The sequence below is a fragment of the Oncorhynchus masou genome, chromosome 12 (genome assembly GCF_036934945.1).
Source record: "Oncorhynchus masou masou isolate Uvic2021 chromosome 12, UVic_Omas_1.1, whole genome shotgun sequence".
Lineage (NCBI taxonomy): Eukaryota > Metazoa > Chordata > Actinopteri > Salmoniformes > Salmonidae > Oncorhynchus > Oncorhynchus masou.
In genome coordinates this window covers 50,469,133-50,613,311 of record NC_088223.1, presented here as the reverse complement: position 1 = coordinate 50,613,311, position 144,179 = coordinate 50,469,133, and the positions used below count along the sequence as shown (strand labels likewise).

General features: G+C 43.5%; 3 protein-coding genes across 6 annotated transcripts; 1 reads left to right on the top strand and 2 right to left on the bottom strand.

Moving 5' to 3' along the window:
• The first annotated feature begins 46,254 nt into the window (after positions 1-46,254).
• LOC135550303 (pro-neuregulin-2, membrane-bound isoform-like) lies at positions 46,255-111,653 on the top strand. Of its 2 annotated transcripts, XM_064980973.1 has the most exons (11): positions 46,255-46,596; positions 64,095-64,260; positions 65,025-65,143; positions 90,401-90,521; positions 96,444-96,502; positions 102,182-102,205; positions 105,090-105,192; positions 105,308-105,431; positions 105,775-105,902; positions 106,037-106,258; positions 108,159-111,653. In XM_064980973.1, exons 1-11 carry the CDS (start codon positions 46,482-46,484, stop codon positions 108,820-108,822), a joined length of 1,845 nt encoding a protein of 614 aa, XP_064837045.1. In that variant the 5' UTR covers positions 46,255-46,481; the 3' UTR covers positions 108,823-111,653. The 2 variants fall into 2 exon arrangements, with proteins under 2 accessions (XP_064837045.1, XP_064837047.1); XM_064980975.1 differs by lacking the exons at positions 96,444-96,502; positions 102,182-102,205 and adding an exon at positions 95,962-96,038 and having other exon boundaries at positions 46,256-46,596.
• Positions 111,654-120,116: 8,463 nt separating this feature from the next.
• On the bottom strand, positions 120,117-121,365 carry LOC135550302 (cytochrome c oxidase subunit 8B, mitochondrial). Its single transcript, XM_064980972.1, has 2 exons — positions 121,133-121,365; positions 120,117-120,467 (listed from the first exon to the last, which is right to left on the bottom strand). The coding sequence occupies exons 1-2, from the start codon at positions 121,247-121,249 to the stop codon at positions 120,372-120,374; spliced, it is 213 nt and encodes a 70-aa protein (XP_064837044.1). The 5' UTR covers positions 121,250-121,365; the 3' UTR covers positions 120,117-120,371.
• A 5,723-nt stretch (positions 121,366-127,088) lies between these two features.
• On the bottom strand, positions 127,089-140,595 carry LOC135550300 (glycogen phosphorylase, muscle form-like). 3 transcript variants are annotated; one of them, XM_064980970.1, is made up of 21 exons: positions 140,266-140,595; positions 136,752-136,853; positions 135,842-135,920; positions 135,597-135,700; positions 135,331-135,462; positions 134,810-134,921; positions 134,526-134,608; positions 133,969-134,112; positions 133,653-133,745; positions 132,410-132,556; positions 132,096-132,259; positions 131,654-131,768; positions 131,361-131,462; positions 130,954-131,101; positions 130,795-130,853; positions 130,537-130,678; positions 130,142-130,352; positions 129,141-129,275; positions 128,980-129,046; positions 128,704-128,859; positions 127,091-127,794 (listed from the first exon to the last, which is right to left on the bottom strand). In XM_064980970.1, exons 1-20 carry the CDS (start codon positions 140,506-140,508, stop codon positions 128,707-128,709), a joined length of 2,535 nt encoding a protein of 844 aa, XP_064837042.1. In that variant the 5' UTR covers positions 140,509-140,595; the 3' UTR covers positions 127,091-127,794; positions 128,704-128,706. The 3 variants fall into 3 exon arrangements, with proteins under 3 accessions (XP_064837041.1, XP_064837042.1, XP_064837043.1); XM_064980971.1 differs by having other exon boundaries at positions 127,091-127,762; positions 140,266-140,585; XM_064980969.1 differs by having other exon boundaries at positions 127,089-128,859; positions 140,266-140,585.
• Positions 140,596-144,179: the final 3,584 nt, after the last annotated feature.

The window sequence follows — 144,179 nt, the reverse complement described above, 5'->3', positions numbered from 1 at the left end:
ATAATTCAAATTCCTCAAACATACACGTATTATCCACCATTTTAAAGATACACTTCTTGTAAATCCAACCACAGTGTCCTATTTCAAAAAGGCTTTACTGCAAAAGCACACCATGGGATTATGTTAGGTCAGCACCAAGTCACAGAAAAACATACAGCCATTTTTCCAGCCAAAGAGAGGAGTCACTGTACCTTCTGTCGTAGGTGGAAGAAGGTGAGGACCAAGGTGCAGCGTGGTACGTGTTCATACTTTTATTAAATGAACACGGGAAGAACAAAAATGAGAACAACCTAAACAGTTCTGTCTGGTGCAGACACAAAAACAGAAAGCAAACACCCACAACCAAAATGGGGAAAACAGGCTACCTAAGTATGATTCTCAATCAGAGACAACGAACGACACCTGCCTCTGATTGAGAACCATACTAGGCCAAACACATAGAAATATAACATAGAAAAAAAAACATAGACTACCCACCCCAACTCATGACCCTGACCAACCTATCACAAAGACATAAAAAAGGAACTAAGGTCAGAACGTGACAGTCACAAAAAGCAGAAATAGAGATAAAATGAATCACTAACCTTTGATGATCTTAATCAGATGGCACTCATAGGACTTCATGTTACACAATATACAGTGGGGCAAAAAAGTATTTAGTCAGCCACCAATTGTGCAAGTTCTCCCACTTAAAAAGATGAGAGAGGCCTGTAATTTTCATCATAGGTATACTTCAACTATGACAGACAAAATGAGAAGGAAACAAATCCAGAAAATCACATTGTAGGATTTTTAATGAATTTATTTGCAAATTATGGTGGAAAATAAGTATTTGGTCAATAACAATACTCAATACTTTGTTATATACCCTTTGTTGGCAATGACAGAGGTCAAACGTTTTCTGTAAGTCTTCACAAGGTTTTCACACACTGTTACTGGTATTTTGGCCCATTCCTCCATGCAGTTCTCCTCTAGAGCAGTGATGTTTTGGGGCTGTTGCTGGGCAACACGGACTTTCAACTCCCTTCAAGGATTTTCTATGGGGTTGAGATCTGGAGACTGGCTAGGCCACTCCAGGACCTTGAAATGCTTCTTACGAAGCCACTCATTCGTTGCCCGGGCGGTGTGTTTGGGATCATTGTCATGCTGAAAGACCCTGACACGTTTCATCTTCAATGCCCTTGCTGATGGAAGGAGGGTTTCACTCGAAATCTCATGATACATGGCCCCATTCATTCTTTCCTTTACACGGATCAGTCGTCCTGGTCCCTTTGCAGAAAAACAGCCCCAAAGCATGATGTTTCCACCCCCATGCTTCACAGTAGGTATGGTGTTCTTTGGATGCAACTCAGCATTCTTTGTCCTCCAAACACGACGAGTTGAGTTTTTACCAAAAAGTTCTATTTAGGTTTCATCTGAGCATATGACATTCTCCCAATCTTCGTCTGGATCATCCAAATGCTCTCTAGCAAACTTCAGATGGGCCTGGACATGTACTGGCTTAAGCAGGGGGACACGTCTGGCACTGCAGGATTTGAGTCCCTGGCAGCGTAGTGTGTTACTGATGGTAGGCTTTGTTACTTTGGTCCCAGCTCTCTGCAGGTCATTCACTAGGTCCCCCCATGTGGTTCTGGGATTTTTGCTCACCTTTCTTGTGATCATTTTGACCCCACGGGGTGAGATCTTGTGTGGAGCCCCAGATCGAGGGAGATTATCAGTGGTCTTGCATGTCTTCCATTTCCTAATAATTGCTCCCACAGTAGATTCTTTCAAACCAAGCTGCTTACCTATTGCATATTCAGTCTTCCCAGCCTGGTGCAGGTCTACAATTTTGTTTCTGGTGTCCTTTGACAGCTCTTTGGTCTTGGCCATAGTGGAGTTTGGAGTGTGACTGTTTGAGGTTGTGGACAGGTGTCTTTTATACTGATAACAAGTTAAACAGGTGCCATTAATATAAGTAACGAGTGGAGGACAGAGGAGCCTCTTAAAAAATAAGTTACTGGTCTGTGAGAGCCAGAAATCTTGCTTGCTTGTAGGTGACCAAATACTTATTTTCCACCATAATTTGCAAATAAATTCATAAAAAATGTGATTTTCTGGAGAAAAAAAATCTTATTTTGTCTATCATAGTTGAAGTGTACCTATGATGAAAATTACAGGCCTCTCTCATCTTTTTAAGTGGAAGAACTTGCACAATTGGTGGCTGAAAAAATACTTTTTTGCCCCAATGTATGTATGTTTTGTTCATATTTATATCCAAAAATCTCAGTTTACATTGGCGCGTTATGGTCAGAAATGCATTGTCTCAAACAAACATCCGGTGAAAGTGCAGAGAGTCACATCAAATTACAGAAATACTCATAATAAACATTGATAAACTATACAAGTGTTAAACATACGAATAAAGATAAACTTCTCCTTAATGCAACCTCTGTGTCAGATTTCAAAGAGGCTTTACGGAGAAAGCAACACTTTGCGATTATGTTAGGTCTGCACCTCGCCACAGAAACCCATACTGTCATTTTCCAGCCAATGAGAGTGTCACAAAAGTCAGAAATAGCATTAAAATGAATCACTTACCTTTGATGATCTTCATCTGGTGGCACTCCCACGTCTCCATGTCAGACAATAAATGTTAGTTTTGTTCGATAATGTCCCTCTTTATGACCAAATACCTCCTTTTTGTTTGCGCGTTTTGTCCAGTAATCCGAATGCTTAATGCACGTGCACTAAGTACAGACGAAAAGTTTTAAAAAGTACAATAAAAGTTAGTAGAAACATGCCAAACAATGTTTCAAATCAATCCTCTGGTTGTTTTTGTCATAAATAATAATATTTCAACTGGACAAAAGCTTCGTCAATAGGAAAGAAAAAACAAGAAAGGCGCGTTCCCGATCAGGCGCATGGCTGATGAATGGAAGTTTCCACTGGCCTCTCATTGAAAGTGCTGTATCTCCCTCATTTTTCAGAGTAAAATACTGAAACAATGCCTAAAGACTGGCCACATGTAGAGGAAGCCATAGAGACCGCAAACCGGGTCCTAAGTCTTTGTATGATGGATAGGCTTTCAATGGAAAAACAGCCTTTCAAAATAATAGTACTTCCTGGTTGGATTTTCCTCGGGTTTTCGCCTGCCATATCAGTTCTGTTATACTCACAGACCTTATTTTAGAGTGTTTTCTATCCAAATATACTAATTATATGCGTATCCTATCTTCTGGACCTGAGTAGCAGGCAGTTTATTTTGGGCACACTTTTCATCCAAAACTCCGAACGCTGCCCCCTACCCTAGTGAAGTTAAGAGTCAGTGTGGAGGAGGTGTTTTTGCCAATCCTAACAGCCTGGGGTCTGCCCATCAGGAAGTACAGGATCCAACTGCAGGGTGTGGTGTCTCGACTCAGGGCTCTGAGCTTGGTGTCGAGCTTGGAGGGAACAATTGTGTTGATTGCTGAACTGTAGTCAACAAACCAAATTCTCACATAGGAGCTCCTCTTGTCCAGATGTGTTAGAACTGTATGAATAGCAATGGAAATGGCGTCTTCTGTGGATCTGTTGCAGTGGTAGGCGAATTGGAGTGGGTCCAATGTGTCTGGCTTGCTGGCCTTGATGTGGGCCGTGACCAGCCTCTTGTAGCACTTCCCTATCAATTTGACTGTATTGGATTTATTATTGTAAGCTTCTTGTTGTTATGTTGTTATGTTGAATGCTCCTTTGCTCATTTCCTTGTTCTTTTGATCCGGACAAACTCCCCAGTCCCTGCCGATGACAATTATACCCATAACATGATGCTACCACCGCAATACTTGAAAATAGAGGGTTTCACTCTTTGTTGTTGTATTGGATTTCACCCAACCCTGTCGTTTTTAATTTAGGCAAAAAGTGTTTTTATTTGCTGTGTTGTCTTACATTATTACTTAAGAGCCTTGTTGCAAACACAATGGATGATTTGGAGTGGATTTTAAACATGGGCTACTTTCTTTTCACTTTGTCACGCAGGCCAGTAATATGGAGTGAATGCAATGTTGTTGATCCCTTTGTATTTTTAAGTATTAAGGTGGCAGCATCATGTTTTGGGTATGCTTGTCACCGGCAGGGACTGGGGAGTTTGTAAGGATCAAATTAAATATGACAGGAGCAAAGCCCAGGTAAAAAGTTAAAGGAAAACAGTCTTAATTATTTTGCGGGACAATGACACAAAGGTTTATGCAAAAGACAAAACAGAATGGCTTTCCAAGACTAGTTGAGTGTTCTTGAGTGGTTTAGTCTCAGTCCTGACTTAAGTCTGCAAAGAAAATCAGAGACCAGGTTTAAATACCACTGTTCATCATTGATCCCAAACCAAATTTACTGAGCCTGAGAAATGTTGACAAAACATAGGTACATACAGTGCCTTCGGAAAGTATTCAGACCCATTGACTTAGAGTTCTAGAGTTCCTCTGTGGAGATGGGAGAACACTTCCAGAAGGACAACTATCTATGCAGCACTCCACCAATCAGGCCATTATGGTAGAGTGGCCAGACGGAAGCTTGGTGGTGGTGGCAGCATCATGCTTTGGGGATATTTTTCAGTGGTAGAGACTGGGAGACTAGTCAGGATCGAGGGAAAGATAAACAGAGCAAAGTACAAAGAGATCCTTGATGAAAACTTGTTCCAGAGTGCTCAGGACCTCAGACTGGGCCGAAGGTTCACCTTCCAACACGACAAAGACCCTAAGCACACAGCCAAGACAATGCAGGAGTGGCTTCTGGACAAGTCTGAATGTCCTTGAGTGGCCCAGCCAGAGCCCGGACTTGAACCAGATCGAACATCTCTGGAAAGACCTAAAAATACAGAGCTTGAGAGGATCTGCAGAGAAGAATGGAAGAAACTCCCCAAATACAGGTGTGCCAAGCTTGTAGCATCATACATAAGAAGATTCAAGACTGTAATCACTGCCAAAGGTGCTTCAAAAAAATACTGAGTATAGGGTCTGAATACTTATAGTTGAAGTTGAAAGTTTACGTACACTTATTAAAACACATTTTTCAACCACTCCAACCACTCCAAATTTCATGTTAACAAACTATAGTTTTGGAAAGTCGGTTAGGACATCTACTTTGTGCATGACACAAGTAATTTTTCCAACAATTGTTTACAGACAGATTATTTCACTTATAACTCACTGTATCACAATTCCAGTGGGTCAGAAATTCACATACACTAAGTTGACTGTGCCTTTAAACAGCTTGAAAAATTCCCGAATGGCTTTAGAAGCTTCTGATAGGCTAATTGACATCATTCGAGTCAATTGGAGATGTACCTGTGGATGTATTTCAAGGTCTACCTTCAAACTCAGTGTCTCTTTGCTTGACATCATGGGAAAATCAAAAGAAATCAGCCAAGATCCCAGAATTTTTTTTGTAGACCTCCACAAGTCTGGTTCATCCTTGGGAGCAATTTCCAAACGCCTGAAGGTACCACATTCATCTGTACAAGCAATAGTGTACAAGTATAAACACCATGGGACCACGCAGCTGTCATACCGCTCAGGAAGGAGACGCGTTCTGTTTCCTAGAGATAAACGTACTTTGGTACGAAAAGTGCAAATCAATCCCAGAACAACAGCAAAGGACCTTGTGAAGATGCTGGAGGAAACAGGTACAAAAATATCTATTTCCACAGTAAAACGAGTCCTATATCAACATAACCTGAAAGGCTGCTCAGTAAGGAAGAAGCCACTGCTCCAAAACCGCCATAAAAAAGCCAGACTACAGTTTGCAACTGCACATGGGGACAAAGATTGTACTTTTTGGAGAAATGTCCTCTGTTCTGTTGAAACAAAAATAGAACTGTTTGGCCATAATGTTTGGAGGATTAAGGGGGAGGCTTGCAAGCCGAATAACACCATCCCAACCGTGAAGCACGGGGGTGGCAGCATCATGTTGTGTGGGTGCTTTGCTGCAGGAGGGACTGGTACACTTCACAAAATAGATGGCATCATGAGGGATGAAAATTATCTGGATATACTGAAGCAACATCTCAAGACATCAGTCAGGAAGTTAAAGCTTGGTCAAAAATAGGTCTTCCAAATGGACAATGACCCCAAGCATACTTCCAAAGTTGTGGCAAAATGGCTTAAGCACAACAAGTCAAGGTATTGGAGTGGCCATCACAAAGCCCTGACCTCAATCCTATAGAACATTTGTGGGAAGAACTGAAAAAGTGTTTGCGAGCAAGGAAGCCTACAAACCTGACTCAGTTACACCAGCTCTGTCAGGAGGAATGAGCCAAAATTCACCCAACTTATTGTGGGAAGCTTGTGAAAGGCTTTCCAAAACCTTTGACCCAAGTTAAACAATTTAAAGGCAATGTTACCAAATACTAATTGGGTTTATGTACATTTCTGACCCACTGGGAATGTGATAAATAAAAGTTGAAATAAATCTTTCTCTCAACTCTTATTCTGACATTTTACTTTCTTAAAAATAAGCGGTGATCCTACCTGACCTAAGACAGGGAATTTTTACTAGGATTAAATGTCAGGAATTGTGATAAACTGAGTTGAAATATATTTGGCTAAGGTGAATGTAAACTTCCGACATCGACTGTATGTAAATGTTATATTTCAGTTTAAATTTTCTATAATTTTGCAAAATTTCTAATAAAACAGTTTTTGCTTTGTCAGAATGGGGTATTATGTATAGATTGATGATTCGGAAAAAAATAATTTATTCAATTTTAGAATAAGGCTGTCACGTAACAAAATGTGGAAAAGATACACATTTGGCATAGGTACTTTCCAAAGGCACTCTATGTTGCCCTAAGAGTTAATAAAATGGTCATGAAAATGATTTAAATCTGCAAGTCATTTTAAGGTAGCAAAATGTAAACAATGTTCAAGGGGATGTAGACTTTCTATAGGCACTGTATGTCCATGTAGAGCATGCTAATGGCAGTCGAGAATAACAGGTCCATATGGTCAATATTTAGCAGTTTAACAAACAGGAAATGACCTTACGGTTGTTGATGACAGCTGACATTTTTCACCTATGCTTTTCATCTTCACGACTCAGTCATTCTCAACAGACAATGAAAAAAGCCTTGCGTTCACCACATAGAGGCAGTATATGATCAGGATTCTTGGCAGCCAGGGGGAAACAGACCAAAAAGTGATTTGAGTCATGCTGGAATGTCAGTGAAGCTGTTTTCTTCCCTGCCCCACATATTTGAATACTAGTCTACACAACAGCAAAACTGCGCCCGAGAGCCAACCTGAAGTTCATGTACAATCCAGCTGTAGCCACAGGACTTACCTCACTGGCTATTGGCTGCTTGTACTCTTACAAAATCACACATATATTTATTTTAGAAAAAGAACATTCCATTTACTCTTTTTTTTTGGGGGGGGGGGGGGGGGTATACTGTATATTGTTCATGGAAGGCAACACAGAGAGAGGATTTTACCAAGGGTTGGGTTCGTGTGAGAATGTGCCATTTGTTAGGCCTGTGTACGTGTGTGTTTTTGGCTAAACCTTCAGTCATCCAACTCCAGCTGTGCATTAGAATAGCTGTCAATCATGTTGATCCCTCAACAGCCTTGAAGTTCTATCACAGTAGCCAGGATATGTTTACCTGTTAGTTTCCCTTCATTTTGTTTTCGCTGCATCCAGCAGCCTGAAATGATTGGACAATGTCCAACAGTAGCTTGAAGCTGATTGGTCAGTGTCCTATGGTTGTGTGATGCTTATTGGCCAGGCTGCTGGGACTAATTGGCCAGTCTCCCGCTGCGTTCCGAAGGCAACTGAAGTTTACCCTCCCTCTTGAATTATTCAGTGATTCTCCGCTATCTTGTGCTGCAGTCCCTCCCTTCACAAACTAGCCAGGGAAATATTGAATCAAATATCTAAATCAACCTAAGTGAGCACAGCGTGGAAGGTCTCACAATATGTTCCTTTAGAGTCAGAGGTGACTCTGTATTTAATCCTACTGTATGTACAGCTCTAGTGCCTATTAAAAGTAGCTGACGTGGTAGTCACTTTATGTGATCGTGACTTAGTGTAGCCATTTCAGAATATTGATTCATTTATCTATAGTCTATTTAAGCTAGTGTTATTGATTAAGGTAAGTGGATGAGAGAGAGCATGTTTCTGTGATTTATTTCCGCTGTGTGCGTGTACGTTCGTGCGCATGCATGCATGCATGTTGCACGTGTGTGTATTTGTTGGGGGCCGGAGGTTTGAGTAGCTGAGAGAATTGATTTACCCCAGCCAGCGCTTTCTGCCCGAAAGCCGCTCATCAACTATTCATCAGTTACTCTGTGTGCCCGGCCACCCGCCTGCCCGCCTGCCTCCCCACTGCAGTAGACCTCATCCCCATAGATGCCAGTCAGGTGTCAGGCAGATTCACAGGGAGCATCATGCAGCTAAAGGACAGCACAGTAGGTGACCTTTCATAACTGACTCACTCACTGCTTTCCCCCCTCTCCCTATCTCTCTCTTCCCTTTCTCCCCCCTCTCTCCTTTCTCTCTCTCCTCTTCTCTCTCTCTCTCTCTCTCCCTCTCTCCCTCTCCCCTCTCTCTCTCTCTCTCTCTCTATTTCTCTCTCTCTCTCTCTCTCCCTCTCTCCCTCTCCCTCTCCCACTCTCTCTCTCTCTCCCCTTTCTCCCCTCTCTCTCTCTGTCCTCTGTCTCCCCCTCTCTCCTTTCTCTCTCTCTCTCCTCTTCCCTCTCTCTCTCCCCTCTTTCTCTCCTCTCTCTCTCTCTCTCTCTCTCTCTTTTCTCCTCTCTCTCTCCTCTCTCTCCTCTGTCTTCCAGCCTCTGATGTTATTTCTGCTGCCTGTGTGGCTTTCTGCTTTCTACTGTATTCTCCTGGTCAAACGGCTTCAGGGCAGTTCATCACTCTTTTTCTCTTTCTCCCATAATGGCTTATCAAAACCAGAACCATGATATTTTACATATTTGAGCTCTTTCACTCAAGCTGCAATCACAGAAAATTGTTTTTGCCAAACAGTTTAAATGTTTCCTTTAATGATGCATTTTTTTATTTTGAGTCGGCTTTGTTTTCCAGAAGTGATAATGCAGCTATATTGTCTCTCAATTCGAGGAGAAATGCATCAAGGAAGTTGTAAGCATAGCCTGAATGTCCTGTAAGGTGAGTTAAATATTTGTGTCAGACGTCTTGGCGTCTCATGCTCATCATATAGCCTACTAATTGGGAATATCAGTCTTGACAAAAGGCAATGCAAAAAACAACAACAACAAAAACAGCAGACTTCCGTGTGACGGTTCAATTGTGGACAGACATGGAATCCGATGTTGCAATTCACTGAAACCAGTTATGAAACCTAGATTTCTATATGTAGTAAACCTCTGCAAGTAACACAGACCCCCCCCCCCTCCCACACTCAATATTGTGTAATGACCTAATCAATCTAATAGGAAGGAAAACACCTTAGGGTCATTCATCCACATGGTGCGTGTGCATGCAGACATGTATACAGTATGTGCTAATCCTTTGAATAATACGGTTTCATTTCCTGTGGGTATGCGTATGCTTGTTAATATGCGTCTGTGTCAAGGTGCTTACTTGAACTTGTTTATTCACATTTGAATGGTTGTCTATGCATTAGTATAACCGTGCAGACATGAAAGCAAGTGTGCGTATGCATCTGTGTGTGTGTGTGTGTTTGTGTGTCCTCCTGACTTGTAATGATAGATGTTCAGAGGAAGCAGACAGTGTCAATGACAGGAACTTGACTCCAACAAAACGACAGGAACAAAGGACCATGGGAAGGGCAACAGTGTTTGTGTGCAGCGTGCGGAGGAGAGAGGCTGCCGGCACACCCGTTGGGCGCTTCCCGGTGTGTTGCAGGAACGTGTCCGGCCATGTTCACCCCACACACGCCACATAGCCTGAGAGAGGGCTTGTTTCCTCAGGTATGTTTGTAGGTGTGCATTGACATGAAAAGGCTTGAAAATGAATGAATGACTGTTGTTAGAAGTGGCAGGAGGTGGACCGAGATGGAACTCTGTTTCCCCTTTGCAGCAGTGAAAGGAACATTTTTCCAGTTGGAGGTGCAGCTCTTGTTCTTTATGGAGGCGAAAGCAAACAAATGAAACATATATTCTATGCAGAATAGAGGAATTGCTAACTTGGTCTTGTGATATCCGCCATATTGATGCTATTGAATGGATCTGAACCTGTCATGGCTCAAGGAGTAGGTGCTAATTGCTCATATCTTTATTGTTGCGTTTATTGGCAGTAATTGTCAACATCCGTGACTTGACAGCACTTTGCCTGTTTTGCATCATCATATCTCTCCGTAGATATCTGCCAAAACAATGGCATGCAGACAGAGACAGACTTGTATGCGCATATCAACAGCTAGCCTTGAGTTTTTCGTAATCAGGAGCCCAGAACAATTCCTATTCAGGGCAAGCATTCCTGGATGTTTATGTCTTTCAGAAAGAGATAGCGCATTTCAATCCACAATGACATAATTGGAAACTCTGCTCTCTCTCTCTTTCTTTTCTCTCTGACACCTCAATGCCGACTATGCTTTGCCCTCTCTATCTAGCCTCAACCTGTCCTTTTCTTTCTTTTCCTTTCCCTCCCTCCCTCTCAGTCCTGGGGTTCAGTTGCTCTCACACACACTCACTGTCTGTAGCTACTGTGCCGGAACATTCCTTTGAATTGAGTGGGAAATTCGTATACATGCATGCAATGAGAGATATTATTTGAAAGGTAAAATAAGAGCGAGTGTGTTTTTTGTGTGTTTTTTTTCAGGGAGCAGGAGGTTACTGTATCATTTCACCTCTCTTCATTCTCTCCCTCCACCCGTGGCTCCACCTCATTATTTAGCTGCTGTAATCTGGAGTGGACTGGACTGGCTGCACCACCGTGTTTATCTTCCTCCACAAGCAGGCCCTCTTTCCATCTGGTCCCTGCTCGGCTTGTTGTTGAAAGATAGAGAGCAGAGCTGCTGTGTGTGTGTGTGCGCGTGTGTGTGTGTGTGTCTGTGTGTTTGCGTTCTAGCCGATCCTCAGACTGACACACTGACCCCGTCACCTATCAGCGTAGCAAAGCCTACAAATCAATAACACTCTGTCCTATAGGTGGCTGTGTGATTGTATTGCTTTCAAAGGCAGGATGATATCCCCTTATAGAGACCTATGGTAACCTAGTCAGAGTTAGTTTGTACAGGGGATCCACAGAGTGAACCCTGTCTGTTTCCCTTTCCTCTTGATTGCCTCTGTATTTGCCACACATGGGATGTGTCCTTTTGCTGCTCATTGTCTAGGCATGTTTCTTCTCACCACCTCAACGGCCCCCACTGACAGTAAACGGGCCTCGTATCACGTACTGTGCATTCGGGAAGTATTCAGACCTGTTGACTTTTTCCACATTTTGTTACGTTTACGGCCTTATTCTAAAATGGATTCAATTGTTTTCTTTCGTCATCGATCTACATACTATACCCCATAATGACAAAGCAAAAACTGTTTTTGGGTCATTTTTGTAAATGTATTCAAATAAAAAAAAGGATATATGACATTTACATAAGTATTCAGACCCTTAACTCAGTACTTTGTTGAAGCACCTTTGGTAGCGATTACAGCCTTGAGTCTTCTTAGGTATGACTCTACAAGCTTGGCACACCTGTATTTGGGGAGTTTCTCCCATTCTTCTCTGCAGATCCTCTCAAGCTCTGTCAGCTATTTTCATGTCTCTCCAGAGATGTTTGATCTGGTTCAATTCAAGGCTCTGGCTGGGCAACTCAAGGACATTCAGAGACTTGTCCCGAAGCCACTCCTGTATTGTCTTGGCTGTGTGCTTAAGGTCTTTGTCCTGTTGGAAGGTGAACCTTCGCCCCAGACTGAGGTCCTGAGCGCTCTGGAGCAGGTTTTCATCAAGGATCTCTCTGTACTTTCCCTCGATCCTGACTAGTCTCCCAGTCCCTGGCGCTGAAAAACGTCCCCACAGCATGATGCTGCCATCACCATGCTTCACCATAGGTATGGTGCCAGGTTTCCTCCAGATGTGATGCTTGGCATTCAGGTCAAATAGTTCAATCTTGGTTCCATCAGACCAGAGAATCCTGTTTCTCATGGTCCGAGAGTCTTTAGGTGCCTTTTAGCAAACTCCAAGCGCGCTGTCATGTGTATTTTACTGAGGAGTGGCTTCCGTCTGGCCACTCTACCATAAAGGTCTGATTGGTGGAGTGCTGCAGAGATGGTTTTCCTTCTGGAAGTTTCTCCCAACTCCACAAAGGAACCCTGGAGCTCTGTCAGAGTGACCATCGGGTTCTTGGCCACCTCCCTGACCAAGGCCTTTCTCCCCCGATTGCTCAGTTTGCCCTGGCTGCCTGCTCTGTGCCTCGACGCAATCCTGTCTCAGAGCTCTACAATCAATTCCTTCAACCTCATGGCTTGGTTTTAGCTCTGACATGCACCGTCAACTGTGGTACCTTATATAGACGTGTGTTTGCCTTTCCAAATCATGTCCAATCAATTGAATTTACCACAGGTGGACTCTAATCAAGTTGTAGAAACATCTCAAGGATGATCCATGGAAACAAGATGCATCTGACCTCAATTTTGAGTCTAATAGCAAAGGGTCTGTTTTCAATTGTTGTTTTTTTTTGCAAATATTTCTGAAAACCTGTTTTTGCCTTGTCATTATGGGGTATTGTGTGTAGATTGATGACGGAAAAAAGTATTCAATCCATTTTAGAATAAGGCTGTAATGTAAGAATATGTGGGAAAAGTGAAGGGGTCTGATTACGTTTCGATGTGTACCTGGTGACTGTTGCTGCATTTAACACCATTTCTGTTTATTTTCCTGCTGGCATATTGTGAGAAAATGTACCTTTTCTCCACTACTATACTGAACCGAGCTGAAATATAGCTGGCTTGGGAACAGGTGGGTACGTTTTTTTAGATACAGTAACAGTATGGTTCTAAGGCTCCCCATAACTAACCCAATGCTGACTCACTCGCTTGTTGGCAGGGCCAGAGATTCTGCCTACATGGGCAATACAGCTATGAATGAACGGAGGGAGAAGTAGTGTGCCATCTCCGTTCTGCTGGTTTGGATGGCATGTCCATGGCTCTGTGGATTGGTCCCTCGGTGTAGCTGATATGAGCATGGTGCTGTGCTGTTGTTGGAGCTCCTGCAAGGGGAGAGTGTTGTGTGTCGGAGCTGTCTGCCTGTCGCTGTGAGACGGCCCAGCCGCAGCCCCGGCTTCCTGTCAGCCTTGTCTGTCAGATCCCAGAGCAGAGCGGGGCCGGGGTGTCCTGGCACCCTCGTCAGCGTCCACACTCCTACCCCCGGTCTCTTATTACCCCCCTGTTCGCTGTATCTAAGGCCCCTTCACGCTAAGCCTACATCTCCAGACCATACTCCTGGCCCACACAGGAAAGGTCTGCATCGGTGAAAAATAAACAAAGAGATAAGCGAGAGTCCCCTCGATAAGGCAAAGCTGGGCTCAGAGAGGCAAAAGCAGAAATGCAAATATTTTGAGTGAGGAGCTCTCCCTCTCGGCGGAGAGGAGTGGAGAGAGAGGGAGAGAGAGAGAGAGAGAGGCTTTTTGCAGCTTCTTCACTGTGACATGTTTGTGCTATTCTCCGAGCACATTCTGGAGATTAAGGATGAGCTGAGAGCGCGTGAGGAATTTGATTTGATGTGAAGAATGCGAAGCGGAGAGCGGACGTCTGTGTGTGGTTTCCGAGCTGTGTGTGTGTGTGTGGGGGGGGGGGGAAGTTTGATAAGAGCTAGACCTGTTCCCATGTTTCTCAACTTGACACTGTTGTCAGTTCAAATAACTCCCAGTTTTATAGCTCCTTGGCTGTGATACACCGACATGTAAATAAATTCAGTCCAGATTTCATGCTATTGACATGACTAATGCGAACTCTCCGGCCAGAAAAATAGAATACATTCTAGACTACAGCTGCACTTTTACAGTAAATCAAAAATGTCCAGTTTGTCCAAGGAATTTGTGGCTGTGTGTACATACAGGTTTAATTGTGTGTACATGGACGGACCTCCTATGCATCTATGTATGTGTGAGTGTGTGAGTGTTACTGTCTTTGCGTTTGGCTGTAAGAGGACGTGTACAGCCATGCGGGTCTGAGGGTATAGTAGATAGATAGAGTATAGAGTATGTGTTGCTCTCTGGTGAGAGCCCCCATATGTGTTTGTGTGAAGGCCTTGGCCTATGTGGGAGTGTGTTTGTTAAACTGCGAGAGTATGTGGGAGAGTGTTTGTCTGTTTATCTTGGTGAGCGAGTGAGAGAGCAGAAAAAAGAATAGATCTCCTTCTGCTTCTATCACAACGGCAATCTGCCCCCCCCCCCACACACACACACACAGGTAGCCAGGCCTCTGTATCTCTCTTAGACTGGAGTTTATCTGAGATGGTAGGGGAGAGAAAGAGGTGTGTGTGTGTGTGTGTGTGTGTGTGTGTGTGTGTGTGTGTGTGTGTGTGTGTGTGTGTGTGTGTGTGTGTGTGTGTGTGTGTGTGTGTGTGTGTGTGTGTGTGTGTGTGTGTGTGTGTGGTGGGGGCATCAACTGTCAAGCTAAGGATAGATGTGACTCTTGCTGATAGGGAGATCACAGTCATTCTCATAATAGATTAAGTTTGATTAAGACTTATTTTAATGCCACGGTGGCAGCGGGCTATTATTGTCCTATGTCGGTTCGGTTGGCAGGGCTGCTTGACAATGCAAATGTATTGCAATGATGACTTCAGGGGCGTTGTCCGTCCTTGACACACAGTTTACAGAGAGTCGCTGTTTATGAACCTCTAAAAGTCCAAGCCTTTATCACTATTGCCAATGGAAATGCTTTGAATAACATATTTATAAATGGCAAAAAGACAGTAAAAATTATGAAAGGAGTAAGGGTTTGATGTGTCTGTCCTATAAGATATAAAAAAGCTCACAAATGTATTTTTTTTTTTGGGACACATATTTATGCACTTTTTTGGGGGGGCACAAAACGACCTCCATACTTCCATTCATTTATGTGGATTACCTTCAGATGAGTCCCTTGTGTGTGTGTGTGGGGGGGGGGGATTTTGATGGGGATTTGTTTTATTATGTTAGATTGGCACATGGGTGCATCAATAGACTCCTAAGGATTAATGGTTAACCACCTGAGACGACGGTCTGGTCAAGCAGACCTGCAGTTGCCCGCACATACAGTAGTGCACTGCTGGTTCAAACTGTTTATTGTCAACATCCTCAACAAGCAGAAAATGATCATTCAAAAACAAAATGTTAACTGGCAATTGACATCCTCCTCTTGAATATCTGTATTCTGTGGTCAAAGCGTAACCGTACACATCCAGACAAAAAAAAAAGGTTCACTGAGTAAACGCTCATACCCACACACACAACTTTTAAGCACTCATGCATGCACCAGAACGCGCAGACAGACACACGCGCACACACACACACACACACACACACACACACACACACACACACACACACACACACACACACACACACACACACACACACACACACACACACACACACACACACACACACACACACACACACACACACACACACACACAGTAGTTCTGACAGAGCACTGATAGAGGGGTCAGTGAATGTCCAGTTATTTGTCAGAAAGAGGTGAGGGTGCCTTCAAAACAGGGTAGGTAGGGCTTGGGCCGGCGGACCATCAAACCCCCAGAGGCAGATGGGTAGGCGAGGCTGGGGCGTAAACCTCTAGCCATTGATGTCATCTGTGTCTTATCACTAGTTACAGTAAGGTGTAGCACCCTGTCACCAAGAAAATAGGAAACAAACAAACATTTGACCAACTGGGGACATTTTGTTAGTTCCCACAAGGTCAAATGCTAATTCTAGGGGGTTTAGGGCTAAGGTTAGAATTACTGTTAGGGTTAGAATTAGATTTTGGGCTAGGGTTAGTTTAAGGGTTAGGAGCTAGGGTTAGTTTTAGGGTTAGGAGATAGGGTTAGGCTTTTAGGTTAAGGTTAGGGTTAGGGTAAGGGTACGGGTTAGTTGTTAAGGAAAATAGGATTTTGAATGGGATGAATTGTATGTCCGACCAAGGTTAGCTGCGCAAGAATCTGTGTCTCTGTGTGTGTTTGTGTGTGGATCCTCTGTTGCCCTGTTATTGCAGTAGCACGCCCCATTGGCTGCTGTGTTGCTATGCCCATCTCTTCTCTTACAGCCCAGTCTCTGTCACTAGACGAGTCAGCCACTGGGCCATAAGAGGGAGACATGTCTTCATCAATCAATCCACCATTAGATCAATCAATTAATAGATAAATCAGTCCATTTTCATTTATTATAGAGCCATTTCCAGGAGATGGAGAGGGCTAGTGGTATGATGTAGTTATAAAGACTGAACTGACAGATGGAAGATGAGATGGAGGCAGAGAGCTGAGTGAGCCAAGAGACTAAAGAGCTGAAATCTCATTTTCTTGCTGGCCTTGAAAGTGGAGCATGCCCAGTGCTGGTGTTCTCTCCTCTCCCCCACTCAGAGATGGTGCTGCTGCAGTGTTTCCCAGCAGGCTCAGCACAGCACAGCCCAGCCAAGGCTCCCCCTCTCCTCCTCTCCGTCCTCTCCTTCACGAACAGCTGTGTTATGAAGTGGTGCAGTTGTCAGACTACAACCGCCCTATAGTTCTCTCTCTCTCTCTCCCTTCCTCTCTCCTTCCCTCTCCCTGTATCTCTCTCATACACTTTCTCTCTCCGCTCTCCATTCTGCTGGTTTCTCCCCACACTCGCTCCCTTCCTTCTCTCTAGTCTCTCTGAGTGTGGTTTCCATGGTGACAGCTGTGTGCTGCGGAAACGTCAAAGAGCCGAATTCACCCAGGAACGTTTCCTAATTAAACACTTAAATACTCTCTCCTTCTCTAGCTCGCTTGCTCTTTCTCTCTCACGCTCCTTCTCTCTTTCTCGCTCCCTCTTTGCTCATCTCTCTCGCTCTCTCTTTCTGCCTCTCTTGCTCTCCCACTCTCTCTCTCACTCTTTACCTCTCTCCTAAAGCACACTTTTTGCTCCACTCACTAAATGGCCATGCTAGATTGGAATCCATTCACCAGTTTGCAACATAATAAATGAAGGAGTCAATTTGGTCTGGGTTGTCTTTCCGTCTCTCTCATGTCAGCTGTTGCTCAGCAGCTCAGAATCTGAGGTGACCTTGGTGAAACTGACCTTGGGAGAAATAGCCCTTTCCTCTCCTGAAGCCTCCAGATGTCAGTCACATTGATTTGTGTTGTGTGTGTCTCCCCTGCAGGGCTGCTTTGCCAGCATTCTGACAGACAGCAGCTCTTCTTTTCCAACCTGGTCTCAGAGCATTTCGTAATATTCTGGATGTAAATCCGCAACAATCCATTTAGCATGATATGTTACGTTTCGTATAAATATCTGTCAATTTAAACAAGAGAGATCTGGGGTTTTTTGTGCACTGGATGCATCTCAATCCACCACATCCGCCCATGTCGCCCTTCCGCATCTGCGGTGAAAAGTTTGTCAGACCATGAGACACCCCGAAAATCCGACTTCTCACAAAATCGTTGGTAAAATCCGAATGGTTTGGCCATAAAAACTATTATGACCCCTCTATGGAAAGATGAGACTCTCATGAGGGTGTTCTGTTTTGCTCTACGACCCCCACAAGCATCTTGGGACTCATCTGAAGTCGGTACTGCGGATCTGCCAACTTCTATCTGGAGCGTTCAAAGAGTTTGTGCTACACATTAATATGACCCCTCTGTGCAAAGGTGAGACTCTCACGAACACGTACAGTTGAAGTCAGACATTTACATACACCTTAGCCAAATACATTTCAACTCAGTTTATCACAATTCCTGACATTTAATCCGAGTAAAAATTCCCTGTCTTAGGTCAGTTAGGATCACCACTTTATTTTAAGAATGTGAAAGGTCAGAATAATAGTAGAGTTAATGATTTATTTCATTTTTTTTTCTTTCATCACATTCCCAGTGGGTCAGAAATGTACATACACTCGATTAGTATTTGGTAGCAATGCCTTTAAATTGTTTAACTTGGGTCAAATGTTTTGGGTAGCCTTCCACAAGCTTCCCACGATAAGTTGGGTGGATTTTGGCCCAGTCCTCCTGACAGAGCTGGTGTAACTGAGTCAGGTTTGTATTTGTATTTGTAGGCCTAGACCTAGTGAATGACCTACAGAGAGCTGGGACCAAAGTAACAAAGCCTACCATCAGTAACACACTACGCCGCCAGGGACTCAAATCCTACAGTGCCAGACCTGTCCCCCTGCTTAAGCCAGTACATGTCCAGGCCCGTCTGAAGTTTGCTAGAGAGCATTTGGATGATCCAGAAGAAGATTGGGAGAATGTCATATGGTCAGATGAAACCAAAATAGAACTTTTTGGTAAAAACTCAACTCGTCGTGTTTGGAGGACAAAGAATGCTGAGTTGCATTCAAAGAACACCATACCTACTGTGAAGCATGGGGGTGGAAACATCATTTTTTGGGGCTGTTTTTCTGCAAAGGGACCAGGACGACTGATCCGTGTAAAGGAAAGAATGAATGGGGCCATGTATCACAAGATTTTTAGTGAAAACCTCCTTCCATCAGCAAGAGCATTGAAGATGAAACGTGGCTGGGTCTTTCAAACACAAACACACCGGCCGGGCAACGAAGGAGTGGCTTCATGAGAAGCATTTCAAGGTCCTGGAGTGGCCTAGCCAGTTTCCAGATCTCAACCCCATAGAACATTTTTGGAGGGAGTTGAATGTCCGTGTTGCCCAGCAACAGCCCCAAAACACCACTGCTCTAGAGGAGATCTGCATGGAGGAATGGGCCAAAATACCAGCAACAAAACCTTGTGAAGACTTACAGAAAATGTTTGACCTCTGTCATTGCCAAAAAAGGGTATATAACAAAATATTGAGATAAGCTTTTGTTATTGACCAAATACTTATTTTCCACCATAATTTGCAAATAAATTCATTAAAAATCCTACAATGTGATTTTCTGGATTTTATTTCTTTTCATTTTGTCTGTCATAGTTGAAGTGTACCTATGATGAAAATTACAGGCCTCTCTCATATTTTTAAGTGGGAGAACTTGCACAATTGGTGGCTGACTAAATACTTTTTTGCCCTTATTTGGGGTTTTTGCTCACCGTTCTTGTGATCATTTTGAACCCACGGGGTGAGATCTTGCGTGGATCCCCAGATCGAGGGAGATTACCAGTGGTCTTGTATGTCTTCCATTTCCTAATAATTGCTCCCACAGTAGATTTTTTCAAACCAAGCTGCTTACCTATTGCAGATTCAGTCTTCCCAGTCTGGTGCAAGTCTACAATTTTGTTTTTGGTGTCCTTTGACAGCTCTTTGGTCTTGGCCATAGTGGAGTTTGGAGTGTGACTGTTTGAGGTTGTGGACAGGTGTCTTTTATACTGATAACAAGTTCAAACAGGTGTCATTAATACAGGTAACGAGTGAAAGACAGAGGAGCCTCTTCAAGAAGAAGTTACAGGTCTGTGAGAGCCAGAAATCTTGCTTGTTTGTAGGTGACCAAATACTTATTTTCCACTATAATTTGCAAATAAATTCATTACAAATCCTACAATGTGATTTTCTGGATTTTTTTTCTAATTTTGTCTGTCATATTTGAAGTGTACCTATGATGAAAATTACAGGCCTCTCTCATCTTTTTAAGTGGGAGAACTTGCACAATTGGTGGCTGACTAAATACTTTTTTGCCCCACTGTAGAACAGACATTTCAGAACAAATTTCCTTGAGATACATTTTGGGGACTGTTCCATCCATCTATAGTTCCATCTATTGTATTCAATGCGTTTGTATGGGCTAATAGCAGTAAGACCAAATACACATTTTAATCAAACTATTGTTTTTTTTAGTTAGTTTTTTTATACTTCGAGCGGTCTTAACATTCTAAATCAAATAGCAAAATGATTATTGGTATGACCAACTTTAAAAATTATATATAGCTAAGTATGGATTAGACAGGGCTTAGACTGTTTGTGACAAAAATAAGGGTTTAAATACACGTAAATATATATATATATATATATATATATATATATATATATATATATATATATATATATATATATATATATATATATATATATATATATATATATATATATATATATATATACAGTACCAGTCAAAGGTTTGGACACACCTACAAATTTGTCTTTATTTTTGTACTATTTTCTACATTTTAGAATAATAGTGAAAACTATGAAGTAACACTAGATGGCCGATTTAATAAGGGCCGATTTCAAGCTTTCATATCAATCGGTATTCAGCATTTTTGGATGCCGATTATGTCCGATTACATTGCACTCCACGAGGAGACTGTGTGGCAGGCTGACCACCTGTTACGCGAGTGCAGCAAGGAGCCACGGTAAGTTGCTAGCTAGCATTAAACTTATAAAAATCAATCAATCAATCATAATCACTAGTTATAACTACACATGGTTGATGATATTACTAGTTTAACTAGCTTGTCCTGCGTTGCAAATAATCAATGCAGTGCCTGTTCATTTATCATCGAATCACAGCCTACTTCGCCAAACAGGTGATGATTTTAACAAGCGCATTGGGAGAAAAAAGCACTGTCGTTGCACCAATGTACCTAACCAGAAACATCAATGCCTTTCTTAAAATCAATACACAGGTATATATTTTTAAACCTACATATTTATTTTAAAGAAATTCATGTTAGCTTGCAATATTAACTAGGGAAATTGTGTCACTCCTCTTGCAGTTTGGGCCGCCTGGCTCGTTGCAAACTGTGTGAAGACCATTTATTCCTAACAAAGACCGTAATTAATTTGCCAGAATTTTACATAATTATGACATAACATTGAAGGTTGTGCAATGTAACAGCAATATTTAGACTTTATGGATGCCACCCGTTCGATAAAATAAGGAATGATTCCATATTTCACTAAAAGATAAAACGTTTTGTTTTTGAAATTATAGTTTCCGGATTTGACCATATTAATGACCTAAGGCTCGTATTTCTGTGTGTTTATAATAAAGTCTATGATATGATATTTGATAGAGCAGTCTGACTGTGCGGTGGTAGGCAGCATCAGGCACATAAGCATTCATTCAAACAGCACGTTACTGCATTTGCCAGCAGTTCTTAGCAATGCTTGAAGCACAGCACTGTTTGACTTCAAGCCTATCAACTCCCAAGATTAAGCTAGCAATACTATAGTGCCTATAAAACATCCAATAGTCAAAGGTATATGAAATACAAATGGTAGAGAGAGAAATGGTCCTATGAATACTATATTAACTACAACGTAAAACTTCTTAACTGGGAATATTTAAGACTCATGTTAAAAGGAACCACCAGCTTTCAAATGTTCTCATGTTCTGAGCAAGGAACTTAAACGTTAGCTTTTTTACATGGCACATATTGCACTTTTACTTTCTTCAACACATTATTTATTAAACCAAATTGAACATGTTTCATTATTTATTTATGTATTATATTAAGTTAAAATAAAAGTGTTCATTCAGTATTATTGAAATTGTCATTATATATACAGTGCCTTGCGAAAGTATTCAGCCCCCTTGAACTTTGCAACCTTTTGCCACATTTCAGGCTTCAAACATAAAGATATAAAACTGTATTTTTTTGAAGAATCAACAACAAGTGGGGCACAATCATGAAGTGGAATGACATTTATTGGATATTTCAAACTTTTTTAACAAATCAAAAACTGAACAATTGGGCGTGCAAAATTATTCAGCCCCTTTACTTTCAGTGCAGCAAACTCTCTCCAGAAGTTCAGTGAGGATCTCTGAATGATCCAATGTTAACCTAAATGACTAATGATGATAAATACAATCCACCTGTGTGTAATCAAGTCTCTGTATAAATGCACCTGCACTGTGATAGTCTCAGAGGTCCGTTAAAAGCGCAGAGAGCATCATGAAGAACAAGGAACACACCAGGCAGGTCCAAGATACTGTTGTGAAGAAGTTTAAAGCCGGATTTGGATACAAAAAGATTTCCCAAGCTTTAAACATCCCAAGGAGCACTGTGCAAGCAATAATATTGAAATGGAAGGAGTATCAGACCACTGCAAATCTACCAAGACCTGGCCGTCCCTCTAAACTTTCAGCTCATACAAGGAGAAGACTGATCAGAGATGCAGCCAAGAAGCCCATGATCACTCTGGATGAACTGCAGAGATCTACAGCTGAGGTGGGAGACTCTGTACATAGGACAACAATCAGTCGTATAGTGCACAAATCTGGCCTTTATGGAAGAGTGGCAAGAAGAAAGCCATTTCTTAAAGATATCCATAAAAAGTGTTGTTTAAAGTTTGCCATAAGCCACCTGGGAGACACACCAAACATGTGGAAGAAGGTGCTCTGGTCAGATGAAACCAAAATTGAACTTTTTGGCAACAATGCAAAACGTTATGTTTGGCGTAAAAGCAACACAGCTCATCACCCTGACCACACCATCCCCACTGTCAAACATGGTGGTGGCAGCATCATGGTTTGGGCCTGCTTTTCTTCAGCAGGGACAGGGAAGATGGTTAAAATTGATGGGAAGATGGATGGAGCCAAATACAGGACCATTCTGGAAGAAAACCTTATGGAGTCTGCAAAAGATCTGAGACTGGGACGGAGATTTGTCTTCCAACAAGACAATGATCCAAAACATAAAGCAAAATCTACAATGGAATGGTTCAAAAATAAACATATCCAGGTGATAGAATGGCCAAGTCAAAGTCCAGACCTGAATCCAATCGAGAATCTGTGGAAAGAACTGAAAACTGCTGTTCACAAATGTTCTCCATCCAACCTCACTGAGCTCGAGCTGTTTTGCAAGGAGGAATGGGAAAAAATTTCAGTCTCTCGATGTGCAAAACTGATAGAGACATACCCCAAGCGACTTACAGCTGTAATCGCAGCAAAAGGTGGCGCTACAAAGTATTAACTTAAGGGGGCTGAATAATTTTGCACGCCCAATTGTTCAGTTTTTGATTTGTTAAAAAAGTTTGAAATATCCAATAAATGTCGTTCCACTTCATGATTGTGTCCCACTTGTTGTTGATTCTTCACAAAAAATACAGTTTTATATCTTTATGTTTGAAGCCTGAAATGTGGCAAAAGGTCGCAAAGTTCAAGGGGGCCGAATACTTTCACAAGGCACTATATATATATATATATATATATATTTGTTATAATGACAATTTCAATAATACTGAATGAACACTTTTATTTTGGTTACTACATCGGCCAATTAATCGGTATCGGCTTTTTTTGGTCCTCCAATAATCAGTATCTGCGTGGAAAAATCATAATCGGTCTACCTCTCAGTAACACATATGGAATCATGTAGTAACCAAAAAAAGTGTAAAACAAATCAAAATATATTTTAGATTTTAGATTCTTCAAAGTAGCCACCCTTTACCTTGACGACAGCTTTGCAGACTTTTGGCATTCTCTCAACCAGCTTCACCTGGAATGCTTTTCCAGCAGTCTTGAAGGAGTTCCCACGTATGCTGCACTTGTTGGCTGCTTTTTCTTCACCCTGCGGTCCAACTCATCCCAAACCATCACTATTGGGTTGTGGTCGGGTGATTGTAGAGGCCAGGTCATCTGATGCAGCACTCCATCACTCTCCTTCTTGGTCAAATAGCCCTTACACAGCCTGGAGGTGTGTTGGGTCACTGTCCTGTTGAAAAATAAATGATAGCACAAACCAGATGGGGTGGCCTATTGCTGCAGAATGCTGGGGTAGCCATGTTGGTTAAGTGTTCCTTGCATTTTAAATAAATCACAGACAGTGTCACCAGCAAAACACCCCCACACCATCACCCATTCTCTTCCATGCTTCACATTCGGAACCACAAATGCGGAGATTATCCTTTCACCTACTCTGTGTCTCACAAAGACATGACGGTTGGAACCAGGACAGATTTCCATCCTTTTAATGTCCTTTGCTCATGTTTCAAGTCAAGTCTCTTATTATTATTGGTGTCGTTTGTAGTGGTTTCTTTGCAGCAATTACACCATGAAGGCCTGATTCACACGGTCTCCTCTGAACAGTTGATGTTAAGATGTGTTTGTTACTTGAACTCTGTGAAGCATTTATTTGGGCTGCAATTTCTGAGACTGGTAACTCCAATGAACCCCTCCTCTGCAGCAGAGATAACTCTGGGTCTTCCTTTTCTGTGGCGATCCTCATGAGAGCCAGTTTCATCATAGTGCTTGATGGTTTTTGTGACGGAAAAATAAACTTTTAATATTGCTTCAAATTATCCGAATTGACCGACCATGTCTTAATGTAATGATGGACTGTCAATTATCTTTGCTTATTTGAGCTGATCTTGCCATAATATGAACTTGGTCTTTTACCAAATAGGGCTATCTTCTGTACACCACCCATACCTTGTCACAACACAACTGATTGGCTCAAAAGCATTAAGAAGGAAAGAAATTCCACAAATGTACTTTTAACAAGGCACACCTGTTAATTGAAATGCATTCCAGGTGACTACTTCATGAAGCTGGTTGAGAGAATGTCCAGAGTGTGCAAAGCTGTCATCAAGGCAAAGGGTGGCTAATTTGAAGAATCTCAAATATAAAAAGTATCTTGATTTGTTTAACACTGTTTAGGGTTACTACATGATTCCAAGTGTGTTATTTCATAATTTTGATGTCTTCACTATTATTCTACAATGTAAAAATAAGGTTAAAACCCTGGAATGAGTAGCTGTATCCAAACTTTTGACTGGTATTGTATATAGTGTAGGTTAAAGGGTTACGTTTAGGGGAAGGGTTAGCTAAAAGGGTTAAGGTTAGGGTTAGCTAACATGCTAAGTAGTTAAAAAGCAGCTAAAAAGGAGTAAGTAGTTGAAAAGTTGATAATTAGCTACATTTGTCCTTGTTGAGATTCAAACTCGCAACCTTTGGGTTGCCGAACGTTTGTGTTATACACTAACCCATCCAACCAGACAAACTACCTTACTTTAGTTTTTGCCATAGCCCTTTTTGGCAGTCAATGACCTCATGGGTGGAATGTTATTCATATTTTTCATAATTTCATAATTAATAAAGATGATTTAAAAAACGGACCAATCCGAAATGTCTGTCAAACGATTATATTTCAGTCTTCTGTGATGTACATAAAGTGTAATATTGGGATGCAAACTCAAAATAGAACACATTTTAACCTCTAGCATCGAGCAATCCCGTATCCGGGAGCATAATCATAGCCTCAAGCTCATTAGCATAACGCAACGTTAACTATTTTTGAAAATCGCAAATGAAATGAAATAAATATATTGGCTCACATGCTTAGCCTTTTGTTAACAACACTGTCATCTCAGATTTTCAAAATATGCTTTCAACCATAGCTACACAAGCATTTGTGTAAGAGTATTGATAGCTAGCTAGCATAGCATTAAGCCTAGCATTCAGCAGGCAACATTTCCACAAAAACAAGAAAAGCATTCAAATAAAATCATTTACCTTTGAAGAACTTGGGATGTTTTCAATGAGGAGACTCTCAGTTAGATAGCAAATGTTCAGTTTTCCCAAAAAGATTATTTGTGTAGGAGAAATCGCTCCGTTTTGTTCATCACGTTTGGCTAAGAAAAAACCCTGAAAATTCAGTCATTACAACGCCAAACTTTTTTCCAAATTAACTCCATAATATCGACAGAAACATGGCAAACGTTGTTTAGAATCAATCCTCAAGGTGTTTTTCACATATTTTTCGATGATAAATAATTCATGGCAGTTGCCTTTCTCTTCTGAACCAAATGGAAACGTGCATGCAGCTGGAGAATACGCAATAATTTCGACGGAGGACACCAGGCGGACACCTGGTAAATGACGTCTCTTATGGTCAATCTTCCAATGATATGCCTACAAATACGTCACAATGCTGCAGACACCTTCGGGAAACGACAGAAAGTGTAGGCTCATTCCTTGCGCATTCACAGCCATATAAGGAGACATTGGAACACAGCGCATTCAAAATCTGGGGCATTTCCTGTATGAAATTTCATCTTGGTTTCGCCTGTAGCATTAGTTCTGGGGCACTCACAGACAATATCTTTGCAGTTTTGGAAACGTCAGAGTGTTTTATTTCCAAAGCTGTCAATGATATGCATAGTCGAGCATCTTTTCGTGACAAAATATCTTGTTTAAAACGGGAACGTTTTTTTATCCAAAAATTAAAAGAGCGCCCCCTATATCGAAGAAGTTAAGTCTTCTTTTTTTTTAAGCCCATAACCTTGTGTGAGGTGTATACTTTTGTTTCCTATTAGATTTGTTTAAAACTAACAATAATCACTCTGTGTAACCCTGATTTAGCCCACTGCAGTAAACGTTTAAAGTAACCATGTGTCTTATGTAACCATACCAAACATAACATATCATACTAATTTGAGTGTCCCGGATTTACATTTACTATGTTATGTCTAGCCTATGAGACCAGGCTACCTTTCCCCACCTCATTCAACCTCACTGTGTCAGTCACAGCTGCACAGATACAGGGACACCATCCGCATTCCCCAGAATGTCAGGGACGTAGAGATATATGTCCCGTGTCAGTCTAAGGCCTGAATTTCAAAAGGCTGATCCAGGTTGTAGAATGGTAATTACATAGTTACCTGCCTGTGTAGTTCGGTGGTTCAACAAGACCATGTCTCAGTGTGTGCTCACCTCAGCAAGCAGATAAATATAATGTTCCAAGGTGGCTAAGCAGCAGCTAAGACTGTTTTGTCTGATAACGAGACTGTTTGCTTGTCAAGCCTGTGTCTTACACTGCTTTACTTGATCCTTGACATACTCCCGCTCTATCTTTTTACATTCTTCCCACCCCCTACCTCTCTTTGCGGTGTTCTCTCCCCACTGCTGCCCTTTGCTTCCCCTCTCAAAGTCAAGTCAACAGACAAGTGTTAAAAAGCAGGGACTCGTCCCCATTCTGCACCCCCCACGACCCCCACACACTTTGCTTGCAGAAAAGCAGACAGATGTAAACAATGTGAGGGGTGTTTTTAAACCATTACGTCTTGAAAGGTAAACCCGTGTGCTTGTGAAAGGGTACAATGTGCTGATGAGCGGCGTGCTGTCTGTGTGACGATGTGCAGGTGCAGGAGAGAGGGGCTCTGAATGGAGGGGCGCTCCGCAGCTTCATCATACAAGACAGCTATCTGGTCTGATCTGAGAGCAGGCTGCAGGAGGGGCTGTGGGGATGGGTGCTGGGGCTGGGTGTTGGCCCAGGGTGCCGTCAGAGATGGGGTCTGAGCAGGACATCCAGGGAATCCAAGCCAGAACCTTTTGGGGTTCGAGACAGATTATTTCTATTTACTCTTAATATCAAGCAACCCCCCCCCCCAGGCCCACACAGGCCTCTCTCTCGGCCCCACCACCAGAGCCTGATCCCAGGACTGCTCCGAGGCTTGACGGTTGAGAAACAACAGATGCTTCCTAATGGAGTAAAAAAGAGGGTCAGAGTATTATGTGTGCGCCTGTGTTTTTTTCATGTTTAGGGGGTGGATCAGTTTTAATATTGCAGATATATTGTGGGTTCTATTAATATAATTGTCTGCATTATTTCCAATCACCCATATATATATTTCAAATATATATTTTTCCTTATTATTAATGTACCCTAATCCTGCCACCCCTCCCCTAATTGGGGTAAAATAATTGACAACAATATTTAGGCTTGTACTTCCAGCTTATACATACTATATACATTTTACGGACACTGTATATTTACATGAGTTATTTTTTTAAATTTGGTTTTAGGCCCAACCTTCAGCTACCCTCAGCCCTTCCCATCTTCATTTGAAAACCAGGTTCTGAACCTTTCTATTCTCATAGTTTCTACAGATTGTAAATGAAAGATGAATATTTTTTACAAAAAGTATTATTATATTATTGATCAATGGACTATGTCTTTTCAAGTCACCCAGCAGTGCTGTTTGCAGAGTTAGCTCCAGGTAAATGTTACAATTCTTTAGCCATTTCTGAACCTGCAACCAAAAACAACCTACATAATGGGCAGTACCAAAACAACACATGTAATGGTTCTGTCTCTTTGCAGCAAAATATGTATCCCACATTTGCAGTTGTATCCTACGTATACATGACAGTCTATTGGTTGCAATAATTTCGTATAATTATTTCAATTGTGAAAACTATACGTTTTGAATCCAGCGTTGTTTTGTGTATCAGTTCATAAACCGTGTGCCATGGAATTAGCACATCGAAAATCTCTTCTCAACTATTTTTGCAACCTGTATGGCCCAGCTGTCAATTTGTTGGGTCTTGACATACTTTTTTATTTATCAGTTTTCTTGAACCAATTTTGGTCATCAATGTAGGGCCGACAGACAAGTTCCTTACCTTCTTCCCCTTCCACTTGCCTCTTCCAATTTTGCTGTAATACTGCAATCAGTTGGTTGCAATTTTGAATAGAGCAGACATTTCCATATGCAGTGCATTCGGAAAGTATTCAGACCCTTAACGCGTTACAGCCTTATTCTAAAATTGATGGAGAAAAAAAATTGCCCTCATCAATATACACACAATACCCCAAAATGACATTTTTGCAAATTTATAAAAAATAAAAAACATCCTTGAAATGTTTCTACAACTTGGAGTCCATCTGTCATCCTTGAGATGTTTCTACAACTTGGAGTCCACCTGTGGTAAATTCAATTGATTGGACATGATTTGGAAAGGCACTCACCTGTCTATATCAGGTCTTACAGTTGACAGTGCATGTCAGAACAAAAACCAAGCCATGAGGTCGAAGGAATTGTCCGTAGAGCTCCGAGACAGGATTGTGTCGAGGCACAGATCTGGGAAAGGGTACCAAAACATTTCTCCAGCCTTGAAGGTCCCCAAAAACACAGTGGCCTCCATCATTCTTAAATGGAAAAAGTCTCTTCCTAGATCTGACTGCCCGGCCAAACTGTTCAATCAGGGGAGAAGGGCCTTGGTCTGGTGGTGACCAAGAATCGGATGGTCACTGACAGATCTCCAGAGTTCCTCTGTGGAGATGGGAGAACCATCTCTGCAGCACTCCACCAATCAGGCCATTATGGTAGAGTGGCCAGACGGAAACCACTCCTCAGTAAAAGGCACATGACAGCCCGCCCTGGAGTTTGCCAGAAGGCACCTAAAGACTCTCAGACTATGAGAAACAAGATTCTCTGATCTGATGAAACCAAGATTGAACTCTTTGGCCTGAATGCCAAGCGTCACGTCTGGAGGAAACCTGGCACCATCCCTATGGTGAAGCATGGTGGTGGCAGCATCATGCTGTGGGGACGTTTTTCAGCGGCAGGGACTGGGAGACTAGTCAGGATCGAGGGAAAGATGAACGGAACAGTGTACAGAAAGATCCTTGATTAAAACCTGCTCCAGGGCGCTCAGGACCTCATACTGGGGTGAAGGTTAACCTTCCAACAGGACAACGACCCCAAGCACACAGCCAAGACAACGCAGGAGTGGCTTCGGGACAAGTCTCTGAATGTCCTTGAGTGTCCCAGCCGGACTCAGAACTTGAACCCGATCGAACATCTCTGGAGAGAAAATAGCAGTGCAGCGACACTCCCCATCCAACCTGACAGAGCTTGAGAGGATCTGCAGAGAAGAATGGGAGAAACTCCCCAAATACAGGCGTTCCAAGCTTGTCGTGTAATACCCAAGAAGACTCCAGGCTGTAATCGCTGCCAAAGGTGCTTCAACAAAGTACTGAGTAAAGGGTCTGAATAGTTAAGTCAATGTGATATTTCAGTTTACAATTTTTATACATTTGCACACATTTCTAAAAATCTGTTTTTGATTTGTCATTATGGGATATTGTGTGTATATTGACGAAGGGGAAAAAATATTTAATCAACTTTAGAATTAGGCTGTAACGTAACAAAATGTGGAAAAAGTAAAGGGGTCTGAAAACTTTCTGAATGCACTGTATTTTTGTAAACTGCGTGTGTGACCTAACTCCACCAGTCGTATTTCTGATATTATTAACAAATATGACATTTTTAAAAATATTTTTTTAATGTTTTAAATTACATTTGAACCATAATATGTGTTGTAATATTTGTGTTGTCTGGTGGATTAAACTGAAATTGCCACCAGCTTTCCATAGTTTATTTAAAAAATAGCGATATTCCAGAGAATTTTGTCATTTACAAATAACCGAAAGTGAGAAGTTTTAATCTGAATAAAGGGAAAAAGGGCATTTTTTGAACATGGGGTGAGCCATTACTAACCTGCTGTAAAAACCCGTTTGGATTTAAGTACACATTCTGTATGACTGAAGACTTTATTGAGAGGTTCAATGCTTTAATATTTATTAATTTCAGCCCTCCGAATTCATATTCGTTATATAAATAGGCCCGCGTTTAATTTTGTCTGGCTTTCCATTCCAATTAAAGTGAATATCTTTTGCTTATATACTTTAAAAAAACAAGTTCGGTGTAGGCAATTAATCAGGGTGTTTGTTACAGAAATAAACATGGATTTACCTTTCCATGGAAGCAAGATCTTATCTATTTTTGCAAATTTTCTATTAACATGTATTTTGGTGAGATCTTTTCCTTCTTTCTGGATATGAATACCAAGTATGTCCACTTCACCATCAGACCATTATTGGTAAACTACACAGTAATGTAAAAGTAGCATTTTTTTTGCGATCAAATGCGTAATATGGTACACTTATCATAATTATTATAGTGCCTGTGTGTGTCCCTGCTGCAGGGCCGGTTCCAGGCATAAACAACATAAGAGGTCACTTAGAGCTCTAGCTGGCCCCCAAACTTGGTTGTGCATCGGCAATGTTTCTCTTATGTCAGTCACTGACAGTCACTCAATTAGCCATGTCAGCTAACAATCTTTAGATGAGTAAGATGACGCCGATAGACACGGCCACTCTGTTTCTGGCTCCTAAGCAACTTTGCAGTATTTGTGTGTGTGTGTGTGTTGTTTCTCACGTTATCAGCTCAGAAAATTTTTTGCATCAATACATACAGCCAGAAATAACTTTCAGATTTCACGGCGGCGGTAACTCACCAGCATTTTGACCAGAAATACGACTTTCCGGCACAATCAAATATCGACCGCATTACATCCCGAGAGAATTCTCTTTGGTCATTGTCACAACCGTGTATATTCCCCCTCAAGCCGATACCATGGTGGCTCTCAAGGAACTACACTGGGCTTTGTGCAAACTGGAAACTGAGGCTGCATTTATTGTAGCTGGGGACTTGAAAAAAGGGGACAAAAACACTACCGAAGTTCTGTCACCACATTGCCTGTAGTAGTGGCACTTCAAAAACTCTTGACCATTGTTACTCACTTTGGCAAATCAGATCACGACTCCATTCTGCTACTCCCTTCCTATAGGCAGAAACTCAAACAGGGAGTACTCGTGATCTATTCAATGCTGGTGTTATATGTTATGGACATATTCAATCTCTCCCTATCCCAGTCTGCATGTCCACCCTTGTTCCTGTACCCAAGAAAGCAAAGGTAAATTAACTAAATGACTATTGCCCCGTATCAATAACTTCTGTCATCATGAAGTAATTGGAGAGGCTAGTTAAGGATCATATCACCTTCACCTTACCTGATACCCTAGACCCACTGCAATTTGCATATAGCCCCAATATATCCACAGATGATCCAATCGCCATCGCACTGCCCTATCCCACCTGGACAAGAGGAATACCTATGTAAGAATGCTGTTCATTGACTACAGCTCAGCCTTCAACACCATGGTACCCTCCAAGCTCATCATGAAGCTTGGGGCCCTGGGTCTGAACCCCACCATGTGCAACTGGGTCCTGGACATCCTGACAGGCTGCCACCAGGTGCTGACGGTAGGCAACAACACCTCCACTACACTTGTCCTCAAAACAGGGGCCCAACAAGGGTACGTGCTAAGCTCCCTCCTGTACTCCCTGTTCACCTATGACTGCAGAGCAACCCACAGGAGCAACCAGGGTGCCCAAGGGCACGTCGACAGATCTCCCACCAAGTCAAAACGGGGACCCGAACCAAGTAGTGGTAAGACACACAGAACGTGACCGCCGAGTGCTGAAGCGTATAGTGCGTAATAATCGTCTGTCTTTGGTTGCAACACTCACTCCCCAGTTCTAAACTGCCTCTGGAAGCAATGTCAGCACAAGAACTGTTCGTTGGGAGCTTCATGAAATGGGTTTCCATGACAGAGCAGCGGCACACAAGCCTAAGATCACCAAGCGAAATGCCAAGCGTCGGCTGGAGTAGTGTAAAGCTTGCCGCCATTAGACTCTGGAGCAGTGGAAATGTGTTCTCTGGAGTGATGAATCATGCTTCACCATCTGGCAGTCTGACGGACAAATCTGAGTTTGGCGGATGCTAGGAGAACGCTACCTGCCCGAATGCATAGTGCCAACTGTAAAGTTTGGTGGATGAGGAACAATGGTCTGGGGTTGTTTTTCACGGTTCAGGCTAGGCCCCAGTGAAGAGAAATCTTAACGCTACAGCATATAATGACATTATAGATGATTCTGTGCTTCCAACATTGTGGCAACAGTTTTGGGAAGGCCCTTTCCTGTTTCTTCATGACAATGCCCCTGTGCACAAAGCGTGATCCATACAGAAATGGTTTGCTGAGATCGGCTGCAAGCCAGGCTTAATGGATCAAAATCTCACTTAGGTTCCCAAAAAGCTTGTGTGTGTGTGTGCAAGACAGAGAAACTTAGCAACGTATAGTATCTGTCTTTCTTTCCTTTCTACTTAGTAGATCCAGGATCAGTCAGTGACTGGGTCTCTGTCTTTGTGAGCTGGACTGACATGAACTGATTTGTCCCGCCCTGATCTGTTTCACCTGTCCTTGTGATTGTATCCACCCCCTCCAGGTGTCGCTTATTTTCTCTAGTGTATTTTTCCTGTCTCTCTGTGACAGTTTGTCTTGTATGTTCAAGTCAACCAGCATGGTGTCCCGTGTGCTTGCTTTTCTATTCTCTTTTACTAGTCCTCCCGATTTTGCCCTTTGCCTGTTCTTCTGGATTCCATTCCCGCCTGCCTGACCATTCTGCCTGCCCTGACCTCGAGCCTGCCTGCCATTCGGTACCTCTGGAACTCTGAACAGGTTTTGACCTTTTGCCTGTCCACGACCATTCTCTTGCCTACCCCTTTTTGGATTGTTATTAAATATCTTGGACTGTAACCATCTGCCTCCTGTGTTTGTATCTGTGTCTGTAGAGTCTCAGATAAAGACGTAATACTGCAGGTCTCTCCATAGTAGTCTGCAGCTGTGTGTGTGCGCGTGTGAATGTGATCATACATCAGTGGTGGCTGGTGGGAGGAGCTATAGGAGGATGGGTTCATGGTATTGGCTGGAATGGAATCAATGGAACTGTATTAAACACATCAAACATATGGAAACCTCATCTTTGACTCAGTTCCGGCGCCGACAGAGATGGCCGCCTCGCTTCGCGTTCCTAGGAAACTATGCAGTTTTTTGTTTTTTTTACGTGTTATTTCTTACATTAGTACCCCAGGTCATCTTAGGTTTCATTACATACAGTCGAGAAGAACTACTGAATATAAGAGCAGCGTCAACTCACCATCAGTACGACCAAGAATATGACTTTCGCGAAGCGGATCCTGTGTTCTGCCTTTCACCCAGGACAACGGAATGGATCCCAGCCGGCGACCCAAAAAAACGACTCCGTAAAAGAGGGAAACGAGGCGGTCTTCTGGTCAGACTCCGGAGACGGGCACATCGTGCACCACTCCCTAGCATTCTTCTCACCAATGTCCAGTCTCTTGACAACAAGGTTGATGAAATCCGAGCAAGGGTAGCATTCCAGAGGGACGTCAGAGACTATAACATTCTTTGCTTCACGGAAACATGGCTCACTGGAGAGACACTATCGGAGTCGGTGCAGCCAGCGGGTTTCTCCACGCATCGCGCCGACAGAAACAAACATCTCTCTGGTAAGAAGAGGGGCGGGGGCGTATGCCTTATGGCTAACGAGACGTGGTGTGATCACAGAAACATACAGGAACTCAAATCCTTCTGTTCACCTGATTTAGAATTCCTCACAATCAAATGTCGACCGCATTATCTACCAAGAGAATTCTCTTCGATTATAATCACAGCCGTATATATTCCCCCCCAAGCAGACACATCGATGGCTCTGAACTAACTTTATTTGACTCTTTGCAAACAGGAATCCATACATCCTGAGGCTGCATTCATTGTAGCTGGGGATTTTAACAAGGCTAATCTGAAAACAAGACTCCCTAAATTGTATTAGCATATCGATTGCGCAACCAGGGCTGGCAAAACCTTGGATCATTGTTATTCTAACTTCCGCGAAGCATATAAGGCCCTGCCCCGCCCTCCTTTCGGAAAAGCTGACCACGACTCCATTTTGTTGATCCCTGCCTACAGACAGAAACTAAAACAAGAAGCTCCCACGCTGAGGTCTGTCCAACGCTGGTCCGACCAAACTGATTCCACACTCCAAGACTGCTTCCATCACGTGGACTGGGATATGTTTCGTATTGCGTCAGACAACAACATTGACGAATACGCTGATTCGGTGTGCGAGTTCATTAGAACGTGCGTTGAAGATGTCATTCCCATAGCAACGATTAAAACATTCCCAAACCAGAAACCGTGGATTGATGGCAGCATTCGCATGAAACTGAAAGCGCGAACCACTGCTTTTAATCAGGGCAAGGTGACTGGAAACATAACCGAATACAAACAGTGCAGCTATTCCCCCCGCAAGGCAATCAAACAAGCTAAGCGTCAGTATAGAGACAAAGTAGAATCTCAATTCAACGGCTCAGACACAAGAGGTATGTGGCAGGGTCTACAGTCAATCACGGACTACAAAAAGAAAACCAGCCCAGTCACGGACCAGGATGTCTTGCTCCCAGGCAGACTAAATAACTGTTTTGCCCGCTTTGAGGACAACACAGTGCCACTGACACGGCCTGCAACGAAAACATGCGGACTCTCCTTCACTGCAGCCGAGGTAAGTAAAACATTTAAACGTGTTAACCCTCGCAAGGCTGCAGGCCCAGACGGCATCCCCAGCCGCGCCCTCAGAGCATGCACAGACCAGCTGGCTGGTGTGTTTACGGACATATTCAATCAATCCCTATCTCAGTCTGCTGTTCCCACATACTTCAAGAGGGCCACCATTGTTCCTGTTCCCAAGAAAGCTAAGGTAACTGAGCTAAACGACTACCGCCCCATAGCACTCACTTCCATCATCATGAAGTGCTTTGAGAGACTAGTCAAGGACCATATCTCCTCCACCCTACCTGACACCCTAGACCCACTCCAATTTGCTTACCGCCCAAATAGGTCCACAGACGACGCAATCTCAACCACATGGCACACTGCCCTAACCCATCTGGACAAGAGGAATACCTATGTGAGAATGCTGTTCATTGACTACAGCTTGGCATTTAACAACATAGTACCCTCCAAGCTCGTCATCAAGCTCGAGACCCTGGGTCTCGACCCCGCCCTGTGCAACTGGGTACTGGACTTCATGACAGGCCGCCCCCAGGTGGTGAGGGTAGGCAACAACATCTCCACCCCGCTGATCCTCAACACTGGGGCCCCACAAGGGTGCGTTCTGAGCCCTCTCCTGTACTCCCTGTTCACCCACGACTGCATGGCCACGCACGCCTCCAACTCAATCATCAAGTTTGCGGACGACACAACAGTGGTAGGCTTGATTACCAATAACAACGAGACGGCCTACAGGGAGGAGGTGAGGGCCCTCGGAGTGTGGTGTCAGGAAAATAACCTCACACTCAACGTCAACAAAACTAAGGAGATGATTGTGGACTTCAGGAAACAGCAGAGGGAACACCCCCCTATCAACATTGATGGAAAAGTAGTGGAGAGGGTAGTAAGTTTTAAGTTCCTCGGCATACACATCACAGACAAACTGAATTGGTCCCCCCACACAGACAGCATCGTGAAGAAGGCGCAGCAGCACCTCTTCAACCTCAGGAGGCTGAAGAAATTCGGCTTGTCACCAAAAGCACTCACAAACTTCTACAGATGCACAATCGAGAGCATCCTGGCGGGCTGTATCACCGCCTGGTACGGCAACTGCTCCGCCCACAACCGTAAGGCTCTCCAGAGGGTAGTGAGGTCTGCACAACGCATCACCGGGGGCAAACTACCTGCCCTCCAGGACACCTACACCACCCGATGTTACAGGAAGGCCATAAAGATCATCAAGGACAACAACCAACCGAGCCACTGCCTGTTCATCCCGCTATCATCCAGAAGGCGAGGTCAGTACAGGTGCATCAAAGCTGGGACCGAGAGACTGAAACACAGCTTCTATCTCAAGGCCATCAGACTGTTAAACAGCAACCACTAACATTGAGTGGCTGCTGCCAACACACTGACTCAACTCCAGCCACTTTAATCATGGGAATTGATGGGAAATGATGTAAAATATTTCACTAGCCACTTTAAACAATGCTACCTAATATAATGTTTACATACCCTACATTATTCATCTCATATGTATACATATATACTGTACTCTATATCATCTACTGCATCTTTATGTAATACATGTATCACTAGCCACTTTAACTATGCCACTTTGTTTACATACTCATCTCATATGTATATACTGTACTCGATACCATCTACTGTATCTTGCCTATGCTGCTCTGTACCATCACTCATTCATATATCTTTATGTACATATTCTTTATCCCCTTACACTTGTGTGTATAAGACAGTAGTTTTAGAATTGTTAGTTAGATTACTTGTTGGTTATTACTGCATTGTCGGAACTAGAAGCACAAGCATTTCGCTACACTCGCATTAACATCTGCTCACCATGTGTATGTGACAAATAAAATTAGATTTTTTGTGCCATTCCAGCCATTACAATGAGCCGTCCTCCAATAGCTCCTCCCACCAGCCTCCACTGTCAAACATAGCCGCGTTTTCTTGTTTGTAAACAGGATGAAGAGTAGGCGCCCTCAAAGTGAGGTTGGTACACCCACAACATCCCCAGGCTAGTACACACTCCCAGGCACATGCCCACACACATGGATAAGTGCAGCCATTTTAGGCAGGATGGACTGCTCTTATCCCTTATTTAATCTTCCATCCATTTGCTTGGTGGTGGCCCTGCCTGAAAACAAGAGTTCATGGGGAGCAGAGAGGAAAAGGTTGGGGGCCATGTGCAGAGAGCTCATCAATGTACACACATGTTATTCTTCCTCTCCTTCAATTTCACAACACAGGATTTTCATGTCATGGCAGAAACACAGTGGGGAGGAAATCAGTGAAATTTTTAGTCCCGTAGCATATTTGTTTTCCTTCTATTTTTGTCAAGGCGGCTGAGACATGTCCTTCTCAAAGAACACACTGCACTTACAACACTGAGATTGTTTAATTAAACCCACCCTCTTGCCTGAGTCATTTTATTATCAGGTACTTCCTTCTAATGTACCTGCATTACTGTTACATTAGTATTGTTACATTATACACTGACACTCTGTGACGCACACACACAGATACACATACACACAGACACTAGTGCCAGAGAGGACAGCAGAGGCACGGTAACGAGTCTCATCTTGCTCAACAGAGGGGGAGGAAGGGGGAGGAGGGATGGGGGGGAGTAGAAGGGGAGAGGGGTTGAAGAGGAAGAGGGAAGGGGTTGATTCGTGACACACCGAAGCCCTTCAAGTCCTGCTTGCTCTGTCATCCCCGCTGACAGATTAGATCACCATGTAGAAACTGTAAGAGAGGAGGAGAAGAGGGAGATGTAAACAGAGGGAGCGATGTTAAGTGTGGGGTAAAGAGAGAGAGAGAGGGACTGGACCAAGTTGGCATTGGGCACCTGGGTTCTATTTGGTGTTTGAAGTTCCCTGAGTTGAGATTTGTGGTGAGGGTGCTGACTTGTTGGGACATGACGAACGCCCCCCCCGTGAGGGGCCTGATGCCAAACCTGAAGATGAGTCATGCTGAGTTTAACTTAGGCCAGTTTCATTGGATGTTCTAGTCTGTTGGTTACAGGGTAACCCTAACGTTGTCAATGTACAATACTTCCACAGACCAGAGTAATTTACTGATTGTAAAGGTGGTTTCCCAGCTCAAATGTACCGTAAATGTCACAGTAGCGCAGTAGCCCAGTAGCCAGTAGCCCAGTACGCTAAGTATGCGAACTATGCATCTACCATATAACACTCTTGATTAGTGCAACAATTCACAAGCATGTGCAATATCAAGCAAATCATTACATGACAAAAAGCTAAATGCGACTGAAAAAGTTTCTAATTCAATGGCCAGGTGATTGCTTGTCTTCTGAGATTCCCATAAAGCTACAGCATCAATTTCAAAGTAAGCGGATTTTACTGCAATTGGAACGGGGGCAACTGCTGGGCGAGTGTCTTGAGCGACCTCCAGAGTTCGAGACATGACAAGTTTGCGAGTTTTCATTATAGTAAAACGGTCTATTCTCTGAATTCTTTTCGATGTCTCTCGAGAATCTCCTTCCAATCTCATCAATGTAAAACCTCGCCTAGTAATGGGTGGTTCTCTTTCGATTATTTGTTTTCGATAGCTTGCGTTCGTTAGAAGCTTGAAGAACCAATCACACGTCTATCGGAGACAGACAGGTCCAGTGGCGAATGAGGTGATCCCCTCCCCTCATTATAAGGAGCCACTCACCCACCATCTGATCATTCTCTCCTATGTTCTTCACAAAAAGTACTACTCTAAGGGACAGATCAAAATTTACAGAATGGTTACCTGGAGGAAAATGGGGGAGGGTCATGCTTTTTTAATTTCAGTCAAGGGGAGGGTTTGGTATTTTTTTATATATTTAGTCCAGGGGAGGGTCACGTAATTTGTAATTGATGACATTTCAATAGTTTTTTTAAAAATTAGTTGCTTATCAGGCTATATATCGATGTGTGCACGATGCTGCCCATCACCTCTGATTCTCCGCTGGGCACGCAATATCAATTGCACCTATAGGCTATTTAGTGTGGTGTCAATTAAATTATCTACACGCTATAGGCTATGAAGTGTATGCTCGGAGAAGCCCAGAGCAAAGTTATATTTCTAAGATAGCTGGGATGGTGTAAATACAACTAGGCTGCATTACACACCACAATCGATATTCCAACCCTGAGCCCGGTCTGCTCTGCTTTGACTGCTTGCTACTACTATCATAGATTTTTATTCAAAACAATATGTTTCCATGTCCATTATGTATTTATCAGAGTTACCGACCTCACAATAAGCCAAATGAGTCATTTACATTGTGGTACTAAAACTTGAAATCAATCGGAAATGAACAGCTCATGGTGCTGAAAGTAGGCAAATTTGTCTGTAAATTCAACAATCCGCCATGTACTCTTTTTAAATAGCCTTCCTCCAGGCCAATGAAGGTCTGTTATGTAAAAAAACCAAGACTCCAATTGAGGGGTTATGAGAGGGTCTGCCATAGACCTACCTCTTCTTAAAGAAAATGTCAATAAAGCACAGGCCTACCCCTTGTTAGCTTAAGATGTTGGAGATAAATATAATGGATCCCATAATATAAATCGATCTATAACAGCGCTTTGGTCCATGATGCTTTTTGCTTAGAAACAAGCTGTAAAATACCCAAGAAAGACGTGACTCCGATGCATATGGGATATCATTGTTTTGTTTCTTTGACATTCAAAGGCTGACTTTGCTAGGGACATAATCTAATTCTGTCACTACCAATTGATTTAAGCTATTAACTTTCGGTACATTAGAAGACTTTGTAGTTGTTGTTGCTTAAACGCTCACTGTCTGGGGTGGAAAAGTAGGCCTAACTTTTGAAAGTAGCATGGGGCAGTTTCATTGCAAACAAGACACACTGATTTGGCATTGTAGAAATATGACAAGATGAACACATAGGCCTATCTCTCTGTCCATGCTTAGCATGTAATTCTGGTCATTTGTGTGGTATTAAAAAAAGATTCCACTAAATATGTCAAATTACGTAGAATTACATGAAATGTTTATAACAGGATATTGCTAGATTCATAAATACCATTGCTAGATTCATGCTTTTACTATGAAGGAGATCTTTCCAACCATACCCTTGTCCATTGTGGTCTGTGAACCCACAACCTTCTGGCCTGCAGCTCTGTGTGCTATAAAAAAAACTCCCGTTTTGGTATGTAATGACCGGACGAAGAACAGTTTCTAAAACTGCATATCTAAGGCTCTGGTCTATCCAAGAATTAAGGGTAAATGGTAGACATGTTCTCTGCTATCCACTTTGTTTTAATTATTGTTTTGGATATAGAGGGTCACTAGTTGTTTTTCAAGTGTTCAGGGAGTGTTTAGATCCAAAATATTTTGCTGAATGGAGGGTCATCCATTTTCATTTCAGATATGTCCGATTTTTCTCTCTCCATGTAACCCTTATTATAAATAACCTAAGCTCTCCTCAGCACGACTTGATCTGTTTTCCTGTTCAGTTATTCGCAGCCGCCGTACGCAGGTTTTTCAGCTCTCATCTTCTGTGATGGGTGACTATCGAAAGGATAGTTTTTGCTTCGGGTAAGTTCGTTTTTTTCCTGTTTTTTCTTCCCTTTGTCTCCTGTGGTAGCTAGTGTCACACGGCTTGATACTGAAACTTGGCTAGCTTAGCTGCATGGCTTAGGGAACCTGGGTAGCTCACCACCGGAAAGGGTAGAATTATTAGCGCTCTCTCTCATTAACTCAGCCCACGCCCCGCCATAACACATTGACTAGACCAACTGCCCTAGCTTCACTGCTTATTGCAAAACTAACAAAGTGCTAGCTTCCTCCGGCTAACATTGTGCTTACTAGCTAGGCTATTACCCAGTGTTGTGGAGTAATGAACTACATGTAATTCAACTAGTAATTTAAGTACATTCTGCAGTAGCTTGGTAGTAGTTTAACTAGATTCATACTTAAGTAAGGTTTTCAGTAGTTCATTACTTTTTGCCATGTTGCAGTCCATCTAACTACTGGAACTACACACTACTTTGTTTTGCAAAAATCTAATAAAATAAGGTGCACTAATTTCCTTTTTTTTTTGGCTTCAAACGTGTCTATAATTCTCACTTGAAACCTAGCTGTTGTGTTGAATAGGCTAAAATAAACATTCTGTTAACATTTGACCCCAAAGTGATCTGTTTGTGCAATTTGAAGTATATGACAGTTCAGACCGCCATACGGTTATTTTTCACTAAGTAGTTTGGATGCAGTGAGCAACTTTTTCAAAGTAACTTTAGTTCAGTGAACTATAGTTTTTAAAAGGACGCTTTAGTGTAGCTGAACTTCTTCCATTGTAAAATAAATGGTATCTTGGTAAACTATATTTTCGGAGTAGCTTTTCCCAACACTGGTCCTACCAAATTAAAAGTAATGGGAGTACTTGCACACGGAGAAAGCACATGTCTCATCTCCCTCACTAAAGCAGTTAGTTGTAGTGTGTGCGTGTGTAAAAATGAACTTGATGAGAGGACGTTGTAACGGCATTCTTCCTCCTCTTCTGAGGAAGAGTAGCGAGAAGGATCGGAGGACCAATGCGCAGCGTGGTAAGTGTCCATAACGTTTATTTTAAAGACAAACTGAACACAACAAAACAATAAACGTTAAACGAATGAAACCGAAACAGTACCCTGTGGCAACAAACACTCACACAGAAACAAACACCCACAACCCAAAAGTGAAACCCAGGCTACCTAAGTATGATTCTCAATCAGGGACAACGATTGACAGCTGCCTCTGATTGAGAACAATACTAAGCCGAACTCAAAACCCCAACATAGAAAAACACACAGACTGCCCACCCAACTCAAGCCCTGACCAACTAAAACAAAGACGAAACAAAGGAACTAAGGTCAGAATGTGACAGACGGAAACAATTAGAATCTGGGGCGAGGATTTAAAAATATACATATATATTTTTTTACATTGCTCTCAAACATAGAAAAACACACAGACTGCCCACCCAACTCAAGCCCTGACCAACTAAAACAAAGACGAAACAAAGGAACTAAGGTCAGAATGTGACAGACGGAAACAATTAGAATCTGGGGCGAGGATTTAAAAATATACATATATATTTTTTTACATTGCTTCAACAGAGAGAATAATCATCACAGATATTAATTTTTATCTATAACCGTAATAGGAAGGGAATGATAGCAAACGTAACAACTAATTTCTTTGATCAGTAACTGTAATACTGTTCCAATTGGAGTAACACAAACTGTTATATTACTTGTTTCTGCAAATGCGTTACCCCCAACACTGGCCATGAGGAACCAAATAAGCTAGCTCATGCCTGTCAAGGCGAATTCGCAGCAGGCGCTACTAGGTTAGCAGGACTTATTCCACTATTTAGGGATGTAGGAAGGGTAACAGTGGCTTGACCACGGGCCAACCTTGACTCCCTGATTTCAATGTACTATGGCCACTGAGGCAGGTACTCAAACCCCCTCACTCTTGTTGCTGGCACCCGACGATGCTGGGATGCTGGCTGTTATTGGCTCTCCCATCTACGGTGGAATTGCCAGCCTACTCTCTTGTGTAATACATTTAACGTTCACTCGTTTCGTTGGCTAAACTAACCGGTCAAAAGAGACTCCTAGACTGAGAAAGGATGCTACCCGTACGGCTTTCTTCGGGTAACACTGTGCCCTCACAACCCTGAGAATCAAGGCACTGAGAGAGTCTCCACCTACATAGACAGTTACCTGCTTAGCTCCCCATCCTGGGAGCAAGCAGTAAGAGACATTGCTTCCCTTGTAACCCCCCCTCTCCAAGCTAGGGTTCAAGATCAATCAGGGGGGGGGGGGGAGAATATATAGGCATAATGCTGGATTCTCTCTCTCCATTCGACACTCTTAGATTAACTCATTGGGTCGTTTCGACAGTGCCTCTCCCTTTCCACAGGGGGCGCTCGGTCACCATTTCAGTAGTACCTCTTGCCCCACTGAGGTTGAGAAAATTCCAGTACTGGGTGTCTGCCCAACGTATGTCTACGCGGCATCACCACAATTGTCAGATAAAGGTATCCTCTGCATGTCTCTTGGCTCTCCGTCACTGGATGAGCCCCTCAATCTTTGTTTCTTGCACCCCTAGGGGTAGTGGCAAGAGGAAGGTGGTGATAACAGACATGCCACTCACGGGCTGGGGCGCCGTTGACGAGGGGAATGCAATAAACGCTGCATTGCTCACATAAAATGATCTCAAATTTCTGGCAGTGTTTCTTTCACTGAAACTCTTTCTACCCTCCCTTTGGAATTGTCACGACTTGACCAGAACAGACAATATGACTGTGGTGGCTTACATCAACCACCAGGGTGGCACTTGGTCCCTGTGCTTACAGACTATCCATCAGGATTATTCAGTGGAGCAGGGCACACATACTGTCCCTACTCGCAACGCATGTCCCGGGAGTACTAAACATAGGAGCAGACTTATTATCCAGGGAGAATCCCCTTTAAAAGGAATGGAGACTCCATCCCCAAGTGGTGAAACAGATGTGGAAGAACAGCCAAGCATCCGTAGATCTCTTTCATCACAAGAAAATGCGCACTACCCATTGTTCTTTGCGCTAGCTTTACTCCCCACTTTAGCCCAGAGTGAGGGAAGAAGGCTCATCCCTCATCTTGGTAACCCCTCGATGACCAGGCAAGCTCCGGATAGCAGAGATCATTTTTTTCTGCTGTATGACGAGCCCTGGCATCTCCTGTGACCCAAGCGACCAGAGAGAATTTCCACCCTCACTCAGGAACCATGGCCCTCTGGGCCTGGCCCGTGAGAGGTTAAATCTGGATGTGACAGTTCTACCGCTCGGAGTCTTTGAGACTGAACACCGGGGCTCCTTCTACACATTCACTATATGGAAACAAGTGCTGTGTTCAAATACAGATCATTCCTTACCAATGTTCTGTATCAGAGGTTTTCTACAGGACCTTATTGACTGAAGGAAGGCTTTCCCACTGTTAAAGACATGCTTCGGTTCTCTGGCGACTAAGAAAGCATTTTTTTGAGCCTCCCGCTTTGGGCTGGATGTTTCCATGTGTAGTTCAGACATACATAATCCATGAGAAGAATGACAGTCCCCTAGCAATTCGAGTTCTAGCCAATGAGCTTCAGCCACTCGCAATTGAGTGACAGCTGGCCAGAGGCCTACCCAGCATTATCCTATGAGGTTGCAAGGAGGGCCCAAAGGCTCAATGGACACAGCAGAGGGAGAGAGAGAGCAATGGCACCGTGCACATATCTGCATATACTGTATGTGACATACTCTGCAATGTTCAAGGTCCACTTTTGGCTCGTGAGTGAGATAACAGATCTACTGACTAAAAAGTATACAGAGGTACCGGAGAATCTCTTTAAGGTCCATCTAATCACCGTCTTGGCCTGTAATATATTCTGAACGTCGCGTACGTCCAGTTCCGAAGCCTATAGTCCCATATTTCACAGGAGCCTTTTCAGCCACTGGAAATCATGGAGATGAAATATCTCTCCTTTTAAACCGCTTTACTACAAAACGAGTGAATGAGCTACATGCACTGTCAGTTCACCATTCGTGTCTGCACGCAGCGATACGGGAGTTGGCTCTATACTTCATGTGAGATATTGAAATGAATAATTGAAAGAGAACTTAATCCCTGTCTTTTTAATCCCTGTTCTCCTCAGGAGTGAGATATCTCACTGCATACCCTTACTCGCAAAAGTGTGCGGAAGTCCGGCCTGCTCGAGAATGAACAGAGGGCGGGCGGGCGAGTGGCTCACCTCATTCGTCACTCGACCAGTCTGTCTCTGACAGACATGTGTGAGTGGTTCTTCAAGCTTCTGAGATCAGAAAACGTTTATTTGTCAGGCTATTGGATTTAATTACATCAATATATCAGCAGTAATTTACACTGTATGATTGCTGTGCAGGGTTGCTGGATGTGTAAGACAGACTGCATGTGTGTGTGTGTGTGATTGTGAGAGAGAGAGACAGAGCTCGCTCCTCAGGTTGGTGATGACGATGCGCCGGCAGAGAGACGCAACCACAGACATGCTGGGGCTTGCTAACAACACGGCAGGGGTAGGAGGACACAGGGAGGAGAAAGGGAGAGGCAGAAAGGGGCCAGAGAATGAGAGAGAATGAGAGAGAGAGAGAGAGAGAGAGAGAGAGAGAGAGAGAGAGAGGAGGGAAAAGGGGAGAGGGAGAGGTGTGGAGAGGAAATGGATGATTGTGTGTAAGGAGCATATGCATATGTCATGCAATTGTGACGTTTCTAGTTTTCATTGTTTTCAATGCATATCCTCGTTAGGTTTCAGTGTTTATTACCTAAATCAGAACCACATTGTGTGAGTTTGGGGAGCATGTAGAGACCCCCTCACCAACATGCATGGGGGGCAGACCCAATGGGTGGTCAGCATTGGGGAGGGGTTAACTGGCCCCTCTCCAGGGGTGCAAGGGTCAGTCATAAAGACCAGATATGCTCCAGGCTAGAGCTGGGGGAGGCTACAGGTGGCCTGCTATATGGGCCATCACCTCTGTTCTGTGGTCTCTGGGAATCCCAAACCACCCCCAGACCCCTATCAACTCGTTCCGAGGGCCCTCTGTTGTCACTTGTTCCTGACGAAACTCGAGGGTGACTTCCTGACAGTGGCGAGAGGATCAATAAAACCATCAAGTCCGGGACACACCGGTGATTTGAATGATGCAATTCATGTTCCACTTTTAAATAATAAAACAAGCATGACATTCAAATAAACAAATCCCATGCCATCTTATACACGTGTCAAATGACGAAATCAGACATAAACAAATGCACGTGGCATATCATTAGGCACGCCTCTGCATATTTTTTTGTTGTTGTTGCGCAAACTCAATAATGTGGTGCCTTATGTGATTCCACTTCGCTCTGGAGCCGACAGCGTTGCTGGCATGGTCAAAGTGGCTAACGTAGGGTCTAGATTGCCCCTACGCATGTGAACACGCAAGTGTAGGGCAGAGGGGCGAGAGTGGAAGGGGTTGATTTGGGATTGGACCTCTCAGGTCTCCGCTCCAGCATGAGGGCCTAGAAGGGGCTGTGTTTATCGGATAGTTCTAGGCAGGGAACAGTTAATTGACTATACAGCAATGAGAAATGCCTCCCTGCTCACCCCCTAGGTCTCTCTCACTACCCTCCCCTTTCTCTCCTTAGCGCGGTCTCCTTACTTTTCTCTCCCCCTCTTCGGTTGTCTCTTTCATTCTCTCTCTCTCTCTCTCTCTCTTTGCTTTGCTGTGAGTAGGTGTTTCCCTACTGTGGGTGATTGGTGCAAGTCTATATAGGAGGGGAGACGCTCTGACAAGCTTAGAGTCTAGCGTAACACGCTCCTCACAGGACTACCTGTTTTTGTCAGTGATTTCTTTTTTCCTGAGAGGATTTACACTTTCAACTGACAGCATGTCGGAGGGCAGGAAGAAGGAGAGGAAAGGGAAAAAGAGTGGGGGGAAAAGGGCACGGAAAGAGGAGAGAGAGCGCAAAGAGAAAGAGGAGATCGAATTGGATCCAACAACAGGTAAAAATGACTCGATGGAGAGGACATTTGGAGGTGTGTGTGTGTGTGTGGTGGAATGGTGGGAGACTGCAGGGCCTGTGAAATAATGTATCACCTTGTCTTGTCATAGCTTGCCACATGGAAGTGTTTCCTAATGTGGGCAGCATACATGCAGGGGCACATCTGTTGGTGTGGTCGAATGTGCCTTTGGCGTGTGAGCCCAAATAAAAGCCCTCAATGAGCTGGGGACCTCACTGCGCACACCACGGTAACACCACTGCAACACACAGCTGGTTTGGGAACATCTTGACAGCGGCCGCAGCGCGTAACAATTGTTTTCTTCACATTTCACTTTCGCAAACGTGTCTCATACAGCAGCCTGAAACGATTGCTTCGTTTAGTTTTTCCATGTCCTCAAGGGAGTGGGAAAACACGGTTTCCGAAGCAAAACATTTCGCTCACACGGTGTATAGTGAGGTACAGTATTACACAGTAACCCTATTCCTCACAGTGTACAGTAAACATGGACCAACAGAACACGCCCAGGGCCGTCCACCGTCTCTCAGCTTTAGTTCCTAGCGGCAGTGTTTCCCTTGTCAAGTGGTTCTCTCATTTCTCGCAGGAAAACCCTCTGCTATTTGAATTGCACTGCAGCTGCTGTCCTCTGAGTCACAAACGCAGAAATGTGCTCTCTCACTGGTTGCTGCTGCAAGCCGCAACACGCCCCTGCAGTTTGACACACGGTTAGCAGGTAATGCCTGCCCCAATCTCAGTCCTACTCCACTTAAACTATGTCCCACACTAAAGGAATGATTCAACATTCTCTGTAGATACCACATTAGAGGTCTTCTCCGGTCCAAGAAGTTGGATCCGGACCTAAACAGACCAGAGGACAATCAGATCCAGAACCGAAAAGACCAGAACTTTATTTTTTTTTAAAGTGGGACCTGACACGAATGGACCCGAGAACAATCGGACCTGGACCCGATGACAACCAGACTTAGACCCGACCCTAACAGGTCCAGGTTTAGACCAGACCCGATTGGACAGGAGTGAAATAATGTTCAATAATGTTAATCAGCCAAGTTGCTCTTCTGGTTTACAAATAGGTATTTATATGTTGGCTAGGCCTTCTATAATTCAATAAATCCACCTTATCAGCGTAAAATAAATATGCTATAGGCTATGCAAAGCTGTGGTCAGGGCCATTCGGGTCTATCAACTGTAGTTACATAGACCCGAGACCCGATTTCCATCAAACAGGACCTGACCTGGGTTTGAGAGACAATTTGGACCCAGACCTGTCAGGTCTTGGATATTTGGGTCCACACACAGTCTCACATGGCAGGTTTAACCATGAATTAAATACTGGACTGGGAGTATCATAGTGGGAGGTTTTCAGCCAAAGCTAAAGTGTCTGTGACTGTGTGAGTAACCCAGCCTGTGAACCCTCTCCAGGGGCTATGAAAGAGGGCCTGCGTCCCTCAGTCTGCCTTCACTAGGGTGTCTGAAATGCCAGGCCCCCAGAGAGACACTCAATCAGAGACCTTTGAAATCGCAGAAATATCAGGTCACACAGACAAGGCACTGTATTGTATTGTATTGTCTTTCGCTACCCCCACCCCCACCCACCCACCCACCCAGGCCCGTACTTAGGTTTCTCCCTCTGGATTCCCCTGGCAGCAGTCACACCACCAGGGCTGAGCGCTCACAGCCTTGTCCGCTGTAAAACTGGGCGCTGGAGCTTCCATTCCTCCACTCTTTTAATGTGCTGATTATTCCATTGTTTCCTAATCTGTTTCTCAGATCTTGGTTATTAACCAACATCTCATAGAATACTAAATCTTCTTGACATGAAATTAGCCTGAAAGCTGTTAAACACAATTAAGAGAAGGGCCATACATTTGTTTGTAGTTAGTTATGAGAGAGAGGGGGGCACAATCAGGTCCAGAATTTAGCTGACACGCCTGGTGCCCAAATTGATGACATATCAAATTGATGACATATGTCGCGCAGCGATAGTCGAGGGGAGACGAACGAATTTGGTTCAGTCAGTCGTCCTGATGAGCCCTTCCCAGCTAGCCAGTGTGTTCTTGTAGCTAGAAACTTCTGTTACAAGAAGTTTCTTTGGAGTGTTCAGAATTATTCCGTTTCTATCAGAGTAATTATTATATTTTACGGAAATGTAGACGTTAATGACTTAGTTGTACAAATCACTAGCCTACAATAAATGTGCTTTAGCTGTCTCTCTGGCCTGATATTGGCGACACTATCTTAGCTACTTTCCTCTCCTTGCTGCGGCAAGCTGGAGTGAAGGACACCGTGCCCTGTGTTGTGTTCCCAGCTTGCAGCGCAAACTCTCCCCATTGAGCAGTGTAGACTGTATCACGGTGACATCCAGATGGTTACTACCAATATTACACAATATTTCCCATGCAGGCTGCTATCCTACTCTAAATAAAATGAACAAATTGGCCACGTTAGATACCGCCTGCGACATGTAATAGCCCGGTGGGATGCAACTCACGTCAGCAAAGATCCTCCCAACACCGTTGCACTGGTCATTAACACCGGCTTGTTACTTCAGCTAATTGGCATGTCACGGTGACATCCAGATGGTGAACAATACTACAAGTTACTTCTCCCTCGCCCTTCAAAATGAACACAACTTTATTTTCCAAGTTTTAACCAGGGCCATGCTGTTGTTGGTGCCAGCTAGCCGGCCCAGCATATAAACTAGCTAGCTGGGAAGGGCTCATCAGGATGACTGACCATTCGTCTCCACACTCGACTCTCATTGCGCGACATACGTCATCAATTTGGGCACCAGGCATGTCCGTATGTCCTCTCCCTTACCTGCAGGCAGCTTTCCTTTAATCTGTCATCCTCACCTGGTGTTATGTGGACTCCATGACACTATCCTTTTGTTTCAAAGACAGTAGATTTAACTAACTATGGCTGATTGACCCGTGTACTGTATAACGCCAAGTTATCACTACTGATTCTCTATTCATTCCTCGTGTTATTCATTCTCTGATTTTCTCTCTGCATTGTTAGGAATGAGTAGGGGAGAACCAGGACTAAAGTAAGAGTTTTAGTTTTTTTCCTAATTACTCAAGAGATCGATAGAGCTTGAGACACCATATTTCATGACAAACAACTCCTCTGTTATTAGTAAATGTCATTTCAATTCTATGGTGATAGACCAGAGAACAGAACGACCCTTTTGTACCTGCGTAAGGGCGGCCTTAACTTCATGTTTCTAGTTTGTAATGCTCTTTGCTTAAAACAAATGTAATTTTATTTAACTAGGCAAGTCATGTACTATCAGCCATAATTGAATGTTTCTGTCTATTTGAATAATTAGTGCTATAGGTTTGAAATGTATGAAAATGAACCATGCGTCAACATCGCAATGTTGCTCAACCACAATATTTTGCCTTACAACATTAATCAAACTATCACTTTAAATGGGGACGTAGTGGGAGATGTTTTCCACCATTTTTAATGACTATTCATGCTTAGCCCTACCAATCTTGATAGAATAAACGTCTTTATTCTCTTCCCAACGGCAAACTCATCTTGCTTACCACATTTCCATGGCTTGACATAACGTAATTGACTCCCAGAATCAAAAAAAATATTTTTAACCACTAACCTGTCGATAAAAGCTTGTGAGAATCTGATCCACCAAGTCGATTGATGAAGACATCATTTTAATGAGGTCATGTTTAATTTTGTAACATTCGGTCCTTTGTTGATATTTGTGAATGTAACAGTATAAACTTTAGACCGTCCCCTCGCCCATACCCGGGCGCGAACCAGGGACCCTCTGCACACATCAACAACAGTCACCCACGAAGCATTGTTACCCATCGCTCCACAAAAGCTGCGGCCCTTGCAGAGCAAGGGGAACCACTACTTCAAGGTCTCAGAGCAAGTGACGTCACCGATTGAAATGCTATTTAGCGCGTACCACCGCTAACTAAGCTAGCTGTTTCACATCCGTTACACTAACATAAAAGCAATATGAACTAGATACAGTGGCCAGTGCTAAAACATTGACTTTATTTTATTCCAGGTCATCAGTTTACATGGTCTTACCTTTGTCTCTCCTGTAACTTCTCCCAGGCTAACACCTAAGACTAGCTAGCATGATACTTTAAACCTATGCTGTCATTTAGTCACTAGATAGGATAAGAAAATGCATACGTTTGGAACCTTGAACGACTAAACGCAACTTTACAACTGAAGAACACTTCCGGGTCATTTTTTTATTTTATTTTTACGTCCATCGCTCAAAACCAAATTTTGCGAAACATGGTCAGACTGGGCTGTTTCTTTGCAGGGAGCTCATCCTCCACCTTAGGAAAGGGCTGACTTTACTACGTCGTTCTAGCTTCTGTGTTATCTGAGAAAATGGCCATCTTACTTTCACCCCTTGTTACTTTCATATGGCTCTGCCCTAAGCATTTCACTTTTAGCCTGTTGTTTACAACGCATGTGACAAGTAACATTTGATTTTATTTCTTCTGCTAATTTAAAATTGCCCTTAGGTAAACACAGTTCCTAATTTCCCAAGTCCATTATGAAACTTGCTGGGGGGGGGGGGGGTTCTCTCCATTTGATGGGTCAGTCAGCCTGTTGTTTTACTGCATAATAACAATTATTATTATTACAGCCCATTTATCTGTGTGCGTGTGGTGTTCCTGTCTTATCTCTCTGGTCACCAGTCAGACAATGTGGCTATTGACTCAGAGAGGAGCGTGGTGTTATAGTGAACCTGATGATAATCTGCAGTGCTTTGTCTGGAGGGGGGGAAAAAACATTAAAACAGCACCTCAAAGAGAGCCTGCGACTCCATTTGAAGACTCTTAGGGGAGGGAAAACGATTATGTTAAGCTTCCAAGTAGCACACTGTTTCTTCAGTTTGTGCCACCTCACTTTTCGTATCTGTTGTACTGTACTGCTTGTGATTCTACATTTCTTCTACACACGGCTGTAGTTTATCCAAGTCTTCCTGCTTCATGCTGTATGGCTTTGGGGTGTTTGACTCACTTTTTTTTTTGTCCTGAAAATGTTCAGGCAGTTTTATCTGCTTTATGTTGACATGAAAGAGAACAGGCAGCCACACACGGAATGTATGTACTTTTTCAGCCATTTGAAGTCTTTCTGTCCAATGTTGGTGGATCATTTTACCCAGTTTTAATGTCACTCCTGAAGCACTATGATCAATGATCATGAGTGTGTACTTTTAACACAGCCGAGATTTACTTCAAAGTGCATTTCAAGAAGACGGATGGACAGATGCTCAGCAATGTAGAATGAATAAAAACGGATCATTTATGAGCGGTAGTGGAAATGTGGTCATTGTTTGTGCTGAAAGGGTAATCCTACTCATTCTCATCTTTCGACAAGGGACTTATTTTAATTAGGTAAGTTAGGGGTGTTGTAAAGATTGCCAAATAATGACATTAACATACTGCTCTCGCATTCTTAGCAAAATAAAGTATGACTCTCCGAGGAGGTCTCAAACCCAGGCTACCAGCACCAATGACTAATACCCTAACCACTGTCCCAATAAGGGTTATCCCTAAGATGTGTACTTATTAGGCCAGTATAGGCCCTGTCCAGACACAAACCCTAAGCCCTTCTTCCCGGGCACTTGTGTAGATCTGAAATAACTGGATAGGTGAAAGCAGTAGGGGGAATGCACTTTCTCAGCTCTGGTAAAAGTACTCAATTATTTATTTATTCAGGAGTAACATTAACTCAAAATTATATGCCCCCACCAACATTAGACAACTATACAAAAAGTCCTAAAATTGCAGAAAAAGGTCAATCAAATCAATGATGAGAGAATAGTCAGAACCTGACACAGACATGTTGGTGTAGCAGAAAAATAGGAATGCTGTGAACCAAGAGGTTGTGAGTTCAAATCCCAGGGGAGGACATAATTACAGTTGACTAATAATTACTGTATATAAATGAACATGTGCATTGTGGTCATGTGTGTCAAATATGTAAATTGAAAACACTGTTAAAAACATTCTGTGTGTCCCTAACCTTGCCAACAAAGAGCTGTGAATGGCTCAGTGGTTCATCAATCACAGCCTTGATGGGCTCTGCCACAGTAACAAGGAGTGATGTGTAATGAAACAATAATTTTTTTTTTGGGGGGGGGGAACGTTTCTTTGGGACCATCAGGCGACGTCATGACGACAGATGCACAGGAATGTTCTTGCAACGTTCCCATGGAATGTTTCTAGAACATTAATATCTTGTATTTTGAGAACATGGCAAACGTGTTTCATTTGACATTAATGAAAGGGTCTCTTGGAAACAGTCCTTGCGCATCACTGGAACATTTCTCTGAAAACGTTAGGTAATGACCTAATGAGACTCTAAAGTTATGGGAACGTTTGTTGTTAGCTGGTAGCAAGGGCAGACCTCTGTATCGGTACCGGAACATTCTGTCGTACTGACTGACTCCCAAAGCCTGGGAATATGGCTTACTAGGCTCTCCTCAGGCTATGTGCTGCTCTGAATTGGGTAGTAGAAGCGGATATATGTAAATCAAGCACAGTATTCTCCTCTAGACTGTTTTCTATACAAGTCTTGATTTTAACATTAATTTCCTCAATGCTCATCCTTTACAAAACTATGTGCTGAACCAGACCTAATGAGAAGAGCAGGGTACAAGGAGTACACTGTTGGTAATCTTGTCATAGGTGAAGATTCCTTAATGTTTGTCAGCTGGGGTTGTTTATTTTGTATTGTGGTTGGTTTATCTTGTTATCGGGAATCACAAGGATACATGGAGCCTACAGCAGTAAGAGGCTGGGATGCTTTCAGTCAAGGATTAGTCTGAGGACATTACATAACTAACAAAGTTGGCTGGAGATCCCCATAGCTTTCCGCCAACTCTGTCGCCATTGCAGAAAAAAAGAACCTTGAGGTTAAAACCCGAGGATGAGCTCCTATCTCCCTCTGCCTCATCTGGCTAGCTGTGATAGCTCACTCTCTGTGTGTGTGTGTGTGTGTGTGTGTGTGTGTGTGTGTGTGTGTGTGTGTGTGTGTGTGTGTGTGTGTGTGTGTGTGTGTGTGTGTGTGTGTGTGTGTGTGTGTGTGTGTGTGTGTGTGAGTTTACCCCCTGCAGTGAGAATGATCATTAGCCCTCCTTTTTTAATCTAACAGGAAGTTGTTGACAGTTCTGAGGCTCTGTCTCCTCTAAGTGTTTTCTAACAAGGCTTGTGAGAGATGTGTACAGCTGGAGTTGGACTAAAAATAGCATGTGTCCTATTGATCTATGATGCATGGTCTTTGTTCTGATTTAGACATTCCCTTGTTTGATTCCAGCAAGTGCAGATGACACTGACAGCTCATCTTGAAATGGCTCAGATAATTTAGAGATAAAAATAATTTAAGTTCGACGTACTAAACCCTTAGCCACTCCCTGCAAAACTTGGTATGTACACAGGTGCTCCAATCAGCAATGGATTAGGAGAACTTCTGAGAATGTCAGGGTAGAATGGTGCTTCCAAAATTGGGTAAATTGTATTGATGGCCCCTTGTATAGATTTGTATATAAAGTGCATACGGAAAGTATTCAGACCACTGACTTTTTCCAAATGTTACATTACAGCCTTATTCTAAAATTGATTTTTTCCCTCATCAATCTACAGACAATACCCCACAATGACAAAAAAAACTGTTTTTTTTAGAAATATTTGCAAAGTTATACAAATAAAATAAATGTCATATCACATTTACATAAGCATTCAGGCCCTTTACTCAGTACTTTGTTGAAGCGCCTTTGGCAGCGATTACAGCCTTGAGTCTTCTTGGGTATGACTCTACAAGCTTGGCGCACCTGTATTTGAGGAGTTTCTCCCAGGTCCTCTCGAGCTCTGTCAGGTTGGATGCTGCACAGCTTTTTTCCAGTCTCTTCAGCGATGTTAGATCGGGTTCAAGTCTGGGCTCTGGCTGGGCCACTCAAGGACATTCAGAGACTTGTCCCGAAGCCTGCATTGTCTTGGCTGTGTGCTTTGGGTCATTGTCCTGTTGGAAGGTGAACCTTCACCCCAGTCTGAGGTCCTGAGCGCTCTGGAGCAGGTTTTCATCAAGGATCTCTCTGTACTTTGCTCCGTTCATCTTTCCCTCGATCCTGACTTGTCTCCCAGTCCCTGCCTCTGAAAAACGTCCCCACAGCATGATGCTGCCACCACCATGCTTCCCCATATGGATGGTGCCAGGTTTCCTCCAGACGTGACGCTTGGCATTCAGGCCTAAGAGTTCAATCTTGGTTTCATCTGATCATTGAATCTTGTATCTAATGGTCTGAGAGGTCTTTAGGTGCCTTTTGGCAAACTTTGAATGGGCTGTCATGTGCCTTTTACTGAGTGGTTTCCATCTGTCCACTCTACAATAAAAGGCCTGACTGGTGGAGTGCTGCAGAGATGGTTCTCCGCGCTCTAGTGACGACTCCTTGTGCATCATGTCTGGGCTGTGTAGGATGACCGCTGGCTCCGCATAGGGATCTCAGAGCCAGGCAGGGGGTAGAGGTCTGACTGTCATAGGACATGTAGCCTACATAGGACAGAGCAGCTCCCCTCTCTTCCCTGTAGGATGCAGGGCCAAGCTATTCTGCTGTTACTCCATACTGTACTAGAGAGAATCAAGCTTGTACTGTATCTGTAGTCCTTCAGAATGGCCTCTGCTCCTTTCTATGTACATAGTCATTTTGACAAAGGTATGGGGTTAGAGAGCATAGTCCGTACCACGAGTATAAAGTACTATCAATATCTTTGCAGAATTATCAAGGCTAGTTCCAAATTCAAAGGCTGACTCAGTGAACACTGAGGGGTTAGTGAACATCAAGTGTAGACTGTCTGAACGTAGACCAAATAGTTCCTTACTGCACATTACAAGTGGACTGTCCGAGCACACTGCAGACCGAACACTAGTACTCTGTGTTGTGTTGTAGTGGACCATCCTTATCTGCAGTCCTTTAAAGGGAACTCGCCTTACTGCAATACACATTCCATCAAACCCCACTACATTCTGAAGAGCTCAATATCACTTAGGAATTTCCACAGAGGGATATTGAAGAAATATTAGTCATTCTCTTCCATATATAGGTTTTTAGGACAGACAGCCTGTCTTCTTTACTGGGTCGGGGAAGTGGGGCAATCCCTCCCAAATGAGGACATCCGGTGCACTTTTAATTGAAGTAATTACCTATTATTTATTTAGTATTTTTTATTATATTGGATACCGTAATTGTATATTTAAAAATAAAAAAATCCCAACTCTTACCACTCTCCCCTGATTTGAAATAAACTAATGGACAACAGTAATGCTACTTACAACTATTTCCGCTCGCATGTAAAATAGAGTACATGTAGTAAAATGATTATATACACGCACATATACAGTACCAGTCAAAAGTTTGGACAGACCTACTCATTCCAGGATTTTTCTTTATTTGTACAATTTTCTACATTGTAGAATACTAGTGAAGACGTCAAAACTATGAAATAACACTTAGGACAGCTCTACAGGGAGACAGGACGGACAGCTGACTGTCCTCGCAGTGGCAGACCATGTGTCACAACACCTGCACAGGATCAATACACCCGAACATCACACCTGCGGGACAGCTACGGGATGGCAACAACAACTGCCCGAGTTACACCAGGAAAGCACAATCCCTCCATCAGTGCTCAGACTGTCCGCAATACGCTGATAGAGGCTGGACTGAGGGCTTGTACGCCTGTTTCTCTTCTCTGACGAGTCACATTTTTTTTCTCACCAGGGGTGATGGTCAGATTCGTGTTTATCATCAAAGGAATGAGCGTTACACCGAGGCCTGTACTCTGGAGCGGGATCGATTTGGAGGTGGAGGGTCTGTCATGGTCTGGGGGCGGTGTGTCACAGCATCATCAGACTGAGCTTGTTGTCATTGCAGGCAATCTCAATGCTATGCGCTACAGGGAAGACATCCTCCTCCCTTATGTGGTACCATTTCTGCAGGCTCATCCTGACATGACCCCCCAGCATGATAAAGCCACCAGCCTTACTGCTCATTCTGTGAGTGATTTCCTGCAAGACAGGAATGTCAGTGTTCTGCCATGGCCAGCAAAGAGCCCTGATCTCAGTCCCATTGGGCATGTCTGGGACCTGTTGGATCGGGCCATTCCCCCTATATATGTCCGGGAACTTGCAGGTGCCTTGGTGGAAGAGTGGGGTAATGTCTCACAGCAAGAACTGGAAAATCTGGGGCAGTCCATGAGGAGATGCACTGCAGTACTTAATGCAGCTGGTGGCCACACCAGATATTGACTGTTCGTTTTGATTTTGACCCCTCCCCTTTTGTTCAGGGACACATTATTCCATTTCTGTTAGTCACATGTCTGTGGAACTTGTTCAGTTTATGTCTCAGTTGTTGAATCTGGTTATGTTCATACAAATATTTACACATGTAAAGTTTCCTGAAAATATACGCAGTTGACAGCGGGGACTTATTTTTTGCTGAGTTTATAAATGTTTCATTAAAAATGACACGTAAAATAGCTTCAAATCAATTCTCCTGAAGTATTGCTTGCTGCACTTCTTCTCTCTTGTGTCGGTCTTTTTTTCTTCTCTTTCTTTCTCTTAGAGAAAGTTGATTTGTCTGTGCTTGTCTCTCTCTTTTTTTTCTACCTAGAGGGCTACAGCAGTTACAGTATGCGACTGCATCGTCTTGCATTTTTGTGTGCAAACGTTTTCACTGTGGCCTGTGGGCCTCGGTTGGGGCCGTGTTCTATACTGAGTATGGACATCCCCGAAAGTATTTCCTGAGACATTGTGCATATTATATGTCCACTGCGCTGCAGACAATTTTCTTAAGTTATGCACGCCAGGATATACCAGAGATAAGGGACTGTTGATATTGCAACCGCACAACTCAAACGCTGGTTCACCAGTACGTAGCTGCGGGATGATACAGGTGCCAGATGATGTGTGCTCATGATATGCTCTTATCTATTCAGTTGTGTGGGTTCGGCGTTGGACACCCTCTCTGCTGTACGACAGACAGTTTAGTTTGAGTTGAGTCGGGTCTCTCTATCTCTCCCCCATGTGGTGGATATCAAATGATCTGGAGAAGTGCTCGAAATAGTTTCCTAATTCTATTTTCTATTAGTTTACAATTCTAAAATATTGTGTAGGTGTACTAGCCCACTAGTGTAGCAAGCAACACGGTGTTGGGCGCAGCCCAGTGAGTGGTGCTTTACAATCACTGGTGCTGTAATGTACAGCTGTCTCTTTGTGCTCAGTTTTAATAGACACAATCTTAGTTACAACACCCCTCTCGTTATCTCTCTTTCACACACACACACACACACACACACACACACACACACACACACACACACACACACACACACACACACACACACACACACACACACACACACACACACACACACACACACACACACACATACATACATACATACATACATACATACATACATACATACATACATACATACATACATACATACATACACACACACACACACACACACACACACACACTGTAATTATGCAGTACAAAGAAATGTGTGCTCTGTTCACAACGTTCTATTCCTAGGAAGTGTTTGGGGAAACTTACAATTTATCCTACAGTACCATTTCTACTGACCTGCATGCCAGTTATGATATTCATATGCACGTTTTCATGGGACAGTTTCATTTCAATATATATATATTTTTTCCTCAAAATCATCAATGTCACATGTTTTTAATAATATAAATCGAAATGGAAGAATATAACACTTTAGATTCCTCTAAAGCGAGAGCATCAGCCTCTGATATATGAACACACTGATTCACAGTGGGCCATTGGCGGCTAAAGAAATGAGCACGTGGAACTAAGAGATGGTTTAGGCCAATGTAGCAGTAGGCCTATCATTTCCATTTCAGGTTATTTCAATCGCATTCATCTCTCTACTGTCATCTCTCTACTGTGCCTGTCTGCCTCTTCTATCTGTCTTGACTTGAGCTATCGCTAGTGAAGCGCAACATTGTATCAAATCATTCAAATCAACTGGGCCCGGCCCAATGACTGTATATAGGAAGGTCAGGCCCGAAGCTGTCGTTGACGAACTTGCAACATTGTATCAACTAGCCTATTCCGGGCCCTCAGAGTTTCCCACGCCAGTGAGCTCAGGACAGACACAGCTGTTTTTGCGCAAAGGGAAATGTGTTCAGGTATTTTATGACGTTTCCACTGGATATATGGGATCCTCAGAGCATGACATTTTACTCTTTCACACCGAGGCCTAGTGATTATCGAGGGAGAGTTTTGGAGCTATTTTTCAAATACTGTGAGGAACTAATGTCAGTCGCAATGGATTTTAAAATAAATACAGACTTCATTGAATTTCTGTGTGAGGTGAAGAAAAAATGGCAGAAAAACAAGTTAATTAAGAAGATCAGAAATCAGACATCCCCAAATGGGCACTTTCCTACATTTGTGCGCAGTTAGTCTACTTCTATGCGTGCTCAGGCACGCACTCCATCGAGGACAGAAAGCAGACACATGCTCATTGCGTGGAGCGCTCCAAGCAAAATACAATGAAAACATTTAAATGATGGTCGGAAATAAATCAGAACTTGTTTGTGTAGCAGGTTGTGAACTCTGTAAACAATGTTTCCACTCCGAGAATGGTAAATGACTGTGTAGTCCTAATTGATCCACTCATGAACAGAAATTAACGTAACTAAATGACAGGAATTAACAGTAAATGTACTACTGGTGACATGTAATGCGGAATTTATTTACAAAAAATAATGGATGGAGAGGTTTTTTGGGGGGTTGGGGGGGGGGGGGGGATCTCGGATGGTTGAGGGGCAGCACACGGGAAACTGTGGGGGGGGGATCTTGGAGGTTTGGTGACTTGAAGATTGGATGCTTGGGCCAGTGGCCGATAGGTTGTTGGTTCGGGTCCCCTTTTAGACTTGGCGGGAGATCTGTTGGGGCACGGTTGACCCTGGTTGCTCCTGTGGGTTGCTCTGGGTGGAAGTCTGTTAGATGACTGAATGTAATGTAAATGTTGAGCCGTTGTTGCTCCTAGACTTTTCCACTTAACAATAACAGCACTTACAGTTGACCGGGGCAGCTCTAGCAGGGCAGAAATGTGACGAACTGACTTGTTTGAAAGGTGGCATCCTATGACGGTGCCACGTTGAAAGTCACTGAGCTCTTCAGTACTGCCAATGTTTGTCAATGGAGACTGCATGGCTGGGTGCTTGATTTTATATATAGCCAAATCCACTAATTTGAAGGGGTATCCACATACTTTTGGCCATGTAGTGCATCTTGCCTGTCATATGAACATCCTTTTCAGACTCAAAAAGTGTTCCCTGGAGATTGGTCTGCTGTCCAAAAGATTTCAAATAGAAATGGTCTTGATATGAACATTTTAAGTTGCATGTATTTGAAAATATCTACATTGGTCAGTGTAAAATTCATTTTAAATTCTGTCATGGACATTTATGTGTTACTTATTACCACGTCATTTACGGTTTCTATGCCTTTCGTTTTCCATGTAGGTCAATTCCAACTTGTCCATAATATTCGTAATCTCTCGTCATACTTGAGTCAAAGTAAAGATACCTTAATAGAAAATGACTCAAGTAAAAGTGAAACTTGTGTAAAAGTGTAAGTATTTGGTTTTACATATACTTAAGTATCAAAAGTAAATGTCATTGCTCAAGTATACATCATTTCAAATTCCTTATATTAAGCAAACCAGACGGTACGATTTTCCTTGTTTTTCTTTTCAAATTTAGGGATAGCCAAGGGCACACTCAACACATTACAAACAAACAAACAAAACATTACAAACAAGTAATTTGTGTTTAGTGAGTCAGATCAGAGGCAGTAGGGTTGACCAGTGATGTTGTCTTGATAAGTACATGAATTGGACCATTTTCTTGTCATGCTAAGCATTCAAAATGTAAAGAGTTCTTCTGCATGTCAGGGAAATATATTGAGTAAAAAGTACATTGTTTTCTTTAGAAATGTAGTGAAGTAAAAGTACAGATACCCCAAAACACTACTTAAGTAGTACTTTAAAGTATTTTTACTTAAGTACTTTACACCACTGCTCTTTTTCCCTGGCCACTTTGTCAGAATATATTGAATGAGTTTCCTTTTTAACAATAAATTAGCCATGTAAAAATTGCTCTTCTTTTCCTATTATCAGCCAAACCATTGGAATTATAGCTAGCTAGACTCAATTCACCCATTACCATGATGGGTTGTATTTGAGATACTTACCACGATCCTAGCCAACATTTCCAGATACTTATCCATGCCCAACCAATACCACCAGAATCAATGCCTGTCAGTTATATACCTAGCTGTACAATGATGGATGCCCTGCCAAACATGCTGTAGCTACAACTGGCTCTAAGTACACCTCCAATTGTGTTCCAATTTCCCTCCTGCATAAACAGCATATTCTCACAAGAGTCAGAGATTGAGGCACTTCATGATGACCCACTGTGATAATGTGTCTGAAAGAGAAAGCGGGAGAATGAGCGAGAGGGAATGAGAAAGACCGCAACCTCACCTTGAGAAGCCCGTCCCCTTCACCCCTGTTCACCTCTCTCCTCTGTACCCTGGGGGAATCCCAGTCCTCAACGAACATGAGTGCAGCTGTCAGCTGTGACAGCAGAGCAGGCCAGAGACCATAGGGAGGGAGAAGACCGCCAACTGTACAGCCCATCCTCCCTCCCTCTACCCATCCATCCATCCATCCTCCCAGAGCTGGGCTAACCCTGTTGTCTAGCTTGGGGTAATTCCATAGTAACGGAATTACACTTTGACTCAGATTTTTGACTTTAAAATGCATGCCAATCAAAAACCCGTTGACTTCAAAGTTTAACAAACCATACAGCCCTTTGCACAAGGACTACTTTGAACAATTTACACTGAACATTTTACACAAAAACACATTTACTGGAAGAACAGTGCAGATGCAAAGTTTGGCAACAGAATTACTGTAAAATCTCCCTCAGTTATTAAGTCCAAAGTTAAATATCTGCTCCGAATTAAGATACAAAGATGTCTACAGAAAGAATGGAGGTGTCAGCTATGACATGACACCTTGAGTTTGGGAAAAAAAGAAAAAAAAGATTTTGCTTATTGAACTACAGTGGGATTTACGTCCGGTAACAGAATTATGTTAAAGGAATTACATCATGGGACCCGGATCTGTCCTATATAGAAATGCAGAATTATATAAATTAATATCATTCTATTTGTGGTGTTGTATCCTGAATAGGTACACAAAGGTAGAAATATGTAATATCCTTCTTTTGCATATTTGGGTATTATTCTACACACGGGCTATTATTGTCTTGAGCTCCGCCCCCAAACAAGACCACATTTGTTTGGTCCAGACCACAACAAATCGGAACCATTCCATAGACGTCTTATGTTTCAGAAGTTTGGACTTGTGCACTATGTACTGTTCTCTACTGTACTGTCTCAACTTGTGAAACACAGACCTCTATGATTGGTTAAGATTTGGTCCCGGCCAGGGCGGAATGACCAAATTTCAACTACTTTTGAACCAAATTTGAACGAACTTTTTCAATGGATATGTAATGTCGGTATTCAGTGGGTAAGGCTGCTTGTTAGTGTAAACGGAAAGAGAGTGGGTTGTAGGTGTCAGAAAGAGCCAGGAGAGGTGACATTAACTGTAGAGAGAGAAGAGCGAGAGTGAGGGTTTGTCCAGACTGTTTTCAGAAATAAAACGGTTATGAGCATACAACAGTATGCCAGTGGAAGGGAGAACTGTCGGTGGCCCAACTGTGGTGTGTAACTACTATGTCTAATTCCATTGCAGATTTGGTAACAGAATTACGAGTTTTAATTACTTAATAATTCATAAACAAACTTGACATCAGCAAAAACACTAACTAATTGACAGGTCTACCTTTACTTGTTCCTTCTGTGAACTTTCAATATCCTCATGAGGAAAATAAATAAGAAAATATCTTTAAATATATGTGGGTTCGTGGTAACGGAATTTGAAGGCACAAGACAATGTTTCTAAAACTTATAGAAGGGAAAAACATTACTCCCAAAATGAATATGTGTTGATATAAGTTGGCAGGGGTCTTTTTTATTTTTTAAAGACATTTTCTGGTAGATGTTGTCTACGACCCCTTTTCCATCTGTTTGACCAGATACCAAAGCCTTTGCTTATTTAAAAATGTTATGATGGAAAATGCTTCAAATGAATATATGCCTTTTTTTTTGTAAATATCAACTCTTAGCTTTCATTTGACACCCTATTTGAACTGGTCCTTTTTAAAAAAAAAAATTTTTAAGATGGATATGCCGCTAGCTAACTTACCCTCCAAGCATCGGTCTTGCTGCACACGTGCAATCGTCTCTGGTCACTAAATGACAGGCCGTGACAATGTGATCTATGGTTTAACCCTGGACATTTGATGGACATGTGTTGTGCATTCATCAGCTATCTCGGCTTCGTTCGCCACCTAGCCTTTCAAATCAACGTTGGTTACTGTAGCGCCGTGAAGAACAGAGGTCATCCCAGTGATAGAAGGTCGCTAACAGAACTACTTCTGTCCTCGCTGAGATGGACATAAGATAAGTCAAATGGTCATTCTGTCCTGATAAAAAGGTAGTTAACAAACGTGTGTGTGACAGTTTTATACTTTATCCCCATTGTGTATAGTAGTTCATTTAAGAACTTTGGTGGCATCTCCTCCATGAGTGCACATCTAGCTACATCTTTGGTAATACTATTTCTGTCAATCTATGGCCTACAAAAACGTCACAATATAGATGAGAGGTAGAGAGAAAGAAATAGATCATGGTTTAATGGTCGTAGCGGCCTTAGCAGTGGTTACTGGTTCTTGCATTTCTTTTTCTGAGAGCAATTGTGAAATTCTGAGAGCCTGCTGGGAACGGTTCATCTCTGTCCTGTTATTTATTGTTGTGTTCGTTGGAGCATATCATTCCGAATAGCTTTTGTTGTTGTTGGTGTTTTGGTTCTGCTGTGAATACTTGAAACTAGCTCCTCTGTGATTGAAGACGGTGTCAAATGTACCCTGTTTGACAGCGATACTGACTTTGTCTAGGCATGAGAGAGGCCTAGCTGGCAGTGGCTCTGGTGACCTCATCTGGCCATACGAGAGTGTTGGAGAACGGCTGAGCACTTGGTGACCTGACATGTTTGTCTTTGTGCCTTTTTTTCTCTCTCTCTCTCTCTCTCTCTCTCTCTCTCTCTCTCTCTCTCTCTCTCTCTCTCTCTCTCTCTCTCTCTCTCTCTCTCTCTCTCTCTCTCTCTCTCTTTCTCTCTCTAATTCTCTCTCTCTCTCTCTCTCTCTCTCTCTCTCTCTCTCTCTTTAAACCCATTTCAATAGTGAACACCAATCAGTAGCAAAATGTATCAATTTTAACAAAATTTTCTCTGTCTCTTTTCTAGCTATTGCCCCAAAGTTAAAGCGAATGAGGAACCCACTGATGGTGGACGAGGGAAGCAGGCTCACGGTCAAATGTGAGGCTACAGGGAACCCCAGCCCTACCTACAAATGGTTCAAAGATGGCAGTGAGCTCAAGAAAAGCAGAGAGGTCAAAATAAAGTCCAGCCAGTGAGTACATCTACAATCTCTTGAAGCTCCTAACACATTTAGCATGTGGTACTATCAACAAAACAGACAAATGTCACAAGTCGCGGCGTGGCAGTGATTCCTCCTTCAGTAGTTTTCTCCTAATGCTTTTACCAGCTGACCCAAAGGATGAAATGCATTTTAGAACATGAAACATCAACATAGAGACTTCAACATTATTTATGAGATGATAATGTGCTATGCCAGGGGGTTATGAGCAAATTCCTTAATTGGTGAAAAAACAGAAAGTATACTTTGCGGCATAGAAGTGTTTTCAAGACTAGGGGGGGGCTTTTTAAAATCAAAGTTGGTTACTGGGTTGATGAATAGGCCGGGGCCCTAGATTCCACACACCGTGTTCCATATCGCAAATCTTTACGTTCCTATAGCCTCCATTACACCTGTGTCCATAGCTTCTCTCAGCTATGTATTTTAACAATCACTTCACTTTGAGGGTGTGTGAGTGCTTATTTCTGGTACAGGGAGCAGGTATCATAAAACCAAGGATCCCTTTTATAACACACTTGATAACTGTCCGATTCTACCCTGCTGAAAGTAACTGCATCTCACTGGCTTCTATCCCACTCAAATCTGGCTTGTACGGCGACGCCCCGTTCCTGTTGCTAGGCTCGGCACCTCTAGCCCTGTTGTGTTGTCTTTCTATATCCCTGTCCCCAGCCACGGGTTATGTTTCCATGTCATTTTGGTTCCCCCGACTAAGCTGTTTGTGTTCCCCTCTGCCACAGGAAGAACTCCAGGGTCCAGATCAGCAGAGCCAAGCTGGAGGATTCTGGGAATTACACGTGTGTGGCAGAGAACCTTCTGGGGAACTCCAACTCCACCAGCACTGTTCATGTCCAAAGCAGTGAGTACTGAGCCATGGCCTAACTGTCTGTCAGAGTAGGGGGAATACTGGCATGTTACTGAGTGGTTGGCTGGAACATAGATTAGCAATGAGATGGCGTGTTGGATTTTGTGGAGATGTGGTGAGAGATGTGATTTCTGTTGTTCCTGACTTGTCGTGTAGCTGAGTTCTCACATTCTGGCAAAGCTTCAGGAGTCTATGTTCCCACATAAGAATGTTGGTTCCCTTTAAGTGTGACATAACAATCTCTTTGTGTGTTGGTGTTTGCGTATTCTCTTGTCTCTCTGTGTGTGTGGCCGTCTGTCTATCAGCGGTTGAACTTCATTGAATCTCTTCTCCTAGTTCTTCCCAACAGTGGCATCGCTGTCTTCCTTGTGTTGTGCCATGACAAGTGAATGGCTGCTAAGAGGAAGGCTGTGTGTCTCTCGCACGGTATAAATACTAGCGGTCTCGCAGACAAGTCTCATTCTGTTCCAACTGAACGCCTAGTTCCGCAGTGGTCTAGGGGGGGGAGGCAAGACAGGGTCATCAGGGTGATGTGTCCACAGGCCGGGGGAGGGGCTCACCCAGACGGCATCAATAAACAAATGGCAGTAAATATGGTGAATACGGAGGTCAACCGATCTTGCTGTGTTTGTTTAGCCAACAATGTGGCAGGAAGCTTGAATACCAACAAAGGTGGCAAAAAACTTGAATGTCTATATGAATGAATGAATGAATGAAGGAGGCCTTGTATTGAATGTGTGTGATAAGATCTAGACCTACTGCAGTGTTGTGCTCCTTGGCTTGTCTCTTGACAGGTGGAAGGAATGTTTCAAAGGAAACCTTTATCGAGTGCAACATGCTTTCTTGTTCATGTGAACAGGGGATGTAGGATTCATCGGGGTCACTGCCTCGGTCGCGTTTCATCCTAAGGTCATAAGATAAATGGCTGCAGTGGTGTATGCCTGCCTACCTGCTGCAGTGTGTTGCTCTAGCAGCATGTAGCCGCGGTATTACCTGTGTATGTGTGCCTGCTATATATATATATATATATATATATATATATATATATATATATATATATATATATATATATATATATATGAGAGAGAGAGAGAGACCCCAGCTGCTTTGCAGAGGAGACTGTTTCACACCCATTTTACAATGCAGTCCGAGTTTGCTGGCTTTGTCCACAGAGGCAGCCAATAACATGTTGTTTCCACTGCACACAGCTAGTTAGGCGCTGGGATAGTGACACCCAATCTCATTTTCACATGGTACATGTCTTGCTGAACCCTCCCCTGCCTTGTATCACCTCACTCCAGTCCAACCACTCACAGATGTCATGCACACCAGCTTTTAGCAGATAATTGCCTGTGGCAATTGAGATCATTAGTAATGTTGGCCGTCACTCCGGTTTTGCTGTCCCATAGAGGCTGAACAAGGCTAGGGTAAACACAGAGGGGGATGGGAAGTGTGTGTGTGTTTGCGCTCGCCATTGGATCCCCCCGGGCGAGTGTGTGAGACCCTGAGATGTAAGGATTATGGGTAATGAAGACAAACAGCACCTAGCTCTAGAGAGCCATCATTCCTCTCCCCCAGAGGGATCCAATAGAGCACATGGCTGCCTCTGAACAGTCTGCTCTGTTGGAGAAAACCGGCCCCAACACAACACATTTTGCCCTCCCTCCTCCACCATCCAGCCCCGGACTGCTCCCCTGTGCCAGCCCATGGCTTCCCTCCCTGTCTGTGTTCAGCCGCTGGGGAGGGCCCTTGAGCATGGTGGTCCGTCTGAAGTCTGTGCGTGTGCATGTGGTCCAAGGCTGTAAGGTCACAGGTCAAGGAAAGGGCAGCCTGGGGAGTAGCCTGAAATATTGTGGAGCGGCCACTTCAGTGAAGCAAACCAGCTAAATTGAGTTTCACTTTTTACAAGGGAAAAAACTGGAGAGCACTAAACATCACTAACCACTTGAGCAATCTGGGTTCATGACTTAACAAGACATGAGAGATGGGGAATGGGGAATAGAGTTAGTGAGATTTACAGGCGTAATATTGTAGAGCCCTGTAGCTCTTGTGGAGCAATGTTTTATAAAGTAAAGCAGTAATAGACCTATTCCCTATTCCTTTTTATAAACTCGGTTGATCGAGCCCTGAATGCTGATTGGCTGAAGGCCATGGTCTATCAGACCGTATACCGTGGGTATGATAAAACCATTTTATTTTTACTGCTCTAATTACATTGGTAACCACTTTTATAATAGCAATAATGCACCTCAGGGGTTTGTGGTGTATTGCCAATATCCCACGGCTAAGGGCTGTATCCAGGCACTCTGCATTGCGTCGTATGTAAGAACAGCCCTTCGCCGTGGTATATTGCCCATATACCACACACCCTCAGACCTTATTGCTTAAATATATGCCCGAAACAATACATGTTTCTATTCATACTAAAACACCAGCTGTTTGATATTACCAATGTAGAAAGCCAGTATCGATGAAAAACAACCATCGATTAAAAAAAACAGTACTATGCAGCCGTCTTCATCGACCTGGCCAAGGCTTTCGACTCTGTCAATCATCATATTCTTATAGGAAGGCTCAACAGCATGGTTTCTCTAATGACTGCCTCGCCTGGTTCAATAACAACTTCTCAGATAGAGTTCAGGGTGTCAAATCGGAGGGCCTGTTGTCCGGATCTCTGGCAGTCTCTATGGGGGTGCCACAGGGTTCAATTCTAGGGCCGACTCTCTTCTCTGTATATATCAAGGATGTCGCTCTTGCTGCAGGTGATACTTTGATCCACCTCCACGTAGACAACACCATTCTGTATACATCTGGCCCTTCTTTGGACACTCTTAACAAACCTCCAAACGAGCTTCAATGCCATACAACACTCCTGCTCTTAAACGCTAGTAAAACTAAATGCATGCTCTTCAACCGATCGCTGCCCGCACCCGCCCGCCTAGCATCACTACTCTGGACGGTTCTGACTTAGAATATGTGGACAACTATAAATACCTAGGTGTCTGGATAGACTGTAAACTCTCCTTCCAGACTCATTTTAAGCATCTCCAATCCAAAATTAAATCTAGAATCAGCTTCCTATTTCAAAACTAAGCCTCCTTCGCTCATGCTGCCAAACATACCCTCGTAAAACTGACTATCCTACCGATCCTTGACTTCGGCGATGTCATTTACAAAATATCCTCCAATACTCTACTCAGCAAATTGGATGCAGTCTATCACAGTGCCATCCGTTTTGTCACCAAAGCCCCATATACTACCCACCATTACGACCTGTATGCGCTCGTTGGCTGGTCCTCGCTACATATTTGTTGCCAAGCCCAGTGGCTCCAGTTTATCTATAAGTCTCTGCTAGGTAAAGCTCCGCCTTATCTCAGCTCACTGGTCACCATAGCAACACCCACAGCTTACCAATCGCTGCAGCTGTACACAGCCCATCTGTAAATAGCCCATCCAACCAACTACTTACCTCATCCCCATATTAGTTTTTTTCTGCTCTTTTGCACACTAGTATTTATACTTGCAAATCCTCATTTGCACATCTATCACTCCAGTGTCAATTGCCAAATTGTAATTACTTTTTATTTATTTATTGCCTTACCTCATTTGCACACACTGCATACAAATTTTCTATTGTGACTGAACATTTGTTTATCCCATGTGTAACTCTGTTTTTTTGTCGCACTGCTTTGCTTTATCTTGGCCAGGTCGCGGTAGTAAATGAGAACTTGTTCTCGACTGGACTACTTGCTTATATAAAAGGTGAAATAAACATTTGCATTTAAAAACAAATGAGGGTTTTGCGCTCAGGCGTAAAAGAAAGGTGGTCAGTGTGTCGGAGAATAAATGTATAGAGCTCAAAAGGTACTCGTGCCATGAAAATGAGTAACCCCAATGAGGCAGAGATGCAAAAGGAATCTACCTATTGAATCCGTGATAGGGAGAATACGAACGGTCACAGGGGCGCTACAAGTAAAACACAAAGGAGCATATGTTTCAGCCGGATGCCTTCGTCAGTGCTGTTAACAAAGCAGGATTTTCAATGTGACCATGCAACGCCATGCTAGTGCCATTCATCCAATAGGAAGAGCCGCAGGACATGTTTCACAAAATCTGGTGTTGGAGGGAGAAGAAACAACAACAACTGCTGTGTTTATTTGCTACAACTACACCGCCGGTGAACTTGCTCTTCTCGTGCATATTTAAAAACAGGGTGAAGGTGATGTGTGGTGGCACTAGCTGCTCTTCTATGGAGATTTTGACCAACGTCGCTGTGTTTCACCAGTAAAAAAAAACAAAAAAAACACGTTGTACCTGGACAAAGTGGCAATTATAGTTCTACTGCACAGATGGCAGAGTGGGTGGCTGGTTTTAATGATTTAGTTAGTCCATCACTATTCTGGTGTACCGGTGTGCAGTTTAAGCAGGACTTGTTTTTCTTCTGCAGTCTGCGTCTGTGCAGTTATACAGTGGGATGTACATATGCAGTACGCATTTCCCTTCTGTTTAATGTCATTGATAAAGGCCTTATCTGAATACTTTACTGGCCTTCAGGTGAGGTTTATGTTCATGCTTTAAACGTGTCATAGACCACTTCAGGACTGGTGTATGTGACTCCTGGAACAGGACAGTGGTGGTAGACGCTGCTGGTTGCAGTGCCCCACGCGGCAAGGGAAGCTAATAGAGAGGGAGAGAAGCCCCCTGTGCATCTCCTGCCTGCAGGCTGCCCTGTTGTGATGAGCATTTGCGAGGTGCTGTGCGTTCTACACAGCCCCACAGAGAGAAAGGGAGAGCATGTGAGCTGCCAGGAATGTGTTGATGGAAAACGCAGCTGGGCGGCTGATTTTTTTTTTTTGGTTATAACCTCCTCAGTCATGCTGGGGTCTACCAACAGCAGTTTACACACGCACACACACACACACACACACACACACACACACACACACACACACACACACACACACACACACACACACACACACACACACACACACACACACACACACACACACACACACACACACACACACACACACACACACACACACACTCTCCCTACCCATGTAAATGTTTTAGTCAAACACATCTTCCCCTCTCATACAAAACCATATAGATTCAGTTTATTAGGTACACCCATCTATAGAGTACCGGATTGGACCAACCTTTGCTTCCAGAACAGCCTGGATTCTTCGGTGCATTCTATAAGGTGTGGTGTTCAAACGTTGCTCAATTGTTATTAAGGGAATTAACGTTTGCCAGGAAAACATTCCCCACACCGTTACACCACGGCCACCAGCCTGTACAGTACCTTTGACCCCAGGCAGGATTGGGCCATGGACTCATCAAATCCTGACTCTGCCATCAGCATGACGCAAAGACAACTGTGATTCGTTAGACTAGGCAATGTTTTTCCACTCCTCAATTGTCCAATGTTGGTGATTGCATGCCCACTGGCGTGGCTTCTTCTTGTTTTTATCTGATAGGAGTGGAACCTGGTGTGGTCGTCTGCTGTAATAGCTCATCCGTGACAAGGATTGACGAGTTGTGCGTTCCCGAGATGCTATTTGCGCAAAACTATTGTACTGTGCCGTTATTTGTTTGTGGCCTCCTGTTAGCTTGCACGATTCTTGCCATTCTCCTTTGACCTCTCTCATCAAAAAGCTGCTTTCAGACACAGGACTGCCTTTGACTGGATGTTTTCTGTTTGACCCACCATTGTCGGAAAACCCTAGACACTGTTGTACATGAAAAGCCCAGGAGACCGTTTCTGAGATGCTGGAACCGGTGCGCCTGGCACCTATCATACCATGCTCAAAGTTGCTTAGGTCACTTGTTTTGTCCATTCTTACATTCAATCGAGTTGTAACTGAATGCTTCAATGCCGGTCTGCCTGCTTTATATATCAAGCCACTGCCACGTGACTCACTGTCTGGAGCAAACCATTTTCGTGAATGGGGTAAACTGTCCGCTGATGGTGTTTCGCCATGACTTCTCTAGCAACATCTAGTTAGTACTATTTTTTTTAACACATATAGCCTACACCTGTGCTCTTACAAAACCTGTTTTCCTTTTTTTAAGCCTTTTCTCTCTCTTTTGTATTTTATCATTCTCTTTCTTTCCCTGTATTAAACGTCCTGACATGTCATTCTAATATAGGCTACAGGAAACATAGAATGTTTAAACTAGATAAACAGCCCCTTTCTCTCCCTCCTTTTTTCTGGGTTGTAAAAAACAGACACCTCACTCCCCATGACATCCCAAACGACCAGATTAACTGGGCTCAAATGACGCTCCAAATCGTTTTGTGATGTTCACTGCAACCGTGGCTGAATGTGAAGTACCTGTAAGCCAATCGATAGGCATTGATTGGTGTGGGCGAGCGGCGGTGGCCATGTCAGAGTAGAGCAGGCCCTCACTCAGGGAGATTCATGCCAAGCCCTCTGTATTTACAGTCCACTGGAGAACACCTTGACAGGGGCCCTCAATCACCACAAATGGATCCACTTCACTTAAACAGAACCTAACAAAAAGTTGACTGCTTTGTTGTTTCAATCACTGGTTGAGTGGTTTTTATAGATTTCCGTGTGTGTGTGTGTGTGTGTGTGGTGACATTCCCAGAGAGTTGACCATTGAGAGGCCTGTGTGCCCTCTGACCTCTTGCTACTCTGATCAGGCCCAGTGTGTCTGTTCAAGTTGTGTTGCACTATGGTGGGTAAAGGTGTCTCTGGTCACAAGGAGCAGATATTTACTATTTCACTGCCGAACGCTCAGGACTGTTGCCTTTTGTAGTTTTCCTGCCACAGCTGTCCCCCTACCCCCACCTTTGTTTCCTCATGCCTCTGTCTCTTGTTGCTGGTGAAAGTATTCATCACTTCATTAAGTCTGTTGGGGCGGGGTGGATGATTCTTTCCCGGGTCTTGTTTTCTATATCTGCAGAGAGAGGGAAGTCCTGATGGGAACTACACTATGTTATGCTGCTGCTCAGTGGACACCAATGGGTTGAGTTGCAGGGCTGTGTGACCGTGGCCCCTTGAGTGTGACTGGGTCTGGTGCTGGAGCTGAGGTTAGGACAAGAGCCGGGGCTAGAGCCAAGGTTAGGAGGACTGGAGCTGGGGTTAGGACTAGAGCTGGGACTGGAGCGTGGGTTAGGGCTGGGGCTGGAGCCCAGGTTAGGGCTGGGGCTGAGGTTAGGACTGGGGCTGAGGTTAGGACTGGGGCTGGGACTGGAGCGCGGGTTAGGGCTGGGGCTGGAGCCCAGGTTAGGGCTGGGGCTGAGGTTAGGACTGGAGCTGAGGTTAGGACAAGAGCCGGGGCTAGAGCCAAGGTTAGGAGGACTGGAGCTGGGGTTAGGACTAGAGCTGGGACTGGAGCGCGGGTTAGGGGCTGGGGCTGAGGTTAGGACTGGGGCTGAGGTTAGGACTGGGGCTGAGGTTAGGACTGGGGCTGGGACTGGAGCTGGGGCTGGAGCCCAGGTTAGGGCTGGGGCTGAGGTTAGGACTGGAGCTGAGGTTAGGACAAGAGCCGGGGCTAGAGCCAAGGTTAGGAGGACTGGAGCTGGGGTTAGGACTAGAGCTGGGACTGGAGCGCGGGTTAGGGGCTGGGGCTGAGGTTAGGACTGGGGCTGAGGTTAGGACTGGGGCTGAGGTTAGGACTGGGGCTGGAGCGCAGGTTAGGAGGGCTGGAGCACAGGTTAGGAGGACTGGAGCTGGGGTTAGGACTAGAGCTGGGGCTGGAGTGCGGGTTAGGGCTGGGGCTGGAGCCAAGGGTTAGGGCTGGGGCTGAGGTTAGGACTGGGGCTGAGGTTAGGACTGGGGCTGGAGCGTGGGTTAGGAGGGCTGGGGCCCGGGTTAGGAGGGCTCAAACCAAGCATGTGCATAACTTCTAGAAGGTTGATCAACTTTGTTGCACGCAAATAGGCTTATTGTTTGTTTGGGGGAAATGGGATGTGTTTAATGGACAGGACCTATAATAATGGCTAATAAATTCATTCAAACATAGGCCTAATGATAAAACCGATGGATTTGCCATAGCAGCATGTCATCTAATATGTTTAGTTTACTCATCAACGAGGTGGCCACCATTTATCAATCACTCGTTCAATAGCCAAGCATGCTCGAAAGTTAGACGGTTGAACGGTGTTTCCTCCAACACATTGGTGCGGCTGGCTCCCGGGTTAAGCTGGCGGGTGTTAAGGAGAGCGGCTAGGCGGGTCACATTTCAGGAAGATGCATGACTCCGCCTTCACCTCTCCCGAGCCCGTCGGACAGTTGCAGCGATGAGACAAGATCGAAATTGGGGAGAAAAGAGGGGTAAAATACACACACACAAAAACACACAGTCATGTATTGATAAACAAAATATTGAACTACAGTTCAAAAAGTGTGGGCAGTAGCATTTACTTTTAAATTGTTGAAAAGGACAATGAATCTTGGAGAGTGCTCGGCCAGTGTTTGGCACTAGCTAGGTGGCTTGCATTTTTAGTTTGGAAAAGTCACTGCAGCGTTCTTCCCACATCTCTACAGAAATGTGATCAAATTTGCCATTGCGCTTTCTTTTAGGAACTATCATGGCCCAGTTAAAACCATACAACAAATGTATGGTTACCATCCTTATTCCAAGATGGCATAGCAGTTCAGACGTCTTTTGTCCTCGTCTTGTCGTGTCCCATATATATTTACAACTTTCTTCGCATACATTTTTATATATATATATATATATTTTTTTTTCTTCCATAAACTCATCTTCAAAACACTCTCCTGCAACCCGCCTCACCAATTTATATATTTTTTAAAAGAAAATATTATTTACCTCAAATCTGTAATCCTCCATAGAAGCTAACCAGAAGCTAACCAGAAGCTAATCCAGAAGCTAACCAGAAGCTAGTTCTAGTATCTTCTTTACTGGCTAATCGTTAGTATTCAGCTGACCACGGTTTGTGGTCATCAGCTATCCTTTAGCTCAAATCTATTGCCCCTTTTGTACGGCGCGGTTCGAACCGGAACATACCGGACCTATTTTTCTCTCCATGTCACCGGATTTCAACCACTAACTCTGGACATTTTATACCTGGATCCCGCAGCTAGCTAGCTGCTATCCGTGTGACTATCGGCTTACGTCTATCCTGGAGCAAACATCAATTATTCTGGAGCTAGCCAGCTGAAGAGTTCCATCAGTCACTCCTGGGCTACAATCACCTATCCGGACCCGTTTTACTGCCAACGCGGAGCCCCACCGGGCCTTCACAACTGGACTACCGACGTTATCTACCCGAGTGAGTTATCCGGCTGGCTCCTCCGTCGCGACATTACCTGAATGCCCATCTGCGGTCCGCTAATCGTTAGCTGTCTTATCGGAGGCTATCTGAATAGACCTATCGGACAATTTATTTTTTTATTTTATTTTTTCTTGGGCCTCTATAACTATATCTATTTATATATATTTTTTGCGAATTGGATTGATCCCCTCTACCACACGGGAACCCCACTAATCCTACCGACGGAAACGCACGAGGTGGCTAAAAAAGACCTCCACCCTATGCTAGCTTGCTACCGATGGCCTGGATAGCTGTCTGAATCGCAGTGACCCCAACCAACCTCACGACTCACTGGACCCTTTGGGTCACTCGACTAAGCATGCCTCTCCTTAATGTCAATATGCTTTGTCCATTGCTGTTCTGGTTAGTGTTTATTGGCTTATTTCACTGTAGAGCCTCTAGTCCTGCTCACTATACCTTATCCAACCTATTAGTTCCACCACCCAAACATGTGATGACATCTCCATCTCCTCAATGATGTTTCTAGAGACAATATCTCTCTCATCATCACTCAATACCTAGGTTTACCTCCACTGTATTCACATCCTACCATACCTTTGTCTGTACATTATACCTTGAAGCTATTTTATCGCCCCCAGAAACCTCCTTTTACTCTCTGTTCCAGACGTTCTAGACGACCAATTCTTATTGCCTTTAGCCGTACCCTTATTCTACTCCTCCTCTGTTCCTCTGGCGATGTAGAGGTGAATCCAGGCCCTGCAGTGCCTAGGTACACTCCTATTCCCCAGGCGCTCTCTTTTGATGACTTCTGTAACCGTAATAGCCTTGGTTTCGTGCATGTTAACATTAGAGTTTGTTTTATTCACTGCTTTAGCACACTCAGCCAACCCGGATGTTCTAGCTGTGTCTGAATCCTGGCTTAGGAAGACCACCAAGAATTCTGAAATTTTCATCCCAAACTACAACATTTTAAGACAAGATAGAACTGCCAAAGGGGGCGGTGTTGTAATCTACTGCAAAGATAGCCTACAGAGTTCTGTCCTACTATCCAGGTCTGTACCCAAACAATTTGAACTTCTACTTTTAAAAATCCACCTCTCTATTAACAAGTCTCTCACTGTTGCCGCCTGCTATAGACCACCCTCTGCCCCCAGCTGTGCTCTGGACACCAAATGTGAACTGATTGCCCCCCATCTATCTTCAGAGCTTGTGCTGCTAGGCAACCTAAACTGGAACATGCTTAACACCCCAGCCATCCTACAATCTAAGCTTGATGCCCTCAATCTCACACAAATTATCAATGAACCTACCAGGTACCTCCACAAAGCCTTAAACACAGGCACCCTCATAGATATCATCCTAACCAACTTGCCCTCTAAATACACCTCTGCTGTCTTCAACCAAGATCTCAGCGATCACTGCCTCATTGCCTGCATCAGTAATGGGTCAGCGGTCAAACGACCTCCACTCATCACTGTCAAACGCTCCCTGAAACACTTCAACGAGCAGGCCTTTCGAATCAACCTGGCTGGGGTATCCTGAAGGATATTGATCTCATCCCGTCAGTAGAGGATGCCTGGTTATTTTTTTAAATGCCTTCCAAACCATCTTAAATAAGCATGCCCCATTCAAGAAATTTAGAACCAGGAACAGATATAGCCATTGGTTCTCCCCATACCTGACTGCCCTTAACCAACACAAAAACATCCTATGGCGTTCTGCATTAGCATCGAACAGCCCCCGTGATATGCAGCTGTTCAGGGAAGCTAGAAACCATTATACACAGGCAGTTAGAAAAGCCAAAGCTGGCTTTTTCAAGCAGAAATTTGCTTCCTGCAACACTAACTCAAAAAAGTTCTGGGACACTGTGAAGTCCATGGAGAATAAGAGCACCTCCTCCCAGCTGCCCACTGCACTGAAGATAGGAAATACTGTCACCACTGATAAATCCACTATAATTGAGAATTTCAACAAGCATTTTTCTATGGCTGGCCATGCTTTCCACCTGGCTACTCCTACCCCGATCCACAGCAACTCGCTCAAGCCTTCCCCATTTTTCCTTCTCCCAAATCCAGTCAGCTGATGTTCTGAAAGAGCTGCAAAATTTGGACCCCTACAAATTAGCCGGGCTAGACAATCTGGACCCTTTGTTTCTAAAATGATCTGCCGAAATTGTTGCCACCCCTATTACTAGCCTGTTCAACCTCTCTTTCGTGTCGTCTGAGATTCCCAAAGATAGGAGAGCAGATGCGGTCATCCCCCTCTTCAAAGGGGGTGGCACTCTTGACCCAGACTGCTACAGACCTATATCTATCCTACCCTGCCTTTCCAAGGTCTTCGAAAGCCAAGTCAACACACAGATTACCGACCATTTCGAATCCCACCATACCTTCTCTGCTATGTAATCTGGTTTCAGAGCTGGTCATGGGTGCACCTCAGCCATGCTCAAGGTCCTAAACAATATCTTAACCGCCATCGATAAGAAACATTACTGTGCAGCCGTATTCATTGATCTGGCCAAGGCTTTCGACTCTGTCAATCACCACATCCTCATCGGCAGACTCGACAGCCTTGGTTTCTCAAATGATTGCCTCGCCTGGTTCACCAACTACTTCTCTGATAGAGTTCAGTGTGTCAAATCAGAGGGTCTGCTGTTCGGACCTCTGGCAGTCTCTATGGGGGTGCCACAGGGTTCAATTATTGGACCGACTCTCTTCTCTGTATACATCAATGATGTCGCTCTTGCTTCTGGTGAGTCTCTGATCCACCTCTACACAGACGACACCATTCTGTATACTTCTGGCCCTTCTTTGGACACTGTGTTAACCTCTAGCGTCGAGCAATCCCGTATCCGGGAGCGTAATCATAGCCGTAAGCTCATTAGCATAACGCAACGTTAACTATTCATGAAAATCGCAAATGAAATGAAATAAATATATTGGCTCACAAGCTTAGCCTTTTGTTAACAACATTGTCATCTCAGATTTTCAAAATATGCTTTTCAACCATAGCTACACAAGCATTTGTGTAAAAGTATTGATAGCTAGCATAGCATTAATCCTAGCATTCAGCAGGCAACAGTTTCACAAAAACAAGAAAAGCATTCAAATAAAATAATTTACCTTTGAAGAACTTGGGATGTTTTCAATGAGGAGACTCTCAGTTAGATAGCAAATGTTCAGTTTTTCCAAAAAGATTATTTGTGTAGGAGAAATCGCTCCGTTTTGTCCATCACGTTTGGCTAAGAAAAAAAACAGAAAATTCAGTCATTACAACGCCGAACCTTTTTCCAAATTAACTCCATAATATCGACAGAAACATGGCAAACGTTGTTTAGAATCAATCCTCAAGGTGTTTTTCACATATCTATTCGATGATAAATCATTCGTGGCAGTTGCCTTTCTCCTCTGAACCAAATGGAAAAGTGGACGCAGCTGAAGATTGCGCAATAATTTTGACGGAGGACACCAAGCGGACACCTGGTAAATGTAGTCTCTTATGGTCAATCTTCCAATGATATGCCTACAAATACGTCACAATGCTGCAGACACCTTGGGGAAACGACAGAAAGTGTAGGCTCATTCCTGGCGCATTCACAGCCATATAAGGAGACATTGGAACACAGCGCATTCAAAATCTGGGGCATTTCCTGTATGAAATTTCATCTTGGTTTCGCCTGTAGCATTAGTTCTGTGGCACAGACAATATCTTTGCAGTTTTGGAAATGTCAGTGTTTTCTTTCCAAAGCTGTCAATTATATGTATAGTCGAGCATCTTTTCGTGACAAAATATCTTGTTTAAAACGGGAATGTTTTTTTTATCCAAAAATTAAGAGCGCCCCCTATATCGAAGAAGTTAACAACCCTCCAGGCAAGCTTCAATGCCATACAACTCTCCTTCCGTGGCCTCCAATTGCTCTTAAATACAAGTAAAACTAAATGCATGCTCTTCAACCGATCGCTGCCTGCACCTGCCCGCCTGTCCAACATCACTACTCTGGACGGCTCTTGACTTGGACAACTACAAATACCTAGGTGTCTGGTTAGACTGTAAACTCTCCTTCCAGACCCACATCAAACTTCTCCAATCCAAAGTTAAATCAAGAATTGGCTTCCTATTTCGCAACAAAGCATCCTTCACTCATGCTGCCAAACATACCCTTGTAAAACTGACCATCCTACCAATCCTCGACTTCGGAAATGTCTACAATGTTTACAAAATAGCCTCCAATACCCTACTCAACAAATTGGATGCAGTCTATCACAGTGCAATCCTTTTTGTCACCAAAGCCCCATATACTACCCACCATTGCGACCTGTATGCTCTCGTTGGCTGGCCCTCGCTTCATACTCGTCGCCAAACCCACTGGCTCCATGTCATCTACAAGGCCCTGCTAGGTAAAGTCCCCCTTATCTCAGCTTGCTGGTCACCATAGCATCACCCACCTGTAGCATGCGCTCCAACAGGTATATCTCTCTGGTCACCACCAAAACCAATTCTTTCTTTGGCTGCCTCTCCTTCCAGTTCTCTTCTGCCAGCGACTGGAACGAACTACAAAAATCTCTGAAACTGGAAACACTTATCTCCCTCACTAGCTTTAAGCACCAACTGTCAGAGCAGCTCACAGATTACTGCACCTGTACATAGCCCACCTATAATTTAGCCCAAACAACTACCTCTTTCCCTACTGTATTTATTTATTTTTTTAAATTATTTTGCTCCTTTGCACCCCATTATTTTTATTTCTACTTTGAACATTCTTCCACTGCAAATCTACCATTCCAGGCCTTTTTTTGCCTTTATTTGCCTTTATCTCTATCTCACCTCATTTGCTCACATCGTATATAGACTTGTTTATACTGTATTATTGACACTATGTTTGTTTTACTCCATGTGTAACTCTGTGTTGTTGTATGTGTCGAACTGCTTTACTTTATCTTGGCCAGGTCGCAATTGTAAATGAGAACTTGTTCTCAACTTGCCTACCTGGTTAAATAAAGGTGAAATAAAAAAATAAAAGGAGATGGCGGGTGTTTTTGTTACCATAAAAGGTGATGGAGGGCGTTTTTGTTACCATAAAAGGTGATGGAGGGCGTTTTTGTTACCATAAAAGGTGATGGAGGGCGTTTTTGTTACCATAAAAAGTGATGATGGGCGTTTTCCATCCGGGGTTGTAGCTCTTTCAAGACCACACAAATATAATATGTCTCTGATTTATCAATGAAAACGTATATGTTGCAAATCCTATAATCTCCACGTACGCCAGAATTGAGTACGAAATGTACTCATAGTTGATAACTGAGGCCCCTGGTGTTTGGTCTGCTGGGATCTGGTTGGGGCTGGAGTAGGAGCTGGAGTTGTTACGGTGCTCCTGGGCTGGGTCAGGTTGCTTTGGCCCCTCTGTGCTCAGTGACTCCCTCCACTGTTAGTTTGTCCTCTGGCCATGGAGTGGACCAGCACCATCTGCTTCCACGCAGCAGTGCTCTGATGTCCAATTTCATGGCCGCCAGAGTGCGTGGGCAGTGCGTGTATTTGGGAGGGACGGAGGGCTGAGGCATGGGCGAGGTGTGAACCAGAGCGGACACGCTTCCTTGCGCAGGAAGCATGAAGGGGATACTTTCTCATGGGAACTCCAGTGGATCTAACAAAGAGATGGGAGTATTTTGAATCTGGTTCAGATTTGCAAAGCCTGCTGCTCTACTACCACTGTTACCAGGGCAAGCTGCTGTGGGAAGGGACAGTGCATTGAACAGGCAATGGGATGGATTTCTGTGTGTATCCAATCCCTGTGCTGCTGTCTGTTGGGGCTGAGGGTGGCACCAGGTTGGGTTGCCCTGCGTTGCGTAGTAATCCCCGGCTAGGCACCCGGCTGGGCTCCGGGGTCGGAAGGTTCATCCTCTTGCTTCTTCCCACCCTCCTCCTTCTCATCCTGGGCCTGGGTGCCTGTCTCCTGCTGCCGCACCGGGTGCTAGCTCAGGGTTCCACATCCACATGCTCCAAAACCCCCGGTGGCCTGGATCTGAGGAGGGTGAGGGATAGGAGAGTTATCCACTGTCATACACTACAGCTACACCAAACAGAGCAGGGACGGCAGGGGGGAACGCAAATGGGGCCCCTGGGTCCTCCTGAAAGTAGGACACACTGGGGACCATCCCACTCCGCTGCAGGCCCTTTGCTCCAGCCAACACCTGGCCTGACTGTACTCATTCTGCTGAACACCCAACCTGCCCTGCTGCCTGACAGTTTCAGCACCCAGCCCCTCCTCCTCCTCAGTATGTTCACTTTGCTTGTTTACATGACTGGCTGTTGTGCAATCGCATGCTGTGGCACTCTTTGATTTCCCCTTAATGCAGAGATGACTGTGGCAGGCAAGACCAGGCATATCAGCTATGCTGTTGAGAAAGGGCAATAAGAGGCAAGAATATAAATGAAAACATGATGAGAGGGGAGATTAGGATAAAGTTCAGAACGGACTCCATTTTGTACATTTCAAGCACTCCGTCTCTCTCTATCCAGCTGGATGGCCCTTGAAATAATGATGGTCACTTTCCTCTTTAAACAGGCTTTTAGTGAATTATCATTAGTAATGTTCTGTTTATGTGTCTCTCAAATTCTTGGTAGAGATAATGTCCTGTTCTGGCCCTTTGCCTAAACAATGATCGAGTACCCCTCAGGCTGTTGATGGTGGAGCAGTCTCATTGAACTCGGTTCAACTTGTGAAATGTACGAAGACCCACACGATAGATTATGAGCCTTGTTTGTGTGTGGGAGGTGGGGGGGGGGGTGGCTGGTTAGCGCGCTATTTTGTGTTTGCAGTGTTTGCGTAAGGGATTTTTGATCTGTCAGTGCCGCTGTTAGTTGGAGCCTTATGGTCTTGCTGAGCTTCGCAGCTCTGATATTCCAACAAAAGTACGACAGTTAAACCCTTTTTCTTTTGAACCACTGCCTTTGAGACAAAGAAGATGCAGCTCATCTCCTGTCCCTCAACCTTACCCACGTACCCAAACACACGCGCTCTCAACACACGTCAGACGAGCACCAAACTGGCAACCAGTCATATTATCATTGAGATGCACCACAGGGCACCCCAGTTTCACAAGAGAACCATTGCTACCAAAATTATCTTGTGAACTACTCTACTTTTTTTATTTATTTTTTATTTCTTATCAGCAGCTACCATATTATGTATTGGTTTATCTTCCCGTAATAAATGTACCCATGCACAGTGAGGACTGAAATGGAGAGACTGCTCGAATCCCTCTGGGGAAAGAAAACAGGGATGTTACACATAATGGAAACCACACCGATGCAGGAAGAATGCATGCAGTATAAATTGACCCCTAGCAAAGTGATAAGAGATCCCAGTCCCAGCTGTAACAAGAGACATGTCTGAAATTCCCAGCCAGGACTGAGGAGGGGGTTTATGCAGGGCTTTCTACTCTGCTGCTGGTATATAGACTTGACTAGCTGTAAATATGTCAGGGTTTTTGGAGATACATTTGTCAGTTGATGCTTGGGGCTTGCACTTTTAGACCTTTTTCTCTTACCAACCATGTTCTTTCCCACAATCTGGACTTGGTTCATTCCAGTTAAGATGCAGGCTATGATGACTACTGGTGACTTCTATAACCGGACCTGGGTCCCACCTAAACTAGACATCTCAAGTCTTTCCTAGTGTTTTAAGGATTTTGGTTGTCTCGCTATGCTGCGTTCAGAGGTAGAAACATGTTTGTCCTTAGCTGCTTATTCCGTCTTTAATAGCTCTCTTCCCTGAAACATAACTGAATTACTTCATGCTTTTCACGGAGAAGAGTAATGACCAGAGCCTTATGGAATCTGCTGCTGAGAATATTTAATTACAGTTATTGTCTGCATCTTAGTATTGATTCTTGCTTTACAGCAGTATTTGCATTTGGGAATCATTTCCATACAGTATTTTTTTTTATTTTTTTACACAAGACAATTTCTGGGTTGGTAAAATTCAGATTCCTCCACTGACTCTGTGTGGCCCTAGTGATGAGGACCCTGTTGATGTACTTGAATATACTGTAATTGCTCCCAATGGTTGAGTGTTGAGAGGTGCAGAACAGGGCTAGCCTCCGGGAAGAGAGAAGAAGAGAAGAACAAAACGCAGCGGAACAGGGACCTCTCCTTTCATTTTTACGGCCTTTCTTTAGAACCCTATGGAGAGCGCGGAAAGACAGACGTGTTTATGAAGGTTTCCAGATGGCCCCTCTTGCACCCCCAGTCTTTTTTTTCTTCTTCAGTTCTCTGGCCATGAAGGATTCATCAAACTCCGTGGTGAAGCCTGTTGGACAAACCACTGGGCTCAAGCTAACACTGTGGAAAATCCAGTCGGCACACGACTGGGGAAGAAGAATCCTGAGGTTAATAGACCAGGTAAACTGACCTATAACCCTATGGGAATGAGAGCACATCATCGAACCCAGTCTTAGACGGGGGAACTGACCTTTACTTGGAGTTGGAGGATCAGGACCAGGATGTTCCTCTGCTGAAGGGAGAACTAACGTGGTCGTGGGATTGACTTACTCAGCCACATGGCTACGAAACATGAGAAACCAGGCACATGAGAATGGAGTTGCTCCCTGACTTGGTAAACCGCCACAGGCTTCACGGGCTCCAAGGCCAGTGGACACCATTCTGACCCAGCCATGGTTCTGTGAGACAGGAGATACTGACCCAACAATATGGGCATGTGGTACAGAGAGGGAACACTCCCTATTTCTATCTCCTAGACCCCTCAAAGTCAACTCTGGACCACTGCATGTGTTCATTGTTCCCCTCTAATCAGGGACTGATTTTAGACCTGGGACATCCGGTGCGTTTAATTAATGATCAGGTAGAAAGAGAAAACAGCGGGCTCTAGACCTCGTAGGGTAAGAGTCGAATACGCCGCACTAGACGCTGTGATCAGGATGAAGCGTCTCATTTGTCACCCATTTATAGCAGCTCCATTCCTGGACTGCCTCCTGAGGATAAAGGCACATAAAAGCACTGTCAGTGTCTTCTGCTAAAAAGACGAGAGCACGCAAGAGGCAAAGAGAGAGAGGGGAGAATATCTTACAATCCAAACTTTCTTAGGTAATGAGAATTGTCCCCCCCCCCCCATTTCCTTGTGTTTTGTTGGAAAATAGTGTGGTCCACTTTCTCCCTGTCTTGATCATCAGTTGTCATTGAAGAGAACGCTACTTTATTTAGATGCGTGAGAAGCAGTTGGTTTTCTCTGTGCACTGAGGTGTCTGAGCTCAACATTCCCTCAGACAGGCCGCTGTGAATACCATGCTTCCTCAGCAGGTATTCACAGTACAGTCGACAAGCTCAGGAAAACGTGTCAGAATTCTGGTTGTATGGATAGTGGGTTGGTACATTATTCAACCCTGCACCAGTCAGGACTGGCAGGTTGTCTGTAGTGGTCAGAACAGGAACAGACCTGGCCTCAGCCTCACCATACTGTTACTGAGCTATAACCATTTTTCTAAAATAACACCCAGATTTAGTATTGATTCCGGTTCCTTTTCCCTGAAGGTACTGAATGGTTGTATTGAATAGCTGAATTGCAAGATCAATGGATTTAAAATCCCCAAAATGATGATATTGTCAGACATGTTAATATACTCTATAAACAATACAGTGCCTTCAGAAAGTATTCACACCCCTTGACTTTTTCCACATTTTGTTGTGTTACAGCCTGAATGTAAAATATATTACATTTAGATATTTTTTTTTGGGGGGGGGGGTCACTGGCCTACACACCCTATAATGTTAAAGTGGAATTATGTTTTTTTATTAATAACAAATGAAAAGCTGAAATGTCTTGAGTCAATAAGTATTCAAACCCTTTGTTATGGAAAGCATAAATATGTTCAGGAGTAAAAATGTGTTTAACAAGTCACATAATAAGTTGCATGGACTTTGTGTGCAATAATAGTGTTAAATATGATTGATGGACTACCTAATCTCTGTACCCCACACATACAATTATCTGTAAGGTCCCTCAATAGAATAGTGAATTTCAAACACATTTTCAACCACAAAGACCTGGGAGGTTTTCCAATGCTTCACAAGGAAGGGCACCTATTGGTAGATGGGTACACAACAAATAACTGACATTGAATATCCCTTTGAGAATGAATGGTGTATCAATCCACCCAGTCACTACAAAGATGCATAACTCAGTTGCCGTACAGGAAGGAAACCGCTTAGGGATTTCACCATGGGGACAATAGTGGCTTTAAAACACTTTGTTTTCTCCTATCACAGCTATTAAACTCTGAGGATGGATCAACAACATTGTAGTCGCTCCACAATACTAACTTAAATGACAAAGTGAAAAGGACACCTGTACAGAATAAACAATATTCAAAAAACATGCATCCTGTTTGCAACAAAGCACTAAAGTAAAACTGCAAATTAAAAATTGCAAAGAAATTAACTTCATGCCCTGAATATAAAGCGTTATGTTTGAGGCAAACACAACACATCACTTAGCACCACTATTCATATTTTCAAGTTATGGGTATGCTTGTCATCGGCAAGGACTAGGGAGATTTGTAGGATAAAAAGAAACGGAATAGAGCTCAGCACAGGCAAAATCGTTCAAAAACCTGGTTCAGTCTGCTTTCCACCAGACACTGGGAGATGCATTTCAGCAGGACAACAACCTAAAACACAAGGATAAATCTCAACTGGAGTTGCTTACCAAGACGACATTGAATATTCCTGAGTGGCCAAGTTAGTTTAAATTTTTTTACCCGCTTTTTCTCCCCAATTTCGTGGTATCCAATTGTTAGTAGCTACTATCTTGTCTCATCGCTACAACTCCCCTACGGGCTTGGGAGAGACGAAGGTCGAAAGTCATGCGTCCTCCGATACACAACCCAACCAAGCCGTACTGCTTCTTAACACAGTGCGCATCCAACCTGGAAGCCAGCCGCACACATGTCGGAGGAAACACCGTGCACCTAGCAACCATGGTTAGCGCCCACTGCGCCCGGCCCGCCACAGGACTCGCTGGAGGGGGATGAGACAAGGATATCCCTACCGGCCAAACCCTCCCTAACCCGTACGACGCTAGGCCAATTGTGCGTCGCCCCACGGACCTCCCGGTCGCGGCCAGTTACGACAGAGCCTGGGCGCGAACCCAGAGTCTCTGGTGGCTCTTAACCACTGCGCCAGCCCGGAGGACCCCCAAATTCCAGTTTTGACTTAAATCTACTTGACATAGATGTTCAAGACCTGAAAAGGTCTACTTTTTTTTCTCCATGCTTTTGCGAAATGAGCTCTTCCTTCACTGATTATCAAAGGCACTTAAGTCGCCTACAATCCAATAACCCAACATTGCGACTAATAAAACATCCCATTGGTGTTTAGTCGTCTATGGAAGGGTTAGTAATGAAGAATGGAGCGCTCCTGGATAGCGTTAACAGTATTAAAGTAAAGTGTTAAGTATTAAAGTAAGGAAGTATTACTCAACTGTCTACATTGATCATCACAGGTAGGCAAGGACATATTTGGTGTTCTACACTAATTCAGTCAGACGCTGAATTTATTCCACAGACACAGTACGGTGCAAAATGCACACGCTGTCTGATTCATTATAGTCACTTCCCCGAACAGCACAGTTTGTGTAACCATACAAAACAGTTAGTTATTTGTCCGAATAAACGTTTTCTCGTAAATCACGATTACACATTTCAGATCCTCTCTCAGAAGAGTCTAAGGTGTAATTCAGCCATCTTTATGTCAATATCAATTCATTTCGGGAAAAAAGTTGAAGTACCTTACTGTGATTGATTGTTTTCAATTAAAATGGTAAAATAATAAAAAGATTCTTAGCTAAATGCAATTTCTCAATTTTGCTAGGACTGTCTGGGAGTACTCTGAGAGAGGCTCCTAATTGGAGGGATGTGTAACCTGACAACTATCAGAAAGGAAGGGAAACTCTTTGTTATTGGTATTTTTAACTCTAAAAAACCCACGTAGCCAAACAAGCTGAAATTTCTGTCAGTCTTTTCCAACAGCTCTTACACTAAAAGGGCATTAACATAATTTTCACAATCTCACAATATTATTCCAAACTCATAGTGTGGAAATGCATGTATAAAACACAGGACAAATGAAGCTTTTGACTGCACTGGGCCTTTAAGTCGACAAGGAAATAAGAGAATAATTTGATAAAACAGACGAGGGAGCGTGTGAGAGAGTGATTTAAAAAAACAAAGCTGTCTTCAAGAGACAAGTGCTTTCGCCCACTTGCGACAATTAAGTTTAATATGCAGTGGTTAACCCACGTCATTAGTTCCCCTCACAGATAAACAAGTAGTAGAGCCTGAGTACTGTAAACTCTCTCCTTCCTGGCACGGTGGGAGCACCTTCGCTCCTCTGACAGACAGCACTATACACGCTCTGCTACAGCTGGACCTGGGCCAACGGGCGCCTCTCCATGTATGAATTGAGCGAGCTGTGAGAACACTATTATTAGCAAAGTGTACAGTGCTTTTGTTCTAGGATGTTTTCTTCCGATTCCCTGCCATGTCATGCAATGGATAGTGAATGAGTTAACTGGAGAGTTGAGGGGCCGGGGGGGATCTGGCTACAGGTACAATTTGTCCTTCGCAGAATCTGTTACTGTTATGATTTGCTGCAACAGGTTTCTGCAATGCTTTGTGCACTTTCTGAGAACGTATTTGCAAAGCTTTGTGCACTTTAGGAGAAAAAGCATTCCTGTTGAGTTGGCAGACCCCCCCCCCCCCCATTTATTGAAAACAGTTCCTGCAAATATGTGTCTTTTTGCTTTAGAATAGGTTACATGTGCTATCCAACAGAACATGTGCAACGTATTCAGGGCTAAGTTCAAATGGATGTTTAGTTGACCACAGATGTGCAACGGCCTTGTTCATCACACGCTGATCACACCAATCACAGGTCAGGTTGGAAGCAATGTCTTTCTCTCCGTCTCTTTCTTTCTCATCCTCTACCTATGTATCCCTCTATGTATGCCAATAGTGATAATTGAAATCAATAGCTGGAAGGAATGAGGTCAACGTGTGGACAACACCGTGACAAAATGTGATGCAGCAGTGTTTTGTGTGTGTGTGTGTTCGTGTGTGCATGCATGCATGCGTGTCTGGTGCGTGTGTTGTGTAATATTGTTTTCACCATGGCCACCACAGCACCAACTGAATTTGCTACGTATCAAGTTACTACAAGCAGGAATTTAATTTGGGTAGGTCTTTTGATAAGTTAATTAAGTTAGTATTGCAAGTATACCAATGTACTGTTTTACAAAACCCGTTACTAGCCTACGGATATTGTTGCACTCGCTTTGTACAGGGGTTGGATGCACATATGCCCAGGAGACAGCAATTTACCGAGTTAAAGGGCTTACCGAGCTTAAACCTCTTGGTCGGCCAGTCCAAGTGGATTATTATTTGTTCAGATGGTGGTGAAACATGAATATGTACAAGAAAGGAAAAATGACAAAGGCATGGCCAAAATAAAAACTCAAAAAACAAACTAAACAAAACCAGCAGCCTCATGACTTGCCAGCTGGGACGCTGACTGACGCTCACCTGATGTGCTTATCAACCAGGCTCGGCACCTGGACAAGGTTGCTGCTGCCCCCTGGGGGAATGGAGTGTGGACGTGTTACCTAGATGGTGTGTTTGTCTATGTCTGAACACTAACTGTGCCCCCCATATTATAACAATACTGTATGTACGGAAGTAGGCTACACATTCACAAGTATGTATTTGTCAATCAACCTCCAATTTTGGCAAACACAAACATGTTGTCACACCCCAGCAAGGTGTGGGGTTGAAATCTATTCAGTGTACAGAGGCTACATCCCAGCGTTTGACAGAGGAGTCCTCCCTCTTCTCCCTCTTCTCCTTGCCCAGTCCTGCCACTCCTCAGGCCTCATCCCAAAACCTCTTAGCACTATTTACATAACAGTGGAGGATTAGTTGGCATGACATTTAGGCCATTTCATTCCAGAGATCTGAATCAAGGGATAAACAGGGACTCATACGCTCTTCAGGGGGAAATATTTATCTTTGCACAGAGAGCGTCTTGAGTCCGTGTCAACACTACTGAGAGACACAATGTAATTCTTGGAAGGAAAGATGTGACCGTTTTTATGTGGAGGATGAGTGATTGAATGAGAAGTGAGTGTTTTATGTCTTGTATTGTGTATAAAATCACAAAAGAGCAACTGGTTGACCACGCCATCTGGAGTGGAAAGTTCCTGCACCTGTCTCTATGCGCTGCCTTCATTGCACACAGTACAAGTATATACAGTACCAGTAAAAGTTTGGACACACTTACTCATTCAAGGGTATTTCTTTATTTGATTTTTTAAACTATTTTCTACATTGTAGAATAATAGAGAAGACATCAAAACTATGAAATAACCCATAGAATCATGCAGTAACCACAAATGTGTTAAACAAATACATGTATTTTATATTTGAGATTCTTCAAAGTTGCCCCCCTTTGCCTTGATGACGGCTTTACGCGCTCTTGGCATTCTCTCAACCAGGTTCATGAGGTAGTCACCTGGAATGCATTTAGATTCAAACAGGTGTGCCTTGTTAAAAGTACATTTTTTAGATTTATTTCCTTCCTAATGCATTTGAGCCAATCAATTGTGTTGTGACAAGGTAGGGATGGTATACAGAAGATAGCACTATTTGGTAAAAGACCAAGTCCATATTATGGTAAGAACAGCTCAAATAAGCAAAGAGAAACAACAGTCCATCATTACTTTAAGACATGAAGGTCAGTCAATCTGGAAAATGTCAAGAACTTTGAAAGTTTCTTCAAGTGCAGTTGTAAAAACCATCAAGCGCTATGATGAAACTGGCTCTCATGAGGACCGCCCTAGGAAAGGAAGACCCAGAGTTACCTCTGCTGCAGAGGACAAGTTCATTAGTACTACACTTCAGATTACAGCCCAAATAAATTCTACACAGAGGAGACTGCGTGAATCAGGCCTTCATGGTCGAATTGCTGAAAAGAAATCACTACTAAAGGACACTAATAAGAAGAAGAGACTTGCTTGGGCCAAGAAACACAATGGACATTAGACTGGTGGAAATCTGTGAATCCAAATGTGAGATTTTTGGTTCCAACCACTGTGTTTTTGTGATACTCTGTGTATGTGAACATATGATCTCTGCATCTGTGGTTCCCACAGTGAAGCATGGAGGAGGAGGTGTGACTGTGTGGGGGTGCTTTGATGGTGACACTCTGATTTATTTATAATTCATTGCACACTTAACCAGCATGGCTACAACATTCTGCAGCAATATGCCATCCCATCTGGTTTGCTCTTAGTGGGACTATCATTTGTTTTTCAACAGGACAATGACCCAAAACAGACCTCTAGGCTGTGTAAGGGCTATTTGACCAAGAAGGAGAGTGATTGAGTGCTGCATCAGATGACCTGGCCTCCACAATCACCCAACCTCAACCCAGTTGAGATGGTTTGGGATGAGTTGGGCCCCAGAGTGAAGAGAAAGCAGCCAACAAGTGCTCAGCATATGTGGGAACTCTTTCAAGACTGTTGGAAAAGCATTCCTCATGAAGCTGGTTGAGAGAATGACAAGAGTGTGCAAAGCTGTCATGAAGGCAAAGGGTGGCTATTTTGAAGAATCAAAAATTGCATTTATTTGATTTGTTTAACACTTTTTTTGATGATTCCATGTGTGTTATTTCATAGTCCAAATACAGAAAAACCCTTGGAAAAAACCTTTGACTGCTCGTGTATATTGTAGCATGTTCCGCACTGTGTTTCTACTCTTCCACCTAAGTCCTCCGAATGGAGCCGTCTTAGTTTCAAGTATTATTTAGATGACAGAATATACATTGTACTCTACTCCAGTAACAGAGCTCTAACTGCCTATAGTACTCTTATGTCTTGTGTTGCTAACATGTCGCTCTTTCTTCCTCGACAGTAACCACCACACTATCACCAGGCTCGGGCCACGCCAGAAGATGCAACGACACCGAGAAGGATTACTGCGTGAACGGCGGCGACTGTTACTTTATACACGGTATCAATCAGCTCTCCTGCAAGTGAGTCCTCGCCGCTATTTCTGAACTCGTCCCATGGCAACATTTTGAATTCTACTTGGACAGTTGTCTTTTTGTTTTCCAGCCGCTGTCTCCTTGTGCTCTTGTAATGACAGATCGATTGCAGGATCAAGACTCCGGTCATGTCAAGTGATTTTCTAACCCTCTCTTAGCAGAGGCCTTTTCTCTATCCCCTTCGTATGGTTGTAATCTCCCTTTATCCCCCCCCTCTCCCCCCCATCCACCTTCCAGCCCCCTCTCTCTTACAGGAGGCCCGGCATAGCTGAGGATTACAGGAAGGCATTGCCAGTATGTGCAGATGTCTATTGTAAGGGTTTGTGCCTCTTTCATGTATACTTTGGTTGCTGATAAGGAGGCTAGATTGTGGTCTGCTCGTCGTTCTCTGCCCACGTTTGGCGTGCAGGAGCCTCGCACATGAAAAGGCCTTTTTTTTTATAAATGTCATGATTCACTGGTAGTGTAAGGAACAAATATTTACGCCAGTCAGAGGCCTCTAGCGAGCTAAATAGGATCGTTGCTTACATCACAAGACCTTTTGAAAAGAGGGTCAGATGTACAACACTGGTTTTAAATCAAGTGCGCGAAGGACATTTTTTGTTTTTGGAAGATAAATGTTTTTCTGTTGATTGTGGAAGTGGCCACGGGGAGCTGATTGACCTTTTTCTCTGGATCAGATTCTGATTTGCGTGTGTACCGGATGTACTAGCTATATGCTAGTGTGGGCATGTTGATTTGCCTTTGACATGTGTAGGTGTGCAGCAGCTGTGGTAAAACAGCATATGCAAGAATGTACACGGAGTACATGCCTTTTGTACACTGGGTGTCGTCTTTGCGGCAGTCTCAGGACAGGTTAATGTTTACGGCGCGGTCATCCTGCGTAGTAACAGTTTGCGTCAATATCACAGCTTGTGCCAGGGAAAGAGTGTGTGGGGGGGGGGGCTGTTGTGTTCTACATCTCTATAATTACGTTATTACATCCTATTATAGTGAGTGTTGGTACATTTATGTAAATATCACATATGCTTCCACGTTGGGTCTACGGGGAAGAATGGCGCGGAGGTCCACTGGCGAGCCACTGTGTGTGTGTTCAGCTGGCCCCAGGAACACTGTTCGGCAAGCAGTGCTGCGTGGCTGCAACAGCCATTCAATAAGCTGTGTACAAATTGGAGGGAGCAATAATTCAATTGCTGCAGCTAACTGACTCACGGTCGAGGCACGGGTCCAGAAGAGTTGAATAATGCAGGGGAGGCCTGCGGGGAATTGTTGCCCCCAAAGCCATCTCATTCAATATAGGCCAGGCTTCAGCGGGTATTACTCACCATCTGAACAAGTCCAGCCGACAGCTGGCCCTGTTTTTATGCCCTTCACTTTGAAGTATAAAGTTCTTTAGCGGGAAGGAAAAGTTTAACGAATGACCCTGAGGGTAATTATTTCCCTGACATGTCGCGCCGGGTTTCATAATACACAATATCGGCCACATCAGCAATGTCTGCTCGATAAGGATTCCTGCAAGTTGGGGACAAAAGAAAAACACAGACATGAACAGTGAATGGCATGAATCAGGATAGAGTACACAAGCTCTGTTGAGCTCTGCACTATAGGTTGGAGGTACTGTACATGGAAGACTCAACAGGCCATTGTTCTTCATGAAGGATACGGGACTCGCTAAGGAGAACACTCTTCCGATAGCTGACTGCTAACTGCCTTTGGGTTCAATACTGTGTCTTTTAGTCTAAGGGGTTTGTTTTGCCTAAATGCTAGTCGGCTATGTGTACAGTGCCTTGCGAAAGTATTCGGACCCCTTGAACTTTGCGACCTTTTGCCACATTTCAGGCTTCAAACATAAAGATATAAAACTGTATTTTTTTGTGAAGAATCAACAACAAGTGGGACACAATCATGAAGTGGAACGACATTTATTGGATATTTCAAACTTTTTTAACAAATCAAAAACTGTAAAATTGGGCGTGCAAAATTATTCAGCCCCCTTAAGTTAATACTTTGTAGCGCCACCTTTTGCTGCGATTACAGCTGTAAGTCGCTTGGGGTATGTCTCTATCAGTTTTGCACATCGAGAGACTGAAATTTTTTCCCATTCCTCCTTGCAAAACAGCTCGAGCTCAGTGAGGTTGGATGGAGAGCATTTGTGAACAGCAGTTTTCAGTTCTTTCCACAGATTCTCGATTGGATTAAGGTCTGGACTTTGACTTGGCCGTTCTAACTGGATATGTTTATTTTTGAACCATTCCATTGTAGATTTTGCTTTATGTTTTGGATCATTGTCTTGTTGGAAGACAAATCTCTGTCCCAGTCTCAGGTCTTTTGCAGACTCCATCAGGTTTTCTTCCAGAATGGTCCTGTATTTGGCTCCATCCATCTTCCCATCAATTTTAACCATCTTCCCTGTCCCTGCTGAAGAAAAGCAGGCCCAAACCATGATGCTGCCACCACCATGTTTGACAGTGGGGATGGTGTGGTCAGGGTGATGAGCTGTGTTGCTTTTACGCCAAACATAACGTTTTGCATTGTTGCCAAAAAGTTCAATTTTGGTTTCATCTGACCAGAGCACCTTCTTCCACATGTTTGGTGTGTCTCCCAGGTGGCTTGTGGCAAACTTTAAACAACACTTTTTATGGATATCTTTAAGAAATGGCTTTCTTCTTGCCACTCTTCCATAAAGGCCAGATTTGTGCAATATACGACTGATTGTTGTCCTATGGACAGAGTCTCCCACCTCAGCTGTAGATCTCTGTAGTTCATCCAGAGTGATCATGGGCCTCTTGGCTGCATTTCTGATCAGTCTTCTCCTTGTATGAGCTGAAAGTTTAGAGGGACGGTCAGGTCTTGGTAGATTTGCAGTGGTCTGATACTCCTTCCATTTCAATATTATCGCTTGCACAGTGCTCCTTGGGATGTTTAAAGCTTGGGAAATCTTTTTGTATCCAAATACGGCTTTAAACTTCTTCACAAGAGTATCTCGGACCTGCCTGGTGTGTTCCTTGTTCTTCATGATGCTCTCTGCGCTTTTAACGGACCTCTGAGACTATCACAGTGCAGGTGCATTTATACGGAGACTTGATTACACACAGGTGGATTGTATTTATCATCATTAGTCATTTAGGTCAACATTGGATCATTCAGAGATCCTCACTGAACTTCTGGAGAGAGTTTGCTGCACTGAAAGTAAAGGTGCTGAATAATTTTGCACGCCCAATTTTTCAATTTTTGATTTGTTAAAAAAGTTTGAAATATCCAATAAATGTCGCTCCACTTCATGATTGTGTCCCACTTGTTGTTGATTCTTCACAAAAAAATACAGTTTTATATCTTTATGTTTGAAGCCTGAAATGTGGCAAAAGGTCGCAAAGTTCAAGGGGGCCGAATACTTTCGCAAGGCACTGTATGGGCTTGTTTGGTTTGTGTTGACGGAATATATTTAATCCTGTTTAAACACTCAAACCGATATTGATTTGTTTCAATATGTGCTCTATCAGTGTGTTCTTTTATGAGGACAGATTTTAACATTTGTTGATTTTACCGTGACAGAGCATTGTTCTTTGTCATTTCTCCAGAAGCCTTTGTTGTGTGTTCCCCAGGTTAACATATCACTCAGCATGGGTAATTTGGCATGGAATAGCTTAATACTCCTGGGAGGCATTTTATAAATCTCCTAAATCATGAGGAATTGCCTCTATTGGATTGGCGGCCCCGTTGGTGGAGAGAGAGAGTGTGAAATGCTGGCACTGCTCAATGAACTGCATATCCTGATTTGATGAGGGAGGCAGAGGAGACAAACGGAGAAGAATAGAATGATCGCGAGAGGGGCCGCTGCGGCGTTTTCATTAAGTGGACAGGTGTCCCCAGGAATATGGTTGTGGTGAGTCGAGAGCAAACTCAACAGATCTTTCCAACATGAGACGTGACACTGTAACTCTGCGAGTCAACTGTCTTGACCCAATTAAATGCGCTCCTCCGAACCAGGCGGGTAGAAATTGGAAGGAATGTCGTGGCCAATATATGCGGTTTCTATAAGGAGGAGTGCGGAGGCCGGTAGAGCCTCTTGCTTTTTAAATAAAAATGTTTTTCTTAGTAAAGTTCAAAATATGTAACGGACTGATTGCTCTTCTACACGTGACCCAAGTCAAAAGATGGAGGGCTCTTTGCAACCCCATGTGAAGAAGGAAGAGGTCAAGAGGGTAGAAAGAGAAAGCAAGGGGGATGGTGTGATTAGTGGGGGTTGTTTTCGTCCCTGTGGGTTGACCCCCCCACCGCCACCTCCCCATGGGGCACTTGAGCTTACATGTACGTTGTAAACTTTACATTTTTTTGGTTTGTTTCCACAATTGTTTCTCACTGACATATACATGTATGTTTATTGTGTGTGTGTGTGTGTGTGTGCATTTGTAGTGATTGTTATTTTATTTTGCTACAGCAAATAGTGTCTTATAAGCCCAGGTGAGCTGGACAACCTGAAAAACCATGACCCTATAATAAAATATATCAAATCATGTAGGCCCACCCCTCTGGCACTCTCCATCAGGGCAACATTGTTTCCATGACCTCTGACCTGTCAGTTAAAGCCTGTCTGCAACACGGGGGGGAGGGGGGACGACTGGCGCCATAATATCCGCAAAATTTGATCTATTCAGAGAGTGGGCGTGGAAGAGAGACTGGGATGCTTCTGTCTTTTGAACAGTGTACCCTCCTACTCATTGCCTAGCCATGTTTTACTCTGGCTGTTTTATAAAGTGCCATCCAATGCAGAGGCACAGTTTTGTTATTAAAGTGATGGTTAACTCCAGAATCCGGATGTTTTCAGCACTTCAAGAGTTGCCTAATGTTGAGATTGAGTCCATGTGCCACAGGGTCTGTTGTTCGATCCAGCTATATGCCTCGATCCCAATTTTTATTTTTCGATGCGTCCAAGTTCCTGATTATTAACCAACAGATGCCGTTGGGTAACTACTGTTGCAGTCTGTTTGCATAAGAGCTGGCATGGTGTGGAAATGTTGCCTTCGTGAGTGGAAATGTTCCCGCAAGTGTTAATGTGTTTGAACTCACGGCACTGTTGATTGGATACAGCTAAAGCTTGGATGGTAGAGAGAACCGTTGGGAAAAAGACGCCCTCCTGGTCAACCGTCTTCTGTTCAGCAAGAGACATTCCACCCTTGTCGAGAGACACGGATTGCTAACCCAATTAATTTACTAAGCAAGTAAACCAAAAACCTAGCAATGTTTTTGTAATGTCTTGCACACTGAAGCAGTCGGACGCAGGTAGAAGAACGTTTCTGCCCCACCATAATATTGCATATTGTAATATAACCTCTATCTGGTCTTCACCAGTAACGTGTATACAGTTCACTGCTGAGTTCACTGCTGTGTTTTCCATATTACGTTGTACCTCTCCTCCTCCCTCCCCCAGATGTCCGGATGGATACTTCGGCCCGCGGTGCTTGCAGACTGAGCCATTACGATTGCGCATGCCCAATCCTTACAGAAGTATGTTCACATGACACCCACAGCTGAGAACAGAGCCACGGTTGTCACCGGGTTACCTCTATAGTCCCCTCCCTTCCTTCCTTCCCTCCTCCTCCTCCTCCTCCTCCTCCCTCTCAGGTCAACCAAAGCTGTGGGTGGTGTGCGGCACAGTGGTGTCACCAGTGGGATCTCTCTGCTTCTACTGTCCCTGGTGTTGCTGCGGTTCTAACTCTGTGTTTTTCTGCTTCTCTCTTTCTTTCTCTCTCTCTCTCTCTCTCTCTCTCTCTCTCGCTCTCCCTTCATCTCCTCCCCGTCTCTTGTGCATATCCTCTCCTCTCGATACACCCCACCCATCCTCTCTCTCTCTTTCACTCCCTCCTCCCTTCCTCCTCCCTCTCTTTTTGTGGTTTTGTTTCCTTCCATCAGGTGTCCGAATGACTTTACTGGCGACCGCTGTCAAAACTACGTTATGGCCAGTTTCTACCGTATGTCCATTTCCTCTTCTGTCCTGTCTTGTCTTGTCTGTCCTGTCCTGTCTGTCCTGCACGTTGACATGTGGCATGGGGCGCCGTGTTGTTGCCCATCATAGTCGTTATTCTACCATCTGTGTCTGTTGACTCATCCAATTCAACTACCTTGTCCCGTGGCGACGCTCCCCTCAGACCAACACCGTTAAGTTGTTGCTGTTCTAATTTTAGAACACATTGCTGCATTGGAGAGAATTAGCATAGCAACGCACCCACTGGACGTCTGCGTGTGACTTGGTACTGAATGTCCTTGACGTTGATATGTACAGTGATTAGCATGTGCTCCGCTGGAATGAGCCCGAGCGGAGTTGGATTGCCGAGTGTACCCCCAGCTATTTGAAAACCCTGATACGAGTCGACTGCATGCCAGCGCAGTCTAATGACACAACACACGATGCCACATCAAACCCTCCCTAACAACGTGACAATGGCGCTTGTATGATATCGAATCAAACAGCCGTTTGTGATAATGTTAGTGCTGCTCCGCGGGACAGAAAGAGCCCGATTTCTATTGCGTTTGTTGTCCAACATGAATGTCAAGGTGACATGGCTGTTAAGCATTAGACTGAGGACACCTGGTCTAGCCTACGGACATTGCTAATTGTAATGCAAATTGCCTGACAACGTTAACTGGTCATTATTCAAATGTCTTTGTATCCTTTTCCAATTTGTTATTGTTAAGGCTATCCGTCCATGTACCATCTCTAAATCCCATGGGAATAGAATAAGCAAAGTAAGCATGTGGGCATTGCATCACTTTATACGGAACGTGCTGGTAGGGATAAAATGCACACGCAGTTTACAATGACGACACCTGCCTTTTACTAGTCACATCATGGATCAGGTCATGTATGGAGAATGCCGTTCTCAGTTGTGTGTGTGTCCCACACACACACACACACACACTCCCTTAGCTTTCCCTGCAATACTCGTCACTGTTATTGTATGAACAAGTCCCAAGGTTTAGCAGCAGCAGAATGCCATCCACACAGTAAAACAACAGACCCTGTCTGCCTGCTCTCACAGAGGTCCTCCTCAGCTCTGACTTCCTGCCCTGTAATTACAGTGCGGTATTGAATAGAACTAGTGGCCCGGGGCTTCAGACTCAAACCCTGTACCGGCACTCCACGTTGGCAACCCCCGCAAGCATGTCCATCAACCTCCCAATTACACCCAGATTAGAGAGAGGCATGTGGAGAACTTGAGCTCGGCAGGTCATGCCTCAATGCCATTGGCTCTGATGTATGTCCACACACTACGTGTACATACATCATGCCTTTCTGCCCCAACTCAATTTTGCTATGTTCCTCAGTGTTTGCACGTCAACATGACTCCTATGTGGTTAACTAGTATTTATCCACGAGTACTTGTTTTAAAGGGCAGTTTATGTATCCAAAAGAGATTTACATGAACAAAACATAAATCTGTGTCTGCCTCTTTGTAGCTCTTCAAATGTCACGTAGGGTTCTCTAGTTTCGCATGAACAAAGGGGGAAATTTTACGATATGCAATTACAAAAGTACACAGTATATGATTAGTATACGATTAAACATTGGGCCTGTCTCCAATGTCATGTCATGGCAAATGATTTATACTATTGCAATATTGTAGTTGTCTGCTGTGCATATCTGTAAGCATCACAGAGCCCCACAGTGGAGGTGTCATAATACCCATTAAACCTAGCAGTCAAACAGGGAAATGGTTCCAGTCGTTTTTTCACCATTCATTTTTTTCCCATAGGGAATTTTAGAAACGCTTCAAAAAAGGTCTGTGTTTTGTGTAGGCTCACCCTGGCATGACGTTTTGATAACCGTGTAAATCTCTCTCAGACAATGTGACTTTTAGCAATATAGTCGGCTCTGGGGCCTCCCGGGTGGCGCAGTGATTAAGGGCGCTGTACTGCAGTGCCAGCTGCGCCACCAGAGACTGGGTTCGCGCTCAAACCGGCCGCGCCCGGGAGGTCCATGGGGCGACGCACAATTGGCCTAGCGTCGTCCGGGTTAGGGAGGATTGGGCTGGTAGGGAAATCCTTGTCTCATCGCACAGCAGCGACTCCTGTGGCGGGCCAGGTGCAGTGCGCGCTAACCAATGTTGCCAGGTGCATGGTGTTTCCTCTGACACATTGGTGCGGCTGGCTTCCGGGTTGGATACGCGCTGTGTTAAGAAGCAGTGCTGCTTGGTTGGGTTGTGTATCGGAGGACGCATGACTTTCAACCTTCGTCTCTCCCGAGCCCGTACGGGAGTTGTAGCGATGAGACAAGATAGTAGCTACTAAAACAATTGGATACCATGAAATTGGGGAGAAAAAGGGGTCAAATTAAAAATAAAATAAATATATATATATATATATATATAGTCGGCTCTATTTACTCCGATTTGAAAATGCAAGTTAGCATCAATGTAGACATAATGCAAGACTACAAATCACTGCAAGCGTTTGCACGTCATCTCTAGCTGACACCTTTGCTAAAAGATATTGTGTCAATTTTAAACTTGTACAGGACAGTTCAGAGTTGTCAATTTAAAGAAATGTAGCCAATTTAGTCATTACTAAATTTAGCTAACATTAAACAGTTAATCCAGAGATTCTTACCTTTGTCTCCATTAGGCAGTCTTGTCCAGATCATCATGGCATTTGTAGTTCTTTATGATAGCCACATTATCAGCTAATTAGCATTCAATTTTGGGGGGTAAATGCAGGTGAATATATTGATAAAAGTCACCTTGTCCTAGAGAGATTTACACGGTTATCAAAATGGCACGCCAGGGTAAGCCTACACGAAACACAGCCCTCATCAAGTGTTTCTAAAATGAATGGTGGTTTTTCCAACAACCAATGAGCAACTCTGCTGTAAATTCAAGTGCATTTAGATGGGTTGGTAGTTTAGCAACAAAATCGACCCGTGCGCAACTATGGGGGAAAACTGGGTGGGTCGAATTAGAATGTTGACAACATGTAGACTATATTTAGTCTCCAATGTTTATTGACAACGTACATAAATGTGCACAATGAGCACTTGTTGCCTCTCAAATACATCGTTACAGCTGTTGGTTAGCTAGCGAGTGAATTTTAGCCATATTAGCATAGACATAAAATCCGTCAAAACACCTCAAAACAAGACCTGGTATCAAGAACAAGATGAAACAAGCTGAAGCAAGTCGCTTACGATTCCCCACATGGCAGATTCTTGTCAGTGTTGCTCGCAATCTGGCCATCCTGAATCACGACAACTCACCCATTTTGAAGCGTGCGCATTGTTTTCGGGAAGTTGTCAGCTAACCCATCTATTGAACGTTGAGATTGCCCGAAAGGGCAGTCTCTTTGGCAGTGAAAAGTAGAGGAACGTTAGCTAAAGAGACAGTCTACTCATGTACACTGTTCAGTTGCAAAACGTATACCATATGTCATGTCAGTGCCTTCAGACCTTTACCAGAGTCCATGCATTACAGCCTGGTACTGTATTCAACTGTACTGAAGTGCTAGCCCAGAGCAGAAGACAGTGTGCCTATCTTGCTGTAATGTATGTTTAACCTTACTGGAACTGAGATGAACACAATTGCCTCTCTTTTCAAGAAGTGTATTCATTGACAACTCTAGTCAACCCGAGCAGAGCCTTTTTGTCCCCGCGAATAACATGCTGAGATGACCGAAGAAAGGACATATGGGTGACGCTTTCAAACCTCTTCCATTAAGATATCCACAATTTTAAAATACTGTAAAGACATCAGACCAAATGTTTTATTGATGTCGGGCACCAACCAGGGATGTAAAATTCATTCATTGGTACATAAACCATTTATCTTAATCGGATCTGTCGAAATTTCCCCCCAAAAGGTTCCCAGCCATGCGTGATCCCTTTTCAGAGAGGACTTTGCGTGTACACAAGAGTAGCATTGGGAACAAGCTTAAGGCTCCACTTAATAATAAAGTGAATAAGTGAAAAGGCAGGCGGAAGGGGTGGCGCTCAAACCCTTTCTTCACCCTCTCCCAGTGCGAGACCTGACATGTCATTGGATTCAGAAAGCACACTGGAGAGGTCATTTCTGGGCACCAATTTCCTCTGAACGTGTTCCAAGTGACAATCGAGGTTAGGACTACTCCAGTGACAGCACTGTATCAAAACCGTTGTACATCCGAAATGTACTTGACTAGTCAGCCAGAGAAGAAATGCATCTCGTAACCTAAGAATTTGCTTGTTGGCTACATTTTCCAAACAGTTAACTTGACCTGCTAGAACAGGATTTTCCCATTTCGAATGATTGTATCGATACTCGTGTGATTACCCTAAACAGTGTAGAATAATGGAGGAGACTGTAGAGCCACAGTCATATACAATCAGCCTCTTCAGCATTTCTGGGTTAGTTTTGAGGCCGAAACAGAACTATATAGAAGCAGACAGAATCCTCTCCACCCCTCCACACTCACTTCCCAAACCTCATCCATCCCACGTATGAGTTCCCTTCCCTCCTCCTATCAGGGTGTCTCCCCTACCCCAGAGATCTCGTTGACTCCTGTACAGAAAGCTGGACCGCCTCAGCCCCTCAGCAGGGCCGGGGCTTACCCAAGAGCACGTTGTCATGACAACAGCAGGGATTTGCCGCGACCTGTGTAGAGCAAGTGAGCTTTCAGATGTACTGTATGGGCTCAGAAGCTTGAATGGTGCAGGCAGCCCTTCTCCACTTCGCCCCATGGCCTTGAATTCCCATGCAATATAACCCCCCCCCCCCTCAATCTGACTGGGTTACTTTATTTTTTGCGGATGAGGTGAAGCATCATCTTCACTTAGTCAATAGTATCAAGGTGCTGGTCCTTAGATGAGGTTGAGTGACGGATTGCTGAGACGGACTCTGTCTTCAAATTGACCTGTATCCCTCTGAGTGCAGTCGCAGGTTCCACGTCTCCTACAGTACATGCCCTTATTGTCTAGCGGTCAGCCCCTCCCTCACCACCACGCGGTTCTAATGCAGGACTACGGAGTGAATTGATCTGATGTTGTATTCCAATTGCAAACAGGTAAGGTTTTTCTGTTAACATGTCACGTCCTATCAAATCCCCCCAGAATGGAGTTGCCTGTGCTGAACGGAAACGTAACATTGGACTGTGTAACGTCTAACATCCCTTATAGTCAGGACGATACATTCTAATCCACTAACTGGACGTCTAATCTATACTTTTAAAACGATGTTCTTGTACTAGAGGACCATTTGTAGCGGTAATATAATGTTTCATTAGCTAAGTAGTGCGCTGTGTCTTAATCTACACTTAACGGTTGGCCCAGAGATCCCATGCAGCCATTCTGGCAGCGGGATGTCTGGTTTTGCATGCCATAGTCTAGATTGACTAACTGCTTGTTGTTGTCTTGTGTCTGTTGTGTGTGGCGCTTGTTTGGATGTTTTTGTCGTCTTATCTTGATGGTTGTCCGGCTCCATCCCGCCACTGTTACTGTTGACTCACCATCCATGTCTCCGACTGTCCCGTCAGTCCTGTTGCTCAGTGCACATACTGGATATATCTGTTGTTTATCTATGTTGGAAGGCGTCTCTCCTAAACTGGTCTCTTCTTCTTTCTTTTTTTTCTCCTTTTTTGTTGTTGTTGTCGTTGTTGTTTTCCCAAATGTCAACTTTCTGCAATGGCAGAGCATCTTGGGATTGAATTTATGGGTATGGAACAATACTTCATTTGAATTCCCAGCTTGACTAGAGCTGTGTATTTGATCTCCTTCCGTTCTGTTTGACATTGCTTCCATTCCCTCTGGACTCTAAAGTAAATGGTCCCATTGATTGGTTAATCAATCTGTCAATCAACCATAACCGTAACTCACTGGGCTGCCCCGTGGAGCCGAATCTCCCTCTAACATTACCACGGGGTGTCCTAATCTGCAGCCCTCATCACCACATGCACAGTACATTCGACCACGTAAACAATCTGACAGGAGAGCATGTAGCAGTTCTTCTTGATGAACTGGTTTTAAGGGACTATAGACCTGTAGAGCAGGTAGAAATCAATATGGAAGCCTGCTTGATTCATGGATCCTCCCTTTATGGAGTAGACTAGATTCCCCCTCCATCCATCCTCCACTCAGTGAGAAGTAGTGTCCTACTAGAGTCTTGACTCCCTCTGGAATCTTATCTCCAGGGTTGATGACTTCAGACTTATCCTCGTAAGCCTCCATGGCCGTCCGCACGCCCGCTGTTTACGACAGAATAAACAGTGCGAGTGCGTAGTTTCGTGTGATTCTGTTGGCACACACCCTGGCTAGTGTTAACACTAGTGTGAATTGAATTGCATTACTCTGGAAGAGTTGTATAACCCCTCAGCCCTCCTTAGGCACAGAAACACACACACAAACACACACAAACAAATACACCTCCCTCTCTCTCTCTCTCTCTCTCTCTCTTCCCACTCTCCCTCCATCTCTCTCGCTCTCTTTCATTCTCTCTTACAGACACACACACACTGTTCAGTACTTCCCGTACTGTACTTTTAATTGATAGTGATGGTACATGTTTTAATGATCCACCCATTATAAAGCAGGAACTGTACCATGTTCCAACTTGTATTAGCCGACACCAGAATCCATCGCCACATCCCTGAGACACAGACAGGAGCTCAGGAATGAGTGCTGCAAATAGGACACCCCTGTTCTCCTCTCTCAACCAAAGGCCTTCAGGATTTGCTTTCATGTTTTCCCCTCTACCTCTGCCCCCCCCCCCCCTGTTAGCATGCTATGCCAGGTTTACAGTTGACTACCCCCCCTCCCTCCGTCCCTCCCTCCCTCCCTCCCCCAACATCCACGCTGCCCATCTTAACTGTGTCATTCTCCTCCTCCCCTCAACACTTCACCTCTAACCTCTAACCTCCTCTCATTTGAAACCTCACTATAGAGTTTTTGCAAGTCGACCTGCTCTGTTCTACCTGCACCCATCCATTTCTTTACTATGGCGGAGAATTGTCTGCACCAGTAGAATGCTTTGTGTGACTGGACTCTTTCGAGTGAAGTTACTGTGGTATGAGCATGTCATACCTTGTTTAGAGCGTACAGAAATAGTCTGTTCTTTCAGTACCTCCTTTCCCGAGGAATTGCCCGTGATGCTGGAGTTTTATATTTTCTTATGAGACCTCACTGTAAAAAAATATAAAAAATACAATTTTGAAACTACAATCAGGTAAATTTGTGTGAGGCTCCGAGAATGTTTCTTCTCACTTTTGAAAATTCATTATCACTAGATAACAACCCATATGGTTGACCTATTGCTCTTCTCCACTATAAATAAATACTAGCCTTGGTGATTTATTTATAGTGGCAGAAAACAGTTGCAGCGACAGGCTGATGTAAAATTGCCCATGTTGCCGGTGAATGAAGGGAGTGGGAGAGAGAGAGGCAACCTCCGATGGGTGGGAGCTGTACAAATACAATTCATTTTTATGACATTATTCATCATAGGCCCACTACTACCATCCGTATTTCCCCCTGGCCTGCTCCTTCTTCCCCTCCACTCTCCCCTGGTTAAGCCACGTTCTCCTCTCCTCACAGGAGCACTTCTACGGGAAAGGAAAGCGGTTGAAAATGTGTTTTTATAGTTTATAGTTGATCCTAAAAAAAAGACACGTCAAACGACATGTAATAATAGTTTCAAAAATAGTTTATTTTTATATTTGATTTGTGTTATATTTATAGCATTGAATGTAGAGCATGTTCAAAGCCTGCAGGGTCCCCTTACCTGCGTTTCTGCTTGTTTGAGTGCCTCTGTGTAAAATGGTCTTGCAGAGCGGGCAGTGAGAGGTTGAGCGGCCTCTGTCTAGCTGTGTTGATCTGATGGGCTTCCAGTCAGACGGGATCTCTTGGATGAACGAGGCACTCTTACAATCAGAGTGGCAGATTTGGGACAGCTTTTCTGTTTTCAACCTGTTTTGAGCAGACCTCCATTAGAGCGATGCCTCTAGAACAGTGATCCAGAACAGTGACATGAGTTACAGTAAACCCAGCCCAACAATTCTCACTGCATTTGCGCAGCACGGATATGCTACAGCAATTAAAATACATTTCATGTAAATTGAATGTCGATCATCCACATCTCTAGAGAATGCTGTACAAATTCCCCAGTTAATGTCAGCCGTCTAAATGTCAAACACTTCGACTACATTTCTACCAAACACCCCAGGCTTCTTGTTTGGTAAAGGATGTTGAAACCACAATTGTTCCTGTAATAACAATTCATATTTACTAGCTTTTAACTGGCTTTTGTGCATTAGCCATTATAATAAGGGGCTGGAGTTGGACTGTCAGCGAGCTCATGTTTCCGAACGTTCACAACAGTCGGTACAGTAAGTCTGCCGCTTTGATACATGTGCAGAGGGAGAGCAGCATCTGCGGTATTGGTTAGTGTGGGAGTATAGAACCTGTGGAGACAGGAGCAGGGGGTGTGGGATCAGGATCTGGTGTGATGGGATACAAATGGGGTTAACACCTTCCACTTCAAGGGGCTGATGTTGTTTTGTCCCCCCCCCCCCTTGTACTTTGCGTGCCTGTGCCTGTGTCCACAGAGGCGGAGGAGCTCTATCAAAAAAGAGTCCTGACAATCACGGGTATCTGCGTGGCTCTGTTGGTGGTGGGAATCGTGTGTGTAGTGGCCTACTGCAAAACCAAGTAAGTCAACCCAGGGCAGTATACAATGGGTTTAGTTGCGTTAGACAGCCCTGGAGCGGAGATGACAGTCTATGCCAGGATCTATGTGAGTGACTGGGGGTACTCTCTTCCACAGGAAACAGAGGAAGAAGATGCACAATCACCTGCGGCAGAACATGTGTGCAGATCACCCCAACCGGAACCTAGCGAATGGACCCAATCACCCAGGACCTGGCCCTGAGGAGATACCCATGGTAGATGTGAGTCACACATTCATTGATTATTTTACTGACTGACCGGTTACTGGTTTTGATGGATGGGTAAGTTGATTTTTGATTTAAATGTTTGTTTGTGGAGTTTTTGTACCATGGGATCCGAAATGGTACTTTCCTCTAGTGGACCATGTGTACTCTCTTGAAGGGTAGGGATGTTACAGGTTAACTGCCTTCAGTAACTAAGCCTCTCCTTCCAGAACATACCCACGTGGTCAATCAACAGAGCTTCGCATCTGTCAAGACAGTCTTTCTTTGTGGTAGTAATGGGCGTAAAGTTACACGATTTCATGCCATCTCTCCAAACCCTTTTCCCTCTGTGCGTTTTTAGTACATCTCAAAGAATGTTCCTGCAACGGAGCGTGTCATAAGGCACGGAACAGTGGCTTCTTTCCCCGGCAGCCACGCGTCTTCCAGATCTCACAACTCCTATACCCATGCGCGCTCATCCACTCACAGGTAACCCGTCACTCAACATCCACAGCCAAATGTTTTGACATGCACATTGGCGCACACAGGGGAAATGACTCACACAGGCGCACACTGGACCATACTCCGGTTCAGCCCTATGTTTTGGTCCTCTCTCGTTTCAGACACGAGGAGCGGACTTGGAGCCTGGAGCGGACTGACAGTGTCCTCTCCGACTCGCCGGGCATGATGTCGTCCTCCGTGGGGACCAGTAAATGCAACAGTCCTGCGTGCATGGAGGCCAGGGCCAGGCGTGCCGCACACTGTGGCTTTACTGTGCCCCACCGGCCGGGATTGCAGTACGGAGACTCGTTCGACTCGCTGGGGGACTCTCCACACAGCGACAGGTGGGAAGGGAACACGGCCCATCTCTGTGGTTATGGCACCGGGGCATTTTCTAGTGCCCACCATAGGAGGCCTCGTTTTACAGCTGGCTCTCTATCAGCCCCTAGAGGCCAGCGAGGGCACTTTGAAAGTGTCAATGGCAAATACTATATCATAGGCAGGCAGACATGATGAGATAGGCCTACCGTAGGACAGACGGGTCACAACATTGCTACTGTTCTTGTGTCTTGTTCTGATAAAGGATATTGTAGGTATACAAAAATTCAGTTATATCCAGTTGTATTTTCCTATATTAAGGTGTGAAGTGTTTTGCATGTCAAAGCCGGTCGAAAGGAGAGATCCCACAGGCAGCTTTCTTATGAAGAATCTGCTGTGTCAAGCCCACTGTTCTGTACTGTACTCCCCTAACTCTGTATGGCAGCAAAACAGGAGGCGGAATACCGTAAGGACTTCATTAAGACACGGAGGGCAGAACAACAGATCTGATCTCTGGGGTGGAGCTCTAGCTAGCAGGTCTCTGGTGTGGCTGTGGTTGTCAACTTTACTGTGACCTCCGCCCTGGGTTGCCGTATGCCTAAAGATCGAGCACCGGTGTTATTGTGGGGACACATCTTCATCGTTTCCAGAGGCTTAGAGAAGTTTACAGAACTTAGGTTTCTATTTACTTATTTCAGCTGGAAACCAATGACCACTCATTTGTTTCAATTACGATGTTGAGATTTTAGTTTTAGAGTGTTTTTAAGTTGGTGAGAGTGCGCTCATCCAATAGCTACAGTAGGCTAACATTAACGTTTGACTGAACAATGCTGATCTTTCCAACAGGATTACAGTGGAACAGTGATGAACTTTATTTTAGATTTGCCATTGGATCTTTCAGATGCTTTTTCCTAAAGTGTGTACTGTGTTTTTCCCCCAGTGCCATAGAACATATGAAGGAAGAGGGACAGTACTGGGGGAGAGGGACACTAGTTCAACACATTGTACAAGCTAAATATTAAAGCACCTCAAAACCCAGCGCAACACCCACACTGATGTTTTTCCTAGGTATATAACCCTCCCTCAGGCTAAAGGCAGTGTTGGGGAGTATTGAACGACATGTAGGCTTGTCTGTCTTGCAATTTGTAGTATATAACATTTTAGATTGACGTCCGATCATTTTTCACAAAGTAGTTTGGATGTAGTGAACTACTTTTTCAAAGTAACTCGAAGTATTTTTATCTATGCGTAGTCCCTTTACAAGTGACGTAGACTAATCTGTACCCCCCCCCCCCCCCCCACATTGACCCCCTGTATATAGCCTCATTATTTCTTGGGTTACTTTTTGATTGAACCGATTTTTTTATTATTGTTTTAAACTTTAGTATATTTACTAAATATTTTCTTAACTCTATTTCTTGAACAGCAATGTTGGTTAAGGGCTTGTAAGTAAGCATTCCAGCGTAAGGTCTACTACACCTGTTGTATTCAGCTTATTTGGCAACATTTGATTTGATTTAGTAAAGTTAACTATATGTTTCTTAAGGGTAGCTGTAGTGTGTCATAACTTCTTCTAGTGTGAAGTAATTGGTAGCTCGATTAACTAGATTTTCAGAGTACCTTCCCCAACACTGGATAAATGTCACATTAACCGATAAGATGAACACATTTATTAACATAACAAAGATATAGCAAACTGACTGAATGAACAGACAAACAAGGATGTCATAAACACCATCCACACACAACTGACAAACCTCTGCTCAATAACTCAACGTCTCTTACTGCTGTTAGTGGATGGTGGGTCCCTGTCCCACGTCACTCTGTTAGACATGACATCTAACTCAGCTGCTGCTGTTTGGCCTGGTCCTCTCTCTCCTCTCCCCACCCTTCTCCTCCCCACTCCCATCTTCACCCTCACCACAGGTATGTGTCGGCCCTGACGACGCCGGCCCGCCTCTCTCCAGTGGACTTCCATTACTCACTGCCCCCGCAGGTGCCTATCTTCCAGATCACCTCCCCCAACACCAGCCAGGCCATGTCCCTGCCGCCAGCCGCCCACACCCGCTACCCTCTGGAAGATGACCAGCCTCTGCTGCGACGCTACCAGGTGCCCCTGCACGACGTCCAGCGCCAGGAGCCCTACCGGCAGCAGCGCCGCACCTACCTGAACGACAGCACGGGCAGCCTGCCCTCCAGCCCCTACCGGCTGGCTGAGGAAGAAGACTACGAGACCACGCAGGAGTACCTGTCCTCCCGAGAGCAACCAAAGAGAAGTGGGCCTGGTGGTGGAGGGGGTCGGCGCTTGCGGAGGTCCAGGCTGAACGGCCACGTAGCGCCGCGAGGATACGAGGCATCACGGGACTATGGTTCTCGCAGCTGCCTGACGGACAGCGAGTCGGAGGAGGAAGAGGGCGAGAGCACGCCCTTCCTCAGTATGCAGAATATGAACGCGGAGCCCTCCACCATCTACAGGCCAGCCGACAGTCGGACTTCTCAGTCGCACTCTACGGGGCGGCACGGTGCACGCGGGAACGTACAGACCAGACAGACGCACTCGCGGTCCAAACCGGACAATGCACCCCACTAAAGAACGAAGTTGACCTACCAACAAAAAATCTATATACTATAAACCTGCACCTATAAGAAATATTTTTATTTTATATAACTGACAGATATTCTAAACAAATGAAATATTTATTTTCATTTTAGCAAAAGTTGTCTACTAGTTAACAGCAAAGACTTTTTTTATAGGGAAAACTCTATTTATATGTACATTTTGATTTACAGCATAAAAACACGTGCCAATTTTTTCACTACTTAAAAAATAGAGTAATATTGTGGTGCCTTTTGCTGTGTGCCGATGCCAGAGGGCCAGTGGAGATTTTTGCTGTGTGCCGATGCCAGAGGGCCAGTGGAGATTTTTGCTGTGTGCCGATGCCAGAGGGCCAGTGGAGATTTTAGCTGTGTGCCGATGCCAGAGGGCCAGTGGAGGTTTTTGCTGTATGCCGATGCCAGAGGGCCAGTGGAGAATTGTTGCTGTGTGCCGATGCCAGAGGGCCAGTGGAGAATTGTTGCTGTATGCCGATGCCAGAGGGCCAGTGGAGGTTTTTGTAGCCTTTTCTTATATGGACATCATTTTTTTTATACACGTTTCCTCTTTTGGCTTTTTTCTTTTTCTTTCTGGGAGTCTAGCCCCATTTGAACATTACTCCTCCCCTTCCACATCATGCAATATAAACCACTTAATCATAAGGTGTATGTTTACATTAATATCATTTGCCTATAGGGTTTATCATTTTTGGCATCCAATAGAAAATCTGATAAATGCAACACAGGTCCTTTTTGCTCTCTGAGTGAAGGAGTGTGTGTGGGCGTGTGTGTGTGTATGTGTGTTGTACCAACTCATTGCTCTATTGGGCACCAAAGCAAGCGGAATCAGGAGAGGAAAGCTGCTGATGCACAGTGAGGCCCAACCTGGGTTGGGTAGAGAGTTCTGTTGGGTAGAGAGTTCTGCATGTTGTTGCTTGATGTGTGTTTACAGCTGCCTCACCTAACAGGGTAAGGTTTTACTTCATGGCCCCCCTTGTCCCAACAGAGTAAGGTTTTACTTCATGGCCCCACTTTGTCCCAACAGGGTAAGGCTTGTCTAATGGCCCCCACTTTGTCCCAACAGGGTAAGGCTTGTCTAATGGCCCCCACTTTGTCCCAACAGGGTAAGGATTGTCTAACGGCCCCCTCCTTGTCCCAATCAGGTAAGGCTTGTCTAACGGCCCCCTCCTTGTCCCAATCGGGTAAGGCTTGTCTAATGGCCTCCTCCTTGTCCCAATCGGGTAAGGCTTGTCTAATGGCCTCCTCCTTGTCCCAACAGGGTAAGCCTCCAACGTGCTGGCTTATCTGTGATTCTGAAGAAGAAACACCACTTGTCAGTGTACAGTAGCAGTTAGTCTGCCCTCAGTGATAGTGGCTCAATGCAAAGAGACTTTCTCCCATGACCCCCATGCCGCCTCTTCCTCACCTGTCCATTTTGTCCCCGTGGCCAGAGTGAAGGGCCGCACAGCGTCTCAGGACCCCCCCCCCCCCCCCTTCCCCCTCCACCATCAGACCTACCTAGGACTTAAGGTCCCCCCAAGGACATTAAGGTCACACCCAACTTGCTATTCCTCTGAGCACTCCCATCTATAGTAAAGTAAAGCAGAGTGTTGAACAGAACAGAACACACGACACCAATACAATATAAATAGCTGTGAAACTTTGGAGGGTCATAAAATGCCAAAATATGCAAACTTTCCAGTTTGCTCTGTTTAACATCATTTTCTAAGAGGTGACTGTAGTGTGTTGTGTGAAACCTATGTAATGCCTGTAGTGTAGAATAAGAAGAAGCACCATGATAGGAATACATATTTACATCATTATTATAATTTCATGCCGTTATGCAGCCATTGCTCGAATTGTCAAGTTTCCTCATTCACAGATTCATGTTCATAGATTTTCTTTTTTTTTTTTGGGGGGGGGGGGTTCATGAATTCTTATCTCACTATGTCGAGAGCAAGCAGACAACACGCAAGTCTACAGGAATGACTAACCACTTTAAAGGGTCTCATACACTAACGTCGAGCGCTGCTCAGTCTTGTGGATAAGGATAGGTATTTGTTGCCTGTTATGAAGTATGTCACTAAAAGTTAACAAACTGTTCAAACTTCTCTGTCCTCCACTCCCCCCCAAAAAAATATTGCAGGAGCTTGTTTTGGCAATCCATTTGAATTGTAGTGACAGAAAACAGTTGATAATCTTGCAGAACTGGTCATATACATTTTGAAACGCAACCAAAAAAAAACTCAAATGACTGTACCAGGACAAATCATCCAGTTAATCTAGAGGACAACCAAACTGACAAGTAGGATTTGAAACAGAACGTGTATCTGTTGTATGATGAAAGGCAGAGTGACACAGACACATAGACACTGGTTTTCTATCTCATCTCCCCTATGGATTCTCTCTCCTTCCGGGTCCTTCAGTCTGGGTCTAATTTTGTATGTTTGAAAAAAAAAATGCAAAAGTAGACCGTGCTTCTTTAGTTAGTTTGAATGTGATACCCCCACCCCCATCTTGCCCCTCTACTCACCTGACAGAAGTGCTGCCAGATTCATCCTTTTTCATCCTTTTTCCTTTTTTCTTCCCTCCTCGCTTGAAATGTTTGAACACCTCTCCTCTGCATGTGCTTGTGGTCAAGGTTAGATGCGTGCATGGTGAAGAAGCAGCAGACATTTCTTTTTTTTTTCGGTCAGTGAAAGTGTATTTCATTTCACATTCAGCAATAAAAAAAAGCCCCCCCACCCATGTCCATTCTTGGAATATGCTAGAAAAAAATGTGAGATTGTCATAGATTGTTAAATAAAATGAAAAAATGATCCACCTGTTCATATGATAAAATAAATCTTTATTCATGTCATTTTAACATAAGCGGTCATCCTCTGTGCAGGGCTTTGGTGTGTTTTGAGATATCCTTAGCCATTGGGTTGAAGTATGACTGGTTTTGGGGAACTTCCTGCTTGTGGACATACTGTTTGTTTCCAGTATCTGAAGTGTGTGTGCTGTGATACGTCTCTTGGACAGTAACCCTGTCCAAGCGTGCCATTTCTCCAATATCTTGAGATATGGGACCACAGAAACCAGGGGAAACATTGTTCTAACTCTGTTACGCACAAGGTAAGAGTTAGGAAAAATGCTCCCTTGTACACACAAACTAATGAAGAGTGTACTAGACTGTGTGTCTGCTAAGGACACCGTGTATAGTTTAGGTAGACTGCTGGTACTGTACAAGAAACAGGCATACACGAGTTTGAGTGTCAAAATGTGTCTAATGTACACACTGGAAACATGACACTTTTGACACTGTAATACTCCAGCTGCTCACACGGTGGTTCAATGTCAAAACAATTCTTTCTGACTTCTCGCAAGACATTTCCAAGACCTTCATCTGGCTTTCATCATCGCGAACACATTGATTTCCCTTCGATGACCCTGATCAACTAGCAGTTATGTGGCGCTAGTTCTCGCCGGTAAATCCTGACATGCTCAAATTTGGAACACGTGTGTCATGTTATTTCACTTCTGTCAAACCAATTTTAAAACAAGTCAGTGAGTGATTTGGGGATTTCACCTCGATACTGTGAGAGGACTCCTTGGAATATACCGCAGTAGTATTTGATCCTATTCCAAGTACAGCTATTGTTGCCGACTGTTTCCCACTCATTTAAAGATTAACACGCATTGCAACATGTTGAACTCGCTCACACACAAATCTTGCATTCATGGCACCTTTTTCAAAGCGACGCTTGTAAGTCAGTGTCCCAGACTGCCAGCCATTGCAGGGAGAGCGCATGCTTGAGAAACAGCATTTTGTTTTCTCACAAACTCTTAAACATATCTTTCATGTCCACTTTACAACAGCCTTATGAAGGCTAATGGTGTGTTCAATCAAAGAGTAACCAATTTTCACCACTTTTCTTTATATTTTGCGAGAAATGTACCTGCTGACTTTTCGCATCCTTGGAAATCAATCTGAATTGTGGCTATCAAATGCTAGAGAAGTGATTGCTTCCTAGGGAATATTGTGCGATATTTCTCCATGCTTCATTCAACTGTTCAGATCAATTTGGCATCTCTGTGCTTCTCTGTTCCAGTACATCTGCTTCGCACGTCTTTGCAAGGTCAAAAGCCTTGTGAAAACAGCATTACTGTAAATATTCAAGGCCAGCGGTAGACTCTTTGTCCATTCGCATCAATTGTCACGTCGGGGAGAACTCAGCCTCTTTTTGTCTGAAGAATATGGACCTGAAGGAACGTCTGACTCGTCAGTCACGGATTAGAACACCATCTATCTTGTATTTCTAGTATGCCTTGCCTTAGACATGACTCACTCGCAGCGCTTATGGGGAAAAGAAGCCCTCTCTTGGTAGGGATTATTATTTGTTAGTCCATTGGCAGGTGAAGGGTGGATCTCTGGGAAAATAAATTGTACCGCTGCATTACCTCATCCTGTTCCCATCAACTTGGGTCAAGAAGCCTCTTTCACTAATTTGATAGAAGACATGATTATCCATGTTCATTATTATTATTTTTTGTTATCCGATAAAATGGACCAGACAGTGCATGTCCATTGACGCACATGTTTGCTTATAAAACACACACACGGTAATAAACCGTGACTGCTTCCGATCATTATTTGATGCTTGTAAACCTCTGATGGTATTTCCTTGGCTAATAGTTTGGTGTGGAACCCTTCCAAGTGCATGCTTTGTCAAAGCAGGCCTTGTGAGGGAGGGCCTTCCTTCTCCAGCACTGTTAGAGCCGGGTGTGGCCGTGGAACCTAACCCTCCACTGATTGCTCTGTAATTGCAGGTCAGCTCCGCATGGATTCACCTTGTAACAACTGAATGAGTATAACATGTAAGGATAACATAGTCATTCAGTCAGTCTCCCCTGTGTCTCGCAATGGAGTTGTGCATAGTCTGACCTGTTACAGGTCCCAGTCTAGAGTCTGGTTTTACATTTCCTCTTGAAATGTGTATTCAGGTAATGTATTCCAGCAAAACCAAAACCAAGGTCAAGAATAAATCCTATTTTCCTTCCTAGTGTGGATCAGGCAAGATATCTCATACACTAAAAATACTTATCGTCTGCAATGAATGCCACTGTTCCTTGCATTGAAGATGACTAAATGGTAATAGGTGTTTTCAAATATTGCTAAATGTTTTTGTTTTAATTGGGATTGCATTTGAATGCAATCATTAACCGGTGAACTTTTTGGTGTTTTCATTAGGATCCCCCAATAGTTGTTGTCAAAGCAGCAGCTACTCTTCCTGGGGGGTCCACACAAAATGTGAAACATGACCATACGGAACATTAGATGACAACGGCTCAAGGACAGAACGACGTCAATTTTTTTTTTTAAAGGCCCACGTAGCCTACAGTACATATCAATGCATAGACACAAACGACCTGGGTCGAATAGGGGAGAGGCGTTGTGTCGTGAGGTGTTGCTTTATCCGTTTCCTTTTTGAAAGCAGGTTTGCTGTTCACTTGAGCAATAAGAGATGGAAGTTCCATGCGATCGTGGGGGTAAAATCAAGCACAACGGCCAGAACACTTCAGAGATCAGAAGAGTCTTTCATGTCCGGTACCGTAAGCGATCAACCAAAGCAAAAATAAAAAGACCTATGACCCGCTAAACCCAGGAAAGTGTATATAAACCAGTATTGCAGTGTTTTACCAATATATAACACAGATCACAGTACATGCAGTGTGCTGGTTACTACAAAAGCCAATAAGGTCATCGACAATTCAGTCATATGATTTTCTTCTGTACTTGTACATTGCCGCATCACAACAGGGTATGGATAACATTTTTGGAGAAAAAAAAAAGAAATCTTGAGAAGGTATGACACTTTGACCTTCCACACAACTCCCAACGAAACACAGATGTTAAACACCCCTGTAAGCGGACTTGAATTCAGTCACACGCGAGAAAGTGAAAGCACATTTCAAGGGTTAACGTACATCAACCCTTTCAGGCGCATTGGAGAAAGAAACAATACAGTTCAAGTCAGAAGAACCCCCACTAACGCTGTGCTTGCAAAGTAGCACTATTTATTTATTGTACTACCGTTTCTGCCTTTTGGCCTTTGCCAGAAAATCTGGGTTCTGATCTGGGTTGACAATTCATTGTCTTGTCAGTCCTTACACCTATAGCGCCATCTTTGAAATTGATAGTGGTCACATTTTCAAATGTACATTTTTACAAATCTCTCCGAGTTCGTTAGGTGTTGAGTTAAGGTTGCTTACTGCTTCAATGCTACTGCTTGCCCTCATGCTTCGCTCTATTTCTCTCTTTCAGTCTCTTTCGCTCTCAATTTCTCTTTTTTTGCTCTCTTTCTGTCTCCTCGCTCTCGGAGGGTCAACCTTTTAAGTGTAGGATTGGCCTTAGTGAGAGGTGTATATAAGTACACCTTAAAAACAAAGGTGTGTCAGAGAACTTCAACCAAGACTGCTATTGAGTGCGCCCAAGCCGTTTCCAGTAGACCAACATGGCCACACAGTGCAAGTCTACAGTACCTTCTATTTACCATCAGCTTGTGTCTGGCTGCTGGGAGCTTGGCCCATATACCTCCTCCATGCAGTAAGTCAGAGAATGTTTATTCTTTGTAAATTAAACTAGATGGTAAAAGAATTCATTCATTCAATGTCACCAGATTAAAGAATAAATAAAGGGGGGGGGGTGCGAGGTTGCATTTCTATTTGAGAAATAGTTTTCTAGCTCTTGGTGTAACTATATACTTGAAATTCATATGTTATTTTAATTTTTTTACAGTCTCACCACCATTGATGGACGGCATTGGCAATAAGGTTCGAGGGGATGTGGTATATGGTCAATATACCACGGCCAGGGGCTGTTCTTAATCACAACGCAACGCGGACTGCCTGGATACAGCCCGTAGTAGAGGTATATTGGCCATATACCACAAACCCCCAAGGCGCATTATTGCTATTATAAACTGGTTACCAATGTAATTAGAGCGGTAAAAAATTATTATTTTTGTTATACCTGTGGTATACGCTCTGATATACCACGGCTTTCAGCCAATCAGCATTCAGGGCTCGAACCACCCAGTTAATAATAAACTATAAACTATCCATAGGTCTATTACTGTATGTATGTTTGAATCTGATACCTACAAAAATAAATCATCTTTAATAAAAACATGGGATGTTTTTGTGAAAATTTCAAATATATAATCTCCACGATGGTATTCAAGCCAAATACGGCTATTCACCCACAATCAGAACACCATCCACTGCTGGCTGGACAACCATAAAGATCAGCATACTACACAGCACAAAGCATGCCCACTGTATGGAGCTGCAGCAGACATAATGCTCTCCCCAGCCTCCCCTTACAAAGCTACTAGCACTATACCATCAGCCACCAGGCCCCAAGGGTCACTTCCTCTATTTTATAACAGGCAATGATAAACTACTCAAACAATTCCCAGGCAACATAAAGGTTGTTCAAAGGCATGGGATCTATTTCTAACATCCCCCCTGTTCCATAACCTCCATTCAGTTCCAGTTGTCCATTGTGTGTTTGTGCTTCAATGACATAGAAAAATACTCCGTACTGGACCATGTGTCTTCAACTCCTCCACCAATGCACCATAGTGTCAGTACAAGCCCTGAATCACCGAATAACTCCGACCCTATAGTTTACATACAGTAAAAAGTTCCATGATCCAGTCCTCTCTGACATTCTACTTCTCGTCCTCAGTGATGACTCACTCTATGCCGTTAGTCTGTCTTTATTTTGGTCGTTACGCTTATAGCCGTCATAACACCTACCACTCAGTAAATGATGCTAGGTCAAATTGATGACAAAATGAGAGATTAAGGATGGTTCACGCATGAAACACAAAATTACAGAAATCCCTTTTCCGCTTTTAAAACCGTCATTTTTTTCTTGTTTTACAGCAGACGGGGGACGGGGGGGGGATTAACACAGTCATTTAGGTGTCAGCCTAAATCTTCAGTGTGCGTGCATAATGACATGTTAATATTAATACAAAACAATCAAATGTATACAAATCAAGCGAGCATGTTTATCCAGCCCAGTTTTTTTATTTATTGCAAAATCCCAGAGGAGACGGCCTACAGGGAGGAGGTGAGGGCCCTCGGAGTGTGGTGTCTGGAAAATAACCTCGCACTCAACGTTAACAAAACAAAGGAGATGATTGTAGACTTCAGGAAACAGCAGAGGGAGCACCCCCCCATCCACATCGACGGGACAGTAGTGAAGGTGGAAAGTTAAGTTCCTCGGCGTACACGTCACGGACAAACTGAAATGGTCCACCCACACAGACAGTGTGGTGAAGAAGGTGCAACAGAGCCTCTTCAACCTCAGGAGGCTGAAGAAATGTGGCTTGTCACCAAAAACACTCAAACTTTTACAGATGCACAATCGAGAGCATCCTGTCGGAGTGTATCACCGCCTGGTATGGAAACTGCTCCGCCCTCAACCGTAAGGCTCTCCAGAGGGTAGTGAGGTCTGCACAACGCATCACCGGGGGCAAACTACCTGCACTCCAGGATACCTACACCACCCGATGTCACAGGAAGGCCAAAAAGATAATGAAGGACAACAACCACCCGAGCCACTGCCTGTTCACTCTGCTATCATCCAGAAGGCGAGGTCGGTACAGGTTCATCAAAGCAGGGACCGAGAGACTGAAAAACAGCTTCTATCTCAGACTGTTAAACAGCCATCACTAACATTGAGTGGCTGCTGCCAACATACAGACTCAATCTCTAACCACTTTAATAATTGGATGTAATAAATGTATCACTAGCCACATTAAACAATACCACTTTATATAATGTTCACATACCCTACATTACTCATCTCATATGTATATACTGTGCTCTATACCATCTAATGCATCTTGCCTATGCTGTTCAGCCATCGCTACATGTACATATTCTTAGTCATTCCTTTACACTTGTGTGTGTATAAGGTAGTTGTGAAATGGTTAGATTACTTGTTAGATATTACTGCACGGTCAGAAACTAGAAGCGCAAGCATTGCTACATTAACATCTGCTAACCACGTGTACGTGACCAATACAATTAGATTTGATTAGCAAAAAAGGGAGTCTGTTGGAAAATGCAAAACACAATTGAAGACAATTCGCTTTAATGGGCAACACAGAATATCATGACGTCATCCTAGAGGTAATGGCCTTTACAATTATAGCTGCTAATGTGACAAACCAATACAGGAATAACGGTACACAGATGTATAACGTTTATTTGCCGAAGAGACTTAAGTATGAGACGTCAGGGGCTTGATAAAGTCATTGTGGCTTAACTAAAGGATCCTGCCCCGTATGTCGATCTTATAGATCTTTTCATCTATATTCTTTATTGAAAGGCTTATGTTTAGGCAATACAGGGGCTGGCAAAAGTATTCACCCCCAATTGTTCCTATTTTGTTGCCTTACAACCCCCCCCCCCCCTAAAAAAAAGTTTATTTCAAGGTTGTATCATTTGATTTACACAACATTACACACTTTGAAGATGCAAAATATTTTTTATTGTGAAACAAACAAGAAATAAGTCAGAAAAACAGAAAACTTGAGTGTAAATAACTATTGATCCCCCCCAAAGTCAACACTTTGTAGAGCCACCTTTTGCAGCAATTACAACTGCAAGTCTCTTGGGGTATGTCTCTATAAGCTTGGTACATCTAGCCACCAGGATTCCTGCCCATTCTTCAAGGCAAAACTGCTCCTTCAAGTTGGATGGGTTCCGCTGGTGTACAGCAATCTTTAAGTCATACCACAGATTCTCAATAGGATTGAGGTCTGGGCTTTGACTAGGCCATTCCAAGACATTTAAATGTTCCCCTTAAACCACTTGAGTGTTGCTTTAACAGTATGCTTAGGGTCATTGTCCTGCTGGAAGGTGAACCTCCTTCCCAGTCTCAAATCTCTGGAAGACTGAAACAGGTTTCCCTCAAGAATATCCCTGTATTTAACGCCATCCATCATTCCTTCAATTCTGACCAGTTTCCCAGCCCCTGCCGGTGAAAAACATGATATTCTCGGGGTGATGGGAGGTTTTGGGTTTGCGCCATAGTGTTTTCCTTGATGGCCAAAAAGCTCAATTTGTCTCATCTGACCAGAGTACCTTCTTCCATATGTTTGGGGAGTCTCCCACATGCCTTTTGGCAAAACACCAAACATGTTTGCTTATTCTTTTCTTTAAGCAATGGCTTTATTTTTTTTACTGCATGATATTACACCTGCTTTATGCTTTACAACTGCAATAACTAACGAGGAAGGCTCAAACAAGGTTCATGTTTAATGAGTGTTAAATCAGACAAAACATCCTAAAATGGAGATTGTGTACCACTTACCTTCAAAGGGTTTGGTGCTACAGGAGCCCTGGCTCAGGGGAAGATCTTTGGGTCAATGTGGTTTGAGAAGGTGAGAAATAAGGATGTGAAGAATAGAGAGAAATTAATTGCGAAAGAGCTTTTTGTGACCACCTGTCTTTTTGATCCTCAGTATGACATGGTGCTCGGACTGGAGGAACCTGACATTTTCAACCCTCCTTTCTGTGACAACGCAGAGTTGAACAGTGATCACGTTTCTTTGATGCCCTCATTTCAGTTCATCGTGATGCATCAGATCATTTTCCACTATGATCATTTAAGTAATTACAAAAGATCCATTTAGTTTATGAAGTAAACAAACATCTTGACTCCTTTTTATGTTTTAACCAGATGGCATTAGCGTTAAATACGAGACGGGCATATTAAATAAGTAATTTAGGGGTCCATAGGAGCACAACTCTGTAGATATTTTCAAACTCTCAAATGCACAGACTTAGATATGAAATCCAAATCTATACTAACAAATTAAACTGAGCCAAATAAAAGCAAACTCCTTGTCTCAATAACTGACATGGCACAAAGATGCACAATAAAAACCAATGCACCATATTATGTTCACGTCTACAGCAGCGTATTATATTGTAACAACAGCTACTGGCCAACAGATGGTGCTATTGATAGAGGCTGGATGAAATCTTGACCCTTTCAGTATCAGTGCTACAGTACTTACATAACCCAAAAATAACTGTTGCAGGTATGTGAAATGGTTAATATCTTGGTTTATACCCATAGTAAAGCAGAAAGAACCTGATATACTGTTGGTGGCCACTGATATTAAACAGACAGTTCTTACATACTATTTCTCTCTATTCTATTTAATGGGCGGTGTTGGCATTAATGAGAATCACTTAACATGCACATTTGATACTAGACCATTTTAAAGTTTAAATATGTTTATTATCATTATTGTAACATACTCCTTGTTTGAAGAAGCCAATTAAAATTCACAAATTTTCATGTTGTGCAGCCATTCTATTGGCAGACACTCAGACTGGAGAGAAGAGGTAGTTCATGGAGGTTGGGGATTTGTTCCATGTTTTTAAGAGGAGTTTTTTGAAGTGGTCCCAGGAGGGTCTTGAGTAAGTAGAGAATGTACGGGACGTCCCAGTTAAGACAGAGTCCATGTTAAGTTATTCTTTCTTCTTGTAGTTCTCAATGTTGGCGAGAACCCAACCGGAAGGTCCCAGGATAGCCACTGCGAACATCCCCAGTCCGATGACTGTCTCCTACAGAAAGGGAGGGAGCGAAAACATGGTTACATTATTCCAGGCAAGGTGCCATGTTGAGAGTGTTGTGTAACGTTACAGAATGATCAAATGTATAGAACAGATTGCCTCAAATTGAGGCTCAATGTCATGTGCTGAATCATCGGTGACTAGCAATGTTACCTAACTAGCTGAAGTAGCTACATAGCTAACACGACCTTGGAGATTAACGCAATAAAGCGTTAGCAAATGATCACAACAGCAATAATACTATACACTTTTACATTATGAATACCTATAGTTTCCTATCAAAAGGGTATATAGCCACAAAACACAACCGCGATCTGTCAGTGTCAGCCGGCGTTGGCAAGGTAGTTGTACATCCTTGCCTGTCACGAACTGACCTAGCTTGCTAACGTTAACGTGACCTTCCAGTCCAACTAAAATGTCCAATGTATTTTTGGGATAAAATAAGACATCTATGCAACACTCGTGACTCGTTGCGATGTTACCCCACCAAAGTGGAATTATGACCATAATTAATTGATAAAAATGCAGCTATATTTAGTTAGTTAGCTGGCTAACAGGCCTAACATCATAAGGATGTATGCCACAACAGCTACTACGACGAGCTAGCTACTGATGATTTTCTTGTCTGTATGAAAAATACAGGTACAATTACTTACAGCAGGGCCGAGAGGGTCTTTAGCCGGTCTGGTGAAGACACTGGCCCTCTGGGTAATCATAGGTCCGCGCAGAGCTGGAGCAGTGCGGGTTGAAATAGTTCTGATGAGCCCAGACATGCCTGCTGTTTGAGTAGAGGTTCTTGATTGAAAACTGGGGAAGTTGGTTACAGAGGAGGGGATCCGCCGGTCGGCAATAACGGCAATGTGGGAGTTGTAGTTGTCACACAAAAGGACTAACGCGTGCGCATCGCCATGTCTCGGATAGAAGAATGAGCCAGATATTTCACCGGATGTGTAAACGTGAAGCATCCGGTTTGGCGTTTCCACTCACTACCATGATATGGTGATGTGAAGAAGCACAGTGCCAGTGGCGGGCTGCGGAAGAAGATTGAGCGAGAAGGATTTTGGCAGATTCTGCTAATTTTGTCATCAATGTAATATTTGATCTCCATACAGTTTTCAGGACTGAGTTTGGGGAACCCTGGTCTACTTAGTCGTTACTTGAGACAAACAAAACATTAAATTTTAAGTTTATTCACCACGTGCACATGATACAACAGCTGTAAAACAGTACAGTGACATTCTTACCTTAAAATTTGTAGGGAAGTTGGTCAGGGAGGATGGGAGGCATAATCTGTGACAGTCTAGCAATCCAAAGGTTGCATGTTCGGGTCAAGTTAAGGACAACTGTAGAATTTTAGCTAACCCTTATTCTACATTTAACCCAATTCACCTAACTTGCTACATAATTTCACCTAACCTTTCTCGTTTTAGTTCACCTAACCTTAGTCGTTAGTTCCCCACGGATAGCAGTTGATGTTACTCTTCAATAACACAGATCCCAAATCAGGGGGAGGTTAATAGGTTTATTCGAAGAGGACAAATCATGTGGGGAGGTACATGTTCATTCTTACTTCTGTCCTCAGTGATGCTCTCATCAGAACAAAGGGACAAGTTTTTTCGTTTTTAAAACCCCGCCCTAGCCTGTGGTTGACCAATTGGAATTCCTTGCAATAAAACTGGGCCAATGGCCAAATAACCAGTATCTTATTTCTGGCTCACTGTATAGACAAATTCCTCCCAGAAAAAACACTTATTTCCATTAATTGTTAGGACTTTTAGGACTTTTAGTCCTCTTGAGCTTTAGTACTCTACTAACCTCTCATCCCCTGCATTGTGTATTTATCTTCAAAATATTCTCCCCCCCCCCTAGACCATTTAAAAAAGAAAAGAAATATACTTTAAATGTATTTTTAGAAAACGTGAAAAAATAGACTGCCTAAAAAGCATTAGCTGTAAGCATGAAGTCATTCACATGAAACACCTTGCATTTCTATAAAACACAACGGGCATATTTTACATGCTGTTACAATAAGAAATAGATTTCAAACAAAGTTATAGAAACAAGTATTAACAGGTGCCATGATTCCTACCACGTCCTGTAATCAGGAGGAAAATCACACAAAAGAATTGTCTACAAGACAATAATACTCAATCGTCCTATTGGCAAGGTAGTCATTCACCAAGTCCTTTAAAAGTGACCAGCTCTCCCACACTGGTATCAGTCCCACATAGATAACTATTAGAAATTATATTCTGACAGTCTGCCGGTAGTGAGGATTTCTTCTTCAGTTCCGCTGTTTGATAAGGACTTCTCTAATGAACACTGCACAGGTGATCTTGTATCATTTCAAGTACAGTCCTTGGATCAAGGAATATTGCTTCAACTTCAGACAGTAGATTCTCATAATCTGTAATGAAGGAAACAAAAAAGTGAAAGTAACATGTCCTGGTTTGAAGAGAAATTGATATTTCACATAGATTTCCCTAAGTAAGCATGTCCCGATTTTCAGGAAAAAGTTGGACATTTCACCTAGATATCCCTAATATGACGACTGCGGTGTACAACATAGAAGCTTATCAGGTTCTGATTATCTTACTATGCTTTTTTACCCAAGATTGTTCCCCAATTGCTAATCAATCAGTTCTTCATTCTCCAGGCTCTGCTTTGTCATCAACATGGACAACATTGCAATGAGTGACATGTATCCCATTGTGATTTTCCCTGGACTTTTACTGCTGACCTTGTTATGAGCAAAACTTAGCAAGGACCTTCCCATTTTGGCCCTAATGTATCTATTACATAATTTTTTACCATCAACCACTGTCCTGGTACTATGTCATGTCCCCACTCGGGAGTTATTCCCCACTCCTCTTGTACTTGTCTGTCTGCTTCTCCTACTACATTAGAGAGTTGTATGCAATAGTTAAGCATTGTGTCACTCATAAAGTGAATGTCCGCTTTTCTGAAATGTAACGTGTCTGTCACTATCACATTGTCCATTGTGGTACCTGCCCAGCCTGCCTTCCTCACACCCTCCCTCCACAATGCTTGAACCGTCTGTGTATAACATGAACTCAGGGTTCTCCAGCGGATGGCGCTTAATAAACCCATCAGAGAGCAGATCCAAAACCAACTCACAACAGTCGTGTTCAAGTAATGTGATATCTGGAGGAAGCATCAGAGTAGCTGGATCACATGGTGTTTTTTCAACTATACCCATGTACCATAGATCTTTAATCACTACTTTTGTAGCGGCCATAGCTTCCTTACTAATGGGATATGGTTTTGACACCTGTCAAGCACACTGGTTCCATATCTAAAGTTCCACACAAATGTTTCTTTGTCGTCCAAATAGCATGGTTCTGAACTGTAGATCCCTACAGTTGTCTAATTTGCCACGTCACCTTCCTTTCAGAAATGTTCAGCGGAGAGTCAACTTGCATAATAACATCAATGCCTAAAATAGGTTGTTCAAATGAGCCTATCCCCACCCCTGCATCAATCTTCATTCGTCCAATAGGAATTGATAATGGTTTGGTCTGTTTTATATAACATTTTCTCTCCCAGTCATTAGTTGTGGAAACAAATGTTTTTCGCAAATCATCATGTATGGATTGCATCAGCTGATGAGTGATTGCCCCATTTTTGGAGGAATTGAGTGCATCTTCATCTTCCATGTCAGTTAACCCACTGTGTCTGACCATTTCTGCTCTAAACCTTTCTTCAAATTCAACAAACGGTTCTTTCGGTTTTTGAACACATTTGGTTATCTCTCCCCAATTGGTGGTTGCATTGGTCAGATCCTTAATAAGGAAAACATGTATGGCTCTCCATCCATCAGCCACATCTTGCTCTTCGCCACCCAGAGCTCTATAAAACCTTTTCTCCAGGTACACCATGTTCACGGTTGTTCAAAATATATATATAGGGGGGTGCAGAGTCAATGTGCGGGGGGCACCGGATAGTTTAGGCACTATGTACATGTAGGTACTGTTATTAAAGTGACTATGCATAAATGACAACAGGGAGTGGCAGTGGTGTGGAGGGGGGTGGGAGCAAATAGTCTGGGTAGCCATTTGACTAGATGTTCAGGAGTCTTATGGCTTGGGGGTAATAGCTGTTTAGAAGCCACTTGGACCTAGACTTGGCGCTCCGGTACGGCTTGCAGCAGTTTAGACTTGCCGTGCGGAAGCAGAGAGAACAGTCTATGACTAGAGTGGCTGGTGTCCTTGACAATTATTTGGCCTTCCACTGACATCACCTGGTATAGAGGTTCTGGATGGCAGGAAGCTTGGCCCCAGTGATGTAATCGGCCGGTCGCACTACCGTTTATAGTGCCTTGCGGTCAGAAGCTGAGCAGTTGCCATACAAGGCAGTGATGCAAACAGTCAGGATGCTCTCGATGGTGCAGCTGTAAAATCTTTTGAGGATCTGAGGACCTATGCCAAATCTGTTCCATCTGTCCAGGCTGGAAAGGGCAGTGTGGAGTGCAATAGAGACTGCATCATCTATGGATTTGTTGGGGCGTTATGCAAATTGGAGTGGGTCTAGGGTTTCTGGGATGATGGTGTTGATGTGAGCCATGACCAGCCTTTCAGATCACTTCATGTCTACAGACGTGAGTGCTACGGGTCGGTAGTCATTTAGGCAGGTAACCTTAGTGTCCTTGGGCACAGACGTAACAGCACTCTTCTTGCGTTGTGTACAATCAATCATCGACACGAGCTCCAATTTGTAGCACCAGTCATGGAGCTTTATTCTGATAGAAAAAGCACAAAATTGCACATCACAGCTCACCACCCAGCTCTGTGACGCACGCTGGTTTGGTGCTTGTTCACTGGGCAATGTAGTTAACAAAATAATATAACAATTACAATATACAATATCATATTTTGAACAATGTACCTGATAGAAACAGCACAAAATTGCACGTCATGCAATGCACAGCTCACCATCCAACTCTGCATGTGACGCACTGTACAAAATATACGAACCCCCCCCCCCCCCCAGACACAGTAAGTTGCTAGCTAGTATTAGCTGGAATTCTCTACAACAAAATGCATAACAAATATGCACCAAAAAACGCTGCATCTTATGTGTGATGTTCGAATAACATTTACAAACAAATTGATATAAATTGTACATTTAAATCATCACTTTTGATGTGCAGTGCTTTGCAACCAACAACTTACCGCTGGTTTGGTGCTTGTTCACTGGGATGATTCTAATGAAACATCCTCCCTTCTAAGCAAGCTACGCAAACCAGCCAATAAGATGCCATTTTGAGTAGGTGAAGGCAAGACAAAACTAAAACCAAAAACCCATTGGCTTAACAATAAAGTGGCAATACATGTTGGTATTACAGACTTGGACAGGGAGAGGTTGAAAATGTCAGTGAAGACACTTGCTAGTTGGTCAACGCATGCTCGCAGTACACGTCCTGGTAATCCGCTTCTTGAAAGCGGCAGCTCTGCCTGTAATCCATGGCTTCTGGTTGGGGTATGTACGTACAGTCACTGTGGGGACGATGTCATCAATGCACTTATTGATGAAGTCAATGACAGATGTGGTGTACTCCTCAATGCCATTGGAGGAATCCCAGAACATATTCCAGTCTGTTCTAGCAAAACAGTCCTGTAGTTTAGCATCTGCTTCGTCTGACCACTTTTTTTATTGATGTAATCCCTAGTGCTTCCTGCTTAAATATTTGCTTGTAAGCAGGATGGAATTAGAGCTTTGTATGCATCTCTGTGTGTGGAGTATATAGGTGGTCCAGAGTTCTTTTCCTCTGGGTACACATTCAACATGCTGATAGAAATTTGGTAAAACTGATTTAAGTTCCCCCGCATTAAAGTCCCCGGGCTACAAGGAGCGCCGCCTCTGGGTGCGTGTATTCTTATGGCGGAATATAGCTCATTCAATGCTATCTTAGTGCCAACCTCTGGCTGAGGTGGTATGTAAAACAGCTACGAAGAATACAGATGAGAGCTCTCTCTAGGTAGTGCTTATCATTATATACTCAACCGCAGGCGGGCAATGGCTCGAGACTTCCTTAGATATTGTGCACCAGCTGTTATTTACAAAAATACATAGTCTGCTGTCCCTCGTCTTACCAGACGCCGCTGTTCTATCCTGCTGGTACATTGTATAACCAGCCAGTATGTTGATATTGTCGTCGTTCAGCCATGACTCCGTGATGTTACCGCTTTTAATGTCCCGTTGGTAGTTTAATCTTCCCCGTAACTCGACAATTTTATTGTCCAAAGATTGCACGTTTGCTTGCAGAATTGAGGGGTTTATTTGATTGCCTTCTAATTCTCAGAAGGCAGCCCGCTTTCCGGCCTCTCCACAATCACCTGACCTCAACCCAATTGACATGGTTTGGGATGAGTTGGACCGCAAAGTGAAGAAAAAGCAGCCAACAAGTGCTCAGCATATGTGGGAACTCCTTCAAGACTGTTGGAAAAGCATTCCAGATGAAGCTGGTTGAGAGAATGCCACGAGCGTGCAAGGGTGTCATCAAGGCAAAGGGTGGCTACTTTGAAGAATCTCAAATATATTTTGATTTGTTTAACACTTTTTTGGTTACTACATGATTCCATATGTGTTATTTCATAGTTTTGATGCCTTCAATATTATTCTACAATGTAGAAAATAGTATAAATAAACCCTTGAATGAGTTGGTGTGTCCAAACCTTTGACTGGTACTGTATATGTGCATGTTTATAAAAAGCTTGCCTTTATAAATACATTAAGGGTAGCAAATACTTTCCAAGGCACATGGTTTCCATTTGTAATGTGTCGCACCTCTGTTTATGTGTTTACTTATCAACACACAGACTAACCATGTCAGTATGACCAAGCAGAGTCCCTTTCAAAGTAGGTGGCCACTATACCTGTTTCATCGTTTGAGCTTGTGCACTTCAATTCTAAGACACAAACATATATCGAGTACACATGCTGACAGTGGAATCTTTGCGTGTGATGAACAAAAGCCAAAGGTCTACTATTTTTTTATTGTCTTAGTATGAAAGAACATCCTGAAAAGACGGGGAGATGTGACTTTCTTGGCCACAGTTGTTTCTTGGCCACAGTTGTTTCTTGCCCACAGTTGTTTCTTGGCCATTGTTGATTACCATAAGGTGAAACAAAAAGACGTCTGGGAAGGCCATTGTGTGTGTTTCTCAACAGCGAATCACGGACACTTCCTCCGTCTGTGGAGCAGCTGCGTTATCCCGCCCCTCCACGGCTCTCCTTCTCTGGTTCCCAGGCTGACCCTCAGAGGTCTTCAAAATGGACGACACGCACACAACAATTTCTTTATGTCAAATCAAAACATATACACAGGTTGACAAATATACAGCTGTTTAACATTGGTTTTCTATCTGATTGAGTAAAAAGACTAGATACAGATCAATATATTAATGCAGGCCTATGTGCCCCCGAAGAGAGTTTGCACGGAGGTTGTCCTTTAGCCACCATACATATCAGGTTGATGGGGTGGGCGGATGTAGGAGGAGCAAGCATGTCACAATCATGGCAGTTCCCTAAGAAGGATGGTTCTCATCATTGACTAGAGCCTATGCTATGAGAATGCATGTACAATATTGACGGCATTCAAGCCGAGATAAATGCATATAGCTCAAACTACAGAAAAAACACAAACTCGTTCAGCAGTGGATCCAAGTCCACATAACCAAACGCAAAAGCCACCACACAGCTCTTATGGCCTCACCATAACAACAGCAGTTTAGACTGTAATACATGCATGGTCTGATCAGTGACAGAACAGTGAATATCGGTAAATTCATGTCTCTGTTGTCACTAAACAGAATGCATTGCTTCCTTTCTCATTTACTGCTATTGTGGGCTCAATGCATGTCATGATAAGGGGTTTGAACAGTGATGGTGTGAGCCATGTGAACAGCCAGAACTCTATGTATATGCTACAGGCTAGTAAAACAGACATCCATCACTGAAGTCATTAAACCCACTGGGCACAGACGTCCATTCAACGTCTATTCCGCGTTGGTGCCGCGTCATTTTGTTGAAATGGCGTGGAAACAACATTGAAAGGGCGTGGAATCGACATTGGTTCTACCAATGTGCGCCCAGTGGGAAGTGCTTTAAGAAATGATTGTCCGTTTCCCTCAGGCATATCTAATGGTGCTTATTGTGGGGTGGTGGGGTCAGTGGTGAAGAAGGGAACTGTGTGGAGTGGACGCACAGCTTATTTGAGTTGCTCGTCGGGGGCAGGGATCTTCTCCAGGCTGGGCTCCACGCCCCAGATCTCCCGGGCGTACTGGGAAATGGTGCGGTCGCTGGAGAATTTACCACAGCCTGCAATGTTATGGATCACCATCTTGGTCCATTCCTTGGGATTCTGTTTTTAGAGAGAGGGACAGACAGGATGGAAGGAAAGATAACAAGGAGATCAATATTTGATAAGGTATGGACGGATACCTGAACCAGGCAACCTATGTTGTTTAGCCATAACACTGACCTTGTACAGTTCGTTGACCTTGTCCTGACACTTGATGTAGGATTCGTAGTCAGCAAACACCTTGAACCTGTGCATAAAACATTAGATAAGAATACGTTGAACAAAATGCTTGTGCGTGCATGTGTGCATGTGTGCATGTGTGTGTATGTGTGTGTGATTACCTGTCGTGGTGCATCAGCAGGTCCACAAGTTCCTTGAAGAGGTCTGGCTGCTTATGGCTGAAGAAGCCACCAGCGATCTGGTCCATGGCCTGTTTCAGCTCGGGAATACGGTTGTAGTACTCAGAGGCGTGGTATCTGTGCAAGACAAAGGCCAGTATTTAAAGCACGCTGTTCTGATTGTCGTGTTCCCCAGGTTGTTTTTGTTTCGATTATCTTAAACAGAAAAACATACAGTATGTTGAGATTGATATTTCTTATACAAGGGAGACCTGGCCAAACAGTATCTACACCTTGCCACTTGTGTATCTGTTAATAGAATTATATGATTAGAATTATTAGAATATTACCCTCTGAAACCATAACTCTGAAACCATATGATTGTATAAAATTGATTACAATCATTCGACTATTTTAATGCTGTGTGTGATTTAGTCAGTAGAATTATATCTGAGAGTGTAGTTCGTAGTCAGAATTAATGTTTTGGTGACAATATATCTAGTAACGGACTGTCTGAGCAAGATTCAGGGCCGACCTTGGCTGGGCCACTGAGAACTTCCCAGGGTCTCGGCACTGAGAACTTCCCAGGGTCTCTCCCTATGTCGGCTGGGTAGCAGGACAGTGTGGGCGTAGGATAACTAATGTTTTGTGTGGAAGTATGTGTGTCACTATAAAATGAAGGTCTTTGTACGGTGCACGCCAGAACGTTCCCGCAAATAAACCTTTTTGACTATTTTAGCTGGGCCTCCGTCTGTTTCATTTGACCAGGATCTTACAAATTCTGGTTTGCAGACAGAGTAATATTAATTAAATTGGATTATGTACCTTGAGAACATAATTCTCTTATCAGTATCGGACTCTGGCAGAGCCTGTCCCCTCTCTGTGTCCCCCTCCTCCACAGCACTCCCATTCCCGTGGATCAGTTTCTCTTTGCCTCCCTGTCCCTACTCTAACCCACTGTCTCTTCTCCCTCCCTGTCCCCATGTCCACGTCTTCCTGCTCACCCTTTGCCGGCGTCCATTGCGTCCACATCCTCCACCCTCATGCCGAAGATGAAGAGGTTCTTCTCTCCGGCCTCCTCGGCCATCTCCACGTTGGCTCCGTCCATGGTGCCGATGGTCAGAGCGCCGTTCAGCATGAATTTCATGTTGCCAGTGCCAGAGGCCTCTGTGCCAGCTGTAGAGATCTGCTCAGACAGGTCAGCAGAGGGAATGGCTGGGAGGGGACAAGGAGTGTGAGGGAAATGATAAGCGTGGGGAAAAACGGAGAGAGAGGGAAGAGAGAAAAGGAAAGATGGATGGAGGGATACAGTACAAGAGGAGCGCGGGTAAACGAGGGTAGACGAGGGTAAACTACACATTATACCAGAGACCCATGGGGTTATGGGTTAGTCGGTCACCTTTCTCAGCCAGGGTGACTCTGTAGTTCTCCAAGAAGATGACTTTGAGGCGGTCGCCGATCACGGGGTCGTGGTTGACAACCTCACCGATAGCTGTGATGAGACGGATGATCATCTTGGCTGTGTGGTATCCTGGGGCAGCCTGGGAGATGGGGGAGAGGGTGTTGCATAATGAGTTGTGGATGTCAGCTATTGTTCTATATTTACTTCCGGTAACTACACACTGTTACTGTGAAGGCTGAGGGCCGCCAAACATACCTTTCCTCCGACCATGATGGTTCTTGGGGTCCAGTGCTTGTTTGGCTCCTTCTTGATACCTGAGAAATAGATGTATATAATAAGACAGGTGTATAGTAGGAGTAGAGAGAGGTAGAAGCACAGAGAGAGAGGGAGAGAGAGTGCCAGGGAAGTACTAACGGTTGTAGTAGGTGATCATGTGCAGACAGTTGAGCAGCTGTCTCTTGTACTCGTGGATTCTTTTGACTTGAAAGTCAAACATGGACTGGGGGTTGATCTTGACCTTGTAGTGCTCCTCCAGGTGCACAGCGAACTTCAGCTTGTTCTCCTACATTAGGGAGGATATGATGGGGGCGTGAAGTAGGCACAGAACTTGTCAAATGACTTACAGTACTACCCACAGGTGGCTGATGGCACTTTAACTGGGAAGGACGGACCCATAGTAATGGCTGGAACGGAATTAATGGAATGATAGCAAACACATCAAATACATGGTTTCTATGTGTTGGATACCATTCCATTCACTTCATTCCTGCCATTATTATGAGCCGTCCTCCCCTCACCAGCCTACAGTATCTTGGACTCACCTGCTTGATTTTGGCGATGTCACGGATGAAAGCATCATCATTAATGAACTTCAACAGTTTCTTCAGCTGGTCGAGGTCACGGACAAACTCCTCTCCAATTCTCTGACAAAAGAGATGACATTAAAAAGGTTAGCGTGCAAGTATCAGGTTACTGGCGCTCTCATCATGAACAGAAACATCTATTTTGCAACACTGATATTATAAACATACGGTCAAAATGATTTCAAATGTATGGCTACTTCCAATGCAAAAGTCGTACTACTTTCTAAGTGTTTTTGCAACAGTTCCCCTACCTCTGCGATGACTTCAGCCAAGCCAGGGTTGCACATAACCAGCCAGCGACGGGGGGTGATGCCATTGGTCTTGTTCTGGAACTTGTGTGGGTCCAACTCATAAAAGTCCTTGAACCTGCACACAGAACACGCAGTAGCCCAAAATATATCAAAGTAGTTTGCTTCAACTCATCAAACTAAAATGTGCACGCATCAAATGACTAATCCATCGATTGACACCTGATGTGTCTGTGTTACTTTGAAATATTATGATTTTAAATGTGTAATTAGCTACCTATTGAGGGGGGGAACGGCTTAGGACCGTGATAGGTGGTTGTCTCTCTTAACTACCTTAAGCTGAAGGCACTAACTGTAAGTCGCTCTGGATAAGAGCGTCTGCTAAATGTGGAACATGTAATGTAGCCTAAATGTGATGTGTATGCGGTTTGTGTAGGACACGTACAGAGTGGCGATGAGGATCTCCGAGTGGATGCGGGCCACGCCGTTGACAGCATGGGATCCAACGATACACAGGTGAGCCATGTTGACTTTCTTGCATCCGCCCTCCTCAATCAGGGACATGCGGCGCAGACGATCGTTGTCGCCAGGGAACTTAGAGGCAACGTACTGGAGGGCGGAATTCAATAAACTTAGCCTCTAATAACATGTTGTGGTACATTAGCTCCGAGTTAGACAAAGCGCAAGGGGCACTGATCTGTAATAACACTTCCTATATGGCATCATTTGTCTTGCTGCCACCTGCCCGCACGTACGTACCTGCAGGAAGCGACGGTTGATCTCGAAGATGATCTCCAGGTGACGGGGCAGCAGGTGTTGGAACAGGTCAATGGGCCAGCGCTCCAGGGCCTCAGGCAGCACGGTGTGGTTTGTGTAGGCACAGGTACGGACACACACGTCCCAGGCCTGGAAACACAGAAGGACAGAGGTAAGATAATGGGATGTATTTACCTGGTGGTTCGTGACCCTCTCTTGATACAAGTAGGGCAAATGAATGGTAGTCTTAGCTTCACATTTGTTCTAAATATTTATTAGTAGTGTGTGCCAAGGCAGTAGAGAAGGATGGAGGACTACTCTTTTTGTATCTGTCCCATTATGGCGTCTTCTTCTACTACTTCTGAGTTGGTAAACAAACTGAAAGGGTGCATACTGCCACCTGGAGTGTGTTGTTTGAATAGGTATAAAGCCAAGGTCGGCGACTTAATGCCACCTGCACTTATGGAATGTTTGCTCAAGAGCATCATTCATTGGTATCCCTCCTGATGACCCGGATGGAATTATGTGATCATTCTTTAACCCATAAGAAGTCCCACCAAGTTTAATATCTCAAAGTTGTGAAAGTCTTCAATGGGTGCTGCCCATGCTAAAACAGGCTTTTGGGCCCTAGTTCTCTATGTATCTCGATGGCCCAAGCCAACACATTCTACTATGCTGGTCTTTGTTGCCCCCTCCTGGTATCATTACTGAAGTACAACTACATATGAAACGGTGTGGGCAGTAATACCGGATGTACTACTGTTCAGGGCAATAGAGCGCAATAGTAATGGTGTCTTTTTGTAGACACTAACTCTGCCATGGGTTTGAGGTGTTTGGATAAACGCTGAAAATAAGGTCTGTGGTAAACACAGGCTTAGGAGATCTGATACGTTTTGTTCCATGACATCATCTTCATCAGCTAACGTCGCTTTTTATGAATTTTGAAGCATTTATGTAATACATTTCAAAAAATCACAGACGTCATAATTCGATTCAAGTCTGTCTAACTGACTGATATCCCATAGAACATACAGTATAAGTTCTCATAAGCTTGTGTTAACTTCAAACCTTATTTTCTGCGTTTTATCCCAAAACCGTATTCTTCCCCCATTCATTTGCCCCATAGGGATGACTTAAAGAACCAGAGTTAACTCATTTCCTTCTTTTTTTTAGGACTACAAGCTGGCGAGCTCTATGAAAGTCATTCAGTCTACCTAGTCAGAACCTCGTCTTCTCCTCCACTCACCTTGTCCCAATCCAGCTTCTCCTCATCAACCAGTACCCTCATCAGCTCAGGAATGGCCATAGCAGGGTGAGTGTCATTCAGCTGGATGGCAACCTGGATGCGACAGACATTAAAATCACAGCATAACTATACTGACACAGCATAACTTTCGAAGTTACCACCAATATAAACACAGAGGTGCACAAGTACGAATGCAACACCACCACATCAGAACAAGACATCAACAAAAAGGATGCCTAAGCCAGTGACATGAAGACATAAAGTGAAATGGAGACATCTTAAGTGTACGTTTGAATCACCACTCGGGAGTTCTCACTTTGCTGGGCAGCTGGGCGAAGTCTGTGCGGACGATCTCTCTGGAGCCAAACTTGGAGGCCTTGAAACGACGGACGATGTCCTGAAGGGTGGCGGCCACCACAAAGTACTCCTGCTTCAGCCGCAGCTCCTTGCCCTCGAAGAACTGGGGAGGAAGACACATAGAGGTGAGCCCAGACTCACCTGTCATATCTGTCTGTCGCCATCTTGAGGGCTTCACAATCAGTGGAGGCTGCTGAGGGGAGGACGGCTCACAATAATGGTTGGAATGGAGTAGATGGAATGGCGACTATTTGATACCATTCCACTGACTCCGCTCCAGTCATTACCACGAGCCACGTCCTCCCCAATTAAGGTGCCACCAACCTCCTGTGATCACAATACATAAGATTTCAAATTCCCGTAAATGCCACTCCTTTTTTTAAGAGAAGAAATACAGAGTATAGAGCAGACCTGTCACAATGTATTCTAACGTGTATCTATACTATCTATATACTGTATATAATCAAAACCGACACTGCACTTGGATTTTAGAGAGAAATTCAGACATATTCTTACGTTATCATTGGGGTACAGCACACGGGAAATGTTCTCGCATAAGTTTCTGTCCAACACAGCCTGAATGTACCCACCAATGTTGACTGTTGGAGACAAGGAAAAATACACCCTCAGGGCAACGGTTCCCAGCAGCCAATTATGTAACATGACTTACATGAGTAATGTTAGCAATTTGCAGATCTAGCAAACTAAGCACATGAAATGGTGGATTGCAGCCAGTCAAGGCGAAAAACATGTATTCAAGCAACGCATATATAGTGCCTTGGCCTCTGTAAGACACTTACAGTCTTTCAGGTTGAAGTCGCATGGGGCCTTTGCAGACCACAGTCTCATGGTGTTGACAATGTTGTTTCTGTACCCGGGGATAGGGGTGTCATATGGCAGAGCCAACACGACCTGTCAACACAATTACACGAGACTGAGATTAGAGACACCTGCCAACCGAATCCATATTCATTGATGATTGATTCAATGATGGTTCATTGAAGATTTAATGATGGTTTATTGATGATTCAATGATCATTCAATGATGGTTCCTTGTTGGCATCCAGTGCCATATCAACTTGTTTTTCATCTCCCTTTTCAAACACACTCACACACACACACACACACACACACACACACACACACACACACACACACACACACACACACACACACACACACACACACACACACACACTCACTCACTCACTCACTCACTCACTCACTCACTCACTCACTCACTCACTCACTCACTCACTCACTCACTCGTCTTCCTCATATGCACCCTCAATCTCACCCCCAACCCCTGCCCTTTATTCACCTGAGTGTCAACCCATTTCACACCATCTGGGGTGTGCTCGGTTCTGCCATAGAACTTGACGGGGCGCATGTACTCGGGTCGGGCCTTCTCCCAGGGGTTGCCGTAACGCAGCCAGTCATCAGCCTCCTCAACCTGCCAATCATTCGGTTATATAACAGTCTGTTGGGCACTTTCAGCGAAACAAGTTGTTTCACAGTACTTCCTTCTGTCTTATGGTCTGGAAATGATGGGGAAAAGCACCCCGGAAGCATATGAGCGTACATTACCTGCCATCCATTGACGATCTTCTGGTTAAAGATGCCAAACTCATAGCGGATACCGTATCCATATGCAGCCAGACCCAGAGAAGCCATAGAGTCCAGGAAGCATGCTGAGGAAAGGCTTAGGTTAGGCTATGTTTCTGATCCTGTTTATACCGTTTGTATCATGTTTAGATCCTTCTGGTGATCTAAACTGTCTAAGGCACAAGAATGTCACACTCTCCGTGAGAGGAGGTAACGAGGCAGCTTACCGGCAAGACGTCCAAGACCACCGTTTCCGAGGCCTGCGTCCTCCTCCATGTCCTCCAGCTCCTCCATGTCTAGACCCAGCTACGGAACAGAGGGGCTCAGGTCAAGCCAAGTTCAAACCACAGCTCTGTGGCAATGGCATTCAGTTTAAACAGAGCCGGATTGGTGCCAATAATATGGTTAAATGTGCTTTGGAATCTTGTCCTGGTCACTCTCTTACTGGAGCACAATTGGCAGTTAGTAAAGGCCAAGTGCAGTCAAAAAAACGTGATTTTTTTCTGTGTTTTAGGTATCTTTCCACGCAATCAGGTTGGAATAATACTGTGTAGTTGGGAAATACTGTGTAGTTGGGGAAAAGACCTTCGTGTAAGAGCTGTTTGGAAAGGCCGCCTGAAATGTCAGCCTGTTTTGGTTGGATGGAGTTTTGGCCTGCCTGGTGTCAACACCAGACATGCCAAAATACATGAATAAACCAATAAGAAAGAGAGTTCCAAAACTCTTTGCCAATAACCGCTCGTTTTCAGTTTCCCCCTGCCCACTCAAACCACTCCCAGACAGCCCTAGCAAAATTATTGCTTGAAAAATTGCTCTTTTCTCAGAAGCTAATTTTTGTTTCTTTTTGACCATTTGAATTGAAAACAATCACGATAAGGTAATTAATTGTTACCCAAAAATGATTTGATATTGAGGTAAAAACGGCTGCATTGGACCTTTAACATCCACCCACAACCTCCAGTCTTTAGTCACAGGCACACGACAAACTCTTCTTCAGTTTATTCCTTTCAGCTAGACCTTGAGTCAAATTATAAAATTAAGTTGTTTGTTACACAAGGTGCAGTCAGTTTGACTGCCCCGGGTTAGCTACAGCAATGAAAATCCATGACATGATGTACGGATGTGAGCATCCCTCACCTGGTATACGGCCTCATCACAGGCGTTTTCCAGTGCCAGGTTCACCATGGTGTTCTGCAGGGTGCGGCCCATGTAGAACTCCAGGGAGATGTAGTACACACGCTGAGGACAGGGGAGGAAGGGGAGAGTGAAATGAGAGGGACACCATGGGACAGCTAACACTCTCTAGCCGTACAAGTAATACCCAATTAGTCACAGTCTGTTGCTGAACCCAAATGTTGACACACGTTTTACGAGTCGGACATAGCAATATTTCACTGTAGGGGCACCCATTCAAACTGTCTAGGAAATTCCTAGAATATTTTTGGGACTTTTCATGTTCTGCCATTAGAAAGGAGCATGTGGAAATCTGACACCTGAGCCTTAGTTTAGCCTTTGAAATGTCACGTTTTCTCTCTTGGTGTTTTACAGGGAGGACTGACACTCTCAGGCAGAGGAATAAGAGGTGCAAGAGGCGAGAGAATGTGATAGAGAGCAGGGAGGAGGGGGGGGACTACGGGAGACAGATTGCTGTTGGTGTTACGTAACACTGGCATTTTGGCATAGGTAAAAATAGCTTCAGCTGGGGTTGTTGTAAAGGTTAGTCTGAGTGTGATACCCATGAATAGTGAAAGAGAGAGATCTGAAAAATTAATTGTATCAGGGAATTGATACAGTAGTGTAAATATGTAGAGAGCTAATTTACCAAATGTAATAAATTACTTAAAGGGACATTTAAAAAATGTATCATCTCCAGCACCACCCCAACATCAACATATGTGAAAATGGCAGAACCTCATGATTGTAACTAATTATGAGTTGGCATTGCCCGCTAATTGTTTGATGAAGTCATTGGAAACACTTGTTTCCCTCTACATTTTTTATTACAAAACGCACCATCTTGTAAAAATGTGTGCAAATCGAGCAAATGTGTACGAAACAAATATGACCATCTATCACAAAATTAGTCATCATTTGGATACATTGGGTTAAAGCTGGGATCCGCATTAGGAAAAATAGCGCCTCTGGCCACCCAAGCGCATTTGGTATTGTTTTTTTTGTTTTTTTATTAAACTTCGGAGACGAGCTCCTACATCAAGGTATGAAAAATCTTTGCATGTACCCTTCACACCAAAAACCAATGGTTCTATATAGTGCCAAATAAGGGTTCTTTGACTTATAGCGGAAGCCTTTTTGGTGCCATTATAAAGAACCATGCTCAATAAGGTTGTAAATGGAACCTACATGGTGTTGTAAAGAACCCTTTCCTAAGGTTTTATAAAGAACCATTAAAAATAGTTTATATATATATATCAACAAAAAAGGGTTCCAATATGGTTACAACCTTTTGAGGACTATATAGAACCCTTTTTTATGCTTCTTTATACAATCTTTATAGAGAAAGGTTCTAAAAAAAAACTTTCTCAATCTTAAAGGTTATTTGAAAAAACAGACATATTTGAATTATTCTGCTTTAATAGCCATATTATATTGTTGAAATTCCAAAAGGATTTTATTATTTTGTCTATTAAAAAGTAGAATCAGGTGAGCTAGCTCTGGAACAGCTGGGGTTCCTGAGGAGAGAATTGAGAAGTACTTTGTCAAAAGTTCGCAATAGACACAAGGCCATACATGAGTCTTTCACAAGACACTGCCACTGGCAATAGACATAAAGTACATGTGACAGTATAACAGATTACATCAACTGGAAAGATACTCTCACTCACGGTTGCACAAAAAAAAAACTGGACGAAAACCACGCCCCAAAAGATTCTAATGAGCCGCCACACCTACATTTTTGCCCAGTGGGTTAATGTCTCTGTTTTCCCATCCAATAACACATCATATGCAGATTTATTAGATGCATTAGAATGTGCATATAAATGGTCGTTTATGGCATGTAAGGAGAAGAGCTCTCTAAGAGCTCTCTATGTTCTCGTACATTTAAACTCCTCCTGTTTTTTCTCAGATTAGGTGTCCTCTTGCCCTCCCTGCTCATATGGGTTTCTATCTTGACCTTTCTTTGAGGGAATAACTCATGACCTTTCAGAGAGGGACACCATAACCACCAGCTGACCTTGGATGAGGTGATAAAGAGAAGGTCAGAGGGCAAGTGCAATACAGGCAGCATCTTTCTGATGTAGAGTAATTACCCTAGTTGGTATAAACATGGTATTAACACACACAAATACCTATTATAGAAAGAGAATATTATATATGATTTTTGTGATACACATCTTTTTTTGTGTGTCAACATTTCTTATGGCTTTTGATCTTGTTGTACTGACTATGTCACTGTCGGTAAGGATTTATCATGAATAAGATAGACATGGAGATAAACATGGAAGATGCTGATTCATAACTAGATAGAAGGCTCCGTCTGATATAAACGAATCAATGAAGACATGGAAACAAAAGTTGTTCCCCATTACTTTACATTTGTTGATGTCAATTGGTATCTCTGCTACTCCTACAACTGTAGCTACAGTATATAGGCCCCTGTATTCACTATAGTATGTGTACAGGAGAGGAGGAGACAGAAGGTCACAGAGAGGTCTAGAATTACAACTCCCGATGGCCGAGGAGTGCTAGGGGATTGGAAATGTCATGGCGTAACATTACAGTGACATTAGAAGGTGATACCGTGTTCACGCAGCAATGCAACATTTGGCAAAGAGATTTTACCCAGGGACAGGGTCCTTCTGTGGACTTTGCTGGGGTTGACAAGGGAAAACCTAAAATCAGGCTTCAAATCTGTCATTTTCACTCAGTGTTAAGTAAAGAGTATACATTATGTATAATATGTGTCATATTAAATTGCCATGGCGATCAGACAATGTTTTAAACACATTTGTCCTAAGTTGGCATTGTTATCCTGCCAATACGTCTGGCCACTGGTACAGTATGCTTCTTACCTGAGGTCGGAGGTACACAATAATATATTCATGACTATAATATTGTGTAAATGCTCCAGAAATCAAAATGATTCAACCACCCCACTAGAGGCAATCAACAACCTCATTTCACTTCCGAATTGTTTGAATTAAAATATTTACAGATTAAGCAGTAAAGCATTTGTTACTTTATTTTATGTTACATTTAATTGAAATACAACGTAAGATATATTTTTGGGTATGCATTTTCAGGATACATGTGAAATATAAAACATTTGCAAAATAATACATAAAATATCTATTTAATACATTTTAATGTGTTTTCAGATGCATTTGAAATACATTTTGCAATATATGTACAAATGTATGATTTTTTATTTATTTGTACCTGTATAGGATACCCAGGACCACTAGAATATGTTATTTACTTGCTTACAATATGCCCCATTATATTGCCCACTGAATTCTGCATTATTTTGTGAAACCAAATGGAACATTTTTACATTTTATTCCATTTGTTATTTTCATTTCTATTGGTTTCTTGACTATTACATTCTATTCTATTTCATACTTTTTTTTATTCTGTTCTATGGGTTGTAGTAGGCTACAAGTGATACGAACATTACAATAGTTTAACTTACTTTTGGATCTTTCTCATAATAGTACTGTTGGGTTCTGATCCACCTGCCCACCAAGTGGTCGCGCACGGTGTTGGCGAGAGCAAAGTAGTAATCCCTTTTGGATGCCACATTTCTGTCCTTGACCAGTGTAAAATGGAGATGCCTGTTGAAAGCAAGCTTCAGTTCTGCCACATTTTCCACACCGGCAAGACCTCTCACGGAGATCTGCTTCTTTCTGTCGTGATCTGATAACGGTTTTGACATAATGCTACACTTGCGTCGGCTCTGATCCCGGCTCCCTTCTTATAATAAAATGACACTTCCACCCAGTTCAGACACTACCACAGAAGCAGCCACATGGATGGGTCATGTTCCCCTATTTATAGGAGGGATCATTACTATTGAGAAGAAGGCGGGGCGTACTCAAAATAGAGAGCCAATTACTACTCAGTCCCTATTATTCCATAGGAATATGTGTTGATTAGGCCTATTTCACGTCTTCAGTCTAGAAACTAAATGCATCTGAATTGAATTGTAAAGCGTACAGTACTCGTTGCAAATTAAAATCATTTATTTGGAGGCATATAAAACATGGGAGATGCAAAAGGTTTTCAGCTGGTTTAAAATGTAAAGTAATAGCTGTGAATTTGTTCTACTAGTCTGTGGCCAGACACCTCTAGTTATTTCTCTCTATTACACTGGGATGAAGAATTGTATCCTATTTGTATCTCTTCACTACAGCCCCCAGCGTGCCTTGCTCCTCCTCAGTCATTTTCCAGAGTCTCTGCAGTACTATCATGGAGCCCTGATCCATTAATAGCAGCTCTGACCCAGACCCAAAGGCCATGATATTTGAAAGGCATGTGTGGTTAATGTCAGGAGCCAGTAGTCAACACTTGTAGCCTGACACAAACCGAGCAAGACCACAGCTTCAGGGGAAAGGCAATATTTATTTGTGACCTTTCTACAGTAGGATGGTGTAGTCATTATTGTGTCTTCTCCCTGCAGTGAGGTTACTAACAGTAGAAGGTTTCATACTGAACAAGTGAATGAAGTTTTAAACTCTTAAAATATGTTAACCATTTGTGAAAGACCTCAAGAATTCAATATCTGAAAAGGGTAGAAAATAACAAGACGCAATACTTCACAACAATACATGTTACAAACAAGAGAACGGAAGGGTGACACCCGGCAGAGGTACTGGCAGGGAATGAGCCAAACCTTCCACATTTCCAACAACACAACCCCACTTTAAATTTACAAAACGATTGCGTTTCTTGTGAGATTAAATGATATTGTTTTAAATATAATATACAATACTTGCAACAATAAAAAACATGATTGTATTACATTTCAATTGCGGTCTTTGTTATTAATATCATGAAAGTGTACAGTACATGATGTACTCCAATGACTTCCAGTAGTTGACACCCTCCTTCACTGTAAAAAAAAAAAAGGTTGTTGTTTCAACTAATTATTATTAAGTAACTGGTTCCACAGGTTGTTGTTTCAACTAATTATTATTAAGTAACTGGTTCCACAGGTTGTTGTTTCAAATAATTATTATTAAGTAACTGGTTCCACAGGTTGTTGTTTCAACTAATTATTATTAAGTAACTGGTTCCACAGGTTGTTGTTTCAACTAATTATTATTAAGTAACTGGTTCCACAGGTTGTTGTTTGTTTACTCAACTTTTCGGTCCAAATGTTACCTGAACAAAAAGAATATTGTTTGAGAAAACATTCAGTCAACTTAAAATGATGTGTTTGCTTGTCTCGTATGTTCATTCAACTAGAAATTATTATTTGGGCATTTTCCCTAAAAAAATGATATGGAACTAATGACACACACAGTGCTTTTAACATAAAATGTTTTCAACTTACATATTTGACAAACATGATTACAATGTGCATGTTCATTTGTAAAGTCATCTCCTCACTTGGGATCTGAACACACAATCTCTTCTTTGACAATTTTCCAATCTTCCTCCTACGCCACAACTGTAGTACTCACTGTAGTAGGAAACAATGTGAGTATAACCACTGTAGTACTCACATTGTTTCCTAGCAAACATCAGTAGAATAGGGTCATGGGAAATGACCCCTTGGCCTGGACAGAGGGAGCAGGAAACTAGAGCTTGACAGCTTGGGCACAGTTACTGTCTGTTTGTGATTTTCTCTGAGTACATCAGCTCAAAAGGAATTTGTGTTATTTGATCATCCAATTAACTATATCTTCATAGTTATCTTGCAGATGCATTTAAAATATGTGAGAATACAAATATTCTCCAAACATGTCCTCTTGTTGTCATATGCATATGTTGGCATTTAACCTTTATTTAACTAGGCAAGTCAGTTAAGAACAAATTCTTATTTACAATGACGGCCTACAGAAAGGCAAGTTGTGAATATGGATGAGCAAGCATATGGTGAAAACACACAGACATACAGTACCGGTCAAGTTTGGACACCTACTCATTGCAGGGTTTTTCTTCATTTTTTAAAACTATTATTCATTGTAGAATAATAGTGAATACATCAAAACTATGAAATAACACATGGAATCGTGTAGTAACCAAAGAAAGTGTTAAACAAATCCAAATATATTTGACATTTGAGATTCTTCAAAGTAGCCTCTCTTTGCCTTGATGACAGTTTGCACGCTCTTGGCATTCTCTCAACCAGTTTCATGAAGTAGTCACCTGGAATGCATTTCAATTAACAGGGGTGCCTTGTTAAAAGTTAATTTGTGGAATTTCTTTCTTTCTTATTGCATTTGAGCCAATCAGTAGTGTTGTGACAAGGTAGGGTTGGTATACAGAAGATAGCCCTATTTGGTAAAAGACCAAGTCCATATTATTGCAAGAACAGTTCAAATAAGCAAAGTGAAATGACAGTCCATCACATGAAGGTCCGTCAATCTGGAAAATGTCAGTGCAGTTGCAAAAACTATCAAGCGCTATGAAACTGGCTCTCATGAGGACCGCCACAGGAAAGGAAGACCCAGAGTTACCTCTACTGCAGAGGATAAGTTCATTAGAGTTATCAGCCTAAGAAATTGCAGTCCAAATAAATGCTTCACAGAGTTCAAGTAACAGACACATCTCAACATAAAGTGTTTAGAGGAGACTGCGTGAATCAGGCCTTCATGATCTAATTGCTGCAGAGAAACCACTAATAAAGGACACCAATAAGAAGAAGAGACTTGCTTGGGCCAAGAAACACAAGCAATGGTCATTAGACCGGTGGAAATCTGTCCTTTGGTCTGATGAGTCCAATTTTTTTTTTCCAATTGCCTTGTCTTTGTGAGTAGATGATAGGATGATCTGTATGGTTCCCCCCGGGACACATGGAGTTGTCACGCCCTGGTCTTAGTATTTTGTGTTTTCTTTATTATTTTGGTTAGGCCAGTGTGTGACATGGGTAATTATGTGATTGGGAACCATATTTAGGCAGCCATATTCTTTGAGTGTTTTGTGGGTGATTGTTCCTGTCTCTGTGTTTGTTTGCACCAGATAGGCTGTTTAGGTTTTCGCGTTACGTTTCTTGTTTTGTATTGTTCGTGTTTATTCGTTTATTAATGTTACGAATCCCTTTTTTAGCCCGACAGTCTAGGGGGATGGTAATGAGACTCGTAACATAACTCATGCAAATTATTATTGTGACAAAGGAAAAGTGTGAACGAAATAAGCACGACAACTGAAATCTACTGTCAAACTCTAGGTTTATTTATAAACACACGGTAATGGAGGGAGCAGGAAAAGGGCTGGGCTGGACCCAAGGAAAGAAACAATAAGTATTCAAAAACATCCCTAAGCTAGACTGGCCTACTTTAACAACAGCTAACTAACTAACCAAAATACAGTGGGTGGTCCGCCCAGTTCTAACTAGTGTATTTAACAAAGTTCACCTACGGGTAGTGTATGCCCATGGGC

Bases quoted from the DNA above. Each gene is read 5' to 3' on its own strand.
- LOC135550303 (XM_064980973.1), top strand. From the start codon at position 46,482: ATGTCGGAGGGCAGGAAGAAGGAGAGGAAAGGGAAAAAGAGTGGGGGG. The intron at 102,206-105,089 runs GTATGGAACAAT...CTGTGTCCACAG, and splicing joins TCTTGGGATTGAATTTATGG to AGGCGGAGGAGCTCTATCAA. The intron at 105,193-105,307 runs GTAAGTCAACCC...TCTCTTCCACAG, and splicing joins GTGGCCTACTGCAAAACCAA to GAAACAGAGGAAGAAGATGC.
- LOC135550302 (XM_064980972.1), bottom strand. From the start codon at position 121,249: ATGTCTGGGCTCATCAGAACTATTTCAACCCGCACTGCTCCAGCTCTG. The intron at 120,468-121,132 runs GTAAGTAATTGT...CCCTTTCTGTAG, and splicing joins AAGACCCTCTCGGCCCTGCT to GAGACAGTCATCGGACTGGG.
- LOC135550300 (XM_064980970.1), bottom strand. From the start codon at position 140,508: ATGTCAAAACCGTTATCAGATCACGACAGAAAGAAGCAGATCTCCGTG. The intron at 129,047-129,140 runs GTAATCACACAC...TTTTATGCACAG, and splicing joins CTGCTGATGCACCACGACAG to GTTCAAGGTGTTTGCTGACT. The intron at 128,860-128,979 runs GTCAGTGTTATG...CTCTAAAAACAG, and splicing joins AGGTCAACGAACTGTACAAG to AATCCCAAGGAATGGACCAA.